At 32.9% G+C, this 121896-nt stretch overlaps 2 protein-coding genes across 2 annotated transcripts; one reads left to right on the top strand and one right to left on the bottom strand.

The window, feature by feature from the left end:
- Nucleotides 1–12241: 12241 nt before the first annotated feature.
- Nucleotides 12242–84996, bottom strand: LOC130444687 (T-cell leukemia homeobox protein 3). Its single transcript, XM_056779965.1, has 3 exons — nucleotides 84543–84996; nucleotides 44974–45202; nucleotides 12242–12458 (listed from the first exon to the last, which is right to left on the bottom strand). Exons 1-3 carry the CDS (start codon nucleotides 84994–84996, stop codon nucleotides 12242–12244), a joined length of 900 nt encoding a protein of 299 aa, XP_056635943.1.
- Nucleotides 84997–111017: 26021 nt separating this feature from the next.
- On the top strand, nucleotides 111018–116126 carry LOC130443146 (uncharacterized). The gene is made up of 2 exons (XM_056777682.1): nucleotides 111018–111474; nucleotides 112729–116126. The coding sequence occupies exons 1-2, from the start codon at nucleotides 111018–111020 to the stop codon at nucleotides 116124–116126; spliced, it is 3855 nt and encodes a 1284-aa protein (XP_056633660.1).
- The last annotated feature ends 5770 nt before the right edge of the window (nucleotides 116127–121896 follow it).

Raw genomic sequence — 121896 nt, 5'->3', positions numbered from 1 at the left:
TCTCTGACACTCGTTCTTCTATATGATCGTAGTCGGATCGGAACAATACATGATAGATATGTCCCTGCCTTAATATAACTTCAATATTGAGGTTTTTAACTGACACTGGCACAAATGATGCTATATTCTTGCTCCTACATAATGTCTATCTAGACAAGCAGATTTTTCTAAGGCTTTCAATTGTGTTGATCATAATATTTTAATTAACAAATTGCAGTACTACGGTTCCAGAGGAACATCTCTCGCATGATTTAAGTCATATCTTACAAACTGAAATCAGCTTGTATGGGTTATACAACCATGTCTTTTTGCAAGCCAATAGAATGTGGAGTGCTCCAAGGCTCAGTACTGGGGCCCTATTTTGTTTCTTCTGTTTATAAACGACATCGCCTATCTAGACATCAGTGGTAAAATATGACTATTTGCAAACGACATTAGCTTCTCTTTGAGCAACCCTGATCTCACGGCACTTCATAGGACCATATCTAATGACCTAATCAACTAATCATGATGCGATTCTAATATTCTCTGTTTCAACGTTTCCAAAACTGAAGTTGAACTGAACTTATTCACCTCCTTATAAAGTTAATTATGCCCTTATTGAGTCGTATCTCCGATATGCCCTTCCCTACCGGGGTAAGTGTGATGCAACTTAATTTGAGCAGATCTTCAGACTAAAAAAGAGAGCTGCTAGATATTTACTCGGACTCACTGCAGGGACTTCTTTGAGAGATTAAAACTTAAGACTCTTCCTTCCTTATTCATCTTTCAATCCGCTTGCCTAATTTGTAATCACGCTTCTCAAATTTCAGAAAGTTCGTCGCACTTAGGATCGCGAAGCACGACTTTTACCTACCTATTCCACGTTCAGAATTAGTTAAGGGCACAATATTTTACAAAGCAAAAAAATGCACAATCACTTGCCAATTGAAATCAAATCAACTTCATCTTTTCTTGCATTTCGCAATAATTTGTCGGTATAATCAATGGAAAAAGTCTTCTACTTTGTAAACGACTTCTATTGTAATAATAATATTTAATTCCGGGCATGCTGGTTTAATTTTTGCTATGGATTTATACGACTCATATACTAATTTTTACCTATAATTTTGTTACTCATTGTGGTTTCCTTTTATTTGTATCATCATTTAGTTATTTTTATGTTTGTTTTTTAGTTTTTACAAGTTTTTGTCTACAAATGATACAATTTTTTCTCTTTAACTTCCTTATAGAAGAATATAACTTCCTCAACCATTGATTCCTGGATGCATTTCTGAGGATAACATTTTTTTCAAAGAAACAGAAATTAGTTGTAATATTTTTATTTATGCCAATAAGTTTAGTGCTTACAATATTATTGAATAATATCTACAGTCGTTTATACATACATCACACTACTCTTTTATAATTACAAGAAAAAGATTATTATTATTTCGGTTCAGATCTATTTCCGAAAAAAACATAAATGTCCATAGTAATTTACAAAATTTTTGCAGTTCCATCTGGCTTATACATTTGGAAATTTTGCAATTAGTTAAGAAGAAGAGGATCGAATAAAAAACTGACATAAGGAGTAAGAATCAGACTCACCTACTTTTCGGAGCGACTCAAAATCAAAACGATTAAACTAAAGTGGTTCCAATGGGTTTGGTTGATATTGGTGATTTATAAATAAGTAATTATTATATCTAATTTTTTTATTCTGAGGAGGAAATTAATGTCTGAATTTTCATGGAATAATTTCGAAGTATTGTGCATGGGATAAAATATAATATTTAATATTTAATTAAATAATATATTATTATCCACAAGTTTATATATTATAGTGAATAATTTATGTTATTACAATTAATATAAATCATGTAAGCAAGTTTAATTACCGTAATGGGAATTATGAGTCTCATTCATTCATACAATTGTATTTAATTACGATTACAAATCGAAACATTTTTCAAAAAACCAAAAAATGAAATTGGAATAAATGTCAAGTATTTTCTTCAAAAATGGATATGCATATGACACGGGTCAACAAAAAAATTTATTTGCGCATGGTTTTTTCTTAATATATTCTGATTATATAAGCATATATACATTAAAAGAAGCGTGTTCAGAATTCAAAAATATTTGCTTTTCAAGAACTGACAGAGAAATAACGTCTTTAATATTATTTTTCACTGTATCAATCTATGCAAAATGGCTACAAGAAGTTGTGAACGAGATGCGGACTTTTATTTTATTTGCGGCCAATTTATTGAAGAGAGAGAGAGGAAAAGTATGATTTAAGTAGAAATTCAAAGATTTGCTAGGCATATCAAGCCTTTTTTTAATCTACTAGTCAAAAATCAAGACAAAATATGGGATCCATATGTATTATGTACCTCTTGCAGATACAATCTTGACGGTAAGTTCGTTTTCTTTTTTTTTATTCTATTAACTATCTTATAATAACATGAACTAGGCTCACGTTACTTTACGTTTTATTGTAGGTTGGTACCGAGGAGAGAAAAGAGCTATGAAGTTTGCAGTGCCAAGAATTTGGAATGAACCCAGTGATCATTACACTGATTGTTATTTTTGTATTTTGAATCCACTCAGAGGCAAAAATTCGAGGAATACAACTTATCCTGACCTACTATCTATCTCTGCTTCAATACCACATACAGAAGAAAATCCTGTACCTGCTCCGCTATTGTTTAAAAAGCAAACTACTCTCTCAAGGCAGCCCGCAATCATGAAGTTCATCTGTATCCGTAGAATGGAATTTAATTAAATCTGACGTTTTATTATCCCGTCAAAGAAAACGTCATTAAGAATTTTCTTGTTTCTTCAGTAAGGATTTTTCCATGACGTATTCCATATGGCGTCTTTTTATTGACAGTTCAACTAAAAATCTGAAAGCTGTTATACTACATAATGAGAACAAATTTCCATCGATTCCATTAGCACATTCGGTATATCACAAAGAAAATTACAAAAATGCTATTAACTGCAATTAAATATATGGAATACATGTTATTGGTGATTTTAACTGTGTTTTTTGACAGGAATGCAAGGTGGTTATACTAAACACTACTGTTATCTATGCCTGTGGGATAGTAGAAATGATGCCACTCACTACCGACAAAAACATTGGCCTGCTCGTACTGAGCACGAAGTAGGAAAATACAATGTTAAACAGGAAGCAATTGTCGATTTCAAAACTATATTAATGTCATCATTGCATATCAAATTGGGTCTTTTTACACAATTTGTAAAGGCTCTTAATCACAAGTCTAAAGCTTTCAAATATTTGAAAAGTTCTTTTCCAAAGCTGTCAGAGTCGAAAATTATGAACTGTGATATTTTTGTTGAGGAATAAAAAGAAAAATGCCTGGATCAGCTTTAGTTCATGGTTTTCTTGGAAACCATAGAGCTGAAAAGTACTAAGAGCTGATCGCCGACATGTTCACGAATTTTTCTATCATGGGATGTAGAATATCTCTAAAAATGCATATGCTAGATTCTCATTTAGATAAATTTAAAGATAATATGGCAGCTTATTCGGAAGAAAAAGGGAACGCTTCCATCAAGACCTAGTGGAATTTTAGAGACGTTACCAATCAGTATAGTGAAAGTACGAGTATAATGGGAGACCAAATTTCGGGGTTAATAACAGAAACTTCTACCGAACATGACAGAAAAACTGTTGATTTTTTATTTGTTTCAATAAATTATCTCTTTGTGGATTTTCTATGTACTTCCATTGATTTTATACTAATAAAAACAAATTCAGAAGTATTTTTTATTCTAATTCTTATTTCTAGACATAAAAGCAATAAAAATAAATAACTTATAACCCATGCGCAAAAATTTTGGAGACTCTGTTTTACTTTATATAAGAACCGTGAAAATCACGTACGAATGAATATGTGTCAGGTGAAATGAATATTGATGGAAGCTTCCTTTAGCGATGTTTTTGGGCATCTCCACAATATATTTCGAAACTTATCTATTGAAAAAAATTGATTGTCTATAATATGAGAAATTGTGAAAGCTATAAGTGACATTGAGATCAGAGCATAATTTTGTGGGTATATCAACCCTGGTTTCCTACATTCACAGCGTGACCCTAAATTATTCTAGCGATTTCAAAATTTTCTATTGTTGAATCCAATCTGTTGCGTTGCTCCCCAACCATAACGCTTAACCACTGCCGCACTATATTTTTTTTCTTTTTCATATATATCCAGTGGGGCAATGAAGGTGAAAAAATAAGAAATTTAACTCTTAGATTCAACAGCATAACGAATACAAAATTTCTTATAGTATTTCTCTCAGTACTTCTATCCACATTTTCTTGTAGTATGAAAGACTGCAGAAATCCAGAGCAGTATATCTGGTAGCATATGAAATAGAAGATGAAAATTTTTTGGCAACAGAGTAATCCCATTTCCTGTTGCAATTTTCTGAAAAGGGGGGGATGAATAGGTAAGCTGTAAACACTCCAGCAAAGATTATTGGACTTTAATGGATACGACACATTAATTCACTTTCTACGAGTCTCATATAGCATTTTTACCACTACTGGTATTTTTCTTCAAATGAATTAGAAAAATGAAAATTTAATAAAATATATATTTTCAAATTTCCTTAAAGATTAAATCATTCAAGCTTCTGACAAATGTAAAACACCAGCGACAGTGCATAATTTATAGTTTGGGGTCGAGATTACTAAAAATGAACGTTGCTTGAATGTGTATTTCTCCTGAAATTAAAGTACAGGCTAAAGAAGTGAGACTGTATCCCAAAAAGTGACAGGTATTTTATGAAAACGCCTTAATTGCATATAAAAAACGAGGCGATGAGAAAAACACATTGAAGACTTTAGAAAATCTATTACTACTTTACTTTCAAGAGCTAGGTGAAACGAATAAGGCCTCAACTTAGTGATCCAAATAGTCAACGATTGTTTATCATTAAAGAAAATTGAAATTTCGAATCATTTTTTGAAAAGAGAGAATCCTTCTCAGAAAGCTAAGAAAGTATTTATTTTTTGAAGAGATGACATAACGAAATTTATTTGGGAAGTGTCAAATTATTTTTGTTAAAGGGATTGAGACCTAGTTTCAGTTTCAATCAAAGCTCTATATTTTTCTACTTTGGTTAATGATGAACAACTTTTCCTTTTAAGTCGGTAAAAAATAGAGTACAAAGATTCCTTTACATACTCTTTGGTAATCCTGATAGGGTTAATCGTACAAATTAAGAGAATTATAGTATTGTCATTGGAAAATCGAGTTTAAAGATTCCGATATGTATATACATACACTGAACTGGCACTGGGACGAAACTAATATAAAGCTTGGTCGCAAACAATATTGGCATCGATCAGATTCATCTTGTTTCTGATACTTATATTTATATTTATTATAATTAAATTCAATAAGAATATTTAATATTAATTAATATAATCATTTTTGATCTGTTTAAACAATTTTTTAAGAACTTTATTTGCAATGTGTAAAATTGACAATGAGCAAATGGTTGAAAGTAATATATGTGGAAACTTCCTTTCAATTATAAAAAATAGTTTTATTGAGGGATAACTAAGCAACACATCACTATGAAATTAAAATCTGTCAGGCAGATCATACGGAAGAAGTCTTCGCTGGTTGGGAGGTCTTTTTAGAAGTTGAGCTAATTCGTTGGGATGGGTTTTAATGCGGTGAGAATAATTCTGGGTGAAGTGAGATATTTCTTCTTCAACTCACTTAATTTGAAGGTCACAAGCAATAACGCTGTTGGGTATATACCATGGAGCATTTAAAATAATTCAACAATGAAAAGAGAAATGCGTGAGATCTTTTTCTCTTCTTTCAAAGTAGATCTGAACTATTCTAATCGCGTCAATTTTTTCGAAGTCTTTAGAAACAGATAAGATTTGGATGATTTTTTTTATAATTCTGTTTTTTCAATTTGTTGAAAATCGGAGCGATACGAAATGTGGTATATTGTTTAAACTTCTATCTTTATCAACACATTCATTGAAAATGAGATATTTATGATGTATTACTATTAAAAAATTGAATGCCACAAGTAAGCGTACTTGGCCCAGTTCTGTTTATTCTATATACATATGATACAAAAGGCAAAAATACATAACATGAAAACAGCTTTTCTTTCAGCAGGCAAAATGTGAAAGAAGTTACACTACACAAAAACTACAAAGAGCCATCAATGAATTTAATAAATGGGAGAGTAAAACTCTAAGAGGTACCATATGGAAGCACAGCTTAATATCTAGGAACGACTCTAGATGCTAAGCTGAGATGGATATTAAACATATGACGACACAAACTGTTATGAGATATCCATCTTTCTGTTGGAATAATCGGAGCAGAATAGAGATCAGAAAGTAATTACAAGAAATTCACCAATTTTCAAAAAACACGTCCAAAAGTTGTACAAAATATGAAAATTCTATTTGAAATTCATTGGTGATCCAATTTCAACAATTCTAGAAAGCAAGCTAGATACTTTGTGAGTCTTCCCAAGACGTTTATTTCAAGAAACATCTAGAAGTCGTATAGACTGAAAATGTTATCAGAGGGTCAAGAGAAAGTGGTAAATCAAGCAAAAACACAATAAACTACACAGGTACGCAGGCAGTCTCAAAAACCAAAACATTGCGAGGTACTCTCCAGAATTCGTGACAATGGAGTAAATCTCTGCTAAGTACCTGGACTAGACTAAATATGCTATTGATATACGAATCAGAGCCAAACATCAGGATATATGGTCAAACAAAAGTGATTTTAAGTAATTCAGAGCGATTTAACCAAAGTTTAATGAAGAGAAAATCAAAAGATAATAAGATACACGTAAAACTAGAAAACCATCGGAGTGATAATTGGCTATTGTATCGTTGGGATAATTTTAGAAATGGGGAGTAATAATGGATAAATAGTATAAAGGGGTAGAAGAGAGCATCTGCCACAACGACACTGTAGATTGTCTAGCGCCAATAGCATAGAAAAAGTAAAAAACTTTGAGATGGAAAAGCTTAAAAAGTGCTATAAAAGAAAAAACGATAGGAAAGTAGTGAGGTAATTAACTAATTTTCCAAATTGGGGAGGTCCTCCGACTGAACCACGACCAATCTAAATGAAGTTTGCCCTACATAATGTAATCTAATATTGAATTATTTCTAGAAAAAGTTTCCATTACACTATATAAAGCTTCCGAAATATAATTATCAAGAAGAAATAATTAAAATCCGTTCTGTTTCTAAGGATTTTTATATCTATTGACGTGATTGGATAGTACTTCGATACTTCTTACGCTGACTATGAACATTCTGTACAATGTAGATAAGTTTCGGGTCTTTGGAAATTTATTTAATATAGTTTTTAACGTATTTACAAGAGTTGGTTTCGGACAAAATTATTTTTTTGGAATTTTATGACGCAGAAAATTACGTGAACAAGATTTTTTAAGTGGTTTTCTACTACTTACGTCGTTTTACCACGTTAATTTCGAGATAATAAATTTTATGTAAATAATAACTTTTACTGTAAAAAAAAACTGAAGCTCAGTTACGCATAACAATATTAAAATTGTGAAAAACAGAATAACAGTTATAAAGATCGCTTAAAAAGATTTAATATCAATAATAATTGTTATTGATCTTTCTCTTATAGGAAGTGGCGTTTTTTACAAACTCATTAGTTAAAATATTATTTGCTCCAATGAACAGAAAACTGCTTAAATCAAGATACGACAAAATATTAGAATTGAAATCAATTTTCTCTAATTCTCCGCTTCCTTATACATATTTATGTGTACTCAATATTCAAATGTATTCTTCAGTATTAATCGTATGAAATTGAGATATAGGGAAATATCCAATAATTTCAATTCAAGTTTATCTTAAGAGGACGGTTCGACTTTTTTGAGATTAAAAACAATTTCTCTACTTTGTTAGTTCTGTCATTTTTATGATATCATCTGCCAATATTTTATATAAATCTGACCATTTAATTTTCATACTTAGGCGAAGAAATTTTTTCTTATTATATTTATCTGAAAACACCTTGTTTACATTTGTTTTAACAAAGATGTGAGAGTGGCATTTTCAGAACAACGCACCGAAAATCTCCGATTTATATTTCGTGCGACAAATAAAAAATACAATTGAAATTAGTTATAAGAAAAAACAATTATGGTGTTTTAGTTCTAACACCATGGTTCTGTAAGGAAGTGAGAGATAAATGTCAAGAAAAGAAAGAAGCCTATCTGAAATACAGAACATCAAAAACCCTGAATTCGTACGAAGATTACAAAAGAGTACGTAATGAAACAACAACATTAGTAAAAGAAATCAAGAACAAATATTGGGAATAATTTTCCAAACAAATGGCGAATGATTTTTGCGGCCTCTAGAAACAGATATGACGAATGATAAAGGGACAAAGAAAAGAAGTCAACGAACTCTTCGAGACAAACCAAACACAAAAGGAAACATGGATCTAGTACCTCCAAGAACTGTATCGGATCGAAGACGAAAACAGAAACGAACCAAACACGCCTGAAATAACTACAAACTAAGATCTACATTTTGAATTGACAGAGATGCAAGCGGCTAACCAACAGCTCAAAAATAGAAAAGCTCAGGCAAGATAACATAACTAACGAACTACTCAAGTAGTAGTAGAGAAAAAGCCTTACCAAGCAACTAACAACTTTCATTAATAAGATCGTGTCACATCCAAAAATCCCAGGATTGGAGAACGAGTACTACGATTCTCATGGTCAAAAAAGGAGATAAGAAAATACCATCTGATTATAGAGGAATCAGTTTGCTGGGTAGCACTCTGAAACTTACAACAAAAGTCGTCATAAATAAAATAAACAGTTTCATCACGTTAACAGATGAGCAACAGGGATTTAGATGGGGAAGGTCGTGCACATTTGCGATCTTCGTCATCAGAGTACAACAGACCAGCGTTTATGTGCTTTATAGATCAATAAAAAGCCTTCGATCGAGTACAACTAAAAGACGTAGTGCATCTACTATACGATAAACAAATCCCCCACGACTTGATAAAAGCTATTGAAAATATATACATGGACAACAAAATCCAAGCCAAAGTGAACGGAGTGCTAGCGGAGCAAATAGCAGCACACAAAGGGACTCGCCAGGGAGACTCCTTAAGCTCCTGCTTTTCAGTATCATTATGGACGAAATAATCAAGAAAGTACCAGATGGGGGATCGAAATATTACAATATTATGTTACGCTGATGATCCTGTTCTAGACGCAAGAAATGAGGATGATCTTCAAAGACTTTTACATATGATATAATAATATCTGCGTCCAAAACAAAGTATATGACCACATCCAAAACTCCGGTAAGATGTAAGCTAGTCGTAGACGACCAGTTAATTCACCAAGTAATGAAATTCAAATACTTAGGAATCGAGATTTCAGGATTTGTAGACGTAGAAAACGAAGTAAGAGAGCAAACAACTAAAGCCTTAAGAATAGCAGTATGTTTGAACGAAACCATATGGCGAAATAAACATATCGAAATAGAGGCCAAATTGATAATATACAAGGCCACGGTTAGACCCGTAATGACCTACACGGCAGAGACACGTCCAGAAACGGCGATAACCAAAAGAATGATGAAAATAGCAGAGATGAAAGTGCTACGCAGGTTAGCCGGAAAAACCCTACTGGACAGGAAAAGAAGTGAGAACATCAGAAAATTGTACAAATAGATGACGTTAAAGAATGGGTTCTATCAAGAAAAAAAGAATGGAACGAGCACGTAAGTCGTATGGACAACAATAGACTGGTCAAGATTGCGCGCGATAAATTCCCATTGGGTCGAAGGAGTACCGGCCGACCCAGAAAAAGGTGGAGCGACAACCTTGAAGCAGGATAGGAGGCAAGGTTGTCGAAGATAAATCAGGCGACTACGCCTAATACACGGAAGAAAAAGAAGAAGAACAAGAAGACTGAAAACTGGAGAACTGGCATCTAAGATGTTGGGCGAACACTCACGATTTCAGTATGCAACAAATAATCTTCTGCTGTTTATAATTTTAGGCCGTAGACCTGCATATTCACGTTAAAGTACACAGGACTTAAATGTAAAAGCTTTATTGGTAATGGTAGAATTTCCTGACATATGTTTTTTTCTATCTTGTAAAAACACAATAACAAATCGTCCATTATCTTCCACATCGTCTAAACTTAAACGTATCAAATCATTCCCGAGATTCCAAATACTACTTCACTTTTGCCAGTAGATATTATTCATCTAGAGCTTAGCATAAAAATGTGGTTACTTGTTCTGCCGTTAGTACCCTGGACTTTTTTGGTGCTTGCGTTTCAAAAAAGCAATAGTTTTGGATATTTTGTGTTACCAGCAATTCATTTTATAGGTAAACAGTTCTTTAGCATTGAAAACCGACTCTATAACGTGAAATATTCCATATTGTTGTCTTTTTCGACAAAATAATCTAGAAGAATATCATCACTTACAGCTTACAACTTTTCGGAGATCTCGCCATTCTCTACAAAGTTGATACTCATATCTCGACTTAGATTTTTCTGGTTACAAATCAGCACTGGTTTGTGCCGCTGGCTCTAATATGTTTTTTAAGGAATATCTGGATTTTCTTCCAGGGACATTTTTTAAATTTAACATGACTTAAACTAACAGAAAATAAAACAATGCTAATAATAAATGTATCGCTGCTATGTAAATGTTAATCATGTTTGGTACTATTACAATGTATTATGATTAATTGAAAATTAAATATTCTAAATTTAATTCTTATCATTTTCTGCGTTGTTTTCAGATAAGTATAATGAAAAGTATCGTTCAGAAATGGATTTTTCCGTGCTTGCCTAATTTCCCGAATTTGTCACGCGTGCACGGAAAAATCCTTATTTCCAGACTCCTAACGAAGTATACTATTTCTTTGTTGAGTAAATAAATAAAAATAGTTTCGAATATTAATTAAACTATATTTACGTGTTAAAATAATTGTGAAAAACGTGCAGGCGTTTAATATTTTGCTTGAATATCAAGTATGAAAATCTATCTGCAAGGTGAATGTCGCGATTGCTTGATGCTGATCAAAATTTCGCACGCATTAAAAATTCAAACGTATGTTTGGATATCTTTAAACGTGAGCCAAATTAAATTTTTCCATCGATATATCATAGCAGATGAAAGTTGACTTCATGAGAAAGGTACTCTCTCGCGTTAAACTACTCTGGTTGCATATTTGAAGGATTTGTTGTGAAAAAATGTAAAATAACTATAATTTTCAATAAAATATCTCAGAAATATTTGAAAAATGTCTTGAATCAAAATGTGAACATTTAATATGTATAATTGTTTCAAATCATTTTGGTAGTATTTGGGATACGAATCGTGATATATCCAATAAAAAAATCAAATTTATTTGTTGGCATCCTAGAAAACTGAAAATTTTATAAAAGCAAAATTATTTCATTTGTTGCTTAGTATATCTACAGATTCTAATAACTACACTCAGAGAAATATATTTTTATTATTTTACGACTTAAAAAAATCTTTAAATTTAAAATGATTGTATATAAAAACTACCCTTGATGTGAATAACAAAATGGTTATAAGTAAGAGCTATCTATTGTACGGATAATTAGTGAAGCTCTGCAGATAATTCAGAACGATTGAAATGTCTCAGAAAATTGATTTCCTATGATTGGCGAGGGAGTTAAAAGTGAAAAAGCGAACCGAAGATAACATTTAACACATTATTGTCGATCTTTGGTTATCTGGTTATTCAAAATTATCGATAAGTAACTCTGCATGAAATAACAGCACACACATTTCTTCCATATTTCCACTTCATCTCCTACAAAAGAAATATTAAGAAAAAACAATTTGCAGTAAAGTTCTTGATTTTAAACTATGTTATTTAATTTGTAACCCGACTTTTTTACACACTGTGTTTCATGTTGGTGTTTCAACGTTTAAGCAGTTAACAATATTTCTAACATCAGCAGCAATTCAATAATATTTTGACTGTAGAACCCAAATTGATGAATTTATTCATAGTGAATAGAATATATAGCATTTAAGAATATTTACATATTTATTACTAGCAATAATTGTGTCCGAAACTTCAAAAAATATATACACAGCTAAAACTCGTACTATTGCACAGTCTAGGAAAACCTCACAGGTCTTTGTTGTTCTTTAACACATTGATTCCGCCAATGCGGGTTGAGGAGCACTGTATGGTCCTGCCCAAGGTTGTAAATTTTGTAATGCGCTAAGCGCCGTATCACCAGGACCTGGTTGAGGAGGAGGTCCTTCACTGATGTAGCCTTTAGACAGAGCTTCTGCTTGAAGGGATAACATCAGTCTGTTTGCTGCTTGTCGTTCGGCTTCTCGTTCTTCTGCTGTCTGCCGTCTGAAACAATAATAGTCACTAAAGAAAAAGGAATGGAATGTACATTATTCAAAATAGGTATTATTGCTTGAAACTGGTTGCCAGTAGTAGCAAATAATTGTTTTCAAAATACAATAGAAACTCGATTATCCGGTCCTCAGATATTCGGATTCGTGATTATCCGGACTAACAACTAGGTCACTTGTGACGGTAATGATCAAGGCTTTCAGATTTTGTCGGATGACGAAATGATATTGCAGATAAATAAACATCAGGAAATGCAAGAAGATGAGACAGAAGAAAATCTAGACGTGGAAATTGATGTAGAACCATCTCATGATAAAGTTTCTTTGTACAATGAAATATCCATGCTCTATTTGCATATAGAATACTAGAGTCTATCAGCAATACTTATGGTAAGATTAGAGTGATGCCAGGAATGCATAAAGAATTGATACTCACGAAATAGAGAAGTTGTAACAGGTGAATACAATTCGCATAGCTCGGCCTTGAAGCAGTCATATTTTTATTTTATTGTTATTCAAAGTACACATGCTAAATGATAAATATAAATAAATAAATAAAAGAAAATTTATATTGAGCATGTTCAGTGAAGCTATGAAGTTCCAGCACGAAAAAAAATGTTTCCGTTCTAATTTGCACTTCCACTCAATGGAACTCTTCATTTTCATAATACCTATTAATATAGATTCTAATAAAATTTTCTTCTCCCTTCTTTATTTTTTTTTATCTGATCCTCAGCCTTTTCTGTCTCTGTCAAGTAAGTACTTTTATTTTCCTCATTCCTTATTCCTTGACATACTCATTCTCATTATTTACAGCGGACCGATTCTCCTCATTTGTTCATAACAGTACAAGTATTTCTTTTTTAGTGTATTGATGTTTTTCTATTATCCTGTTTATTATTATCTAGATAATCATATGTAGATACGCCAATTTCTGAAATGTGTTTTTTTGTATTTGGTTTCTTCACATTTTTATAATCAGGACCTACATATTTGTAACAAATTGTCCTCTATTGGTATGAACTATTCTCACTAGTTGATCCAAGACCAGAATAGTAAGAAAGGGATAAACTATTATCTTCAATCCTTACTTGTTTATTCGTAGCAAAAATGTTATGGTACGTTGTCTGTCCTGGTGGAAACCTACTCTTCAGCTTTATTCCATGAATCCTTGTTCAAAACTTTGAAGTAGACATTAAATAAAATTTGAACTAAACACATTGGTTTGTAATTTGCGAAAATTGTGTATTGTGTACGAGTGATATGACATTTTTTCCAATATTTTAGAATCTTTTACTGACTTTTTTACATATTGTGAACATCCATTTCTTTCTTTATCTACTCATACATTTAATCATTTCTGTGTTATATCATACTCTACTCAAACTTTTACCAATTTAATTTCATTGATTTTCTTTCTAACATTCTCAGTGATTATTTTCTCTGCTTCTTCTCCTTCTATGGTTCTTTCATGAAAAACTTCCATACTTATTTGTGTAATATTATACCATGTTTCAAGAACATGTCATATTTTTGTCTTCATCTGGTTGTATTTCATTGTATTTCCATTATAGTCCATTATCTATTTGTTAGATTGCATTACATTCGATTTCAAATTGTTTCTATGTTCTTAGATCTTTCACCTCCGTTTTCGCTACCAGATTCACCAATCTGTTCTTTAATGTAATCATTATATTTTGTTTTGCTACACAATTCTCCTATCGTCTTATTAATCTGTATTTCCCTTGCTCTTCTGACAGCTTTTCTTTGCTATCGTCTTCTACTTTTGAGTACTTCAAAAAATCTCGCTTCTTTTTTATATCGTTACCTGAATATATTGATTTCGTATTTTTTTATCATTGTGAATTTATAATTTGTAACTACCAATTTGTAATATCATCCTATATTCGCTCCTCTTCTTGTTTCTACTCTCTAGATCATTTCTTGTTAGATTTTGTAGTATATATACTATATTATCTTTTATGCTCTTTCCATTCGTCTCCCCCAATCAAGCATTATTTAAATCCGTGATTAATATTATATTGTTTACACGAATCTATTTGTCAAAATTAAAGCAAATTATTGATCTCTTACAATATTGTTACGAACAAGATCGCTAAATGGGTCCTTAGGCCGGCTCTGTCCAACTACAATGAAATCAAAATTCGGCGATTTCACACGGCGCTTTGAATGTTTTTTATAAATGGCGGACGCGCCTTTGATAAATTTTTTATTATAGTAGGGGGTTTATTACAGTATTTCTTTTAAATGATTTCTAGGAAACTCTATTTATTTATTTCTTGTATTTCTAGAACATTGTCGAATTCTATTTGTGCTATATAAATAAGTTTATGTAACGCAGTTGGTTTAGTCTTAAAGAAATAGGCGTATGAAAAGAATGGATTAGTAAAAGTAATCGCAAAAATTGTTTAATATGATTATTATAAATTAGCTGTATTGTATACTGTTTAAATAAATTGAGAACGTAATAGATAGTGTTCATTAAATCACCCCACGAATAGGTTTTTAAAGAACACTATAAGTGAGATTTAAAAATATAAGAATAATACAAAGAATTGTCTCCTATAAAGTACTAAAACACGATTTCCTTTACTTTCTTTATCATAAAGGCCTACTTTACCCATTAATGACACTTAGTTAACACCATATTCCTTCATTATCGGCACTATAATTTTGTGAACTCACAACAACAATTAAAATATTGTCCCCTTAAGTGATTTCCCTTTTCCGCAATTCAATTCGCACTCATTTTACTTAAGTAACACTACATGTTACTTTTAATTGATCCTTTCCTCAATTTGATTGTTTCTATTTTATTTCAATGGAAAAGTGTTACTTTATAAGTTCAAACACAACTATTTAACCTGAATAACTTCCTGTATAACGTTATATTTAATATAGTCCATGAATCAACATTATTTTTGTAACAACAAAAATTCTGTCCGCGAATTCATTTTTTTTCACATATGATAAATTAAAATTTCGTATTTATCTCTAACACGATTAATATTCATCCTAGAAAAGATTATTTAATATTATAATCTGTAAATGGATGATGTGTGTCTTTGGCTATCCACTTTAGGAAGTAATTTGTCATCTGCAATATTCAAAAGCAATTTAGCTCCTACCTGGTTACACAAACATGCTTTAGTTGTCAATTAACCTTAACTATAGTTAACTGTAAACCAAACTCTACATTCAACGGTTAAATCGTTGTACTCTTGAGTGCCATTAGGAACAAGTGTGTCCGAGAGTTCGAAAACGAGCATCGAACAACGACAAGGGTGGCGATAGTGCCAATTTGACGCCCTAAAAGCCCCTGCATAAACCATGAGTCGACAGGGAAATATGTTGAATAATGTACACTGACATTGGTCTAGTGTTTAGAAGTTTAAATATTCAGGCATATATTCTCTCGCCACTGTTGGAGTTTATTTTTCCTGACTGTTATACACCGTGTTCACTAATTTGAAAAAAAACCAATAGAAGAAATGACGCATTCGTTTAACGTATATATGTTTTCCAGAAAAACATTGTGTCTAGTTTAAAATGTACAACGAACAATTTGAAAGAATGAAATTGGGAAAAAATTACGAGAAATTGTACACTGCGATATCTAATGAATAATTATAGTTGACAGATTGAATTCTGTGTATTGACACAGAATGTAACAAAAAATTAGGTCGCGAATAAAACAATAATGTTTTAATAGGTAAATCTAAAGCTTAATATTCTCTTCTTTATCAAACTCTAATATTCTCCTCGCCTCCCTCCCATTTACTTTTTTTTCCAATTATTATTTTTAATTGAATGTTTTTGAGTCCTACTACTTTCTTATTTTCTTAAATTCTCTCCTTTCTCTGATCTCTGCTTTCTTCACGTTTTTTCTCAATAACGTTTCTGAGTAGCACCATATTTAGCAAGTCTTCCAAAGCTTTGTTATTCTATCTCTGACTTTGCGTTTTTCGGTTGTACCATTTTCAGCAATTTTTCTTTTCTAACCATTCCACACATCCAATTCCTTTTTCGAATTAATTTGTTTTCCCTGTCTTCGTTTATCTTCATACTTTTCCCCAATCGCGTTTCTTAGTACCACTATTTTTAGCAATCTGTATTTTCTAATCGTTCCATATATTAATTACCTCTTTTGAATTAGTGACATTCATGTGTTCATGTTTTTCAAACTTTTGTTTTTCTATCTTTGTGTTTGCCTATCTTCACGCTTTTATCCAATAGCTTTTCTGAGTAAAACCATCTAACAAACTTTTTTTTCTTTTCATCTGTGTCAAATATCAATTGCATCTTCTGAATTAGTGACATTTATGTTTCATGTTTTTCAAACCTTTTTCTTTCTTTCTTTGTCTTCGTGTTTTCAAACTGTTCCACATATCCAATTCCTTTTCGAATTAGAGTTATTTATGGTTTTTAAGCCTGCCAAACGTTTGTTTTCCCATCCCTGTCTTCTGTATTTTCTGATCGTTCCATTATTACCTCTTTCGAATTAGTGACATTCATGTGTTCATGTTTTTCAAACCTTTTTTTTCTATCTTTGTCTTCGTGTTTTCAAACTGTTCCACAAATTCAATTCCTTTTTCGAATTAGTATTACTATTATGGTTTTTAAGTCTGTAAAATGTTTGTTTTCCCATCTCTGTCTTTGTTCATCTTAACGTTAATTCCCAATAGCGTTTTTGAGTAACACCATTTTTTCTTTTCCAACCATTCCAATTATTAAATTAATCTTTTGAATAAGTGACATTTATGGTTTTCATGTTTTTCAAACCCATGTTTTTCTATATTTTTCTTTATCTTCACGCTTTTTCCCAATCGCGTTTCTGATTAGCAGGATTTTCAGCAGTGTTTATTTTCTAATAGTTCCATATATCAATTTCTCCTTTTTTTAATTAGTGACACTCATGTTTTCCGAACTTATGTTTTTCTATGTTTTTGTTTCTATGTTTGCTTATCTTCACGCTTTTTCCCAATAACGTTTCTAAGTAACACCATATATTGCAAACCTTTTTTTCTTCTGTTTTAAATATCACTATCCTCTTCTGAAATAGTGACATTCATGTTTTCATGTTTTTCAAACCTTTTTTTTTCTATCTCTGTCTTCGCGATGTTTGGGTAATACCATTATCATCAATTTTTCTTTTCTAACTGTCCCACATATCCAATTCCTTTTTCGAATTAGTATTATTTATGGTTTTTAAGTCTGTCAAACGTTTGTTTTCCCATCCCTGTCTTATTTATCTTAACTTTTCTTCCCAGTAGCGCATTTAAGTAGCACCATTTTTAACAATCTTCCTTTTCTAACCATTCCAAATATCAAATTAGTGACATTTATGATTTTTATGTTTTTCAAACCATAGTTTTTCTCTCTCTGTCGTTTCTCTTCACGGTTTTTCCCAATCGCGTTTCTGAGCAGGACCATTTTTAGCAATGTTCATTTTCCAACCGTTCCACATACTCATTTCCTTTTTCGAATAAGTGTCATTTATGGTTTTGAAGCCTGTCAATCCTTTGCATTTCTATCTCTGCCTTTGCTCATCTTCATGCTTTTTCCCAATCGTGTTTCTAAGTAACACAATATTTAGCGAACATTTTTTTCCAATTGTTCCAAATATTAATTCTATATTCTGAATTAGTGACATTCAAGTTTTTCCAAACTTTTTGTTCTATCTCTCCCATAGTTTATCTTCCCGCTTTTTTCCAATCAAATTCTTGAGTAGTAGCATTTTGGGCAATATTTTCTAACCGTTTCACATATCCATTTCCTTTTTCGAATTTATTTCATTTATGATTTTCTAGACTCTAAAACTTTCGTTTTTCCATGTCTGCCCACGTTTACCTTCAAGCTTTTTTTGCTCAGTAGAATAATCTTAATAATCTTAATAATTCTCTGTTTTTATTAAACGTATCACATATCTCAACCATATCAGTCTGTGAGCTTTTACAATTAATTTTGGTTGTTATTGTCTTCGTACTACAATTTCTTCATTTGATTGAGTATTGACGTTACACAAGCATCCATTGTCGTGGATCTGAATATTGAAACAGATAATTTTGCTATTATTCTCCTAGTAAATTTTTTGACCTCTCAGGATATTATATTTTCTTCTCTTCATTATTTTAGTTCAGATTTTATGTTACTTTCCTCTTATTGGAATATTTTGATAGTATACCGATCACCAACGATCATTGACTGTTTTTATGCGTTTAAGAATACTTCATATTTCTTATAATTACTCTATTAATTTTTTTTTCGATTTATTTCAATTATTCAGTATCAAAATAAGAATCAGTTTTTCACGTATTTTATTTGTCATTGAAAACTTAAATTCTTAATCTCTATATCCAAGTAGTTAGAACTTTTTCTAACATTGCACGTTTTTGTTCGTGCACATAATTACAATAAATATTATAGAGTATTATAATTGTGTTCTCGACGTATTCGTTATTGCTAATACAGCTTTAACAAACGATTCTGAATGTCACGTTAAGTGCCAAAGGAAAACAAAGTATTTATTTTTAATTAATGGACGAAGTTCTGCTCCGTTGAGCAAGAAAAACACGTTGCTGACGAATCCATTTAGAATTAAATGTATCTGTTCGATTGCAGCAGAAAAAAGGGGCAATATATTCATTACCTGTTGGGACAGTAGCGCAAATAGAATCTACTGCATTTTTTTTCTACTTTATATTAATTGAAAATCGAAACTATGAGTATCTTCTTCGTTTCAAATTTGAGTCTACAAAATTTGATGAAAATTCAAATGTAAGTGTGATAATAAATTTGGTGAAATCATGTTAAAATCTAATATGAGCGATTAAACAATTATAATGAGTCATTTAAGGACAATGAACAGCCGAGTGCGCCCTTCAATCACCAAAACATATGAAAATGTACAAGAAATGGACAAAATAATCCGTTTATATAGGCGATTAACTATTGAAATTTCTCTTAATTATTTTCTCTCTATTTATTCTTTTCCTCCCTGCATCTCCTTTCTATAATTTTTTGTTATTTCCATATATTCTCTAAACTTTGTTTTCAATCTATGAAATGGGCTTCCAGCAAAATTTGAGTAAAGCATATTGGTTCGTAAATTCAACAGAATTTTGTTTTCTTTATTTTTATTTATAGATGTTATAATATTTTTTCCATTGTTTTAGATTCTTTTTCGTTTTCCATGTTTCTTTTCATAATTCGAAAGCTACTCCTTCTTTATTTACTTCCATTTCATGATTTCCGCATTCCGCTGATTTGTTTCTACCCCAAAACATTTACTTATTCAATTTTATTTCTGTTTTTAACTTTCTTATTGCGTAATATTGTTATCATGTTTTCAGAACATTCTTGTTTTCTGCTTGTCACCTAGTACTATTTATCTTTAATACGTCCTTTCTAGCTCATCATCTATTTTTTCTATCGTACTCATTTTGTCGCTAGATTCTACATCTTGAATCTTTTATCTTTTATCTATATCTTTTGCTTAATTTCTTTTCTAGTGCTATTCTTCTTTATATTCTTGAGTTTCAGTTTATATGTATTTCTTATAAGTATGCTTCACTTGGAATTGGTGATTTAATAATGAGGAAGAATCAGTTAAGAACAATAAACAGTTAAGGACATCTTTAAACTCCCAAAACACATGAAAAAGTGCAGAAAATGAACAAAATTGCTCGTTCATACAGGATTATAAATATTCGAGAGCTTAGTGAAAGGCTTAAAATCATATTTCTGAGCTAAGGGGCCAACGTCTTTTTTCCTTATCATGAAAACACGCCGTGGTACAAGTTTCTTTTGATGCGCCTTATTTGGCATCTGAAAATCTTCCTATCAGTCCACTTCCACCTTGCTGTCGACATATTTAATAATAAAATATTCAAAAAGAAAAACGTTTGATACCATTGTTGATATTGAACAGGCTAATACAGACCAGAACAAATCATTTAAAAAAATTAGAAAATTGCCACCAAGGAGATTCGATTTCTATGTAATATTATCATTTTGTTTTTAATATATTAAATTTACTATATTATCTGAGCATTCTTCTTAAACTAGAAAGAAAAAAGAATTAGATAATCGGTTACTCATTTATACGAGGGCTGCTACTTAAGTTTTGAGACGTGGCAACACTGATGTGAACATATCAAATCTGACATCGCGATCATAAAGTTTGATATTTTTATTACTAAACGTACTCAGAATGTGTTGTGATATGAGTGCTTTTCGAGTTGTTTACAGATACTTGAAACTTGATCCAAATAATGGATTTAAATCGCGAACATTAACGTGCGATGATTTTCTATGACTATGACGTGGATCAACTCACTTTGATTTTTGGTTATGAAGCATCAGCCACCGTGATCCGCTGATTTTCCAAATTTAATTGCAGTCGCACTTTGCTACAGGATGAATTTTGTGAAGGTGGTCCAAATTGGCTATTGCCCAGAAAAGTTCGATTTTATGCGTAAACTGATATTGTAAGATCGTTATGTGACAGTCGCTCAAAAAAAGCTCGATTGATACCCAGGAATACTGACAAAAATCAATCGCTGTACTTCAGAGGACGTCTATAAGATCGTAACAGGCAACCAATCATGGATCTATGCATATGAAGCAAAAAATAAATAACAATCCACTGTATGTAAGACAAGCCATAAGTTGTTCGTCCACGAAGCGCTTAGAAGCAAATGGTCGTCTGGTTTTTCGGTATAACGGGACCGTATTCGAAAAAATAAGAGAAACCAATCTTAGAAAACGAATCATTCTTCACCATGACAACGCGAGCTCTCATACATCAGCTTAAACAAAAACGTTTTTGAACAGTCAAAATTTCGAATTAATGAGTTATCCGCCATATATTCCTTATTTGACACCTAATGATTTCTTCTTATTTCCGTAGCTTGAAAATAAATTACGAGATCAACGTTTTCCTACAATAGAAGAAGCGGTGGATGCGTACACTAAATTCAATAAATAATCCATGTTTTCAACTTAATTCCAGGAACATACAGTATTCTCTTTGATGCCTTTTTTTCGAACGAGAGCGAGCATGTTGAAGTGATGTAATCTTTGCAAATAGCGGAGAGTCATAGAAGAGCACTTTTAATAGTCGGATATTCAAGTTGAACTTAAAACTGAATCCTTTTAAGGTGAAGTTTTGGGAACAATAATAACAATTTTTGTCGGACGATGCTCACTTTCAATTAAATTTATAAATTTTTTATTCTGGAGAATATGTGACAAATTGTACGAGTTACACCATTTTGAGGGTTACAATAATTGAACTAGGCTGCAGTTTAATGACGAAATTTGTAATACATCCATTGCATGGTCAAAGAAATTTTCCCAAGCAAATGTATCTAACGCAGAGGAGTTATTCCATGGCCTACCGGCAGTCCAGACCTACCTTCTGATAGGTCGATATCATTTTCAAGCAATAATTCTCTATTTTGATTTTTATTTTTAATAAACATTTATTTGAATACAAAGTGTTTTTCTTTTTTTTTCAATGGAAAAACTGCAAAAACTTCGGCCTAGTCTATATTATTGTATCGTTCAGTCTTCTCCGTGATTATATTTTCAAAATTCCAATGCTCTGTTAAATATTTAATTAGAATTATTTATCATTTCTCCCATTTTGAACCATTTTGCTTATCAGACAAGTCAAATAAAACCCAAAACCTATTTTATCAATTCTTATATTCTGAATTTGATTATTTCATTAATTAAAATTTTCATTAATTAAAATTGTTTGATTTTAATTAAAGAAAAAGCAAAGAACCACTCAAGAACGCAAAATCTTTCGACTTAAAACTTGGTTGTTCCATTTAAAATTAGTTTAGCGAAAAGCGCTTGTGCAAGGAATAGCAGCTAATTATTAATAGCGGGGCGTTAATTAAAATTGTTGGGTCTCTTGAGCTCTCTTAGTAATCAGAACCGGATTTAAAACGTCTGTATTTATATACGTTTGAGATCTGTTTCGAAATCCAAAGCAGAACCAAGAATTATGGAAATTATTAGTGTGGGTGCAATTCCTAATTGGATTGTGCAGCAAATTTGTATTTACAAAATCACATTTGTCTTCTATATTGTTCTTTTCAATTTATATATTATAAAGATAATATATATCTTTATACTCTAGTTTAGAAAAAAAGAAGCGTCAATGCACCCTTAGTAATGTATTAGTCAATATTCCGACGTAATAGATCCATTATAAAGAACTACTCGAAGTTCTTCGAGAACAGTTACTATCTTTTTTAAGTCTTGTGGTGTGCGCATATATTTCCATTTCATTCTTATTATTAAACGAGATCATATTTATATTATCACAAGAAGCATGAGAAAACAAGGCAGACATTCTTTGTTTGTCTAAAATGGAAGAAGTTTAGGCAAAAACTTTCAAAAGGGATCGGAAAATATAAATCTTAAAATGCCAAGATATTCCAATCAATGCTGAACTGGAGTGACTAACTAAAAGTAGTAACAAAAGAGAAGAAGGATGCTTAACTTGGTACGAGTCCTATACAAATGGCGAGCATTCTCTGTCAGTTTAAGAAGGAGTTCATCCACCATTACAAAAAAATTATTACTATTTTCGCTTGAGGTATTTTGCATTTAGATATAACAAAAGTGTCATAAAAGTTTTTCCGGAGTCATTGTTCACTCTATAATCTCCGCCTTGTTCCTACCCTGTTGTTTATATTCCATGTTCATCAGCATATTCTGCTTATCTCTAATAAGGGTACTAATTATCGTAGCACCCGCGTAGTTTAATTATGGAGATAATTAATAATGAAAGCTTCATTGTATCAACACCTAACGCTATTTAGATAATATTCTCCACCATTTCCCTGGTTGCTCATGAGCGGAACAAAGAAAGGGTGAATAGAGTGGGGATTAGAAGGCGTGCATTAGCAAGGTGCTCCACATTTATTCTCAATAGTGAAACATTGTTTATGTGTATATCATTCTCACCAAATATGTAAACCATTTGAAATATTACCTTCAGATAGATTTAATTAGTGATTATTTCCAATCAATTCCTTATTACTTAGTTAATTACTTTTTCTTTCCCTAGACAGTACTTACATATTTCATTCATAACGTTGTCCTCGCAATTTATTTTTGATCTGCGTGAATTAGAAGAAATCATTGGGTGCCAAACAAGGAATTTACAGTGGATGATCCATAAATTGGATGTTTCCACTGTTCAAAACCGTTTTTGTTTGAACTGAGGTGTGAGAGCTCGTATTGTCGTGATGGAGAATGATTCATTCGTCTTTGGATGATCTTCCATTCAGAGTTAACAGTTCAACGTTGCTCTAATAAAACAAGGGTGACATGTCGAGTTATTAGGAGAAGAGCTTCGTGCGCGAACTGCTTTTGTTGTATTTGGCCTATCTTGGGGGACCCATACAGTCGATTGCTGTTTAGTTTCAACTGGAGATTTTTTCAGCAATTGCCAAATTATGCGGTATCAAACTCGAACAATCCTTTTTAACAAACCAATGTTCATGTTTTTTGCTCTCTCTCTCTCCCACGTGCTGTTGATTAATAACTTTGTTACTTATTTTATTGGCAAACTCATCATAGGATACGTGAATAAATCACATGCCATGATGTAACAAAGAGCGGGAGATTGGAAAATTTGGTCTTGTAGTAAACAGAACCAAAATAAAATTAATGATAGTGGATAATCCGAACCATCTGCTTGACAATCTTGAAAGGGTAAACAGCTTTACATATCCCCATAAGAAGCACCCATGTGGATGCGTTGACGAAATTAAAAGTATAGCGTTAACTAAGAGTGCAATGCTGAAACTTAGTAAAGTATGCAAAAGCTCATATATAATTAAAAACATTAAAATGAGTCTGGTCCGAACATTTATCTTCCCAATCTTCTCATACGGCTCAGAATCCTGGGCACTTAGAGCTTAGAAGTACAAATATATTAATATATTGTTTCATGTGAAAAGTGGTGTTATAGGAGATTGTTTAGAATTCCCTGGACCGCGATACTGGAAGATACTGGAAGAGTTAAGTGTGACTACTAGACTATATCATTATGCATTAAGAAAGTGACGAGATGACAATATAGACAGGCTTATATGGATGAAAGAAGTACTTGGAAAAAGAAATGGAGGCCGATCGCTTATGAGATGGTCTGGAAAAAACAAACAACCCCTTCATGTATTCTTATACCAAGCCGAATTCGAAAACTATGGGAGGGGACAATAAAAAGGGAAGAGAGACATTCCAAAGCAGACAAGACACTAATTACTGGAAAACAAGCAGAGATAGATGTGTGGACTAACTAATGATTAATGAACAAATAAGAGATAAAGATTGAGCGTGAAATAGATACTACAAGAATTTAAAAGATGGCTTATGAAAGGCATAATGATGATTGAACCATTGTAAATTATTTTCATTTCATTTGTGTACTTAGCTGTGTCATGTTAAGATTTCTTTCTATATATATATATATATATATATATATATTCCCTTTCATCTTTTCATTCTTGGTCTTCCAGCTATTTGTTATTTTCCATATTCCCGATTGAAATTTTTTACTAGACGTGATTGTTAAACTCATTTTCTCACTTTTCAAATGCTATTACTAAAGACTCGTTTGGAAATTGTTAGTTTTATTTATCATTTATATGCAATCACTTTTTATTGCCTACAGCAGCTGCAATTCAACAGACCAATAATAATTAGAGTGAATAAAACGACATCTATTAAACATTAAATAACCCGAACCAAATTAAACAGGAAAAGCTTATTAGGAAAATTCTCATTAAATTTCCCACACACCGTTGTAATAAATAATTCACTTTCAATGGATTTTCCGGTCAAAATATTCCTATTATTTCATAGTCAGCTCGTGTTGAATAAATCATTACTTTTATGGAATAAATCAACATCAGTATTAATTTTAAAGTCGTTTATATTTGCAATCTGTCTGACTAGTTAATTTCAAGGGAGGCTGTGGAACTTTCTGGCTTCATATAAATTTACCACCACCGACTAATTCTCCACAAAAACAAATTTAACGGGCTCCAGTTAAGAATGGGAGGGAAATATCCATAAGCGGAGCGTAAGGAGATAAATGCACGATATAAATAAATACTTATAATCAAAATAGATTCTGGAATAAATAAGATAATATGAGCTTCATCTCTATGATAATACCTATTCAGTTTAAGCCAGTTCTTTCCTCTTTTTTCCGGTTATCTGCGATTTATTTCTTACTTTAGTTCTCTCCTCAAACGTTCATTTTATGTTGGATCTAATTTAGCGATTAAAACGAAGTCGAAGGACCGAAAAATTGGGTTACTTTAATCAAAAATCTCGTTGGTATTCCATAGAGTAGTAGTGTAGTAGATCGAAAATTTCTCTTTCAAATATGTGATGTCTGTTAAGTATTTAGAAATCACCGCAAATATCATATTCCCGTGTATACGAACAATGATCAGTCTTCCAACTTACTGAAGGAAAGAAAATGTATCCAATATTGAAGCAGAGAACGATTTAGATAAGCTTTTTATAGGAAAACCAAAACCCTCCAGCTCAGAAGTAAATTATAGTTTGGTCGTTTGTTGATTTCCAGCCTTACTATGTTTGTAATGTAACGCCTCAATACGAGGTCTGGTTATTAAATAACGAGACTGCTCGCCTAAAGGGCGCCCTACACAGGTGGGTGGAAAACTAGTAGTGCGTTTAGTATCTAGATAACTTGTCTATGCACGTCCCAAAACACGTGTCCGTCACTATTACAGTATTTGTGCAGTAGCGGTTTGAAACGAACGTTTTTTTTTCGTGCCGAAATCCATGTGTGACGGAAAACAGGAGCAACGTATCAATCTCAAATTTTTCGTTAAATTGAAAAAAACTTCTACTGAGTGCTATAAATTATTGAAAGAGTCCTATGGAGTATCATGGCCATGGAAATTCGTTGCTCAATCTTCTGAAATGTATTGATAATGTGCCAGTTTAAGTTTCGGTGAATATCTATATTGATGGATTCGCTTTATTCAAAGGTCAAAACAAGAGTTTTGGCCCATCTTATGAAATATTTTGTCACTGCCATTATTCAAACCGATTGGAATATTTTGTGAATATGGAAAACCTTCTGATCTGCATTCATTGTTTTAGAGACACAGAATATAATGGAAAATTGTTTAACACATAAATTAGTTGTTTTAATTACTCACATAATAAGATTTCTTTCAACTTTCGTATTTGTTGTGTTGATTTTCTTATTCGCGTCTTGTGCTAAACTTTTTAAGTTGAATTCACAATAGATTGTAAATGACAAACACAAAATTGAAGGTGACATTGCCAATTTGAATGAAAAATCCGTACAATGAGCAGAATTTGATGTTTTAAAATTGGCACTCATATTGATTATAGAACGACTGTATCATTTGGGTCTTTTCACCGTTTCCTGAGAAAATAACTAAAATCAGAAAATGAAAATTTTGTGTGGTTGGAGTTTTCATGTATATGATTCACAAATAATTCATGGTTATTGTAAAATTTTATTGGTGGTATACGACAATACTGTTAAGCTAAATTGTGAGTTGTCTTATTACAGCGAAGAAAATGTCATATACTCGTAACACAATGATAAGCTCGCAGTAGGCCGTTGCCGTGGACTTGATTTTTCATTTATTTCGCTCATTCAGCTTCCTGGTCTTCTTCTCTTCTGTGGTTTCCAATCGTTGATTTGAAAGTCACACATTCTCTGCCAGTCAAAAGTAGTTAATTTCTCCCTTCTGATATTCTCCATTGTATGTTTACCTTCCATGATTACTTTGAACGGTGATACCTTTGATTCTATAATTATTAATTAATTAATTAATTAATTATCTTATTAATATTGCTTTCGCCCTTTGAGGATAACGGCCTTCAATTGCTCAGCACAGTATTTTATCGTCTGTTATTATCCAACAAAAAGTCTTTTCGTTTTTTTTCGTTCATGTTCAAGATTAGAAACCAAACCGAGGGAGATCACTGGGCGGATCACCAAAAAGATGGCATGAGAGCTAGAGCTCAGTGTTTCAGGAAGATCTTAGGAGAGGGATAAATGGCACTAAAAAGTTGGTCTTAGTTGGTAGTCACCAATAGTTTATGGTGTAACCTTGTTTTATTCTTATTATTTACTGACCAACATATATCATTATAGGTATCAATGACAACCATTCTTAAAACAAGAATGTTTATACTAAACTTTTAATTATTTTTAAAATTGTTTATTTTTAGAAAACATCGACTACACTGCGTTCGAATGATTTATTGTATTGTATTTTGATTAACATTGTCAATAATGCATAATGTATAGTTGAAAGATAGTAAAAACATTCATATTTAATTTTAGTTTGACTAGAAACTATAATTACTTTAATTGTGCATAATAAAATGATATTTTCGTATTGTATTCTGATTTTAAATTTATTATCTATAACATTTTTTCAAAATATATCCTATCGATAGGGATGACCGAACGAAAAAGCCAGAAAATCGAATAGCAATGGGTCCTTAAATAATATTCTTAATATAAAAGCATTATTCAAAGCAACAAAGATTAGATCGTACAAAAAAGGATCAGATGGACTGTACTGTATGGATGTGAGTCCTGGGTGCTAACCTAGAAGAGTTATGGAGAAGAAGAGGGAGGAGGAATTAGAAGAAGAAGAGACAGGCCGAAAAAGAAATAGATAGGGGAAGTAACGTCGGATTTGAGAAGAGTGGGAATAACTGAGTGAGGACAAATACCTTAGGACATAAACGGATGGAAACTTATAGTGAAAAGAGTAGAGGAAGAAGAACGAAACATAGCTTAAAGATTTTGAAATATATATTTTGTAAATATTTTTAATTGTAAAAAATAATGTACCCATTGGCCTGAAGTGCAGTAAATAACAAAAATTGTCAATGAGAGGGATTTGGATGTTCATTCATCAGCTGGAAAAATGTGTATATAGAATCAAATCTTACACAACACCCCTTGTAGGTTCTGCCGAATTACCCTCGTAATAAAAGTTTCTTAATTGACGATTACGGTTAAATGATTTTCTGTTGTTTTCTGATACTGCACATATGTCAGACTTTCGTCGATTGGCAACTGGGTACCGCCCACAAATTATATGGTCTGCTAGTTGTTAAAATACGATCAATTTTTATCATGGTTTCTTTTGATGTGTTTATCAGCTGTGGTTATTCTTTCAATAGCATTGTTTTCGTCGAATTGATTTTTATTTAAGTTTCAGACCTTGAAGAGGGTACTATTAATTCCACATAGCCCACTATTACAGCAAATATATTGTTTCTGATGTTGATTCCAACGGATACTTTTCACAAATAATGATAATAATTTGGTAGAATGATGATAGAGCGTCATTAAAAACATTTAATGGATTACTTTGGAGGATTTTTTTCATTTTGGCAAGTCACTAACAAAACTCATATAATTACTAATTATCATAGAGGGCGACCTCAAAGTAGAGTAGAAAACTCTAAAAAGACAACAACGAAATAAATTAGACTCATCAGAAAATAGGAAAAATTTTTAAACAAGGATGAAGTAAATTTAAATTAAGGAAATTAAAGTTTATATAGAAGTAAATGCGACAGAAAAGAGTATAGTTATGGTATAGGGAAGAAAGGGCGGAGAAAGGATTGCGTTTATTTGCAAAGGTATGATTGGATTGATGAAATGTGGAAGAATTACCTAGGGTATTAGGGGTATTACCTAGCAATTTTATCGGATAACATTGATTTGTGTGAAAATTAATTTCTTTGTCAAAGTCTGCAGCTCTTTTTCTATTTCTGATTCCATCATCTCAATGTCATTATTTTTAGCTTTATAATGAGCGGCCTGTGTTGTTATTGAGATATTTTTTGGTAAAGAAACAATATCAAACAATGAGAAAATACCCTATCAATATTTGGTGTTCCCAATCACTTTTTCATCGATCGAATAAGTTTCTTTACTCGATCTTGTTCGATGCTATCCCATTCCTCAGTCAGCGCAGTCCAATTTCGTACCTGGTGTAGGATTTCTAGCCCGAACTTTTCTCTTAAGTTCATCCTATAAATCGACAGGAGTTAAGTCCGGGCTACATGCTGCCCAATCCATAGCGGTAATATCGACATCCTGAAAATACAGCCATCCGGAATCTGCAACATGTGGACGGCATTGTCCTGCTTTAGGATGAAGTGATCCCCCAAAATTTCGGTTCTCCTGCAAAATCCACATGCACTAACTTGTTCTTCGTAAACCAGCTACTTAGAGGGCTGAGGTTGATTTGGGGCCAATTGCTAGCCAATTTTGTTCAAGGTCAGTTGCATCAAATCTTTTGTCTGTCCAACTACTCACAGCTATTCCTTGCGTCACTTTAAGCTCTCAAATCTTTTTCTTCCACAACCGCATCTCCTTTTAAAGTTACCGGTATCTTGTTAACGACGGTAAAATCTGGAAACAGCAGATTGACTCATGTACACCGTACACACATGAAACAAGCCAACCAATATGTTGATGTACAGTACAAAGAGAGTTAATAAAAACATTTATTTGAACGAATAAGCACAATTAGCCAAAATACCAGCACAGTTAATTTAGGTACCTTTTATGGAGAAGGATGAATTGTAATACCACCATCATCATTATCATCATCACACAAACAGCAAAAAGTTAAAAGTTTAATACTCGAACAAATCAAACATTTAAACTGTATGATTATCTGATAACCAGGTTAGTGCTCTTAGTTTTATTGAATAATAACTTTCCTTTAGGTGTTCCATTAACTAAAAAATAAATCAATGATATCATTAATTTCAACATAAACGTTGAGAGTTTGGATAAACATTGGTAATCTGTAGCAAAAAGGCATTACAATTATTTGGAATACTTTTTCAATAATTTTTCTATGTTCTTTTTAATTACTCCGTACATCGAAATTAGTGCAATAATGGTAAATAAGCACCTAGTAGTTAAAAAACTCGGTGACATATTTTTTCAATGTCCTTTAAAACCGGAGCTATGTCGTATAGTAGTTCTTCGGTAACTAAGTGCCTGGATCTTTAATTGCCTGTCCGGTAATGGACATACCATGTTAAACAAGAGAGTGGCGCCGATTACTGACAATTGACAGTCGCCCCACATCGTGATTACACGGATTTAAATCGGGGTGTTTCAATTTTTTCAAATTCTCTTTTTTATATAATGCTGCTTTTGATTAGAGCCGAGAAGAGCGAGTTAGTTAGTCAACAGTGGCGGTACGCAGACCCACTATAATATTATTATTGTTCCATTTAAAAACTAAAATAGGTGTGAGGCATACTGGAGTTGAGTTATACCGTTCTATCTTTTCCACAGCAGTTTTCATTCTTTAGTTTTATTTCCTACCATCTTATTCCTCGCTTTCCCCTGCCATTTTATTTTCTACTGGTCAGTTCATGCTTCATATATCTTCCGTATTAATCATTTTTTTCACTTTCTGATAATATGCCCATACCATTGTCCTTAGATTTTGTTTTAAATTGATTTTAAATTATATTTTTTTGTCATAGTGTTATTGCTTATTTTGTCGTATTTATTTCCTATTTTTCTTAGAAATCTCATTACTGTATTTTTTATTTTGCTTTTTGTTTATGTGAATGTATCAATGTCAATATGACTGTGACTACTTTCTTCATATATTCCAGTTTTCTCGTTTATCTCTTGTTCCATCTTGTGTTGGGGCCATGTCAAAGTATTTGAAGCTTTTGACCTACTCAAGATTTGATTGTTCTAGTTCTAGATTATGTTTTTCCTTCTTCGGCTTATTTTCATCGACTTTTCATATTCATTATCTGTAGATTGTGATTGTATTTTTATAATTTTGAGTTCAAGGTTTTCTCATCTTTATCTTTTTAAATGATAGTTTCCCCTGTAACTTCCAACATATTCTGTTCAATGGTCTTCCATTTCACCCATAATTTCTCCTTTTCGAGTCCCACCTTTATATAATTTTGTTTATTAACAACTACTACAGCTTCGTTTTTACTGGTTTTTATTGGATGATTCCGAAATAGATACTGTATTAATGTAGAAGATAATAGTATGCTTTTCTATTTGAAAAATTGTCGAAATACTTTTTTTGGACTTTATATTCTAATATTTGATTCGTTTATGTATCATACCAATGGGTATTGTTACCAAACTGATATTTGTTGAATAAATTGGAGTTACTGAATCTCAAAAAGTCATCAACTTCCACTTCATTGTTGGCAAATCTTTGGCCCACCGATTTTTTTAAGTCTGAGAACAGAAAATAATCCGAGGAGGTTGAATATGGCGAATGGGGTGCATAAGGTAGCAATTCAATTTTTAATTCAATAACTTTGGCCATTGCAATAACGGATGTATGAGCTGGTACATTATCTTGATCAAACAATACTTTCTTCTTAGCTAAATGCAGACATTTTTGCTTGATTTCTTTGCTCAAACGTTGATAGTTTTTCCTTTTGCAAGGTAGTCAATGAAAATCCCACACGCATCCCAAAAAACCGACGTCTGCAGATGGAACGGTCTTTGCCTTCTTTAGAGACGGTTCTCCCTTTTCAGTCCATGTTTCTTTTGCTTCGGATGTAAAGTGATGGACTCAAGTTTCATTTCATTTCGGCAACCACTGCGATGCTGGTCTTCGCAGGTCGTACCGCCTCGTTTAAACTCTACTACCCAATATTTCACTGTTGAAAACGAAGGAGCAGTCTCACTTAGAATAGAATCTAGTTTTGCTTTTATATTGGTTGGGCTAAGGCCTTTCAAATAAATATATTGTCATCACATAACGATGACCAATTATTGCCATGTTTGCAAATTCACTGAAAACCTTCACTGTTGATGGCTGCCAAGTAAATACTAAACAACGTGGAATCTTCAAACTAGAAACATATGCTCTATAGATTTTGTAATTTTTAATATAGTAGTATTTTCAAGTAACTCCCGCCATTTATAGGTCATGGTGGGTACTTCTGGTACCATCCTCGTATATCGTGTTTTTTCGTATAACCTTCTCGACCAGTTGCTCAATCTTCTTATTTCATTTATTTGATTTATCACTTATCAATTTCTTACACCGGTTATTTCAGCTTCTAATAGTTAAATTTTATTGCTAGTTCTACGATCTTTTCCTCTACTCGTACTTCGAACTTACACCTAAATGTTTCAGCTTTATATTACTTAATATGAGTATAATCTACATATTTGTGATGCCACTGGTTGGGGATTTCATTAATCGTTAAGGAATTTTGATGAGCTTATTAATATAGAATTTATCAATAATATTTTGATCACAAGTTTTTTAGTTATTATCTTAAACTACTGTATATACGTTTTTGGATTAATACCTTTCAGAGATAGTAATGTACCTGTTGAAAAGAATTTTTTGTGTCATTGTGTCACTGATAGAAACGAATTATGTTTGAAATTTACGAACAGTATAAAATTATATTTATTATAACGTTATCGAATGCAACTAACAAAAATTTCTTGGTTTCTTGAACATCAATCATTAATAGCTTTAACATGCATTCACACAAAGTGCGATTTGCTTCTGTGAAAAGTTTGAAATGTATATCAGTTAATAAGGACATTTTATCATAAAAACTAATTATTATGCAATTATTTTGTTGTTCATGGTAATCTGAATATATAATATACAGTCGAGTGAATATTCATAAGTTGATTAAATCTAGACCGATTTTAATGATCGTTGATAACACTAGTTTTCATATTCTAGATGAATTTAAAAGTGAAATCAAACTGAATGTATGTGCATCGCAGCAACAGCATGAGTTTCCAATACTTCCAATAGGAATGAAAATAGCACGACACGGCACACCAATCAAAGAGAGGAATACACAGGACGAAAAAGCTATTTCTATGATAAATGTAATATTATGAGACCAAACAATATCAAATGCCAACAAGCAATCAACGAAAAAAATGATAATAACGACCGAAATGGACTTCTGGGTAAGAGAAGCGAGCAAACTCAGAAGAGACGGGTTGAAAAATGACAGAATAAAGGAGATAATGAAGGTCAAACACACATTAATCGATTAACAATCAACTTTCTAATATGGTCATGTACAAAGAATGACAGAGAACAGAATACCTAAACAGGCTCCCAAAGTGGACACCACAAAGAAAAGGGAGAATAGAAAGACCACGAAGAAGCTAGAGAGACGGCATAAATAGAGAAATGCAGGAGATACAATTAACAAAAGACATTTGGCAGGAAAGAGCAGTTAGATATCGGAAGACGTCGGACATCATAACAGACCAACAGTAGTCCTCTTAACATATTCTCAACCCAAAATCCCTGATGACGTTAAGTTGAAATTTCTGGAACTGTTACTGAATACACCACCACTTCATCAATACTCATAATTACACTGTATGGCGCGCGTTTCGATAACAAAGTTATCATCTTCAGAGACTGGAAGTAAACTGAGCTTACCTTCAGTCTCTGAACGGAGTTTACAGTTTACCTTCAGTCTCTGAAGACGATAACTTATCGAAACGCGCGACAGACAGTGTAATTGTGAATGTTGGTGTAGTGGTGGTGAAAACAATGTAATCAACCTTATGACGTTATTAAAAAATTTTTAAATCTTCATGAAAGCGCTTTTCCTGTTTATCACTCATAAGTCAGGGCAAAAATTCAAATGTGATTACAGGAAATGAATCATCAATGACCCATTCAATCCTAACTATTTGCTAAAAGTTTCCTGATAAGTAACCCACAACATCTTCATAATTTTCACTTTTTTATTTTCCAAGAATTCTTCGACACAATTTTTGAATTATTCCTAAGCAGCTTTACCATTGACACATAGCCTCTGTAACTGAGAATCTTTTTAGAAATTCACGGTTCTTTGGGCCATCAAATATTCCCTCGTTTAGTTTTCTTTTCCATTATTCTTATTAAGCACCTTCACATTGTTTTTATATGTATATATTTGATATTCATTTTGCTTGGAATATATTCGTTTCGAATAGGCCCACTAATATGAACCGTGAAGCCGGTTCTGTTCCAACATGTTATCCAAGCTAAAGTTTGGTGATTGCGTCACCTATTTTTCTCCCCTTTTTCCTCTACCATCCACGGACTCCCACTTTGTTCAGATCACTTGTTAATTAACTTTTCCATTGGCTTTTTGGTCTTTCTTTGGGCCGGTTTCCTAAAGATTCCCATTCTGTTATTTTTTAACTTCCTCCGTTTTATGTGTCCTAGCCATCGTATTCGCAGCGATTTTATATATCTGGTGATAGTCTTCTCATTTGAGAATTCATCAGGATTCTATATTGTCCGTCACTTAAGTTTTTTGACCCATATATTCTTCTTATCATTTTTCTTTCGCAGGTGTTAAGTTCTTCTTCATCAGCTTTTGCTAGATTCATCGTTTCTCCTCCATAAGTTACTATTGGCCTTAATACTGTTTTGTAGATTTTTATTTTAGTACATCTTATGATTTTTTTTGCATAGCATTAGAAACCGGAATTTATGATATGCTCGGTAACCTGATTGGATACTTTGAGTAATTTGTTCTCTTCGTTCATTATGGTTGTTAACTATTACTCCCAAGTATTTAAAATTGTTAACTCCTTCGAATATCTCTATATTCTTATGTTTGGTGCTATGTTCTTTCCCTTTACAAGAATATATTTTCATATTATGTGTATAGGCATTTTTTACATTACCTTTTGTGAAAATCTTTATTTTCTTCTTCATTGTGCCATACTTTGCAAGCTTAATGGGTATATATTTACCAAAACGACATTTGCACGTGATTGCAACTACTGTCAAATACTGAGAGTTTATAATTTTTCTTGATAAACATTTCGAGAATATCTGTTATGAAGTCTAAGCTGTCAAATTATTTACTCTTATATCTAGCTGCAATTTTATCAAATTTAATATAATTCATTAAAAAGTGAATGACCTTTTATTGTTGTCCCTACATCTGTAAAATATTTTTCCGTCTAGATATTGAAACTCGGGAAGATATAGAATGTCTATCAGTATTTTAAAGAATCTACGATGCATGTTAGTCCGGGAACCAGTGACAGATTTTCATGTCCACTCTCCTCCCAATCGAAAATTCGTAAAATACAATAGGAAGTTGTATTATGAAGCTTCGCGACCGTCAGCTGCGGCTCCGGTAGTGGGGCAGAAAAAGTTTTTTAGTCATTTCCTCCCATTCTAAAATTTTTTAAATAATAGTTTATCTAATATCTTGGCGGATTATATGTCAGCTTGCCTCTCGAATATCTTCTTCTTCTTCTTCTTGTAGTAGGACGAGGTCCTGTCAGATCTGTCATCTGCCCTCTTGTGACGCCGATGTCCAGCTATCGTACCAGCGTTTTGGGGGCCTACCGATTGGGCGTCTTGTGTCTGGTTTCTGTGTTTTGGCCCATTTGGCAACCGTTCTGGAGCCATTCGTTCTACATGGTCTCTCCATTGTCGGCGTCTTGCTCTTACCTATCTAACGACATCTTGTACTCCCAGTTCTCTTAAGGTATCTGTGTTGGGTATTCTATCGTGGAGTGTGGTACCCTTTATTGTTCGTAATATCTTCATCTCTGCTGTTCTCATTTTTCTCTTTGTTTGTGTTGTGTCTGCCCTTGTTTCTGCGGCATAGGTTAGTATGGGTCTGATACAGGTCTTGTAGATTCGCGTGTTACTTTCTATGCTCATATATTTATTTCTCCATATAATGTCCCGTAAATATCCCGATATTCTAGTTGCTTTCTTGATCTGCTCATCTACCTCGTCCGGTATGTTTCTGCTGCTCGTTGTTTCTACGCCCAAGTAGTTGAAATTCATTACTTGCTCTATAATGCGCTCATTTACTACCAACTTGCATCTTATTGGGTCTTTGGATATTACCATGCTTTGTGTTTTCTCGCATGAGATTTGCATGTTAAGTCTCTGTGCCGTCAGGTTAAATTTATGAAGGAGGCTTTGTAGATCGTCTTCATTTTCAGCTATAAGTATAGCGTCATCTGCGTAGCAAAGGATTCTCAGGCGACGGTTATTCATTTCGAATCCTGCTTTAACTTCGTTTACGCTCACAATTATTTGGTCCATTATTGAAAAGGCATGGGCTGAGGCTATCTCCCTGTCTTATGCCGGATGAGACTTTGAGTTCTCTTGTTAGCCCACAGTCTGTTTTTATTCTTGTTTTAGTGTTGATGTTAAGTTGCCTTACTAGATTTTTATAATGCTTCTTGACGCCTTTTTGGTTTAGTCGGTGGATTACATCGTTGAGTTTTACTCTATCGAATGCTTGCTTTAGATCTACGAAACATGTGTACATGGGTTTATTGTATTCTATGGATTTCTCTATAGAGAAATCCTCTCGAATATGTAAAAATAATTTATAATTTCAATGATTTCCTCACAACTTAAAATTAAACTGGTGATAGTTTATATGTTTCTGTGAATGAAAATTAATGTCAGCTTGCTGTATCTCAGTTGAAAGTTTGTCAGCTGGTAACTTGAAATGTGTAACGTAGCGGCATCTATCACCTACTGAATCTTATCAGCTGACGACTTTTCCCTTGATTTACAGATAGCTGATTTTATACATGTTTTCATTCTTTGAAAATATTATCTGTCCACATAAACATAACAAAAACGATCAGAGCTTTGTTTGAACTTACTACTTGACGAGAAGAGGAGTTATGTGACTAAAGGAGTTATGTGATTAAAGCAAATGGAGTATGGTACTGAACTACCAAATTATTCCTTCATAAGAAAGAAAGGGAACAAGTGATAATCAACCTGTTACGAATTGATCACATATTTGAACCGGGTTCACCTGATGATAAAAGAAGCAATGTTTTAAATGTCTTGTCCAGAATCATGGAGTGTCCACTATATCTTCATGAAGAGTTTGAGGTCGCTAAAATGATGTAACGATAGAAACAAAATCCGGAAGTATTCCATTCAGAATGACAGTTAGTCAACCCTCTTTACTTCTCATTAACTAAAACGACACAACACGAGAGCAAAAATAAAAGTTTCCCAATCTTTACAAGAGTTCGGGGAACACCGCTTGACATGTGTTAGACGAAAAACTCTAAACGCAAAGTGATTGCATGTTAATACTGTACAAGATAAAGCAGAAACTTGCCAGAAATAAAATAAGAAAAAGACGCGAAATTCGATTATGGCGTGTTTTAGTGGGAAACGCAATGGTTGACATCGTTCCAGACAACCAACCTTCAGACAATTACACTAATACGGTCTGGTATCGCCTACTCAATGTTGCCAAACGTCGCTCGTTAAACTAAGTAAATTTGGGGTGCTTGTTAAACGTTTGATGGTTCAATGGGATGTTACAATAAAATGTTTTTATATATTCTTTCGTTGATTAAAGAAATAATTGGTTTAACTTATACAATATAGCGGAAAAAGTAGATTAGGGTTTAACTAAATATTAGACTTATTTTAAACAAAGTAATAATCAGAATTAAGGGCGATTTCAAAGTGACAAAAATTATCTTGAATGAGTCATATAGTAATTATAGTTTGAAATTGTTTTTGCAAACAAAAAATGAACAGAACAAAGCAAAAAAATCTCCCATGATTTATCCCATAGCATTAGACCAATTATACTGGTTTGTATAGAAAAATGGGTGGTAACTAAATGTAAGCTCCAATTGAATAAAAATAAAAACAATATACTTTTCTCAAAGTATGTAATAAAAGAAACGTTGAAATGATCAACTTGTTAGCAAATTTATAGGAATTCTTTTTCATTATATGGAGGATTGTCTAAAAACGAGTAGTGCGTTGAGTAACGGTTTGAAATTAACGTATTTTTTTCTCGTGTTAAAAACCATGTGTGATGAAAAACGGGAGCAACGTATCAATCTCAAATTTCTCGCTAAATTGAGAAAAACTCCTACTGAGTGCTATAAATTGTTACAAGAGGCCTATGGGGACAATTATCTATCTAGTGCGTGTGTTTTTGAGTGTTGTAGGCACTTTAGTGAGTGATAACTGAATGGGTTGCAGAGGGTCAGACTGTCAACCAGACTTACTATTTGTCAGTCTTGGCAACACTGCGTGGATTTTGCACCAGAACAACGTACCTGCCCATAACGCGCTATCTGTGAAGCAGTATTTGGCCTGTAAGCGCACTCCAGAGCTCGAACATTCGCCGTACTCACCAGATTTGGCACCATGAGACTTTCTTTTGCTTCCGAAGATAAAATCTACTTTGAAAGGGACTCGATTTGAGTCAATGGAAGCGGTAAAGCAAAAAAACGGCAAAGCTCCTAAAGGCGCACTCCAAAGAATACTTCCAGCACTGCTTCAATCGCGTATGGAAAGGTGAGTGGCGTGAGGAGGGAAGTACGAGGGTGAATATAAACAAGACTTATTTTTTAAAATATTTATTTTGATTTTAAACGCACAAACAATCATAGTTTATTTTTCTACATAATCTCCTGATTTAGAAACATATTTTTCCCAGCGTATAGGTAATTTTTTAATTCCTTCCAGGTAAAAAGAGTCAGGTCGTGTTTGTAGCCAATTGCGCACATATGCTTCAACCTCATTATCGCTGTGGAATTTTTGCCCTCCCAAAGCTTCCTTGAGAGGACCAAAGACATGGAAGTCGCAGGGAGACAGGTCTGGACTGTATGGAGGGTGTTCCAGTGTCTCCCAACGCAGTTGCTCCAATTTTTGTACTGTCAGGGCTGCCGTATGGGAGCGAGCATTGTCATAGAGGAGAATCACTTTTCTCATTGGAAGGTGTCGTCTTTTGCGGCGATATGCAAGTCTGACCTCAGTCAAAATTTTGCAGTAGTACGCCGCATTAATTGTTCTGCGCTCATGCAAAAAATCAAGGTGCAGCAGGCCACACTGGTCAAAAAAAAAACGGTAGCCAAAACCTTGCCAGCCGATAATCGTGACTTCGCTTTCACTGGTCCGGTTTCTCCTCTCTTCCTCCACTCCATACTCGCTTGTTTCGACTCAGGGGTGTAGTGATGCACCCACGTTTCATCACAGGTGACAATGTGAGAAAGAAATGGGTCTTCTTCTTCCCGAAATCGAGCAAGAAGACGCTCACACACTTGAAAACGATTCAGTTTCTGGTCAACTGTCAGAAGACGAGGAACCCCCCTGGCACACACCTTGCGATACCCTAGCTCCTCTGAGAGTATAGAGTAAGTGCTCCCATAACTTATTCCAACCTTAATTGCAATATCCGAAGTTGTTAGACGCCTATCACCTTCAACAAGTTGACGAACACTGTCGATGTTGCCCGCTGTAATGCTGGTGCGGGGTCTGCGGTCATGGCTCTCATTTTCAACACGTTCACGGCCCTCCACGAACTGTTTATGCCAAGCAAACACTCTAGCTCGCGACAGCGTCTTTTCCCCGAACTGTGCAGTCAATCTTCTCAAGATTTCGGCCGGTTTTACACCTTCTGCAGCTAAAAACTTTATAACAATACGTTACGCAATAGAGGGAGGTACCTCCTGCTCGGACATCGTAACGATGGACACTGAGCGAGTCTATGATGATGAGTCACGTGCTTCCCCCATTCCTGACAAACCAACCTAACAGCCAATAACAGCGGAACGTTCTTCCATCACTATTGCGCGCGCAGGTCCAAAAGTCTCGTTTATATTTGATTCACCCTCGTATATTGAAGGGGACCATTTGAATGTAGAAAATTTTTTATAATAAAACCCGTTTTCATAACCAGTCTCGTTATTTAATTGCCAGACCTCGTAGTCTCCTTATTATCTATATATACATAGCCTCCAGCGATGCTATAACTTTTTTAACCCTTCCAAATAAAAATTATTTCCTCAATCTCTCTCCTACTTTTGGATTGGGAAACAGGAAAAAGTCTCTGAGGGCCAGAGAAAATGCACTAGTAGCCTGATCAAGTGAATACGGTAGGTGGTCAATACGAAGTGATATTCATGAATTTTAGCCATGGGGTCTAAAAAAGTGTGTTGTCCTTATGGGAAAGCATTTTCTTTTCCCCCAAATGCCGTCGCTTTTTTGCAATTTCTCTTTTTACCGTTGTAGTTTTACCTGTTACGACCCATAAAACCGTCATTGCCATTTTCGGTTTGCAATCCATTACTTTGACTGTTTCTTCGTTTCAGGAGTATAGTGGCGGATCCATGTTCAATCTACAGTTGCATGATTGACGCAAACAATAAAAAAATCGTCATAACGAGATTCACTTATATGATTGTTAAACAGAAATTTTAGTGAAAAACTCTACACGCATGTGCAAATCCTCGTATACATGAGCAGACTTCATTTTAATTTTATATACCTCGTTCCATATTCATATAAACATTATTTTTATTTATTAGAGATGAAAACTGTGAAGAAAAATAAAAAATTCCCGATAACAAGATTACGATTTATAAAATATATAAAAAATGTATAACTTACAATTTCGAAGCAGGATGGGAAAAAAATGTGGAAGACCTTTAGGGTCGTTAGAAATTTCATCACTTTAAAACGTTGACAGGCATCTAAAGTCCTGACAGCCGTGGTTCAAAACCTTTTAATAATTCCTCGCTTTTAGAAAACCTCTTTTCGAATATGATTTTTTATTCATGACGGATCTAGATGTATGGACGGATAACACCTTGTATATCAGATATCTGTCACTTATATTGTTTTGTGCAAAGAGTGGAGAAAAAGCCTCTAACTTTTTTTTATTCAGTATGAGAATCGGGGTTGGAGATGTATAGAATAGATCTAGTGGGTGTTTTTTTTTATACAAACGTCGAAAGGCAACTCTTGACGACCGCAAAATTCCGTAAGACATCATATTTTGATGGATAATGAATATCGTCTATACCAGCTCATACTCAAGTGCAAAATCGGGGGCGACGTGGAGTCGAATGAAAGCAACAGTCGTGGCTCAGAAATATTCCATACGGGTCCGGCATAAGAAGGGCTGATACCTGATAGATTTTATGATTTTATTGAACTGTCAATATATTCATTTTTTGACATCTAAAGTCCAGTATGCCGCCAGTACAACACTACCAAATTAACTAGATTTACTTTGAGAGTTAATCATCAAGTCGTGCAACTCCAAAGTACTCAGTGATTTTTATGGCATATAACGCCTTCCGTTTGTTAATGAATTTTATACCATGTACTCTCTAAATAATAAACAACACAAAAAAAGGAGGAATATGTGTAGTAAAAAGAATATCGCTACTGTGAAAAGAGACCAAAATTTATCGATTTTTCGTTGATTGCTCTGTTCATCCAATTTTTTTCAAATATTTTTGTCTAGATCCGCATAAGATTCAGTTGAAGCGTGAATTAGAGTAAAGTTACCGTCTCTCACTCTATGGCCGATTGAGCTCTACAGTAATTGGAAACTTATTCTATGTTTAAATGCATAAATGTAGTCAGCCATAAGTTTCATTTTTTGTATTAACGGGATTGTTAATAAATGAAATTATCGTATATGGAATGGAACCAATTCACTCAAGACTCGACAAACTCCATTACATAAAAAAAACGCAACTTTGGAATGGTTTGCTTTACTTCAACGAATTCTATTATGTTAAATATTGATGAAAATGATTCGGGTGAAGTGTGGTTTTCACACATATTTTTTATTTTAAAACATGAAGGAATGGCTCAGGGCAAACAGAGTTCACTACGAAAGAGATATAATTTCACATACAAATTTTAGTTCATGGAAAGCGTAAAATTGGAGGAACGTTAGACGAAGTAAGGAGATTGTGTGAAAAGCTTCCGACCTCAAGCTTAAGATGTCAACATAAACAGAGAAAAATATATCATCAAAAAAATCACCAAATGGTACTGAATAACTGTTGAATTAAAGTTAGAGAAGTAAAAGGGGCTATCGGCTTACCAAAAGAACGCATTTGCCATATACTAACATGAGAATTAGGAATGGTGAGCTATTCGCACTTTGGGTACCGCGTTTGCTTTCTTTGGACCGGAAGAGCATTCCAATGAACATTTTCTAGGCTTCATTGACTCGGCTTAAGCGAAAAATAAGTCGGATTTTTTGTATCTACATTTCTGAAACGAAAAAACAGTAAAGATAATAGCTTGCAAAGGGTGAACCTATTCTAAAAAAGGCAAAGACCGTTTTTCTGGACAGTCATAGGTTTATGTTTAACACAAAAAGTTAATAACAGGAGTGTTTCATGCATCAATAGTTGATAAGATAGAGGGAAAAATTGCAGAATAACGCCGCATTTGAAGTAACAGAAAGTGCTTTTTCATCAGCCATGGTTAAAATTCATGAATTATTCCACTTAGGACTGGCTGACCACTGTATTTACTAGATCTGGCCGCCAGCGACTCTTTCCTGTTTCCTAACCTCAAAGTTTCACTTGCAAGAGAGGAACTTCCATCAGACATTAGCGCATGCCTATTTTAGGAGAAAGACAGCAATTATTTTTTAAGTGGCTTAACCAAATATGTAATACTCTTATATGGATAGTTCTTATGGGATAAAAAGTGTCTGCGTGACGGTGCCGACAGTATTCATTTTCTCACTCGTTCGCACACTTTATCTATTCTGCGCATGCTCCATGCGCGCTCGGAGGAGAGAGAGAACGACACACTATTTGTTTCACTTAGTTGGAACACCTTCCACTTATTGAAACTGTCCATATAGGAGTACTATATATATGGGTTTAACTAAGTGGATAGACTGGATGTGTGAAAATGAAAGTGATTGAGGAAAAAGTGTCTTATTTCTTCGTCATAGGTTGAAGAAAACTAATCACGGATCTTGTTTTTCATAGAAAAATCAAAGACTCATTGAACCGTCCTTATAACAATAACGACAGTTTACATAGAGACCCAAGATAATTATAATCATCGATTTTTTACTTTCTCAATCAGAATAATTATTGTCAACAAATCTTGTAAATTATCTTGAATCACTATTAATATATCCTACAGTCGCTCGTAATCAATTAAACAAATTTATCAACCTAATTATCAAAATTAATTGCTAATGACATTCAGCACCTAATCACACGACGATAATTCATAATATGCGACAAATTTCGCAGTGTTCGAATTCAGTAAATCACAATTAAAATTTCCCCGTGATCCACGGTATCACAACGGATCGTAACAGGCGCACCAGTTAGTGTTACATTAATAATTGAATTTCAGATATGATTAACGAAGTGTCTTTCTCTTTCTAACACGAGCGCAGTTGAGAGGAAGCGGTAAATTCAAATTCTGTAGGACGGCTTAAAGCATGCCAGTTATTAATCTTGTGAATTTAATAGAATGCCGCTCCATTTTACTGCTATATAAATGTACAGTACAATGTTTGTACCTAACATTTGTATAACGTCAACTCATAAAGGGATTGTTTCATTATAAAAAAGAAGAGAAAGCAATGCTGAAGAAATTTACTGAATTAATGTTTATCTCGTATGTGTCCTGGACTCTTTGCTAAGACAATGCTACAGACTATTTTCCCTTGTCTGTGAAAGTGTTTTTCGGAAAAGACGAGATCAAGATATGGAAGATGTTAAAAGAGAAGTAATAAAGGGTCTCAAATAGCTGAGAGATGAAAACTTCCAGCACTGTTTTCAATAATATTTTCTTCTAAAACGTGGTTTTTATAGCATTTTAGATCATATGTAAAGATTTTCCTGAAATAAAATTGTTACAAAATAAAACAAAATAGAAAACAAGAATGAGATGAACTGCCAGCGAAAGTTCCACGGATCCGTTTCGGAGATCTCAGCTTAGGTTGAAGAAGTTAGTGGAGCTTTTCATTTTCATATTGAAATTATAATATAATAGGTGTGATTAAAAAGTAAAAAGGTAATAAACAATTAGAATTATTCACCTTGGAAATGATTCCATTAGCTAGCAATGCACTTATTTCAACTGGAAACAATTCCAGATAGTTTTATCTGTTCCATCGTAGTCTTTTCGTCGTCGCATGGTGCGTAAGGTGGATGCGGACAGAGAGCGATCAATACTTTTTGAACGACCGGATTTATCCACTTTTTACACATACTACGCGTAAATAGTCTTCTCGTATATTTCCGTTTAGCATATATTTCAATTTCAAACTTGTTAGTTTAGTGCGTTGTTCTTCACCTATGTTTCATGACAGATACGATTTGAGTAAAGTAGCTATACTATCAGAATGACAAGCAGGAATGGGTTTAAATTTGTCATTGCTTGTTTAAACACTGAGGGTTGATACATACTAGTTGGGAAAATGTAGCGTAACTGCTGCTTTAGAAATTCATACACCGTATTTTCCAACCATGTCTGTATAAAAATTCTGCAAAACTGGATAAGTAGGCTTAATTATCATTTATTCAAAACATTTGTAATCATTACTTCAGTTCTTTAGTTAGTGCAGCCATTTAAATTAATGTTTATTCTTACCGCCATTTCGTCCGTCTGTTTTGAAACCACGTTTTAACTTGTGCGTCGGTCATCTTCAGCGTTTTCGCTAAGGCAGCTCGTTCGGCTGATGCTAAATATTTCTGTTTGTGGAAACGTTTTTCTAATTCTGCTATTTGTAACCTTGTGAATGATGTACGTGGTTTCTTCCTTTTAGGTGGTGTTCTGTTTTGGTACGGGTGTCCTATCCTCCTCGTCATGGGAAACGTCGCTGGAAAATAAAAAATATTATAAAAATGTGTATGTTTTCAGTTCACCTAAGGGATAATTGATTAGCATATATTTGTTTTAAATGAAAGAATGTATCCCCGTATAACCTACTAAACATCACCAATCATTGGATATGAGAATGTCAATACTTTAACAACCTTTAATCGTTTAGTGGAATTTTCTTGTACAAAATTACAATTAACTATACCACTGCACTCTTTGGATACCATACGTATTACAATCGAAACCAATCGGTATCAAAACAAAATTGTTGGTATTTTGTTATTATTTAAGTGGATTCTAAAAATAAAGGGTTTTCCAATAGAGACTTGACAGTTTTGAGTTTAGTTTGTGAACGCACCTTTTCATTTAACATCGAACTGTCACTGTCAGTTTATTCAGTAGACATAACCTTTTCATCATGGTTAAGTACACGAATGAACAATATCTGCAAATCTTGAAAATTTACTTCAGAAATTTTCGGCCGTAATTCTTGACCTAGTAGACAGGCAGTAACAAGACAGTCAAAAAGTTTGAGTCTACATATTCGTTGTGTGATGTTGCCGTAACAGTGAGACTACGGGTACAAATCAGTCAATTCCACGGCGTTCTCAAGAGTTGGGCATCGCCAAGACTTTATGGCGAATTTTGCGTAAGAATCTTATTTTACACCCATACAAGATCAGGCTCACTTAAGAATTGAAGCCGATGGACCATTCAAAGCGACGTACGTTTTCCTATTGGGCTCTGGAAAAGATGCAACAAGATGGTCAATTTCATCGCAAAATCATCTTCAGTGACGAAGCTCATTTCTGGCTCAATGGGTTTGTCAATAAACAAAATATGCGGTATTGGGCGGGTGAAAGCCCACATGTGCTTAATGAAAAACCACTTTATCCACAAAAGATAACTGTTTGGTGCGGTTTGCATGCAGCCGGCGTCATAGGGCTATATTTTTTCGTCAATCGTTATGGTGATTATGGTGATCGTTATCGCGACATGATTATCGATTATTTTTTGCCCGAATTGGAATATATGGACTTGGACGGCATGTGGTGTCAACAGGATGACGCTACCAGCCACACAACACACGTTACAATCGATTTATTGAAGAGCAAGTTTGACGAGCGTGTTATCTAAAAAATGAACCAGTCGATTGGCCGCCTCGTTTGTGCGAATTAACGCCTCTAGATTTTTTAATTTGGAGCTACGTTAAGTCATTGGTCTAAGCTAATAAGCCAACGACGTTGGAAAAGCTCAAAGCCAACATTGAACTCGAATTAGCAGCCGTTTCGGCCGAAATGTGTGGCCGAGTCATGGAAAATTGGATCCAAGGAATCAACTGCTGCAAACGTGCCCGCGGTGGCCACATGAGCGAAGTCGAGTTCCATTCATAAATGTTTTGAATATACTTCAACCCGATAATAAAGTTTTTGAAATATCTCAAATGGTTTTCATTTTATTTTGAAAAAAGTTGTCAATTCCTTATTGGAAAACCCCTTATTTAGAAAAATATGAAACTTAACAATAATTTAAAAAACGAAAAAGTCGAGATATGCCTCAGAGTACAGGTTACAAGATATTGTTTTTTATTAGATTAATGAAGCAATCCATCAATTTTTTTTAATATTCGAAAAGATGACTTTAAGCTGTGGAAGCTTGGGTTAAGAAGAAGTGATGGAGCTCTCAAAAGGGTCTTAGGACGTAGTCTTCTGAAATTTCGCATCCAATGTTATTTTTGAGGGAATATCGAGAACATTCCATTTACTTTTCTGAGATCAATATCTTACATTGTACAGATTAGGTTTTAAATATTTAGAAAACGTAGATTAATTCGTAAAATATGTTTTATTTGGAAAAAATTGCTCTTCAAAGCTGATCACTTATTTATGTACATTTATTTTATGCTATTTTATTTATGCTAATAAAATGATAGGAAAGTAGGAGACTTATAGAAAGGAATGGTAATGCAGTGGAACAGTTGAATCTAATGTAGTTTATAGCGACATCTATCACAATTTACATTTAAAGATTTTGAGCGAAATTCTAATATTTTCAATTCAATTTAATCAATATATTCAATTCCAATATTTTTCAAAATTCTTTCTAATGGAATCGTAAAAAATTCTATATAGCATTGAAATGTTCACACTTTAGCATACCAATCGTCTTCAATAAATAAATATTAGAATAAAATGAAACTCTCAAACGATAGCACAAATTATTCAACCAAGAGCGAAATGCTTCTAAAGCAAACTCCAATGATACTCATATATCTCCTCGTACTTTACTCCTGAAGTCTGGAATATAAAAATGCCTATTTATATCGCTTTGCCCAAACCGAAAGCATAAGTTGAGAGAATTTTAATATAGCGTTCCAGAATATTCAAAGAAGTGAATTACTTTACAGGCTAGAAGTTTAAAACGGACGCCATTTTGTCTCTAGAGGCAGCTCAGTTTAAAAGTTCCGCTGCGAGCTAAATACGTGGCGTCGGATGGAGGAAAGCTTTCTTGGATTTGATGTGACTTCATATTACATGTAATATGTATTGATCTGGAGCTTTTTTCGGCTTTTTATGTATTTGAAGAATATAGTATCTTTTTTGTAGAAATTGTGAATTTTGATAGGAGCTCAGGGATAAACATCCATATTTTGGAAAAATATTTTTGTTGATTGATAATATTGATAATGTGAGCTAATAACTTTGTTCTCATTGAATCGAATCCGTCATTACCACTTTAGAATTTACTGAACAGGAAAAACGTGCTACTAGGTACATCGAAGATGATTAGGTTAAATTTCATGTTTAAATTTAGAAATTCATGAAAGAAAGATTAATATATATTTATCTGTGCGCAAGTATTTGTATGTGTGTGTTGACAGAAACTCAGTTGTACATTCGAACTTGTCGCTCTGAACGCTGAAGTTCTTGGTACTACTGTTGAAGTGGTTATGCTGGTGCATCATCTTCTGCAAGTGCTTGTGTGTTGGTTGGAAGTGTTGGTCGTAGAAGGAGAAAATGCCAGTGTGGTTCCTTGATAAATTCCGCTGGTTCGCTACTGAAGCTCGTCTGCTCGAAAAATTTCATATACACGCATGGGTAATAGCGAAATAGCACTTCTTATGGCTAAACGCTTATGTCTTTGCATTGAAATGCGCAAATGCCATTGCGACCGATGGCACGATCTTTGTCAATTGGTTATGGCATAGCACCGTACCGCTGCCTTAAATCTCCTGTGGAGACATTCAACAATCCCGTTTGCTTGTGAACGGTACGCCGTCGTGTGCAGGGGGTTATTGCTTGTTTACTGATTAAGTGATCGCAATAATTCTAGTTCTTAACAACTCTATAACTAAACTTAACCTCAACAGTGATCCATAATTGCTGATCTAGCAGAAAGGGCGAGCAACCGTTTCGGCCTGATTAATCTTTGGAATAGCTACGACCTACGCAAGACAAACTCCACCATCTTCTCTCTGACAGCGGTGATGATATCAATGTGCACGTGGTCTACTCCTGATCGCTGGCACTCGCTGCAAGTTAGTTTCTACCCGCGGCAATCTTTTTTATGGGTGGCCAGACGAATTGCTGAGAGATTAGCTTTGCATTGGCGAAAGCTGATAGATAGATGAATAGAAGAAGTTTTTCTAAAAGCTCGCGTGTCGTACGGGGTACTTCCCTAGAATGAAGCCTGATAATCTGCTATACCAAACTTAGATCACTTAGAAGAGCAGTGTTAATTTCCGCTACGATTTTTCGAATTTAAAATAAAGCGAAAAATTAGTAATATTAAACTTCTTTCAAAATAGATTCCAATCATTGCTGATGAGTGAAATATGTAGGACATTCCTTTTCTTAAATGCCTCTGGCCCTCAGAATCCTACTCTAAAGTTTGTTTGGCACTTGGGTAACTAAAGATTGAACCAACCTGATTTATTTATTATTCAAATCATTTGCACAAACCCAATTGGTCATAGCGTGGCTAGAAATATTTTATCTAATCTCGAAAAATTTCTGAAATTTTATTTGAAACACGTTTTATATATTCATAAGAAAGAGATCGTATAAAATTACAATTATAAATCATGACCCAAATATACCATTTACTTTGGATTGTAATTTCTTTTCCAATACATAACCGCGCCCCTGGTTAACTTTGTAGGGGGTTGCTTTCAACTTTTCACTTAACGAATTCTTCCAGATGATAAATATCCTTAGCTGGGATAAAATGCCACTTTGAATAAACATTTTCAGTGCAAGATCGAGTGAAAAAATGGTCGAAGCAATAAACTTTGAAGGCGAATATGAGGAGGGAACAATTTATTGGTATTTCATTTTGTGCATCTTTCAATTTAAAGTGTTCTGCCATGAAGAACGTTTTTGAAAATATGAATGTACAATTTTTGACAATCTGATATATTTTTTATTGCTGTGTCGATCAAGGATAGAAATTTCTTCATTCATGATAATTTTACGTAAAAAAGTGAAATATTTGATAATGTAATATAAATGGTTTTTTTGGAGACATATAGTCATGAAAAATTGTTAGTTAAAAGCAAAAGATACCTTTTACGTAGGTGAAATGGACAAAAAGGATCACATGCTGAGCTGTCTTCATTTAATTAATTTTTTATTTATTTCGTTTCAGTCCACTTTAACACACTTTTCTTATTTGTCCGTTTTTCTGTTGATATGGTATTTTCTAATAAAAATTTCTCAAACTATTGGCTTAACATTTCGTGTACTTTCTCACTATTATCTCAATTTTATGAAAACATTGTTGGAATATTTTATAAAATGATATGAATTGATAGCTTAATTTTTATATAGAAATCTCAAATCAAATTTTACAAAGACAAAGTTCTTGTGACTTATCTTGTGTCTTATGTTTGCAAAGCTGTTCCCGAATAAAAAAATTTGTTTGCAATTTTCAAGTCACATTTCCAGCATATGAGTATTAGAATATCAGCTCCAAAAGTAAATATATATATATATATATATATATATATATATATATATATATATATATATATATAATATATGTCACAATGGTTTTGGTACAAAATTTAGGGATTTAAAAATAGGTCGTGAAAATATAATATCAAAATGGCTTTGTGAACAAAACATTGTTCATTTTCAATTTGGTTAGACAGATCCTTAGGCCTGACATAGTTCGCATATTTCAAAACCAAAATATTTCACGCAGAAGCATTTACCGTGTTACAACCGAATATGAGGAAGAAGTTCCATGTCTGTACTTCAAAATGTGGGAAGCCAAGAATTTTTGCCCGAGTGACAGCAAAAAGACTAGTAAGAAGAGCAAAAGACAGAGCTAAGTTTTCGTAAGAAAATTAGCGCGATAATACCATAATAATTTGAAGAGTGCCATATCGCGGGATTCATGAGAGAAATGGCCAAAAAAAGACAAAAATGTCATAAATATACCCTCCAACGATTGAAAATAGTTGACATTTGACAATTTGGAATTGGAACATAGGTTACAAGTCGTTATGACAGGTGGCTAGAACCGCAATTTCATTTTGATAATTGTCATATATGAGTAAATTAGTTGATTTAATAACAAACTCTTAGATCTTTCAATCGATCTCTCAATATTATACAGATGGCTTCGGAGAACTATTGTAAAGAATGTTAGCATTAACTAAATAAAAATATTTTCTACAGATGTGGGCACTTACTTAGGCCCACCAGAACAGTCGCTCTAAAGATAGGCCTGAACTACATAATCACTCAAAAATGTCACTATATCTTTTATCTCAAAATTCAAGAATATGGTACAATAAAAGTAGATTATTAACTTCTCTACGGTTTGAAGTTGCTGTAGTTGATTCTCTTTTTGGTTCTTCGATATGAAAAGATTCAAATTCTTTTGTGAAGTCTTGTTAATACCTTCGTGTTGATAGAATTGCCATTGTTATCGGCATATGTATGTAACTCCTTCGGTCATTTCACATATTTCTTATTTTCTGCATTATTGAAATGAACTAGACCTTCTTTTCTACTACCGTTAATCGCACCATTGTCATTTATTGTAGTAACTACGTTTCCTCTTAAGTATCTTAATTCAGTACCTTACTTATTTGGTAGTACTTTTAGATAACGAAGAGCAACAGTAAATTGAAATGAATACGTTTAAACTATTGACGGTACGTTAAACAGCATTAAAATACATTAACATTGAAGTACCTTATCTTCATAAGTACGAAGTGATCCCGGTTATTACCAATATTTATACCACAATGAGCAAATATCACATGAAAACAACATATTTGTCCGTAAACTAGCTATTAAACTCCCAACGTTATCAAACTAAAATTAATCATGATCGTTTTAAATTGCCCATAAAGTAAGACGAAAACGTGATGCTGATAATCAGTTGTTTAATGCAAACAACATAAAGCTCTCAACTTTGATAAGAGCTTTCTGCTTCAAGTAAAAAAAATCGTCGAGAAATATAATCTAACGACTCTCCTCTATATATACACACACACAAAACTTCTGCCATAATCTTATTAATTATACCTTTTAAAATACCTTCTTAACTATTTCATTTAGGCAGTTCGCTGGCGTAGCTGAAGCAGCAGCAGAAGGAGCCAAATGAAGCTATATGTAAACATGGGATAGAACAATACTGGATAGTAATAAAGAATAAGGATAATACAAAATAAATAGTCAATATCCTGAGAAACATCGTTGCGAAAGAACAAGAAATGGTTTCTAATAGGTATAATACGAGAAATAGAATTGAAAATTAAGGCTAATAAATCTTTATTAGTTGCTTTGGAAACGAAAATACACACTGAAGAAGATATCTAGATGGAATACTATCATTAGGAATTAAGTTGTAATGATCCTGTTTGGAAGGATTCAATGTTTTTGTGAGCATGGAGGTAGATGATTAAATCAGTCTGTATTGGTTCTGAATTATTCAAAAATATACTAGATTATAGGAATGAATAAAGTCAGTTAAAGCTAAGTGGTATGAAAGATAGAAACTGAAAGTTCCAGTCTATTTTCATGGTTAAGACCTGACAAAAATGAAGCACGCTGTTTTCTCTTCTTGAAACTGATTTATTGATGTCTATTAACAATTGATTTCAGTAAAATACGTGCATTTGCTGAAGTGTATCAAAGTACACAGGAGATGTAGGAATAAATTAGAGTAACAGAAACGGTAATTTTATTCTTTCGCGGTCCCCTCGTTTTTTGTCTCTAGAAAATCGAAAAATCATCCGATTTCAATAATTTTTTTTTAAATCTTTCGTTTCGACGGCAGATTTACGAAAAAAATTGTGGGAATAAAAAAATATGAGAACTTATATTGGTGTCAGAGCTTTAAATGTTCATAAAAATGCACTCATTCACGTATAATTGTTGATAACTTTTTTTCTAAATAATCAAATGCAGTTATTATATTTTTTCATAATTTACATAAAATACGAACAAATTAAAAAAATATACAATAATGTTGATTTATGATGTTTTTACCATTAAAAATAATAAAAAGTGCTCTTAAAATTGACCTTTTCTCATCGTTTGTAACTTTATTATTAAGTAATTATTGAAGTTATATGAACAAAAACATTCTCAAAATCACTTATTGTAATCAAGTGTACAATATTAAAAGTTAACTTTCAACTAACTAAATTGTGAACGTTTGTTCTGAGTTTTTAGCACACCTAACCTAACCTAACCTAATCAGTATAAGTTTTAATTTTTTTTATTCCCATATTCTTTTTCATAAATCCGTCGCAAAAACCAAGATTTAAAAAAAATTCATCGAAATCGGATGATTTTTCGATTTTCTAGAGCCAAATAACGAGGGGACCGCGAACGTATAAAATTATCACAGAAACTGCAATAAAATATGAGTAAAACAGAGAGAACGAGAGAAACTATTAAAACCAAGAAGAAATGTTTACAATATAGAGTGACGTGGAAAATATCAATAAATAGAGGTTACTTTTAGAAAATCTCAGAATAGGTAAATATTAATGTACACAATTTTCACATCATAACCTCAAATTCATGTAACCAAAATGCTTCTCAAATTTGGATCTCTCCTCCGCCGCTGGCACTTAACTATTTTTATTTTATACCTTTCTTAAAATCATTTCGGTTTTCAATGTCAACATCTATCAGTATTAATAGACTTTATCTGAAATTATTTATTAATAATTTTAATGACCCTTAGTATAAATAAACAATTAATCCATCAGGTGAAAGTTAATAGGTTTTCGATTGAATTGGCTTTAAAATTAATGTTAATTGCATTTTTGTAATATGTTGGTTTTTCTACGAGTGTCGGTCCATTAGTTTTATTCCATTTTCTAATAATAATTTGAATCCGATATCATTGGAAAGTTCGTAAAACAACTATTAAATGACAGAATTTCTCTTATAACGGTTAAAATTGATGAAAATCGATTAGGAGTAAGAAAAGCCGTAATGTAGTTTACTGAAATTTTATCTAATTCGGAAAACTACTCCAGACCAACATCAATGTAGGTCTTTACAAAGTATGAATGAATATAAGGAAGGCGAGACTACATATCACTCATGTCTCAGTAGAATGGAAACCAATCTAATAATAAGAGATATAATCTTAACCTGAACCAGACTGTAATGACAATAATTTCAAAGCAAATAAATCTTTGAAACATAAATCAAATGATAAGCTCTTCTTTAATAACACAAAGGAACACTATTAGAAAGTTACTAAGAATGGATAACACATCGAAATTCTAAATTTCGATGCTGTGTGCAGTACAGCAAATAATTTGGAGGGTTCATAATCTGGAACTATCCTAGGACATCATTAAAATAACTCTGAGGAATACAAGGAATAGAATTTTACTAGGACACTGGGATTTTTTCCAAGAGTCTATTCAATATTAGACTGGAAATAGTAATACGAGAAAGTGAAATACAAACAACAGGCTCCATCTTCCAACATAAAGCACAGTACATTGCATATATTAACAAGATCGAAGAGAGAACTGAAAAAGTTCTAAGTAAATGTGTGGATGAAGAAAAAAAATGGTTTGTAAATGAATGAGGACAAAAAATCATCGAGATATGAATTGAAATACTGATGAACCAAATACCAAATATACTTCTAAGTTGGAATTTCTGGAACCGTTGGCGATATTCATACTGAATACACTGTTTACACCAGCACAAGGTGAAGTATTTACCTTCAGTCTCTGAAGTCGATAACTCGGTTATCGAAACGAGCGTCAGGCAATATAATTGTGAGTGTTGGTATACTGGTAGTGTAAACGGTGTATTCAGTAGAAATATACTATCTATACTATCACTTTGATTTTCTAGGAGTAACTATAACATCTACGAAACCTTTTAAGGACAGTCGAAAATTAAAGTGTATGAAACAAAAGCTCATCAGTTTTGTGCAGCAGAAACATGTACAACGACAAAGAAAGATAATAATAAACTGGAAATATGGAAAAGAGAACAAATGATGATATACAAAAAGTCGTAAATAATACTAATAGTAGAAGAAGTAGAAGATGAAGCCCAAAGAAAAAATGACAATAACAAGTCAAGCGGGATATAGACGAGGTAGGAACGATCAAGTGGAGAGAAGTAGCAAAGTACCGGAGGAATTGAAGAAGAATAATATAGAATATTCAAGCTAAATGTCTAGGAAACCTGTAGTGCTGAACTATATTGTTTTTGTGTGAATATTTAAGGTAGTTTCAGAAAAACAATCAATTTTGCTTTAAATTCTTTTCTGTAGACTATAATTATATGAAAATATAGTTTAACCCTGGTATTAATAAGATAGAAAAAATAAATGTGATTAATTATTTTAATGTGTTAACAATTCTACTTTTGTGAAGTAATAGATACAATAATTGGCACGCAGAGTTAATTGGCTGTTCCTTTTTTAATGGTTGGCAATTTTTATAATCAAGTTTGATCAATTACAAGAATAATAAGAGGTAGTTAATTTATTCAAGAAGTTTTTCAGAGCTTTTTTTATAAATTAGCTCCTTACCATATAAGCCATGTTTGAGTTTAGATAATTATAGAAAACTTATTCGAAAAGTTGACGGCTATATTATTTTTTTTCTTATTTTAGTAATTATTGTAATTGTTATATTGTTATAATTGTACAACGATAGCCTACTGATATATGAGAAAGAAATTGTTAAAAACAAGAACGTTATAAAAAACAATGAAAGAAGAGGCATGTAGAACCAGTAGAGCTCGACGCTATATCAATTTTCAGGTCTTTTTGAACTGCAATCTATCGAAATATACAGGACGACGAGATTTCAATCGAAACACAAGTTTACTTTTTATTTTTTACAATTAAACCTCATAGTACAACTCAATATCAACAAATGTGCTATCAACAAAATTCAAATTAATGAATTGATAAAATTATTCTATAAAAATTTCATAAATACTGTATATATTTGTTATATAAATTCTGTTTTTGAACACAAAGGATATAAATTCTTATATAATTACAATATCTTTATTATAAAATCAATTCTCGGTTAGTAGCATTAACAGCCGTACCAATAAACAAAAGCTCCCTGATGAGAGTTCTGTGGTCTTCCTTTTGACATCAACGAAATTATGATTTCATTCGACTACAGCTTTAAAACTAATATGAAGACCCTATCTTCCACTTGTTTTTTTCGAAGGACGAAACAAAAAATTCACACGAAATACTGTTGATAACATTTACAGAAAATCTTTGGATGTACTACAGTAAAATAAATGAAAGTACGGGGGAAACCGAAGAGTGGACAATAAATCCATAATTTTTTATTCATTATTATATCAAATTCTGCCTAAATCGCATGTTTTCATATCATTATACTCAAGACCACCAAGGCAAGAAAGCTTATAACGCACCTCCGATGCAATAGTGTCATAACTCAAAAAAATAGAAAATCTTTTATTGTACTATTGATGCCAAAAAACTTATCTTAAATTGTCACGTGAATAGTGTCCTTTGTCAGTTTCTGAGTTATCTTGCGAAAAGTGAAAAAAAAGTCAGAATTAATTTCAAATGCTTACTATTCCATAGTTTGTTTTTTTGACTTATGACTATTTGAGCGGAGGTATCATATGACATCATAGGCCAAGTTATTGGCTTGGGTGCCATAATACATTTCTTCCTCAGTCTTCACATACCATAGATTCAATCGAAAAATATTTCTTATAATTTTCTCAGAAACACTTTTGAAGTTTTTAATAACAGTGGTCATTTCATAAGTTATAATTTCAATTGTTGCTTCAATATCCTCTGATAATCATGCAATATTTCCTAATATTTTTCTATTACACTCATTTTATCCTTTAATTCTTTCAAAAAATTAGATTGTACATGGAAATGAAGTTAAAAATCATCGGACATTGCTCAACATTAACTCCGTAAGTCAGTTTGCAAGGTGGGTGCCGCGATGTGACCAAAAGCTCGCCACCATTAAAAATTCAAATGTTATTTAAGTCAATTTTCTTATCAATTTGTGAAAATAGATGAGAATTGGGTACAACATTATACCCATTATACATAGATAACGTCGAAACAATTGATTTAAGATAAGGAATGTGCCTCAAAAAAGCAAAAATCAGTTATTTCTGATGTTAAGATCATAGCCGCATAGCTTTGGTTTACTGATTTGATAATTACTTTTCAAGCAATCCTAGCCATTTGAAATCAATTTACTTAAACGTGAAGTTTAGATTTGGTACATAAAAAGAATAATTTTATCAAAGTTTTTATACTTTTGGTACAGTTTTCTTTAGATTTATAAAGCTACATTTCTGTTTTGTTGCATATTGAAAAAATTGAAAAAAGGAGAGCTGGGCAATATTATATTGATGTGATGGTTTTCGAATCTAAGAACTGATGCAAATAAATTTTGTTACATCGCGACACTCCCCCTGCCATATTTTTCCTCTACTCTTTGAGAAAAACAGTCGAATTGCGCTAATATTTATTTCATTTACTCTGGTTCCCTCCGATTACTCTCTGTTCAAAAACTTGAAAATTGGTTTAGTTAATAGTATTTTTCATCAAAGAAGAGCTGAAACAAGTATGTATTTGGTGCGAAAAATTAATTTTAGGATGGTATGGAATACTTGGAGAAGTACGTAGAGATAATGCTACATAAAAATTTTTTCATTGAAAATTGACTCTTCCATCAAACTCCCGTCGTATTTTCTTCTTTTAAATTGTTCTAAATTCGAATAAGAACCTTGGAATATTTGTGCGTTTCGACGCCACTGCAAATATACTTCAGTGGTTAACAAGGGGCCGGATAATGTTCCGAAACACTTTACGATATCGCTGTTATAACGACGTCATAACTTTGCACCCAAAAATGGAAGTAGAATTACAACCCTAGTGCCTTCAACGTAATGATGGGCTGTTTATATTGTTACGAGGTAGATCATCTAGTCTATTGATAATATATTCGCATATTTAAACATTTTATGAAATCTACTACAATGTTCTATAAACAAGTTTTTGGAGTACTTAAACGGTATATTACTAATCACAGTTTTTTCAATTCCAGCCATGCGCCTCAAGAACACATATAACAAGAAATTTGATTGAAAAATTGAAATATATTTCTGTATCTTGTATATTTGAGTAGTAATAGGATCTAAAATAAAAGTAAAATTTTTCGTTTCAAATTAATGCACTACCATAAATTTGGTTTTATGACTTTATGCTCCCTATCTATAATTAATTCATCAAGTTAATATGACATCAAAAGAGATAGACAATCTTGCACTTCAAAATGTTTGTTTTTATAACAAGTCGCGTGTGCCGAATCTTTAGCTAGCTACGTAGCTCTGCTGAGATATCTAATGGATTCGCTATACCAAAGCAGAATGAATCTTTCTTCGACTCAAAACGTCTCGCCTTGGTTCGTGTAAATAAGGAACAATAAGAAGGTAGAGAAGTGTAGTGTGGTGATTTTTCCTAAAACATTTACCAGGTTTATTGGAGAGGATTAAGTTAATTGCATGTCATTAGGACTTTAAGAAGTTTATAAAAGAAGGGAGACCTGGAATCCCCACAAGAAGGTAACCTCGGAACTCGGGTCAGTTATCGGTAAGTTACGGATGGAAAGATTACATAGCGTGATCGCCACGAGTAAATAAAAATTTTCGATCAGCTCCAAGAACTTGAAAATCCTATTAAGCTTCACAAATGGAGAGAAATTTCCAAATAACGACAAATTTGCTCCAATATCGCGTTATTTCTCAAGCCCTTTCAACAGCTTACATTCTTCGACATAAGCTTGTTAACTTTTGCTAGATCAATGGGAGAAGAACAAAATGACGAGTATCTCAAAAGTGCTCTACCGGATCTAAGTCGACTGTTACTCTAAGATCAGCTGATTTCATTGAGTAATCTGTAACAGAGAAGCCTTCCATTATCTATTTTAAAAGGGGAGGTATCTTCTATAATTGGTGCAAACGAATTACGTGATACACTTCTGTAGTTCTAGACTGCGGACGTATGGGAACCAGATTAGTACGTGCCTTAAAACATATCACCCTCAAGAACATTTCTCAACTACCACTAAATGGCATTTTTCGAGAGATAGAGAGAGGAAGTATAATCAAGAAATTTCTCTTCAGTTTTACACTATAGAACGACTATTTGGTAGATTTTAGGGTCATTTGAATTTGGTCTGTGTCTCTTTCTCTCAACTTTACATAATATCCGGTAATCAAAGAGCTACAGCAACTCGTGGTGCAATAATGGATCGTCTTCTAATCAATCTTGCTTATCAAATTCTCTCTACATTGGGAGAGATAGGAAATCTGACAACACTTGTTTTTGGAAAAAGCGCTATCAAAGCGCTATCAAATTGTAGCCCTTTTCATGCAAAAACCACATGTTCTATTATTAGTTCTGATTCCTTGAATTTCCCAATCATGATTTAAATCTTCTTCTTCATCGTACGATAGCAATTAGTCCTGTGTTTGCATCAATGGTTGCTTAGCTGCAGCTGGGATGATGAAGATCAGGTTTCATAACATCTTGTAGGGGTGTTCTCGGTTTTTCTTCCTTTGCAATCCTTGCCAACCTGTCATCTGATATTCTTTCCACGTGGGTTTTTCAATCCCTTCGCCAATTTCTCTCCCATCTCACTACATCCTGAATGTCACATATCTCCCTTATTTCATCATTTCTCTTGTGTGTCTCGCTATTGATCTCAAAGTTCCCATTTCAGTAGTTCCTAAAAGTCGCTTAGTTATGGTGTTCTGTGATCTGATCTCTATCGCATATGTCATTACTGGACTCACACAGTCTTGTATATTCTGACTTTGCTCCTGGTAGTCATATATTTCCATTCAAGTATATAGAAAAAAGTTAAGACTTACTAAAACCTCACTAAAACAGAGTGGATAGTCATCCGTTGATAAAGCGTGAGAAGTTGAAGGGAAAAATTAAGATCTTAAAATTCCCATTTTCAGCGCTAGAAATATTAGGGCCTTAAAATTCTCTTTTTTTTATGGTTTTTAAAAGAAAGATAAATTTTGACGCTTCGACTTTTCTTGAAGTCTTTATCAAAATTTATCTTTCTTTTAAAAACTAAAAAAAACTAATTTTAAAAGAGGCGAGACCTAAAATCAAGAACATTAATTATCAGAATCTATAGCTTGAAAGTGAGATATAAGTCATTTAGATGGATTAGTGTATTTTTTTGCAACCAAGTACCCAAAAAAATTCTCTGTTAATTTGGGTGCTCGACCGAGGAGTGTGAATATTTCTCCTTAAAAAAACACAGAAGCTCTGATTTTTCATTTCTAAATTTCTATAGCTCAGTGGCATTTCATAGGATCGCTTCGACCAAGATTTGGTTTTTTTTTAAATTGAATACAAATACAAATAACAAAAACTTTATCATTGAATATCTCCGTAAATATATATTTTAGCAATTGGATGCTACGGACATTTTTTGTAGAATATTGAATTTTATACTAAAATTTTTTTCTAGCTCTTGTCATTCACAAGATAAATGCGAAAAAACGCGAATTTCATGGAAAAATCAAGTTTAGAGGCCTGTATTACCTTGCCGGTTCGAGTTACGGTTTGGCGGCAATGGACACTTTTGTAAAGCAAACAATGTCAAATATACCGTCTATGGTCGACGCGACGCTATGCTATAGCTATGCTATGTTTTTCAAAGCGAAATATTTACACCCCTCGATCGAGGACTTAAGATTAATATTAAGGGCCTAAAATTTCAGGGAATTTTTTTTGGATACTTGCAACAAAATTTCACGATGGGAAAGGACAGAAATAGTTGAAAAAAGCACCCAACTTTTTAGCTATTTTGTGAAAAGTCATACAATTTTCAATTTCATCTATTTCAATTAATTGACATTAGTATAGCATTTAAAATACAATACATTAAATTAGTTGAAAAATCAGCTTGAGTTTATTATGATATTTATTCACCTTTCATATTCATATCTCACGCTAATTTTTTAACCTCCCATTAGGTTTTTTTTTATTCTCATTCTATTTATTCTCCAGCTTCTATAATCTTCTATTTCAATACTTTTCGTATTGTCCCGATATTCTCGTTTCACAAACTTTCTGTGTTAAATATTTTCGTTCATTTTTTGCACATCGCCCAATTATTGTCAAATATGTGTTGAATTTCCCGTTTTCCCTCACTGTATTGTATCATTATTTTAGTGTTTTAGATGTTTCTATATTCAATTTTCTTAGTAATTTGTTACATATATTTCCAAAATAATCTGAGAAATTGTTGTCAGTATGGGTCAAAAGTAAGAGCTAAATAAATTTCATGTGCAGTCTGAGGTCGTTTATTAGAATTAATCCAACGCTCTGTAACCCATTAATGACATAATTTGTTAAACAGAAGTTTTTGAAAACTTTTTACGTTAAATATACATTTGATTCGTCCTCATGAATCTTTTCCTATGTTTCTAGATTATGTTGTAGTCTTCCCTACAAGTCTATCATTGAATCAGAAATATATTCTACTCATATAAACACAGATAGATATTTACATCGAATGAAACAATCGAAAATATTGTATAAAAAGGGAAACTATCATGAACAAATTACACAAACATTTCTTTACTTTACCGTTACAGCTATTTTATATAAATTTATTTCAAATATAAGCCATTTGACATTAGTTCCAAGTCTATTCGTAGCGATACGAGGTCTGGTTATTAAATAACGAGGCTACGTGCCTAGAGGGCGCCCTAGACGGGTGGGGTAAGAAACGAGTAGTGTGTTGGGTATCTAGATATCTTGTCTATGTTTGTCCCAAAATACGTTTCCGTCACTATTATACTATTTGTGCAGTAGCGGTTTGAAAAAAAAAACACGCGCACGATTGAGATTGATACGTTGCTCCTGTTTTTGAGTGGTGTAAGCGCTTTAATGAGGGTCGAAAGAGAAAATCAAAATTCAAGGCAATGTTGATCGCTATTTTCGACATTAACTGTATCGTGATGACTGAATTGGTTCCAGAGGGTCGGACTATCAATTAGACTTACTATTTGTCAGTTTTGGCAACACTGCGAGAACGACTTCATAAGCGACGGCCCGAGTTGTGGAAGAACAATTCGTGGATTTTGCACCAGGACAACGCCACTGCTTATAACGCGCTATCTGTGCAGCAGTATTTGGTCAGAAAGCGCACTCCAGTGCTCGAACACCCGCAGTACTCACAAGATTTGGCACCATGCGACTTTCTTTTGTTTCCGAAGATAAAATCTGCTTTGAAAGGGACCCGATTTGAGTCGATGGAAGTAGTAAGCAAAAAAATGACAGAGCTCCTAAAGGCACTCACTAAAGAAGACTTGCAGCACTGCTTCGATCAATTGAAAAAACGTATGGGAAGGTAAGCTGTCTCGTTATGTAATAGCCAGACCTCGTATGTCGCTAAAACGACTATTCAATAAAATGATTTTTTATGTTTCTGTCAACGTTTCTTTTCCACTATCATCGCAATAAAAATCTCAATAACCGCAATTGGCAAATAAGTAGGTATGCAACAATTGTAAAAAATAATGACGTCATAAAATGATGTTGGTTAATGTATTTTTATGGTTATCTTTTATTTTTATACCCGCAATTGTGGTATTACATGTAACAATGATATAACGCTTTGGAAAACTTGTTTACAATAGAATGTTGGAGAAATTGGAAAAAATTCACAAATTTCTTATTAAGATAACATGCATTAGGTTGTTAACCGATAATGAGCATACTCCATGCAGTAAGTAGCATTTGAACCGTGTTAATCAATGTTAAATTGGTACATTGAAGGAAATAAATTAAGCTTTAAAAAAGTCATATATTTAAAAATTGTTCAAACAAAATGACAGCCAAAATTTATCTGTTAGTGTAGTCGAATGATTTGACTTGAGCGTGATATTGAATTGATTAGGAATCTTAAATTTATATTTATGAAAATCATTTTAACTGATGATGATGATGATGATGATGTTTGAGTTCAACGAGATTTAGCATGCGAATCAGTCAAAAGAAAAAAACCTAGTCGAACTTTATGATCCGAAAGGTGAACGATTAACACGTTAATGTGTATTTGTACATCTTGAAAATATAGAATGGCAAAAAACACTAGTATGCAAAGGAATGTGTGAATCACTAACACAGTGAAAAAGGAATATGTAGACGAAAAACAACAATAGCTCCAAAGTATTAGTAGACTCTAAGAAGATCCTTCTCTAGGTTAGCTAGACAAAAAATTTCTTATACTCTATTAACCGGATCTGCTCAATCCTTTTCTCTAAGTAACTTACGATGAAGTTCAAAGAATCCATTGAATATAATAGCTCTGCAGTGTTTCAATAAAAACTGAAATCTTATAAGACTTGAGCCTCAAGGTTTCGCTGAAACAATTTCGTTCAGATTTTGAGAAAACAAGTTTTTTATCAACGTATAAATATATAATTTGGAATAATTGATGGTATTCGTACTACATATTCTCTTCACTACCAGAAAAAGTACTTAACTTTCTATCTTATGCTTGTTTTGATTAGCTTTTCTAGTATAGTTTAGAGTTTATCTAATTTCCTCTGCTAATTAGACATTGCAGCTGTCCCACTTTTTAATGCACCAAATAGACTACTCAAATCGCCCATATCCCAATAAAAAAATATTAAACTACACATTTTTGAGAAGGATCAATTCAGATATAAGAGGATATCACGAAATTAATGAAAGTTTGAATCTCGGAAACCTTTAGCTGTACTATATTGACGTCAACAAATTTCAAAATATAGATAAAATAAATGAACCTACTTTATCTAGGTACTAATATCGAACTTTACTGTTGATGGGAATAATTTGGTATTCTATATGTATATAAAAAGTATTTGATAGATTGATAGATTATATCTACTACATCCTTTCTAGATCTATTTCAGCCTTATTTTTTCTATGAAGCCTACCTGTAGATTGAGATATAGTTTTTCGCCAGTTTCAAAACCTAGTGCCGAGAGTCAAACTGACATTAGGGTTATCTTCTTTCAATCGACAGAATATTTATAAGGACCATTCCATTTTACGAACCTGAATTTTATCCATATTTCTGATATGTCTTTGACAAGGTAAGCTCTTCCACAATAACCCAGAGATGTACAGGGTAACAAACATAAGGCCTGACGTTTCACAGCAAAGATATTTTCTTCCTTCCAATTCCTCCCTTTTCTTTAGTTTTACTTTCGATTAGTAGGTACAAAAATTGATATTTGTTGTTTCGAATAATGCCCCTAGGTACGCTGTTTTTCTCTTCTTAATCAATTCAAATAATTCACGTTGTTTGCCGATGCGTCTCAAAATTTCTTCGTTTTTCAATCTTGCTGTCCAAGGCACTTAGGATTCTGCGGTGCAGCCACATCTCGAAAGCCTCCAACTTGTTAATTGCAGTCGTTTTCAATGTCCAGCCTTCCATGCCGTAGAAAAGCACCGACCAAACGTAGCACTTCACGAACCTCAGTCATAGGTTAAGATAAAAATAGTAAGCACTCTTCAACACAAGAATGTCTGTCGGGCTTTATATGTGGCAAAATAAGAATGAGACTAGCTGGCATCATTTTCGAAATGAATTTTTGGTTAGGTTAGGTTTGTTGAATTTTCGTGATTTTAGAGTCGAATCATAGCAAGTGACTTTTTTACTACATGAATTTCGTATTTTTTTCAATCATATGTATGTCCTATATCTATATATAATGGTTGTGGAATTATTTGACATTCTATATTGAAAATAATGTAACACACTGAGTATTTTTGAGAAAAAAATAAATAGACAATGTTTGTCAAAAACAAAAAGCTATAAAATATTTTATTAGGAACGATTCGAAGAATATCAACTTTTTCGAAAACCATGCTACAGAAAAAAAGTTTTCGAATATCACATAGTAGGCATAGGTATGTAATGGATTCCTATTGTTTTGTGTAATATATGGCTTGGAATCAAGAAAGCTTGAATTGCCTTGAAAAATATGACGTTTGCACAAAATAATGCCATTTTTAGATGACAATTTAGGTGGCCATTTGAATCATGTAATTAGTATGATTCTAGATTCGAAAATCACGAGAATTCAACAGACCTAAATTTTGTATTTAAAAATTCATTTTGGAAATGATGCTAGCTTAATTATTTCCAAGTATAATTATTTTTCAATGAAAATTCACACCCTAAATATGGAAATCAAATAGGTCAGTCTCATGAAAGTTACATTTGTTCTTACTACTAAATCAAAAAACCCGATAAAATATAGGGTTTTCCATTTAAGATTCCAAAGCTGATGTCGATACTGAAGATTTGGAACACCCTATATACTCCAAAAGTAAATTATCTAAAAATTCCTTTAAATAGAAAAAACTTCTGTAATTAAAGTTTTTTGATAACTCTTAAAGGTTTGGAGACATTTATATGGGTGTTTGACATTGCAGAAGGGTCCAATAAAAGTATCTTAGATAAAAAAGCTTTGATAGACGATCGGTGTTACTTTATAGACATTTCCTAACATTTAATTTGTGGTAACAAATACGGTCTAGTACGTATTATGTTAATATGTTATTTGAAAATGGTGAACTTCCCTCTTGGACTGCAAGTAGGTGACGAAAATATTTTTTTTGGTACCAATGGGCAGTACAGCCAAAAATGAGTACTAGAGTAATAGAAATTGACCTCATGATTAAAGGAAATCTAGCCTTTATACACAAAACTTTAGTCACTAGAAGGAAATAAGTACTGATGGAACAAATTGAGAAAGCTTTAATTGGTTTGAATACTTGTAGGGTACATTTCCTGAAAGTCAAAATTACATCTAAATAAAAACACTTAATTGAATAGAAAAATGAACTGGTGCTCAGTAGAGTAGAGTAGTAGGTAAGAAATAACTGTAGGTTTACCTGAACTTAATTTGGAGACGTTTATATTCACTTTCATTTTATATAACTGAATAGTATTACGAAGTTATTGCGGTTATTACTTTTAAAATTGCTCGATTGTCTCGGTTATAGTTATTTCTTTTTTAATGGTATATAACAATATCGCAATTGTGGGTGTGAATTTAGTTTTATATGAATCCATTATCATATTTCAGCCACAAAATTGATATTTATACTTATGTTGTTTAACTACGATCGTTACTTACTTTTATTATACTCAACAACAAATACGGACCACGAATTATCACAATTTAACATAATATAAATAAATTGCAGATTTTAATGATAGAATATGGTTTTCGAATTTTGTAATTGTAGAAATTTTGTCTCAAAAACGCGTAATTTCGTGCGATAAAGGCGATTTTGAATTCATGTAAGACATAAAATACAATCCAAATCTCCAATTTCAAAATCTCCTGTTCAAAATATGTTTACGATCATCTACCATTCTTTTGACTCACAGAGTTCTTTTGACTTCTTATTTACCAAGTCAAAGGATTTCGAATTATGTATTAGTAAAATATAAGTAAACTTAGAAGAAGATAGCTTGGTCATCGACTTCAAAATTCCAATCTACATGTAGGTGATTGAATCAACAGTTTTATATTCAAATTCATCATAACTAGATACTTTTATTTCTGCTATCCAAGCATTTTTTCCATTCCGATTAAGGTACCTCCAAAACATGTGACTTGAACGCATCAACTGCTTCTTTAGGTGTAGAAAAACTTTTTCTACGCTATTTATTTTTGATCCGCGGGGATGAAATTATTGCGTGCCAAACAACTGACTGTACAGCGGATAATTTTGTTCGAAGTAAGTGAATTGTTGAGGTGGAGGATGATTCGTCTCCTGCGATTGGTTTTCCTGATTTCTTCGAACACTTATGTCAGATACATGCTAGTGAACCTTGTAGAATTGGAACGGTGGCGACATGTCCAGTTATTCCGAAAAATCAGGAGACCATATGCTTTGTGCACGAACAACTTTCGTTGAATTTGGCTCGCCTTCAAAGACCCATACGGTTGATTATTGTTCAGATTCGTATACATATGAATAGATTCTTGATTCGTCGCCTGTCACGATCATAAAGAATTTTTTCAGCATTTACTTGCACCAATCGATACGAGCTTTTTTTGAGCGATAGTAATAGTAATATTATGCGGTATCTAACGCGAACAAACTTTTTTGACAGACAAATGTTCATGCAATATTGAATGTTCGCGAGTGGAACGAATGCCCAAATCTCAGAGTATGTCTTGCAATATCAGCATCCAAGTTTTCTGGCACAACAGCCGATTTTGGAGGACACTTCAAGAAATTAATCCTGAAGCGAAGTGCGACCACGATTGCCATATCTCAAAACTTATGTAGCAACCCTCGCATTTATCAACTATTTCCACAACTATACTCCGTATTTAACATAAACGAAATGGATATAATTGAATTATCTTCTATTGTATCAAATTATTAAATATTGCAGGCAAATGCATATTAAAATTTTGTTATATATTGATCGAATCCCTGGGGTGAGTGAATTGTTCAATAAATTCGAAATTCAGTTTTATTACATATTTATATTAACCATTTTATTGAAAATTATTATTAGATTTGCACTCATTTGATAATAAAATAATTTATATACTGAACCTTCATTCATTATGCAAAATTTCATATTAAAATTATGAATATCATAACAAAAAGCCGTCACTAGATATAAAATGATTAAAATATATGAAACCCTCCATAATACGAGTACATTAACAAAAATATGGTTTCCAAAAAATATTCTTATCTTTTTTAAAATAGCTTCACTTACGCACTACAGTACTATAGTTACCTGGAAACTTTTCAAACTAATTTTTTTCCATTTTCATTTTGAACTTGGTCTACTTTTAAGTGTCAAGAGTTACTTTAGCCATGCTCAGACATTTTTAACGCTACCAAATAATAATTGCCGTCTTTCTCCTCAAAATGTACCTTATCGTATGCGATAAGTTCCTCCCCTAATAAAAAAATCTCTCTTGCAAGCAAATATTTAACAACAGGAAACAGAAAAACGTCGCCGGGGCTAAATTTGGTAAATACGTTGAGTGGTCGTGCAAATCAATATACAATTCGTGAATTTTAACCAACGAAGTGAGAGAAGGTATGTCTCCATGATGATGAAAAATCTTTTTCTTCAAATGCGGTCGCATTTTGGAATTTTCCACTTTATCTTATCAATCCCGTTATTGTTCTACTTGTTCACAATGAGTCGATAAATAGAATCCCCTCATGACTATCTCAAAAACGGTCGCCATCACTTTTCCGATAGTTGAAACCGTCTTGGCCTTTTTCGGCAAATTCGCAAATTTGCAATCCACTGTCTTCACTGTTTTTTCGTATCAGGACTGGAGTGGTGGATACGGGCTTTATATATATAAAGTGACGCAAAAAATTCGACTCATTCTGCTTTAACTGTGTCAATTCACAACACGTTTGAATTCAACTGCCCAAAATTTTACGTTAAATTGAAACTGAATTGGTTTATTTGGTAATATTTTTGGTAATATTGGTGAATTAAATCGAAACATTGAATTGCGAACATTTTCGTGCGATGATTTTTTATGAAATTCGACGTGGATTAAATCAACAGCAGTATGCCGATCAACTCGCTTCGATTTTAGTGATGAAGCACCATCTTGAGCCACCGCGACCGAGTTTTGTGGTTTTCCAAATTACTACAGGATTAATTTCGTGAAAATCGTCCAAAATCATCTGTATTGCCAGAAAACATCGATGCTGTACGTAAACTGATATTGCAAGATTGTCATGTGACAATAATAACTAATTAACTAATTAACAATAGATCGTATGGTTCTTCTCAAGTCGAGCCATATCCGAGGTCCTCGTTTTTCTACACTTAAGAAGCGGTTGATGCCTTAAAATAACATGTTTTGGTACCTCAATCGAAATGAAAAATAATACTTGGACAATTGGTCCAAACGCACGCAAAAGTGTGTTGATCTTGTGGAAAAATATTTTGAAAACAATGAAGCCCTATCCAATTGGAAATATTTGTTTTAGTTTGTCTGTCTCAAAATTTAAGTAGCAGTCCTAGTGTAGAGTAGATATTACTAACATTTTTTTCAAATAATATTCTATTTATCGTCCGTGTAAAACCTTATCAATATTACCATTATTTAATTTTTTAATGATGTATGAGATGAGTGAATTATGTGAAAAAACCTCGTATAAATTCTAGCACTATAAAAATAAAAGTTTATACAAATATTGATTTATACTATAGATACTTGAAAATTTCTAAATTATACATTAATGATTCTATAATTCCAATTCAAAAGGTTTTTTGTTAAAAATATTATCGATACCATCGTAAATGATATCCATAGTATTACCACAAACATGTGAATAAATGTTATTTTAAAAGTGCCTGTAGTATATCACTTTTGTGTATTTAAAATTTCCATTCCTTAATGTTAAATCGATTGTTTTATCGAGTGTATTAATAAAAAACCGAACATAATTGAGGGATATTATCAAGTAGACCAGCCATTTTGAAGACGCCATTTCGTTAGTAGTATATTATTACACCTTGACATGCAATAAGGCATTTATTAGAATATCATTCGAAAACTGATCGTTGAAGTACTTATTTGCATGAAATATTCACTTCTAGATAATATTATTGTTCAAATAAAATCGATACTAATCGCCATTTATATCTAGACATAGGGTAGTATTGTAGCATTAATAAAAAATAAATATTCTAATGTTGTATATTTTATTTGGATTCGTATGAAAATGGCAGGAGCGAGAAAAAAATCGAAAAGGTTTTATGATATTCAGTATATTAATTACCTTAAAGCTCTCGAAAGTAGATACAAGGGCGATTTGATTGAAGAGGGACTTGTCAACATTTTAGCTACAGTGATGATATTGTTAGTTTTTACATGTTTTGGAGTTAACAAGACAAGAAAAATGTTTATTTGGGTATCCTATGAAATGGATATTATTTAATGACATGCAATGAAAAGCTCTCTTCATATTAAATAAAGTTTGCTTTCATAAATTTTATAAAGAAAAATGGAGATTTGAAGATTTTGGCACAGTTTGAGGAGCAACGATTTTAACACGCTCGAGACGGGTTCAGTGGGGAGTGACAGGTAGCCTCGATAGTATGCGTCCAAGAAATGACGCCATTTGTTTTGCGCGAAGTTAAAAACTCTTTTCACTATATTTGAGTGGAATTAATTAAAGTAAATCTGCCGTTAAATTGAAAGTACATCTTTTAAAACTTATTATAATTATCCCGAAATCAAGATTAAATATGGGCATGTAAATAATCACGAAGTAACTGTCAAAACTTATTAATAGGTAAGAGCATTCATCATACCTCATACCTTTTCAAAGATACTGATTGCAATAATATGTTATACATTTATACATATTTCTTATATTGTATTTGACCATAATTGCAGTCCCAGACGATGAATAGATAAGTATTCGAAATCTCGGAAAATATCAAAGTTAGTCCACTTTGGTGTTTCATTGCCACGTTCCCAATAAGAAACTGCTCAAAATATAGCTGGCAAAGACTTCTTTACAACTCATATATATGTATATATATATATATGTATATATATATATATATATATATATATATATATATATATATATATATATATATATAGTAGTTTCTTATTGGGAACGTGGCAAGGAAACACCAAATTGGACTAACTTCAATATATTTTCCGAGATTTCGAATACTTGTGTATTCATCCGGAAAGGGTATCGGGTATTTGTAAGTTCAAGTAAACAAAAAATATTTATAAGCATTAAAAATTTTTATTGATTTTTGATACCATATGAATGGGAAAATTATTTGGAAAAGATGATGTTATCAAAATGATAAACGTTACGTTGCTGGCACTCTTCTAAACGGGAACGAAGATTGGCAATAATACGTCGACACAAAGCTCTTGATATCGCTGCCATTTCTGATTTGATGTTTTCCTTCATTTGGGCGAGGTTCGTTGGATTATTTTGATAAACCTTACTTTTAAGGTATCCCCATACAAAATAGTCAAGCGGGCTAAGGTCGGGGCTTCTGGGAAGCCAGTTGATGTTACCTCTTCGCGAAATGACTTTATTAGGGAATAATTCATTCACAACTTCCATCGAGCCATTTGAGGTATGGCAAGTGGCCCCATCTTGCTGGAACCACGGTCTTGAGTTGAAACCTGCAAACTCCTTCAACTCTGGGACCAAAAAATTTCGCAACATATTCTGTAACGGTCACTATTTACATTGATTGCTCGGCCTCCTTGATCTTCATGAAACTAAGGACCAATAATTCCTTTAGCAGACATAGCGGCCCAAACAACGACCTTTGGGCTGTGCAGGGGTCGTTCATGCTTTCGTCTCGGATTCTCGACTGCCCAGTACCGACAATTATGCTTATTAACATGACCATTCAGGTGAAATTTTTTTTCGTCGCTGAACAGTATGTTTTCAAAGTTGTTAAATCGCTGCATCATTTCGTTCGCAAAATTCAGTCGATTAGCATGGTCCGTATCCTTCAATTCTTGAACCAATTGAATTTTATAGGCTTTTAAATGCAAATCTTCCTTTAAAATCAAATCTAAGGACGATGTTTAACGCTTGTCTTCGCTTTCGGATGGATAAAGATGTATTCCGACAAACCGACACCTCAACTTCTTCAATTGTTTCTTCATCGCGAACTGAACGAGGGCGAACAGAGTTTTGAATTTTAACTGTCGCACCTGTATTCTCGAACATCCTGATCCATTTCCTAATGCTATCGTCACTTGGCGCGTGGCGTGTGCGATATTCCGCACGATACAGATGTTGAGCAGTCACTATTGAATCACCGTGACGATAATACGGTCGTACGGAAAACGCGCGATGCGTCCCCGAGTACTGTTCTATCGTGACTAAAACTCCACAAAAAGGCGGATGCCATGAACCCCTCCCCGCTCCCTTTCGTCGCTCCGTTTCGAAAAACAAATACCCGATACTCTTTTTGGACACCTGGTATTAGCAAGAAAATGAAGAGAACAGACTAAACTCATCGATGATTGCTACCTCTGTGTAGTTCATCCAGCTGACAGAGGTGCCCATAAGATTCAGTGCCTAGATCCACCATCAACATCCTCTACAGTACCCAACAGTGGACATGTTCCTGTGTTTTTACGTCAAAATCAAGAGGAATAGCCACCGCTATCACAAATATCTATGAGTAACGGATGCATTGAATTTCTATTCGAATCTGTATCTGACGAAATCACATCTTGATAATTCAAAAGAGTTTAAATCAAAGGAAGATGGACTGTTGATGATGATGATAATTATGTTTTAGTTTTATTTGCAGCTATGAGTAGCTTCATAAACAGTATTGCTCAAACAAAATTACAAATATATTAGAATGTTGCTTCAAATTTGAAAGTTTATAGGGTAAGTAGGCCCTATTGACTCTTATAGATAGGAGTTTTCTGGGGGCAGTACACTGGATGCTATCTTTGTTTATAGGATGGTTGAGCTGACACTTAGATGGGCAAATTCAATGTCAAAATTATGAATTATAAGGGCCAATCACATTTTGATGTCTCCATTAGCGATGAAACCAGTGTCTTGCAGCAGTTTGGGAAGGCTTCAAACTTTTCAATACTTAATCAGTATACATCCTAAATTTTTAAAGGTTGAAATGAGAGCCTCTATTCCCATCAATTCCACAAATAAAAAGATTAATAACCAGTGAATAATTCCTTGAGTTACCGAACACCTGCGAGAAACATGATCCTACTTACACAGAAGGAAAACAAAAATTCCTTCATCGTTCTTTGTAAATAAAATTCTGCTGAAATCTATTAATAAAACGTATGCCCATAAACTTAGCCACCGCCGATTAAAAGTACTTACGTGAGTTAGCTAATGAGGCAATCAAAAGTGTATGCATCGTTTTGAATGCTCAACTTAAAACCAACAACCCGATTCGTTGAAGAAAAGTTCAATCGCGTCACCAATTTAACTGATCACATTACAAACATTCACAGTAAAAAATGAAAATTTTTACAATTCATCAAATAGCATAAGTAATAGGGTATTTAAGACTGATTGCAGAGTGGAGTGGTGATACAAATGATTTGAGAAGACCTACAAGAACATACAGACACATTTCAATAGAGTATTACATAGTAGAGGAAAAAGCCAAATGCTTAAATATGAAGTTGTAAAAAGTATTTGAATGTACTTGTCAATAATCCGTATATGAAACAAAACCAACACTGACAAGTTTCCGTACATTTATAAAGTAATGTTGATTTCTTTTTATTAACAAATATCTTCCGTCATCTGATATATTTCATTAAAAAATCATGATTAAGTACGAAAAATCAATCACTGACCTTGTACATTTCAATTTTTGGAAAAAACTTTGTCGTACTCATTTCCAAACACAAATAGGCAACTAAGCTAATGTCAGAATTAAAGTCTTCAAAGCTATTAGTATTGAATCAGAAAAAAGTACAACCTTATTGGTCATCCCACATCCAGCAGGTACTATACCATTTGAGTTTTACAATAATATTGTTACCAACTCGTGCATCCTATTTTTTTATCTACTTTTAATGTGGCGGCTAATTTTTTGGATTTTTTGTGAGCTGTTTACATTACGTTGTGACTGCTTTTATAGAGACAAGTATTTGGAAGGCCTTTTTATTTGTTTGCGACAAATTAGAGATTTCCAGAAAATAGAAATTTCTGGATAGTAAGATAGTGTATTCAAACGATTTTCTAGTAGCTCAAGAGTCAGTAAATAACTTAATGTCATTGTGAACACACTGGGAAATTGAACAGTAAACCAAACAGTGTAATTAAGTAAATTAGTGAGTTAAGTGTTACTGAATAAGTGTTTAGTAATAAGTTTTATGAGTAGTTTAGTGTATTTAGTGTTAGTGCAAAAATAAAATACGTATGTAAGATGTGTGTTGCAAAAACATGTATCTCTTACATAGAGTTTTATTTATGATAGGAAATATTATTAGTGAAATTAATTTGACTTTCCTCATTATTCTTAATACATAAATAGTTATTTTCGAATTTTTCTGTGATAACTATTTTCTTTTCTTTCTCGATCGTCTTTTAACATATTCTATGAAACAAAGTTTTATTACCTATACATACACTGTCAGCGTTATCATTAATGATATTAATATATGTATTTCAATTTAAAACGTGTAATAATCTAATTCCGTATTATTTAAAGAGATAATATCTTGTCGGTATTATCTTAATTGTTCAATGCATGAAAAATTGTGATTATAATGATGAAATGCGTTTTTCATATTCTACCGGAATTCGCTATGGCTAATAAACAAGCTAGAAATAAGTGCTTTCATGGCGAATTTGATATAATAATTAAGAGATGTGTTATAAAAGTATCTCTTTTCATTGACCTCATAAACGCATTCTTGCATGAAGCTTACATGAATATTGTCCTAGTAGCCAATCAAATCGATATATTAACGCTCAAAGTACGTTAAGCAGAATTGGGATAATTTTATTTCAAATATGACTTCTTTATCATTGGTTTTATTTAATATGAATTATTTCAATAAATTTCATTCGATTTTCATCTTTGTTTTCTCAATTGACGCTGCCTTCTCTTTACTTATTTGATATTATCCAGAAGGTACTAATAATAAGCGATGAATATAGCAATGGAAAAATGTTGTTCTTGATCTTGCTTACATACTTTTAATTTTGGTCTTGGTTTTGGGTTGGCATCTTCTATCTTGTTTACTCATTTCACCTATTAATTGGCTCTCTTATTAATAATATATTTTTGTTTAGCTTGTTACATTTGGTATAGATCTTGCATATTTAGTCTTATTTTTTGTATTGTTTATTCGATAAGCGTCTTGCAATTCTTAAAAATATTGTTAGTATTTTTATCTGTTTCTCCTAATCTTCGAGCTTCTCTTTAGACCTACTTGACTTCTTCTTGTTTTGTTTGTTCTATTTTTTCTCCTTAATCGGCATGATGCTCCCTTTTATATACTCCCAATAGAGATTTGCCGTTGTGTATTATGTTAATCGCATATATCCGACTATAAATTTTTTCTGATTTCCTTGAAACATCATAACGACTTTATCAGGTTGAAACAAGGTTCATCTTATTAGTGTAATCCAGTTGTGGTTCGCGATAGGATCGCATCAGGGTAACATTATTTAAAATAAACTAATTTTTGGTCAGATTTTTTTGATCATGTGCGTACAAGGAACCTCTCCTTACCGAAAAGAGTGTTCCTTAGATTGCAAATTTAATGTTGTTTGTTGCTATTTATATCCTAATTCTAAAGCTTTTCTTAAGATTAGTGCCGTTCTATATAGTTTTTTTTTGTATTAGGGACTCATTTAGTGATGTAGGAAACTTATATTCTTGTTTGTTGAAGACGTATTATTTCTGGCTAATTCAGTGCATCTCAATGTTATGTGTTGAATGATTTTGTCATGTATCTTACATGCATATACTATCATTATTTAACTGTATAATTATTGTTTTATAATATTGATCCTGTGATTATAAGTACTTTCAACATTTTTATGATCTGGACATTCGCTAGCTATTTATATATAAGTACTTTCTTTGTCGACTGTAGCTCTTTGTGTTTACTGTAGAAATTGGCCAAGCATTTCCTCATTGTTATCCATGTTTGGTTTATTTCGGTTGTGTTAGTTGGTGATCAGTCTTCAGTTATTGCTTTGTTGATTTTTTTGTTTAGTCTTCTATAGTTATTGCTTGGTAGTATCTTTCAAGTTCATGTGGTTCATGTGGGTCTCAATTTGATTGTTACTGTTATTATTCAGGAATTACACAGTTGGATATTTTTTCTATTTCCATTTGTCTTATTTCTCTACCACACCTCTCCTCTTCATTTGCTTTTGGGTGAACTATCTTGCACACTGGTACTCGATAAACATATTTTTTATTACTATTATTAGGTACCACTAGTAAAATAAATATCGACGGATGAGTGAGAAGATGATCTTATTTTAGGCCAATAACCCCAAAAATAATACTAGAAATGTTCAATAACACTAATTGTTGAATCAGTATGTATAAGACTCATTCAATATAATTGTTTTAACCTCTCCATTAAGTTTGTGGGTACTTCTTCGTTAGTGTGGGTTTCCCCGTGTGCACCGTTTGTATCTTGCGCTGCGAGATGATCATCCGTCCTTTGAAGATCTACATGCTGCAAGAAAGATCTACTTGCTGCAATCGAATTTTTCTTTACAATACTTTTTTCTGGTCAGCTATCGTTGTGCTGCAGTTCTGGGTACCTCTCAACAAAATCACCTTGAATGGCAAATTGGTAGGTACTCAGATCCGTCTTTATGTTAGTTGCTCTGAAGTAGGTTAGTTGCTCAATGGTCAGATTCTGGCGTGGGGTGAGTTATCCTTATCCCTCTTAGATATGATTTCCTATAAAAGAATTTACGTAACCTCTACACCTGTTAAGAAAGTAGCCTCTTCCAGTCTCTTTTCGTGATAAAAGAGGATGATGGTTGATGTTATACATCATTATTTTTGGTGTTAACCTCTAAATACATTGTAGCTCTGTTTTCGTTCATTTCGGGGTTCCAAAAGAGTTCGTTAAAACAGACGGGGCATAAGTGTCGATTGCCTGCATTTAATTCGAACTTAATAAGTAATTTTACTCTTTTTGTGTATTGATTGTGGATTTTAGCTTTCACCTGCTTATGGTCCAATAACCTAGTCTGCTAATTCCCATGTATTTGTAGGTTTCGCCGTATTAATGATATTGTTATTTTTTAACAATACCGTAATCTCTAGATGCTTTATATCATTGTAATGTTTAGAAACAGATCAATTTCTAAAAGTTATGTTGGAATGTCGGGAAGTTTTTGAAAAATCCATTCAGTACTCCAATTCCTTTCAGTTGTGAGGCTTCCTCTAGAATTCCACTCTATCAACAAATACAATTTCAGATAAAGGTGTACAGTTAGAGTGTTTGGTACAAAACAAGTTACTCAGCTCATGTTCATAAGAACTTTTCTTCCTCAAGAGAATTATAACAACTTTGAAAACAATTTGTATCTGTTGAGACTATGGATTGAAAATAATTAAAATCAATTTGTACCTCTCTTGGACGTTTATGTACTCTACAATTAGATAAACAACAATAATCGATTACAAAGCACTATACAATCTTGCAGTCTTTGAATCGTAGTTTCAGCTGATTCCTTGGAAATGGTACAAAATGGATACCTTCGCAATATCCAAAGTGCGCATTACCAATTACACCCGACAATTTTCATGGAGATTTATTTCAAAAAGGTTCGAACCACGTCTATACCAACTGTATAATTATCCGCCATATTGCATTTTATAATAAAAAAGCCCATTTCGAGCCCAACTCTATCAACCACACGTAAAAACATCATTAAGACTCCAACCAATGAGAGCGCTTCAGGTAATAGGAATTTTAGATAACCATCTGACGGGCATGTAACTAACCCATAATATAACAATTGAATGTAGTCGGATTGGTTATAAAAACACGAACTTTCGAAGTAATTATGCCCGATCTGTACTGTTAGAAGTAATTTATTATTTTTTATTAATATAACCTAAAGCGAAACACGATTTACTTATGTTACGACAAAGTTATTTGTAATTGGTTGATGTTTTGTTATTTTTCAACATCAGCATTACAATCACGCAACTAGTATTTTAACAAATATCTTATGCACGTGTATATCTTGATGATTTGTTAATTCACTTTTTATTTTTATAAAAAGAACATCAACTAAGAAAAATTTTTGAAGTACTCATACTTTTTATAGGAAATGGCCAACGATATTTTGTTATTATTACATTGTAATTCAAAAACTCTGTTAATCATACTATATACGAGGTTTGATCGGAAAATATGGGAAATTATAACAAAAACAAAACAAAAGTGAAAGGGTAACGTAAAATTAGACTTTATCTCCTTTAATTTGTACTGCAGTAGCCTTCAAAATATCAAGAATTTTGTCATCACTTTAAGTACATTTTATATCAGCAAGTCGCAAGGTCTCATTTCTTTCCACTTTCTTCAATCGATCGTGGATAATTTTTTTCTATAGTCTATTTTTATGTACAAGAAACTTACTTGCTAATCCAAAATAATACCGTCATTTTGAATATTATTACATAGTAATCTAAATATTTCCCAAAATTTAAATAAATGTACCTGAGTTGTACACTGTACAAGGTTTCGGGATTTTAATGGTCTCTTATAACCATAAGCCGTACAGAATAATGTAAAAAGGTTTGGATTGGTCAAAAGCCCTGTGTATTAAATATTACATAGCCACTTCATAAGATGCATAAGCACTTGTCTATTTGCCAATAAAAGTTAGAAATTTTGTTTTATTTTATTTCCAAGAATCTCTTTTCGACAAATTTCACCGAAAATACAATTTTGGGTTTAGGGTTCTAGGAAAAATTGGAAGGGCCTCATGAACGCTGAAAATCGGTCTTTTAACAATTAACGTAATACGATTTACAGAGTTATTAAATAAGAGAAATGTGGCGAGTTTGAATCAGCACGTAAAGCTCCCGGAAAGGAAAGTACTTGCGAATACAAGTCGAAGACAGGCTTTTTCTAATAATATGTCTCCTAATACTACACATCGGCAGTTGAAACGGTTTTGTTAAAGTTTTGTTGAATGATAGACCTCTCTTAGAATTGTATAATAGTTATGGATAAGGCAGATTATTGAGATTTATCTCGGTTCTGTGTAAAAAGTACTGTATTCTTTGTAATCTCTTCGTTAAAATAAATTAAAAAAATATGAAATTGATGAAATTGCAGAAAATTGTGGAGTGGCGGTGATTTTATACCAACCACATAATTGCGAACTAAACTCGATTGAACCGGTGTAGCCACATATGAAGGAAGACGTTTCGAGAAAAAATAATTCTCTTAAAATGAGTAATGTCAAGCAGTTGTTTTTTAAGGTTATTAATAATGTGTCGCCTGAAAACTGGGAATACGCAGTTAATCATATGATTAAAGACGGAGGGAAAGTGTGGAAGTTGGACAATATTACTAATGAAATGATCGAGCTACTCATTCATCTTCTGATTCCGTTTCTGATTTGGATATACAAGAAGTACTTTTACTGTTGTGTTTTCATACTGAAATTATTTTTTAGCAACGTAAAGTTGTTCAATTATCAAAATTTAAATCCTTATACTTAAGATGCCTTATTGTAAAATGAAACATTTCAGAAAAAATTGCACTTTTTCACCTTCAGCTTCAGATAATATAGATAAGTTCTATAATTATATTTATTTTATACGAAAATAGTCGAGGTATAAATTGAAAAATATTTTAAAGGTTTACCAAAAGAAGTGATGCACCTATAGATTACAAATGCTTCATCATTTTATTACTCTCTGAATTATGAGAATAGGCTATAAAACAAATCGATATGTTCTGGACTAAGTGATTGATCAGGGAATAATTTATATTGCTAAGTAGCCGTTGAGCGATTTGATGATAAAACTACGTTAGATGAAGTGGGGATTTGAAATGCTCATTATTTTGTTTTAAAAATATGTACTTTTGTTAGTTTCACCTGTATGTTTGAATGCTTGTACGTTTGTAACTGACTTTTCAAATGCTACCAATCTGGCCACAAAAGGGTTTATCGCGTTGGATGTTTCTGTACTAATAAAAATATCATCACATAGCTTTAGGTAATGGTTAGATAACATCGATATAGTTCTATAGCCATTTCACACTGGTCGGATGAAACACATCTCTGGCATGTACTTGACGAAATTTTTGTTATGCAATTCTTTGATGAGAGCCAAGTCCAGCTCTAATCCATTGTTGGTTATATTGTAAATGTATCTAAACTTATCAGGTCCTCAATGGCTGAACGGGTGTAATGATGCCAACTACTGTTCCAAAACACGTTTTTAGCAATAATCAAATTAACCTTTTCACTGCTACTATTATTTTATCAATAATTTCGGAAATCCATTAAAATGCGTTTATGGGTCTATTATAATTAGTTGCAGCAGTCTAAAATGGGGAAATCCAGGAAAGCTTCACTGGCCCGACTATAGGAGTGCGTCGCAGCGAAGAGGTTTTAAAAAATGAAAAAACTCCTAACATAAGAATAAAATTACTGATGAAAAAATTTGTGTTACTATTATAAAAATACATTCTACGACATTCTTTAATCAACTACAAATAATAATAAGTGTCAGCGAGTCCTAAATTTCTATTTGACCATTTTAAGTCAGCTACGTAAATGTAGAAATGGGGAATAAAGGAAGGAAGACCAACTTCCTATTCTAGAGGACATGTACTGCATTTATATTTCAGTCACCTACATTACAAAACGAAAAAAAAAGAAAAGTGTTAATAAAACATCCACAATTTTCACAACTTTTTTTCCGTTTAGTTGGTAGTAGAAATAAGAATTGAACTAGTACAACCTACAAATATACATGTATATACACGAAATTCGGATGCACTACAACTCGTGACAATTATTAATCTGTTGAGATAAAGATGCCACAACTCGGGGCGGGAATATTTCAGGTAAATGGAAAGGTAGTCTGAATACTTAATACAACTTGTGACGGCTTCGATTTTTTGTGATTTCGCTAAGTCCCTCGATTATGTTGATCGTGAAATTCTGATTAACAAAATCGTATCTTGAAAGTCGAAAACAATTGGTAAGAACTAATGATAAAGTTTCAAGAAAATTGCCAGCTAGCAGTGGTGTACCTCAGGGCTCAGTTTTGGGTCCACTACTATTTTAGTATTCACTTTATTCGCTGATGAAACCAGTGTAACCTGGAGTAGTTCAGATAAACAAACTTCACATTCTACCATCGGCAAAGATCTCATCACCTACTATAAAGTCCTGGTCTGACATGAACGGTCTTTGTTTAAACACTGAGAAAACTTTAATTTATCTTATAAAAGAACCAGCTCTCAAGCATATTGACAGTGCCCTTCAATGGTTTGTACATGTAGAAAACTGAGCAATAAAAATCATCCTCTGCTTGTTTTGCGATTAAATCTGTGTCTGAACAGCTTGCTTTAACAACTTACTACTTAACCAAAGCGAACAAGGCGCTTTGGTTTCCCTTTCTGAGAGTCTTGTAGTTTGCACCCCTTCGAATATAACTTCAAATTACCAAAAAGAGGTATTCGTTATATTTATAGTCTGAGTACTAGAATTTTAGAATCTGTTTGTTTGGTTCGCAAACACGTTCACAATTCAGCTGAGAGACCCATTCATGGTTATCCTACTAGAAGAAAGAAAATGGATATTTACTTAACAATACCCACTTCTGATCTTGTGAAAAATTCGTCGTCCTCATCGCCAACAAAATATTCAATCAGCTACCTTCGGAAGATCCGATGATTTACAAAGATATTTCTGCTTGAAATAACTTATTATTTTGTGACAAAATACTACAATTTACCATAGATTCAATAAAACGGCATAATTCAATTTAGTGTGAAGTAAGCTATTATATATATATTAAGTCAAATTACTATTTTATATTTTGCATTAGTTAGGTATTAAACAATATAAAATAGAGAGACGAATGTTCAATATTTAGGGAAGCCGTAACATAATAATACCCACTTCCAATTGGTTAAAACTCTACACCCAATATTGTCACCACCCTTTGTCAAATTAAAACCGTTGCTATTCTTAAAAAACATAACGCGGTGAGGGTTTTTGTGACAAGTCAAAAATGGTATTAGTAGTAGATTTTATGCTAAGTCAGTGGGAGGTAACATTAGGTTTGACTTAGGTTAGGTTAGGTGTTATGTGTTTAGAATATGAAATATTTTTCATAGAAATACACTGTAAATATATATTTTATTTTCGTTTTTCATTTCATAATTCGAGTCCCGAGCTGCATAATCTTCCATTGTGACTTGTCTAATATTCATGACAACCACGATCACGAGTTGGCACATTGTAACAAAAGTTAAAATTTTATGGCGGATATTAAAACCACGAGCTGGAGGCACTACAACCGCGGTATATTATTGACCAGTTATACTTTTCCATGCAAGATTTTTTTACAAGTTTGAATTGGTCACAATAAAGATCTTAATTACCAGGTTTTAGCACTTCACTCGAGAGAGATCGACTACCCTTTGTATTTTGGCTTATCGAATAGATAGATAGACTATTTTTCTTCTCTAGTATAAGGATGGATGGGGGCTCCAACCATCTATTCTGTTAATTTTTCTAATATACTGCGAATGTTCATGGACCATGTTGGTTGAGGATGTTACTTCTATTTCGGCCTTCAGCATATCGTTATCATCTGCTGATGATCGTCCCGATTGATTGCATTCAGGAATATCTGAACTCCTATAACCATCGTTGGCAATAACGAGCGTTAAATGACTTGGATAAACATCTTAAATGTCTTTGGTCGCAACTGTTGCGTTTCTATCAATACTAAACTCAAAAAGTACAATGCTGTATATGCTCTTCTGGTATTTGGCATGCCATTTCACTCCAAATTGCAAGAGGAGTCACACTTTCAATTATTTAAAAGTGAACAGAATGCCTTAAAATGTTTTTGACCCGGTTTTGGAGTATGTACACAAAGAGCTGACAAATTGAAATCAAATATTGGCATGCGCAGCAACGACTTTACTTTTTGGATCCCCTTAATGTAGCTAAATGCTTAAAAATGGAGAAAATGACGCTATAAGTTATAATCTTATTAAGAAACTATTATTTCTTCTAGACTATCACCCAGCTCATAGTACAAATATTTTTTTTCAAAAATCAAAAATTATTTTATCGAAATTAAAAGAATTGAAATTCTAATGTTTTTTGAAATATTTCAAGATGACAAATTTCTTATTGTTTCAATATCTCTCTCGGTTAAATGTGAATTCGACCAACTTTTTTTGATGTGCAGAGAGTGTACACGGTGATTTTCTCGAAATTCTATTTCTAAATAGATTCGACGTTTATATGATTATTATCGAGAGATCGTACAAAATCTTTAAAAACAAAATATTTTGATTTTTATATATATTTTCAGTCCCCCTCATCATGTGTGGCGCTAATAATAGATGAAACAAAGATAAAGAAAATTAACATTTGGTGTGAAATTGAGAGACGCCTTACTGTCAAAAAAATTTTTGTAGACAAAAACTAAGAAACAAACACACAAATAATAATTAAATAAATTGTACTCAAGATAACAGTGAATAATGAATTAACTTTTAAAATGTTCATGTGAAAATTAAATATATGTAGATCTGATTTCAATTGGCAAATGATTGTGCATCTTTTTGCATTGTAAAGAATTGAGCCCCTAACTAATTCTGAACGTGGAGTAGGTAGATAAAGGTCTTGCTTCGCGTTCCTAAGTGGTAATGATTTTTCTGAAATTTGAGAAGCGTGCTTACGAATTAAGCAAAGATGAATAAGAAAGGAAGAGTCAATATTTTGAATGTTTCAAAGGAATCCCCAAAGAGAACCTTGCTGTTTAGTCCGACTAAATATCTAACAGCTCGCTTTTGTAGTTTGAAGATTCGCCCAAATTGAATCGCACCACACGATGGGAAGGGCATATCGGAGATGCCACTCAATAAGGGTATAATGAACTGTTATAGATGCGAATAAGTTTAGTTCTTTGGAAAATGATCTTCACGCAGAACAGGCAGAATTTAATTATCAAATTATTATTAATAATGTTGATGGAACGATTTTGGATATAACTGAAAATATTCACAATAAGTCGATTCGTTTTATTTTCGGAAAACTATTTCTTACCCGCTATATTTATAAACAATATACAAAAAAAATCAACACTATCGAAGAAGAGACTATTAAAATGTTTCGAACGCAATACATTGAGAAGAATATAAGAGCCTATTGTACCCAGAAGCTAAATAGGCTAGACATGTTGAGAGAGCCTATAACAAACTAGAAAGAACCAGATCGGAACGAGACCGGTTTACAGGATCATAATCAGATGAAGAAAAGATGCACTAGGAAGTCATAATTAGAAAGGTGGTATAATGAACTAAAACAGTTGAGTACAACCTAAGAAAAGTTGCAAAGCAACAGAACGAGATAAATCTACAAAATAAGTGATAGATTTAAAATTTAAATTGAGAAGTGAAAAGTATCATATTAGTTTGGAAAATCATTGGTTGGTGTTATTGGCTATATTTTAGCAACTACAAGAGTTGCCAGGAGTTGTAGGATTGAAAACTAATCTCGTTGAAACCAAAATTATTTGATATTCAGATCAGTATTAATATGAATAAATTCACAAATTATCTATCAATAACATAGTTAAACTTATTCCAAGAGAATTCAAATATTTCAATTATGATATCCAAAAGTTGTCTTTATTGTTGTTATCTACTTGTCTGCAACAACATATTCTTTTAAAACTTTGGAATTAATGAGTTGAATTATAAAAAACATCTAAATAATAAAGAGAAGCAAGAAAAGTTTAGGGTATTAGAATGAAACGATAGTGACGAAATTTGTAGAATGTAGAAGATAGAATGCTAAGAGATAGAAGTGATAGTCGATGGACAAATTTATGGGAGGGAAATTGGACAAATTCAAATTTTTTTCAAACAGGTATTAAGTTTATGAAAGTTGATGGGGATGAAATACTACACTATCACTGTTGATTGGTTGTTTAGTTATCTATTGATATTAATGGAAGACACATTTGAAATTTGATTTTGTTTACTCACCAGCAAGTCTGTCTTTAACAACTTGGCTCGCAAAAGCGGCAGCTGCGGCGGATCTCTGCAACACCGGATCCAATCCCAATGACCAAGGACTAAACATAGGTCCAGGTGGACTGGAGGGACCTCCTAAAGGTCTATGTGCCGGCACCCTTAATACACCTTGTCCGTAAAACCCCGATGGAACCAACCCCAACGCACTTCTTTGTTGAAATAAACCCGCGGGGTTTTGATACAAGGTATCTGATTCATTGTCCGGTTTATGTCCGAAATTTTTTCCTAATAAATTAGATATACTGAATGGCAGAGTGTTGGAGGAACCATGAGGAGTAGTGACATTATCGGGAGAGCTGCAATGGCTCCTCGAACTCCTTGCCTCACTATCACTATGAGATAACCTCGAATCGGTATCTAAAACATTTATCTCGTGATCGTCTTCGGTAAGTTCGTGATCTGACATTTTAAAACCTTTAGAGAAACTCACCGAGCTCACAATACGTTCATGTCCCGAAAGAATGAATCACGTGTAACAAATGAAATGAAGTGTCAGTGGAGAGTTGAAGCCAATTCTGCCCGCTTCGTTTCACAACTGGCGGTCGACTGAACGGTTGCCATGACATCGCCAGCGTCGAACTAACGGATCCAATCATTGGCCAGATTGCAAGAATCGACTCCTCCTTGAAGAGCTCCCATTGGGTTAAACTGATTCCGGTTAAATTGAATATCTTTGTGTTAATTTTTTTTCGGGGGATCAAGTAAGTGGTTAAAGTCGGATCGTTTACCGATTCGATTTCCTTCGATGAAATAAAAAGAATGTTGAAATAATGACTCATTAATGGTAACGGATAGGTATTATTAACAAGAACGTGCACAGAGGAATAACACTGCAATATACCTGGCGTTAAAAAAGTTTGTAATAATTAATTCGATCGGTTTTCTTTCGTGACTGGCTATATCGATCTTTTTAAATACGTAGTCTTTTTGTTTGATTTTTATCTGTACTATACATATTATTCTACATTATATAAAAAAAATTTGAATTATTATTCGAAATTTTGTCTAGTATATACAGTGAGATTATAAAGAAATTAATTGTCTATTTAGGGTATTTCACATTTAATCGTGTCCTATCAGTACTAGATAATCTCTAATTCTATGAAGAGTACAATTGTTTTACTTTTTTTTCATATTATTCTCTCTTTTTTATTGACGATGCAGAACGTTTCCATAATAAATAATATAAAGTGTGATAACTACGAAACTCGTGTATTGTAGAGATATTATTGGAGACAAAAGTTTAAAGCAGCTGCGGCAATGAGAAGAAGAAGTGAAATTGGAGGGGAAGCCACAGTTAATGAGCCAATTACACAGCATTAATTAAATCGTTTTTACCCCTTCTTGGGATATTGAGATTACAATGGAAGCAGTAGAACCAAGTCAGTACTTGCCGATATTCGGACTTACTTGGACCTTATAAAGATAGTTTACATCGCAATTTGGGTGAAATCTGAAATGGAAGTTGTCGAATAGAGCCACACAAATTAACCGATATCTAATTGAAATATCGAATAAAGATTTGTAAACAGCTCCTTGTCCTGCCGAAAGATAACCGTTTCGTTAGACGCATTGTTATTTGTATTGAAAAATGGTTTTACCTAAGCAACCCCAACATCGAAAATCAGTGGTCAATTACTAAAGCCTGTTGCGTCGCAAAGAGAAGTGGATTCGAACGGAAAGTCTTGTTGTGTCTCTGGTGGAATTATGAAGGTTTGGTATACTTCGAAATCATTCTAAATGGTCGAACTATTAATGCCATAGTAAACAGTGGACAACTGATGCGAACGAATAAGGTTTTATCGCAGACATATTCGGGTTTAGTGAACCGAAAATAGTTGAAAGTCTAAATGAAGCCACAAGTTTGGCGACATCACAGCGCCTACAATTGTTATGATATCTTTAGAAAATTTTTTCCTCTGTATGGAGGTGATTAAAGAAAGGTGAACATTTCCAATTTATATGATTACAAGCCAAGAAGAGATAAAATAGTATATAACTAATGATACATGTTTGACTCATATGACGTTCACATTTCTGTGGCTTATTTTTCGTTTATTTCTGCCACAACTACAAAAATATCGAAATCTTCACGTTTTAAATTGACATCGCCAGAGTTGAAGGGTTCATTTAATCCCTATAGGTATGTGGCGACCACGCCATACGCCTTACGAAATTCCTAGTAAACTTCTTAATGTCTTAATTAGCATACAATTGAACAAATGATACTTTTTGGGGAAAACCAATACCCTCTACTTGCTTATTTTTCCATACTTACACAAACCCATGCGAGGCGTTTGAAATCGAGGAGAAAATCATTCTGTCTCGAGACCGTGAAGCGATCTGTTCTCAAACTCCGAAATCTCAGCGAAACTGTGCCGTTTCTAGAGACTTAGCTCGCGTTACGTAGTAAAATCTTTCGTTGTATATATTTTTGTGCATATAGTTTTGTTAATGTATTATATTAAGTTTAAATTATCAAACTTTTTTCATTGTGCTACCTCTCCACTATCGGAATCAAAAAGAAAAATTAATTTATCATTGAAAATAAAAATATGTAAAATAGTACCTAAATAGTTAGATTGGATTAGGTTATTAGCGAGAAAATACAGATGATATTAAGGGTAATTCACTCAATTCTGTTGTATGAAGCGCCCGTATGGGGAGGAGTGATTATATTCGAGACAGAGAAACAGGGAATGACAAGCGTGCGAAAGAAAATGTTGGGGCTAGTACGTTTCTTATATATGCTGATCGAGGAAAGAAAAGAATACGTGCATCGAGCGCATGTGAGTAGAGCGCACGGTGGTTCGAGCGCACATTTGCGGGTATAAAGACGGTATCTTCAATCCCTGTTTTTAGCTTGAAATGTTTATTACCGTAACTAAAAGAAGAAAAATTATAAAAGAATTAAACACCAGAGTTAATACTTTCTTATCAATGTGATTATAGTCATAATCCTAACCTAACCTAACCTAACCTAATTTAACCTAACCTAACCATTCTTAAATTAAAAGGAATTCTTGTGGAAGATTCTTAGAAAAAATAATTTTCTGCTCATTTTAGAAAATCCTAGATGCTGCTGATGGTTTTTCGTTTTGTCTTAATGATAATAATTATTCAAAAGTACGTTTGTTTGCCCATACCTGAGACTCACTTCGGCAGAGCAAATTTTCGGATTCGACATAGATAGTGTGCGCTCGATGCACGTGCACTCCTCGCACACCATCGAAAGAAAGTTACTGATAGATGGTAAAGACACCTTCCCGTAGTAAAAAGAGCAATAAGAATGAATAATGAATAATTGGTAGATAATGGGGCCTAGTAATACATAAAATACCCGATAGACGAAAATACGGATTCTATATTACTCAGCTGCTTATAAGCCACTTTATGTATTGTGGGTATGAAAGAGACGACGCAAAATACACCGTGTACCGCTATTTTCCAGAATGCAAGGGCAAGACTAAGTGTACTTTGGAATGGATTGATGATTGAGCCGGACAACACAAATCCAAACTATGTTGTCCTACAAGGATGCATATGCATATATAAGCGATACGATAGTAGAAATTATGAGAAGCAAGGAGATAGCTGAGAAGAGAGAAAGAACGAGAACACAGTGATTGTAGAAAAATAAATAGAAAAAATATTTTTAAAAAAATAATAATAAAAATAAACAAATAAAATAAAAAAATAATATATTATATTAGAGGTGAAAGGGTTTTAGCTGGTAGGCGCTCAGACGGTGGCCTCAAACTCATCCAGAAGGGGACGCATCACCCCTGGGGGAATTCGCAACTTCTGTAGGTTTTCATGAAGATTTCCCACCATCCAAAGAAAAGGTTAGGTTATTGGTACTAACAGTACTAACTACTAAAACTTTGTAATTTCACATACGCTCCAATATGACTTTGTTTAAACTTTCAAGGAAGACATATATTGTTCCGTACTTAGAAATACAGGTAGATAGTCAAGAAAACGCGTACAAAGAATTTAGATGTAATTAGTAGTGATCCTCTTCGAAATACAGGTAAAAAGATAACCTAAACGACTAATTTACATCTTTTTTCCATAACATAGGTATACAAATATTCATACTTCTGAGTTTGCCCTATCAACACACCTAGTTATCATTATGATATAAGAGGGGTTGTAGTAAAATTTTATTGTTTCACTCGAAATGTGACTTACGTTACACGCAGAACGATGTACTTCTCTTATCAACTATTGTTTCAAATATTTAGTTTCTCGTGTTATTCTGTTTGTTCAATTAAAGAGATGTTTAACTTCCATAGTTGATTAAATTATACTTCATCCACTTGATTATCATGTACAAAGGAGTAATCTAACATTAATTTATGAAACATTTCATCTCGAAAGAGGTGGTAGAATCCGTTCGTAAATATAGAACATTATTCAACCCGAAAAGTTTCATAATTAAATTAGACTACCGTAATTCATTTATTAAACGCTTTGCAAGTACAAAATTGGACAAACGGTTGCAAGGAAAATACCAAACAAGAGATAAAAGTTAAGTAATTTGATGTCAAACAGTTAAATTTCTCATTTTAATATATTAAATAAACCGAATAATTATATTCAATCAACAATCAAATGAAATAATGAATAATTTGCCTTTTCAAAAACTATAACCCTGTACTCAAAGCTGTGTTAATAATTATTTATTGGATATTGGACTGTGAAATATTTTTTTGGGGCTAGGGTTTGATCCTATACCTCCCTTGAGTCACATCGTTTCATATTTGTTGCCGGGAATGAAGCATACTAGCGTTTATTTTCCAATAAAATTCACTTTTTAATAAAATTTCCCCTTTTTAAACGGTCGCAATTGAAAAATAAAATAAATTGACAGTTTCATTTGTTTGTTATTTATGAAATTTTTCATAAATATTCAATAAGCTGATCTGTTATCGATAAATGTAATTAAAACATACTTTTTCAATTGAAATTAGCAAAGGAGACATGCCTGTTTATGCCACATAATTTAAAATAAGCATTCTTTTCTTTCAAAACATCAGATAAATGGAAGTAAAGTATTCCACCTCAAAGTGAAATTAATCATAAATAAATAATATATATCATGAGTGAAATGTACACCAAGTATCAATCCTTAAAAGTATGGATTTGGGCAGAAACTTCAAAATTCATATGAAAAAAAAGGATTTAAAAAGATAAATATATTCAAATGATTTAAAAATATGTTATTGACTATCTAGCCATCTCTCGCCCACGACCATCAAACAAAAATCAAGTATAGCTTTCGTATTATCAGAAATTACATTCCCATAAATTGGCCGTATTGGCAGTTCCCGTCGTAAGAAAACAACATGTGCGAGCGCAGACGAGGGTATAAGGGAAAACCGAAAGTGAAGCTCGAGTAGGCGCGCAGGGTCCGTCTGACCGAAGTCCGACTGTCGACGAACGCACTACCCATTTGAAGCAACTATTTTTGAACAAATTGGAATTTTATTAGTTCTTATCTAGGACATAATACCCAAATAGTTGCCCACACCCAGAAAATAATGTTTGGCACAAGATATTTGTGCGAACAAACCTTTTCAATAATGAAGAAATTGTCTTCGTAATAGGTTTTTAGATGACCTCCTGTTAAAAATTTCAGCATCACAAATGGAGCCGGCTTATGATGAAGGCATGCAGAAACAAAAACAGTTCCACATGTCACATGTTCCCACACAGACCAGCGCTCCCACTTCACAGCTAACTTAAGTTAACAATTAATTGCAATTAAAAATGTTATTTTTTAATATTGCACAATAAATTAGTGTTCCGAAAAAATTATAATGTAATGCTACAACTTTGCCTGCCATATATTTCGTTAGCAAAAATTGGCACGCGAAGAAAAAAGTTTCCCCATCCCTGGTGTATAAAGTGCTGGTTCCATTATGATTTTAAAGTTGCTTGGCTTAAACTGGTTTCCCTACATTATTTTTAGCAAATTATACGTTAATATTTTTCGATTGACCACTCTAGCTTCACAGCTACAGACTGTTTTTATTTAATTCGAAGAAAAGTTTCCAGAAAATCATCTGCTTGGACAGTTGTTGATTGAAATGTTCAGTAGAATTTATAAAATATGTTATGATGAAATATACTACGGTAGCATAGTAAAACAGAAGAATTATTTACATATTTGAAACACGATTTCAGCAAAATTAATAAAGTGAGGAACCTTATAATAATGTTAAATAAAGATTGTGTATGTACATATTATATAGAAGAAAAAATCAACAATGATTTTTAAAATAATATAATAATATATAACCTATGAATTAATGTTCAGTCTTACTTTGTCAATTGAAAAAGAAAAAAAAAGAAATTACGAGAGTGTACTCTCAGTATATTACGAAAAACGAACAACGTGAAAATTCAATTGAAAAAATGACAATATCGTTATAAAAAATATGTAAAAAAGGTTGGAGTTAGTTATAGAAGGTAAATAGAAAATATTACTTAAAAAGTGACCAAAATTCAAACAGAGAGTTACGGAAGATGAATAAAGAAAACCTGAAAGTGTATATAGTGACTAAAGGATTCTTAACGGTTGATAAAATATGATAGAATAAAAAAATATTAACGAGAAAATTTCTGAAGTGTGCGCAAGACTCAAATTACGAATCAAAGTCAAACAAATTCCAGAGTGTATAGTGAAAGACATATTGTCAGCCGTAAATAAAAACTTTATTAATGTAGATCGTCAAAATAGTTAAAATAGTGCAAATAGACATAAATAGTACATAGTTTTTTTTTTAATTTACTTTTACAAATTGTCGCTATTAAGTGTAAACCAATTTGTATAACCAATTGAATAATATTCTCCTATATGTCAAAATTTATTGCTATGTTCCAACATCTGTCGTTAATGAAAGATCACGAAAAACAACAATTTAGATTAATTTATTTGATATTTGATCTTGATCATCATTTCGAATCAAAGCAACTATTTAGGATAATCAAAATTTTATTATAAGAACCCACGGAGAAAAAAATTTATCTAATGTTGCAAGTTGCAAGTATCGCTACTTTGATCGAAATAAATGACATGTTATCAAACTACCAATAGTACCATTGAACAAGTGCATAGGGTAATGGACTATAAATCGTGCTTTTGAAGACAAAAGTTATTGTGTAGCAGCTTTCCTAGATGTGAACCAGGTCTTCTTAAGGTTTTGCACCAAGGCTTACCTTTTAAACTTAAGAAACAGCTCCCACACACAATATACCTCATATTAGAATCATAATTGTGAAATATGGACAAAAATTTTTCCAGTAAAATGGGCAGTGCCCCTGGATAACGTGCTTGGAACTATCTCCCGATAAGTAGAAATAGAACTACGACATCATTTGCCGCTGACAAAGCAATAACGTAAACCACACAATCCTACCGTAGCCACAGCATATATATAATATCTTCACAAAATAAACGCCTGGACGGGGAATCAAAATTAATAAAGCAAAATCACTCCAAACCACCTTCGCAAAATGTAGAGGAGTTACACCAACACGGACAAATCCACAAACAGACAGCGTAAAGCACCTAGGTATCCGTCAGTTAAGAATTAACTTTAACAAACACTACTGTTTACTAGGACGTAAATCCAAATAATCGTTTCAAAATAAAATCCTAGTTTACAAAGTCGTCTTCTAACCAATATGGGATAAAATTATAGCCAAATCTCACATTAAGTTTATAGAGAGGTTTAAGTTCAACATATCACGCAAAATCGTCGACATACCGTGATTTATACCCAACAATGACATCATAAAAGATCTCCAAGTGTGTTCTATCAAAGAAGAAATAAGTACCTTCAGAGAACGCTACTTAAACAGACTTAACAACAATCCAAACGAGCTAGCAGTGTCTCTACTTGACGACAGTGAACAAACGCAAAAAAAACAGGAGAAATGGGCTCAGTTCACGTATGGTACCCTGTTTAAACCAAACCCCGTTACAGGCAGGTACATTTCACTCGTTTTTTTACCTTTTATAATTTAATATTCAGTTGTAACAAGTTATAATAATGATTTTTTTCTAAGTTCCAAGTAAGTCCAATTTATAATGATTTTAACGAATAGTTTCTTGCATAATATATATATATATATATATATATATATATATATATATATATATATATATTTTCAAAAGTATTTAGGAAAATAATAAATTTATAAAATGAGGTATCTACGCCAATGGTAGATGAACCAAAATTGTCGGAGGAAAGGGTTTTTATAATCTGTAATTGATATTGGAAGAGTTATACTTCTATGAAATTTATTTAGGGACGCCCTTAACGTATGGAGAAGTGAAAATGAACACAATATATTTATCCATCTCCTTTGAAATACGTTAATTCCGAACATAATCATCAACTTAAAAATATATATTAATTCCAGAGACGTTAAACTTTAAATCGTATAAACAGAGTTCGACTTGCCCCTAGAGGCGTTCTGAAATATTAATCCACCCCTTTTTTAGGACGATCGTCATTTCCATTTTAATAATTAGTAGTCTATTTGGTCGCAGGAGACTGCTATGATGTTTCAGAAACGAACCTATGAAGTCAACTGTTTAAAGGTATCATTAAATATTGAGTCGACCCTTTTTAACTTCAATTAGACGAGTCTACAGAAACGGTATTGGTGATTTAGACCATCAATTATTCAAGAAGGGTTCAGACGACGTACAGAAAACAGTTACTGTTTTTAAATTTTCCAAGACAATAAAACTATTAATTGTATAAGAAGGAAAGTTGAGAAAGGTTTGAATTTTTAATAGTTGTTGAGGAAATTATTTTTGTGCCTTTCTCTTACTAATTGATAAAAAATAACTGAAATAGAAGAAGCATATCAACAATATGGTAAGATATGCACAGGGTGATCATAATAGCACACATGTGGGACTAGATACAACAAAATGAGTTAGACATGCAAAGATCCGAGGTATGAAAAATATTAATTGTGAAATTTTTAAGCTCTAACCACGAACATAGAAATTAAACAAATATTTTAGTCTCATGGTATCCGATATATTTGATTTAATATCAATCCAAAATATGTTTTCATTTCTATTCTACCTATATGGTAGATTATGTCAATATTTGTAGGTATAGAATTGATGTCCTTTTACCTCTTTTTACCATCTTATTTTTATACAATTTCAAATGCAGTTGTTATCTATAACTTCTAAATTATTTTCTATATAATACAATTTTTGCATGGTATGCTCTTCTGTCATATACAAGGATAGGGTGAAAAGTTTCCAAGCTCGACTTAATTGTGTCGGCACATACCGATATAAGGGAAATATATTTCAACATATTTTAGGAGAATAGTTTCTGTTTGGCAATCGTACAGTGAATAAGTCGTTGTGAAGAAAAAAAATAGAGTACCGACCTGTCATTGAATATTTGTTTTTGAAAGGCAACACGCCTACGCAAATAAAAGAGGAGTTGAGCACTGTATATGAAGACTCTTCACTATCATCTATCATCATTAACTTTTGGGCAGCTGAATTCAAATAATCACAATTATTCCGAACAACGAAAAATTGCAACAACCAACATTATCATCAAAAAAGTTTACCAAGATTACAGAAATAGAAGAGGGTAAACAACGCAAGCTATCTGGTTATCTATCTGGTAAAGGTTATTCACATGAACAATTTTCAGGCCTTGTTGAAACGGTTTAAGCAAAATAAGTTAGATTTCTTGCCTAGATTTATATACTGTAGATGGAACTACGATAAGCGAACCTATTCGTAAAACACTTCAGAGATTGCTATGGATAGAATTTTGACACTTCACTTCAAATTCTTCTAAGTCATTAGGGACTTATTCCTGTTTCCTAGGACTAGGACTATTCTGGAAAATTAAAATGAGTATGGAGAAAAAATATCTTGTTTCTTTGTTTGGTTGAAAACTTCCTTGCTCATATAAGTATTAACATATTTCTTCGACCTAATTTTATGTTTCATTTATGTAATTGGGTAAACGTTCGAATTAGCGTCGTTTCCACTATTTTTGAAATTATGTGTGGATGTGAGTATGAGGTAATATGTTTCCTTTGTCCTTAGTGACCGACCTTATTTTTTTAAACGTTTACATTCAAGATTTTTGTTTGTGGGCTTCATATTCTTCTCAAACTCAAGCCAGCTCACATTAGCTTGGTACAATTTATGCATTGATTCATAGATTACTGCCAGCAAATTGCTTCACAAAAGTTCACAAGCGATATCGCTTAGAATTCTGTCAAAAACTAGAGGAAGATCCCAATTTATCCAATTTCATAATGTATATGACTGAATCATAGTTTAATACAGCAGGAACATCCAACAGAAAAAGTAGTCATACAAGGGAAAACCGAAATCTAAAGCATTGGAGAGTAATGAAGTTGATGAAGATAAAAAGTAAAAAAATTGAGAAATTATAAGTAAAACGATTAGCATATAGTGTAATAATATAAAAATCAATACATTTATGTAAATGAATAGAAAACATTGCATCTAAGACAAATATATTCCGAAGAGATAATTGTCCTGTGAAGATAATCTATCAGTGAATTAATAGTTCCAAACTCTTCAAATATTAACGAAAACATGAGCTGTAGAAACTGTTGGAATTATTCTAATTATTACCATCAATTACTACTCCGGTCAGTGTGTGTTGACTTATAAACATTCAAAAGATGATTATATTGACCACATCTGTACGGTTATTAACGGTCTCATTCAGTTTTATGTATATCATTTCGCTGATGGTTCTTTTTGCATATTCATGTTCTTTATCCAGAATTTTCACATCATTAAAATTAAAGTTGTGCCATCAGTGAAATGGTGTGTGTGTGGCGAGAGCTATTTTATCTTTTTTGTACTTATTATGTTCTCGACAATCATATTCATGTTGGTATATTCTGGATTTAAAGTACTGTTAAGTCATACCAATGTAACTCTTATTGCGGTCTAAGCAATTCATTCAGTCTTTGATTTGTGTGAATAAGTTATTTGACGAGTGCGTTTTGAAACAGTTTTTCCGACATTTATGATATAATTGTGTTGTCTATATTTCCTTCGTTACAATAAGAACAGTATTTGCTAATAAGAATGATCATCCTGCACATATTTCGAGTGCATTCAACTAACCAATTTTATCTTTCGATTTTTTATGGTGTATTTCATGAAAATAAAAAAGTCCAGATCTAAAATCATTGGATCCGTTTTTGTGCACTTTCGTAAAGAAAGGAATCTATCATAACAATAAGAATAATGAATGAGATTATCAATAAAAAATGAGGCATAAGCTCATGAATTCGATATGAACCATAAAATTACTCTGCAAAAAGTTTAACCAACATTAGGATAATATATGTTCTACCTATATAATAAATAATAGTGATTACTTCAAGATTCAATTTCAAATTTCATTAAAAATGAAAAATTTTGTCGTTTTGGAAATATTAAACTTTTGTGGAGAATATTTTTGATTTCAATTTAGTAAAAAACGTTTCAAAAATTTCTGCATTATTAAAATAGTTCCAAGATTTTTCTCAATTCAGTTCAAATAAATAACAAGCTATTTCACTTATTCTGTCAATCTACAAAATATCATTGTCGGAAGTTTTACGACTTATTCGTAGTTTATCCAATAAAGAAATCTGTATTGTTTAGTATCCAGGGTTCATCCTTCTCCCCCTCCAAAGATTTTCTGGCAAAAGAAGGAAGTACAAGGACGAATAAAAGTTTAAGTGGGCATGGTCCGCACTAAACTTTGATATTGTTTTATTTGCTGCCCTCTCGCGGGTCAACCGTTAACTAAATTAGTTCTCTGGCCCTATTTGTATTCCAGAATTGCCTCTGTTTTGTTATTGCCACGGGAATTGGCCATTTTCAGTAAGAAATTGCTCGTCAAACGTATTCGGGGGTGTTTCTTGAATACCCTAATATTCGAAAAATGCTATTTTTTCACAGATTTACTGCAATTTCGCAATTAAATGTATCAAAATAGAAATGATCATCATTTTACAGAGTCCTATTATATTGATTTTGATGTTAGTCTTTTTATTTAATTATTATAATTTCAAGTAGACTAGGTACAAAACAATATAAGTTAATCAATGGAGATTCCAATTAATTCTTCTTAATTTCATTTTATGTTAATCAAACATTTATACATAATGATTGTAACAACTGAAAAATAGATTTATAAGAAAAACGTAATGATTGGCTCAAGTATAAGGATAAAAAGTAACTTGAAAGTAAAGGAAATGATTGAAATAAAATTATACAAGTCAAAAAAAAAAGAAATTTTGAGACAGACTTGCGTGCGCATTCATTCCATAACATTTCCTAAGATGATTTTATTTTTCATATCTTAATCTTCTGGTCAAATACAATTTTCCCATTATTTTGAAAAGACTTAGTCCTTATCTTTATAAAATCCTAAGGAAACGATGTAAACTAATTTTGTTTCAATCAACGGTGTTGATTCGAAATTTTGTACTGTACAGACTATGAAGTCGGAGTAAAAAATGTTACCCAAACATTAAGATAGAATGTCTGTATAGACTTTTCATTACTTTTAGTTCGAAAATACAATTTTAATTTCTTAGGTACCATAAATACGCAGACTTACTCGCGGACTTACATGCATAATACTCCGACTTTTGGATCGCACCGACATTTGTCTGTCTGTCTAGTTTGCACAGACAAAATTCTACAGAGTTTTATTAAAGTTTGTATCGTTTGGAGACTCCAGAACATGTCTGGATATATACGAGTATAATATTCAACATTTATCAACCGCCATTTATAGGATTTACCGAAATTTTTCGGTAGGAAGTCTCTATTTATTTTAAAATAAAATTGAGACTTCTAATTTAATGAATGTTGCAAAAAATATTAGGCGCATAGTCTTGTTCCAACCAGAGGCAGATATTGTATAAGCGCTACAGTGCTGCAAAGCACTAAAAAACTAAGAAAAAATATTTTTTAAAACTTTGCAGTCGCTTTGCATAATACTCTCTTTAGAACAATTCATTAAAATATCACGGGATTCTGTGAATATTTAAACGAAATATAGAAATAAAAACAAAAACGATAAGCCATTTGTAAATATTATATAAAAAAACTAGTGTAAGTAAGGAAGACAGCTACAGAAAATTTACTACTATATTTATACCACAAAATGATTGGATATGTGGTTCTAACTAAAGATGTATTATATTGTTTTCCCTGTTGAATTTTTGGTGACGAGAATGCTTGGATGGAAACAATGGTCTATGATTCTATAGCAATTGAGTTTGAAGAAAACTTCAAAAGCTATCTTTAGAGTTACCTAGAATATGCATTAATAGGATCAAGTTATGATTTAAGTTGTCCATGATTTTATTAAATATTAAAACGTTGCGAATTTTCTTTAAAGACAATAGAAATACTTAAAGTAGTTAAGTATAGTACCTCGTTATATGATTCTTGTTGATACACATTAAATTTTGCGACAACCCATCATTTCAGCACAGAAGCCGATGAAATCAATAGAAATTTGACAAAGAGGAAAAAAACCTTCCATAATGTAAGCTTTCTTGGAAACATTGCATAACATCTAACAAAGTTTACCACGAACCGTCTCCGGTTCTGATATCGTCACTATTCCAACCAATCTTCTAAAACCGAAAAATTACAAACATTTGCTAATCTATAACAGATATATTAAATTGATGTACTTTTACAACAATCAATTTAAAATGAATCAATATCCCAAATCATTCACCCACCCAACTTTCTGTAATTAGATTTCTAATGGCTTTTGTTCTAACGATAAACACCCGCCTACATATCGATGAAATGTCAAGTCTCTAGATAATTGCGAAATCTTTTAAAATGACTGAGTGGATTGCGTTATTCTGCTCTTTTGAATAATAAATCGGCTCGAAATTAAATTGTAGTAAGTTTGTGAAGCAAATTAAAATATAAAAATGACTCTGGGGTCGATCTGAAGCGAAGCGTTGTATCTATTTTCTAGACAGAACCGCACTTCGATTGCATTTATTTCCTCCAATTCGAATAAAGGAGCATTCAAAGGCAAGACTGTTATTTTCAATATAAATTGATTAGCAAAAATTTAAAGAATATGTAAGTAAAGTAAGATCTAATTATGTATTTAAAATTTGTGATTCACATAATACACACATAATATACATTCACATGTTCAAAAACCACAAATGTTTCTTACTTTCTTAGAAAATATGTTACACTTTGTAGATGTGTTTAAAAATTCACATTTTTCGATTTTTTGTAGATGATATGCCATGAGACACTTTATTGTTCGCATCTTTTCATATTTTTGTAATATTTTTTTGAATAAAATGAAATTCCCAACTAGAGAGAGAGAAACGCTTTATTGTCAAAAAATTGTTACAATTTGAAGACAAAAGCTTGTAAAAACTAAAAAACAAACATAAAAATAACTATATGAAGATACAAATAAAATAAAAAATTTTAATATACAGAAGAAAACCACAATGAGTAACAAAATTATAGGTAATAGTAATAAGTAATAATTAGTACATAAGTCCACAGCAAAATTAAACCATTATGCAGAATGCCCGGAATTAAATACATATTATTATTAGAATAAAAGTCGTTTACAGAGTTGAAGGCACTTTCCAGTAAATATCTCCTCAAATTATCGCGGAATAGGGGAAAAAATGATATCGATTCAATTTCGATTGGCAAATGATTGTGCATTTGTTTCCATTGTAAAATATTGAGCCGTTAAATAATTCTGAACGTGCTGTAGGTAGGTAAAGGTCGTGTTCCGCGTTCCTAAGTGGATAGCCCTGCAACGATCTTTCTGAAATTGGAGAAGCGTGCTTACGGATTAGGCAAACAGCTTCAAAGATAAATAAGGAAGGAAGAGTCATAATTTTTAATGTTTTAAAGAAGTCCCTGCAGTGAGCCCTGCTGTTTAGTCCGAGTAAATATCTATACCGTCCAAAAAATGCAAGGCTGTACGGTTGTTTATTCTGTCATTTATTAAAGTTTCGGTTTCTATATCGGTACAGCTTAAGCTGTACGGCCTCCAGATGTTATATGAAAAGAAGAATTTCACTGGTCTAAATTAACGAACGTGCATTTTCAAATAAAAGATGGCATAGAAAAATAACTATTATATTTGAAATTATTAAACCTTACTTCAGTTTTTTTTTAATATCCAGTAGTCATCTTGGAAAAGTATACCCAAATACCATAAATGCGTTCAATCAATGAACTCTTATAGTAAACTTCACCGAACAAATCATCACTAAAAGCGTCTAAACAATTGATGTTTTATATAGTTAAGTACAAAAAGAATCTAGGGAACTCTAGGGAAAATTAAAAAAGTTATAAATCATTCTAAAACTTCATGGGCAGCTTATAGAATATTAAGAGATAATGACAAAGCAAGATAAGTATATTGAACATTCCTTTAAACATTGTGATTGTACTCTTAAAATTGCTAGGTGTTTGAGATCTGATTAAAGGCACGTGTCCTGAGAAATGCTCTTTTCGAGTTTAAAGTAAAGTCCTCGATTTCAAAACCCGAAAAAATCGACATTTATAATGTTCCTTTTTATTCTTCTCCTTCATCGTACGTTAGGACTTAGTCCTGTGTTTGCATCAATGGTTGCCTAGCTGCAGCTGGTATGGTGAAGACCAGACCAACTTTCATAACATCTTGTAGGTGGTCGTTCTGGTGGTTGGGATGTATTCGATTCTATCCACGTGGTCTCTCCATTCCCTTCGCCGATTTCTCGCCCATCTTACTACATCGTGGATGTCACTTATCTCCCTTATTTAATCATTTCTCTTGTGGTCAAATAATGTGTGTTCCGCTATTGATCTCTAAAAGCCGCTTAGTTATGGTGTTCTCTGCTCTGGTCTCTATCGCGTATGTCATTACTGATCTCACACAGGACTTGTAAATGCTAACTTTGCTCCTGGTTTTCATATAAGACGCCGTTGTTGTTTGAGCTTCCACTCCATTCTTTAGATTTCTATTACTTGTTATGTTCGCTCCTAGATATATGAATGACATAACTCTGATCGTATATTACGAGTTATTGGTTATCTGAATGCTGTTAAAGATTTAGTTCTCTTTAGGGATATTTGCATGCTAAAAGCACTCGCTATTTGTTCAAACCTATACAGTAGCCTTTGTAAGTTATCTTCGCGTTCTGCATAACATACTATTTTTATTTCTTTGTTTCCCATCCGACATCCTCTTCCAGCTTGCTTTGTGCTACGATGTTCCTTCTTTATTTCTACTAATTCCTTTCCTCTAAACTCAAGAGAGAAACTTCCTTATCCCCCATTTTGGCTAGTAGTGGTGGTAAAATCTCCCAGAAAATTACCTCGTCTTTCTCTACAATTCCCCTATCGTCATTAGGTGAAACCTGCTTCTGAATTTCACCTCGTTAATCGTCGGTTTTTTGCAGTTTTCCTGTAACCTGGTGAACTTATTCACTAGTCAAATAGCCGACCTATTCAAAGAGCTATTTCATTTATGGAGTCATCTATTTTGCTTCAAATATTTCAATCGATACCTCACCATCCTCGTATAATCTATCACATTCCCTGCTCTGTAGAAGAAATATTTCCCATATCAGGGCCATCCAATGAAACTGCTCGCTTAATAATGTCCCCAAAGAGAGGATGCGTGCACCTGGATTTTTTAAACAAATTCTAAATCAATAGTTGGAAAATACAGTTTTAATTAGAGCTAACATATATGTATTTTATTAATGTGTCTCTCAAATGATTATATTATCAGATTAGAAAGCGTTTGTTCGTATATTTATAATAATTTAATTTTTCAAAGTGAATTTTGTATAGTTCTAAGATTTGTATATAAATTTCAACATTCCTAAATCATTCATAAATGAAATAACATAATTAAATAAATTTCTCATCAAATCCGGTTCTGTTTATCTAATTCCCCATGGCATGGCAGTCCAATTCCGATTTTGTATTCCAAAAGAGTATTGTGTAGTCGTTCTCTTGTTTTATTCCTGTCTGTTTGTACATGTGGTTGGTCTACGAGTCATAGCTCACTGGATCCTTGTTCGTTCCCATCCGTCTCTCTCTCACTCACCATTCGCCCTTATCTTTACCTCGATCTGATTGTTAGTCTTTCGTCTTTGTCGACGTCACATCAATTTTTCAAAGATGGCGCGGAAACAAATGAGCAGCGCGGTAAATTGGAGTAAGAAATAGCGGTTAGCTTTTGTTTTATGCGATGCCAACTGCCGCGCTATTGTTATGTTTAAGGGTTTTTATAAATCTTTGAAAGGCACTGAATTGTTCCGAGATGTTCACTTTTCTGTCTGCTTTTTATTACTCTGTGTGGAATTACTTTCAAGCTACTATCAGTCAATGACGTACTTAAGGAAATATAAAACTTGTTTACTCCTCATTTACTACTACAATCTTGGGGGAAACATAAATTTGGTTATCACATATTTTCAATTGCCCCCTCCTGGTATAGGAGAGTCAAAAATGATAATCAAAAACTTTAATATTTATTCATTTCAGCTCCTACTATGTTAAAACGAATAATATATAAATGGGATTACTTGCGTCGTTGCTTACGTAGGACAAACATCTCGATATTCACGAACTAGATGAAAAAACAATCAATAAGATAAAAGTTTTGTTTGGACTATTTCTAAAAAGTCTCTTTTCTATCGTATTCAATTGTGTTTCCAAAATTTTCCTGTTTTATTACTGTTCATATATTTATCTTATATCTATTGATTTATACAATTTTAATTATCTATCTTGATCAAACAATATAATAGTATACAATACAGTTAGAACTACCTCAACACTTTTATAAAACGATGTCGACCACTGTTTCTGGAGAAGTAAGACAAAATCAATTTCGGCTAGTCACGGTTGATTAGTTGGAAACACACAGTTAAGACAATGAAGAAACTGAATAGGATCCTTCCAAAAAGTTATTATGTCCTCATGTTTCTAAAAGTTTAGTGTGTAAAGGCGTTGATCTTTAAATGATCCAAACGCGATCAGTCTTCAGTTTTGTTCTTTATCTATCTAAACAGAAACAAAAGCAATAGTAACTGAATGTGTTTTTTTCTTGCCTATTATAAGCATGATTTTTTGCTCTATTGAATCAACTCTTCAAGAGCAGTAGTTATACTAGTACTTTGATAAGTAGACATATAGTAAAAAATATTCACATGGTTCCTGCTTAATGCTGACACGAAGTTCTTAATTTTTAGAAGCCTCTAGATTATATTGGAAAAAGTCTATGGAAACATATATTGACCACAGAATTTTGGAAAAGTTTATAAAAAGGTATAAATCGACGAAATGGGATCTGTACTCAAGACGTCCTACAAAGTCAATCACATTAAAAAGATTGGTGAATTATTGCGCGTAAATAGTTGTTTCAACATCCACGAGTCTACGAGTATATGACTGAAGAAAAATATTCGATTTTTATAATCGAGTCCTGAATCTTTTACCAATACTGTGTACCAAATTCTTCTGGTTCATCTGTTGAAAACTTTGTTGTAAAATATACCATCACTGTGTTATAATATCGACCATACTCGTCCCACTTTGCCCTTTATTTTTTTATTTCCTAAGATCAAACCAGCTCACAAAAAAGATATCTTTTATTGTTAGGAACAATTAAAGGGAAGGTGTAAAGATCATCAAGGGAAGTGTGATTATAAAGCTTCTGATGCATTTTCTGACTAATTAAAAGTGTTATGACTTTAGTCCGCTCACACCTCGTAACTTTTTAACTACCTATCGTTCATTATACTCTTGAAATAATAATGTTTATTTTCTTAAAAATATATGTCGTACGCCTTTGCTTCCAATAATTCTTCTCCTTGGCACACAGAAGTCGCTTTATGATCTCCAGTTGTTACGACTTGCCTCTTACAAATTACGAATGACAGATAGGTACGTAAACATGCAGTTTCAATCTTATATTGTACCTCTAATCGTAATTTATGACTAACAGTAGCTACATTTTATCCGAAGGAATGTATCTAGGACTAGGAAGGACTGTTTTTGATTTACGGATATGTATTACTTTTCAAAAAGACAATATTCAAAGTATATATCGGGATTTCCAAAATAGTTAGATGTCATTGTTGAATATATAGCTACATTAAATTTGAATTCTGTAATTAATTGCTAAATATCTGCTAACAAATTAAATGTTTGAGATTTCACGTTTTTTCCTAATATACTTTACAAATTGGTGATGTGGTACGTCACTTTTCGAAAGGTATTGGTTTATGCATGTTTATATAAATTTTTCAAGAGCAGCTATGAGTAAATAATTAAATTATATATTATTCTTCATTTATAGACTAAAATAGAGTGAATTATGTGAATTATGTTGGGTGTTGAGTTTGGAAGCAATATCTCTTGGCAATGTCATGTGGCCGATTTAGCCAAGGCAGTTTCACAAAAACTTAGAGCCTTCTTTAAAACCATAAAGCTATACACTTCGCAACAACTTGCTCTTTCAAGCTGCCCAACAAACTCCCGCTTAGAGCAGTTTTTGGCAAGACCTACTTTGTCTAGTTGACCTAGTTTGTCTGCAGACGCCCAGAACTTCAATTTATTGGGATTCATTTCTTTGAAGAAGTCAAAGCCTGTGGAACCAGCTACTAAGGCACATATTTCCCGAACACTACAGCCTACAGAAGTTCAAAATCAATATCCAGAGGCACCAATCGAATTACTCCAGTGTAAAAACGTTTAACCTCTTGTGTTTGCTTTTTACATAAATTATTATTAATTATATAGTGAACAAACCGTCATAGAAAATATCCACGAGCTTGAATTAATTATAAAAATATTAATATTTTCTTTAATGCTAAATACGAATTTTATCATCCAGTATTTGGACCGCAAAATTAAGGCCTTATTCTTTTGAGCGAGCTCTTAAATGTAAACCAGCAATACGTCGTCAAGAGTTTGTAATATATTTTTTCTCTTGCGGGGATGACAAGTTCGCTTTACGTCCCTGGTATCTGGGAAAAAGTGACCTATTCTCTCCCGGGAAGAACTTTATTTGCTCCCGGTATCGTAGCAATGACATGTTTTCTCTCAATGACAGTTTACTTCACACGACATTTAGTATTTATTATCTCGTGAAGATACAGAAGATACAGAATTGAAATTAAAAAAAAAAGGAATTTAGACGATGCTAGTGATTACATTGGAATTCGTCCAGGACGAACTTTTCATCCCGGCGAGAAAAAAATAGTACAGGTACTAGGGAGAAAAGTAGGACAGTCTCTCCCACGATTTTTGTCACCCGATCTGTATGCCTTTCAATAGAAATATTTTTCTTAGGTAATAGTTCAGAATGTGGGATGGCTCTAGGTACCAAATATCTCATATTTCAAACACACCCAGGTGTAAGTATCTCACACGGTGAATAGAGTTATTAAAAAAGACAATAAGGTATTTTGAGTTCGTGAAGGTTCATTAGTTTGATGAATACAATCTGCGAATTAATTCAATTTTTTTTCTTCTTTGCACTACTAGAAATATATGAAAAAAGCAGTTGCTGGGGAGTAGCGCAACATATGGGTTTCGACGACGCAATGAAATATTTTGTATTAGGTAAAATGATTGTGTTCACACTAATGCTTTACTATATCGGAGGTATTTAGACCGAGATTGTACTTTTTTACCCAAAATCCATAAAGATATGAAGACTAAGATACTTGACTACAAAAATAATAGACCTCGACAATCAATTCACTTTTCTAGCTTGACTCATAAATACTATTCCATCGAAAATGTAGGAAAGTTCAAAAGTCCTCAGTAGCTATTCAATTATGATCCTCATAATAATTAATTACTTGCAGAATAGAATATTCATTCCTTATTTACAACCGAAATCTTGAGAGAAATATAAAAATTTATATATTATTATGGTTTCTCCTGAAAGAGAGATGAACAGCAGTTTTAATCCATAAGTAAACATATGTACGATCGTATGACATGTATGTAGGTGCAAATTTTTTTTACTATAATAGTGTCTAATTTGTAGAAGCATTAATATCTAAGCGTTTTATTAGCAATTTGGTTAGTTTAGATCTAGGTACAGGTGGTACAATATCCAAATCTCAAAAATTGATTATCTTTTGGTTTATACAAACTACACGATCGATCATCTGCTAAAACTTTTTGCTAGAGATGCCCCAGTCATAGTAGGTAAAAATGACCAATAAATTATGTTTTCTTAGAATATGCCCTCAAAGGAGTAACTGGACAGAGGAAAATTTATTGGCAGCCTTCCTGGCAGTCGAGAAAAGCAAGCTGAAACAAGTTTAGCAGCTCGTACTTATGGAAAACCATTAAGAACAATTCGCAAAAGATTTGAGTTCAAAAGGAGGTAGTAGACTGTATAGAGAAATGTTAAAGCTGTGGATTTGCACTTCGTCATTTGGATCTATGACAGATGGCCTACAGATTTGGAAATGTTCTACAAATTTCGCATAAATTTAAAAATACTGCAGAAGAGTGATTACGATTTTTCCTTAGAAGAAATTCGCCATAGAGAGATGACTTACATTTTAAATTTGAAATAAAATAAATTCACTATAATCAATTTAAAAAAGTTGAGTGCCTCATATACGTAATTTTTTTTACTCTAATCTATCTTCTAAGTGTTAAATATGTTTGATAAACCGAGTCCCATTTTTAATATGGACGAGACCGAGTTACAGCTCAAGTCATGTTTGCATTGCGAACAATGGTTATAAGACAGATGTAGCAAGTTTTTCAAATTTCCGTTTCTTGTGGTAGGGTTTTAAAAAAAGAAAGAAGTGAATAATAATTTTGTATTAAAACATATAGGCCATAACTACCACCACGTAAGGGGTATCATACCCAATCCTAGAGGTAGATATGGCCAAATTGAAGATTTTGTATTTTCGATTCGTTTTTATTTCTGCAAGTTTGTATTAATATCACATGGTTTGATGATATACCCATACCCATGTCTTTGTTTTGTTCAATTTAGAAAGAGATTGTTAGGTCAGGCAAAAGAAATGTGGGGCATCTCTACGAACTTTCCCCTAAACAGAATTTTTATGTGACTCTATAGAATATAGTCTAGAGAATTTATGTTGTGTGATCGCCATGGTCATTATATAACAAACACGCCTACCAACTTTTTTTCAAATATCGAATCTCAGAGATATTTGTCTATTGCACAATTGTGGATCTTCTAATATAACAAGAAATATCTTTTTTTCTATCCATTGGTTATTCAGGAAGATCTTTCCTGAGTTTTCTTGAAATTTCCTATAATATAATAAAAACCAACAAAAAAGCGAATTATCAATCCGTTACTTTCAGATATGATAATTATATGTTATGATTCCCGTTATACATGTTCGCAAAGCTGAAACATGTCATAGAAATAATTTTCTACTTGTTTTAATGGAGTTATTAAATAGATAAACATTGTGATCGATGATAAGCTGGAAAATAAATTAATTTTGAAGTCACGCGATCCACAAGGAAATAAAAACATGTTTATTTATTTTTAGTTGAGTTATTTAAAAATGAGATGACAATAAAATTAGTAACACCTTAAGTTTCATTTATGTGTGAAGGGTAATTCATCAATAAGTGTTAATATTTTTTGAAAGACAAACGTGAAACTATCTCTCTTTGCTCTGAGATACAGGGCGTTTCATGTAAAAATATAAAAATTTATTTTATTCGTTTCTGCAACTATCACATATTTTTCTATCATAGTTGGTAATTGATTTGGGCTCATTTAATTACATCAAATTTTTCAGTTATCTAATAATTTCTATGCAGATATTAGAGATAAACATTGGACTGTAAGATGTGTATTCAAATCAAAGGTATATTTTATCGTAGAATGTATTTTTTGTCGCGAAATTGCATTTAATAAATAAATAAAACATAATTTGCCTTTTAAGATTTAAAATAATGATTAAACTTTGACATATCACGTATATGAAAGCATACAAATTAAGTTCGAATCTTCATATTTTTCTGTCTACAATGTTTATAATTTTTTGTAAATCATCCTATGTATGTGTAGGAAACCACATTCATCATCTAATCTAATCTAATCTATCAAATTTGTTTCTCCTATCATCGTTAGATAATACTTCCACTTCTCCTTCTCATAGCTTTGATATGGTTCTCCATATAAGGTCAGTAAGTTTTTCAATAGTTGTTTTTCAATTCGAGGACTTGTAATATCCAAATCCCATTTTATCCATATTAAATTATATAAATCAAATAGCATTGAGAGGAGAATATGAAAAACAAGAAAATGTTGACGTAGAGACAAATAAATTACAACGAAAAATATTAGAATTGAAGTGAAAAAAGAATCTCAGAATTTGATTATTGATAAACAAGGAATCATTATCAACAGAGAAAAGAAATGAGAGGAATATTAAAACAGGAGGAAACCGTTATTACCGTAACAAGTAATTGAAGAGAAGATGGCGGAATTATAGAAAATAGAAAAAGGTTGGGACTCAAATTGACCATAGAAAATATAAAATATTGAAAATAGAAGACATACATGGTTGAATGATAAGTTTAGGAATAAGAGAATTCGATAAGCTCATATACAGCGTGTCTCCTTAAGTTGGGACCATATGGAAAACTTTTTTATTAGTGGTTTTATGAAACAAAGTTATTCTTGATAAAAAGCTCTGCATGATCCCAAAGTTGAAATGCAGCAATCAGATATCAATTTTTTAAAGCAGTATACGATATTTGTCAAAAAATTTCGTGCAAGAGTATCTTTATTTTTTACAATTCAGAAAAATGTTATGAAGTGAAGTTGTTTTGAATTAAAAGTTATAAAGTATGCAATCACAGCCATTTAATATGGAAATTCAGGTTTTGTGACTATTTACTAATCATTTAATGCAGTCTAAGATACCCTGACATGATGTATGTGACAGTGAATGTCAGAATAAATAAGAATAAACGCTGAAAACGGGTTGCGAATGAAGACACTGAATTTGAAGTGATGCTTTCTGTCGTAGAAGACCAAAAATGTCATTAAGAAAAAGGGCCTCTGCAATCCAAACTACTTCAGTAAGTAAAGATACAGTAGAAAATATTTTGAAAGGTAATAATTATCTAGCATATAAACCGCAAATTGTACACATGTTACTACCAAAGTACTACCAAGATATTCGTTTTGAATTCTGCGCTTCGATCCAAGGATCCCTGATCTCTGATCCCGTTTTTTACAAGAACTATACTATTTCCCGATATCGCAACATTTTCTTCAAACGGAACCGTCTCATCACAAAATTGTCGCTGGTGGTCTAACAATAATCAAAACTTTGTAATAAAAACTCGGAACCAATATTCTCTTAAAAGGAACGTATGGTGTGGTGTGTACAAAAATAAAATAGTTGGACCTTTTTTTTCGACATTCCTCAAATACCGCACTATACTTACAATTATTAGAAAATCAAGCATGTGATTTTTGCCCGACCTCATGTTAAAAGAATGTATGACAATTTGGCTCTAACAAGACAGTGTTTCAATCCATAGTACATTAAATGTTAATCCTTGAAAATATGTTTAATGAGAAGGTAATTCAGAGGTATTCAGATATTTTTTAGCCTCTTAGGTCTGCTGATTTGACTCCCCTTGACTTTTTTATGGGGTTACTCAAAACAGCGGGTTTATCACTCACAAAGAAATACAAGAGTTTTACAAAAAAACAATTAAATGTTTACAAAGAGAAGGTGGATATGTCGAAGATGTAGGACATTGAATTGGAATTTAATTATGTTTGTTACTGTTTAATAAATATTCTTTGTATGGATTTTTCTACAATAAATAATTATTATGATTCATTACGTAAGTAAATTGCAAGATTGTCCAAAAATAGTAATAAATAGAAAGGTTATATTATTTTTAACAGGTTGTATCCAGCCATAATAATTAATATGACATATTTTCTCAACGAATGTTTATTGCCATTATTTTTTTTCCTGGAAAGCTGGGTGGTTGTGTGTTCGAATTATTCTCTTAGTCCAGTTGCGCGCTTCCATCAACTTTTTCTTGATGATTAAGTTCAACATATATTTACTTCTCTACAGAAAATACTGAACTCGATGTCAACATATAAACTGCTCCATACGTACCAAAATAGCTATAGTTTATTTAGATATTGATTGAATATCTATTGAATTACATTATGTCGTTTGAATCAACTCATTTAAAGTTCCATGGGTTTTATTGCTTACGACTCTAAGCTTGGTTTTTGGGTATAAAATTACCGATCATATAAGCTCAAGAGGTTATCTGAACTCTAAAAATCTAGACAACAAGTTGTTCATAGCTCATCAATTAATGAACAAAATTTCTAATGAAAATATTTTATATCTCTCTTGCTGTTAGGAATGACGTAACATATAGAAATCCATTCTGTAGCACCCACTTCATCGAAAACTACTAATAAAATTATTTAAAAACATGTTTTGCGGTACACAATTGTTTTTATTCCTACCACATACCAAATAAATACCAAGTACATTGTAAATGATAATAACTATTGCGTAATCCAAATTTGTGGATTTTAATTTGAGCACCAGTATTTATTACCAGATAATTACCAATATTTGGGTATTCATATGTTGAAGTATTTCCGTATTAGAGATGGGAACAATTTTCGTGTAAAATTAATAGCGAAATTCACTCAAAAAGTCACTTAGAAATGAATAACAGGCCAATCTAACCCTATTTGGTAAAAACTATCTATTCTTGCGTTTTTACGGGTGTTGAGTACGAAGACAGTTATTGTTTTCTAATATTTGGGGGTGTTCACGCCAGAATTAATTCAAAACTCATGAAAACTGGCAACGCTGTCCGACCAACCGACTACTGAGCGAATGGAAGAAATGAGATAATATAATAAGTTCTGTTGTTAAAGCTATGTAAAAATTTTCTTACAAATAAATGTTAATGTGAACGTGTTAATAATAACTATAATACAAAAAATGGTCCTTACGAGCGGATTATAAACAAAACCAGTGAAAATTCGCAATAAACAATATATTATTAACAACTATAACCCAAAAACAATTTACCACGTGCTGCAAGCAACTATCAACGAGTGCAAAGTGATCGACCAAACAAGTAGTCGATACAATATCACGGCGACCAGACATCAACTCAACTGGCCGACTAGTTCAATTGCAAGAATCAGGCAGTTCGACCGAAATCAGAGTGAGTTTGTTCCAAATTATTTATTTCCGAATTTTTCTTTCCATTTGCGATTTCAAAGCTTCTCTGTTTGTGCTTGAACAATTTGACAATATAAAATGGCAGAACTTGGCAAACTAATAAAGAAAAGAGGTGTAATTAAAGCTCAGTTAACTATTTTCACAAAAGCGGTAAATGAATTTGCAACTATATCTAATTTAAGCCAAACAGAAGTTACAAAATTAAAAGATAGGTTACGTGATGCCGAAAATTATCTTGACGAATTCAAATCATATCAATTAGAAATAGAGTTACAGGATGATATAAATTTAGATGAGCAATTAATCGAACGAGAGAGATTTGAAAATTCATATTATGATGCAATCGCTGTTGCTAAAAACATTTTACAAAGCTACAATAATCACGATAATGATACAAATCTTAGCGTGATTTCAGACAAAGCTTGTTGTAAAAACGAGGGTATAAAGCTTCCGGATATATCACTTCCTAAATTCAGTGGAAACTTTGAAGATTGGTTAGAATTCAGGGACACATATAAAAGCCTTATTCATGATAGTAAAAAATTAGATAATATTCAAAAATTTTATTACTTGCGAAGTGCACTAGGAGGAACAGCAGCGGCGTCCATTTCCAAAATCAAATATACGGCCGACAATTATGAAGTGGCATGGGCCACAATTTCAAAAAGATTTGACAATACTAAAAAATTAATATATGAACATATTAGAGCTATTTTTTCATTAGAAAATATACAAAAACCGACAGCTGAAAAACTACAAAATTTAGCTGACGATATTCACAAACATTTGGGATCTATTGAACAATTGGGGCAAAATATAACTAATTGGGATCCTCTACTAATTTTTTGGATTACTAATAAATTAGATACTAGCTCAAACCTTGAATGGGAAAGGGAAAATAGAGATCAGGAAGAATTGCCAAAGTTAGATAAATTCCTACAATTTTTACAAAAACGTTCCAATTTTCTTAATATGTTAGAATCAAAGAACAGTCTCAGTTTAAATAAATCAGATTCAAAATTTAGTAATGAGGAAAATAAATTCAATAAACAAAGTAGAGTAAGGTCATTGACCTCAAGTACATATACATGCTCCTATTGCAAGAAAGAGCATTCAATATATCGTTGTGCAGAGTTTCTCGGATTAACAATAACACAAAAAAAAGATTTTGTCAAAAAATCAAATCTTTGCCATAACTGTTTGCGTTCGGGTCACTCTGTCAAACAGTGTAAATTAGGGCCTTGCAAAGTGTGTAAAGCTTGGCACAATACAATTTTGCATGAAAAACTCGAGATAGCGGACAACGCGAGCTCAAGTTCCGCAGCACTAAGCAGTGGCGTAGTGGTACCAGCGGCGGGGCAGGTGCTATTATCTACCGCCTGTTTACTCATTTCAGACAATTTCAATAATTTTCACAAAGCAAGAGCGTTATTAGATTGTGGTTCTCAAACTTCCTTTATAACGGAGGATTTGCAAAAGCGTTTGAATATTGCGACACATAAAACAGATCTTTCAATTTTCGGAATTTCAAACAATATTTCAAAGGTCAGTAAAAGGTGTAAGGTTTCATTTAAATCTATACATACCAATTTTAAAGCGCATGGCAATTGTTATATTCTAAAAGAGATTACAAGTGTGATGCCGTGTTGTCGAATCAACACGCAATCTTGGGCGATTCCAGGTGATCTAAAGCTAGCTGATCCACAATTCAATATTCCCGGACCAGTAGACATGCTCATTGGCGCGGACCTATTTTGGACAATTTTAAGCAATAACAAAATTTCGTTAGGAAAAAATATGCCGCTATTAATTGATACAGTGCTAGGTTGGGTTGTATCTGGGCAAATAAGTACTAACAACGTTGAAAAGGCTTCTTGTAATTTAAGTATAAACCAGGAATTATTAAATTCAATAGCCAAATTTTGGGAAATCGAGGAAATATCTAGCACGCGACAACTTTCTCCAGATGAACAATTTCGCGAGGACAATTTCATCAAAACTACTACCAGAGACGCGAACGGACGTTTTACAGTCACTATACCTTTGAAGCAACAACCTTCTAGTTTAGGTGAGTCGAAAGCTCAAGCCGAAAAACGTTTCTATGCATTAGAACGAAAATTCAGGAGAGATCCAATGCTGCACAGCAGATATATACAATTTATGAACGAGTATAAAGAGCTAGGCCATATGACAATTTGTAACGGCAATGATTCAAGCTTCGAATATTTCATGCCGCATCACGGAGTTTTGAGAGAAGAGAGTTTGACCACAAAACTACGGGTAGTTTTCGATGCATCAGCGCCCTCTAGCAACGGTCTATCCTTCAACAATATTCAAGTCATTGGACCCGTTTTACAAGACGATTTACTATCAATAGTCTTAAGGTTTAGGAAATATAACTATGTAGTTTCGGCAGACATAGTTAAAATGTACCGGCAAATTTCAATAACGCCCGAGCAAAGGCATTTGCAAAAAATTGTATGGCGCGAAAATCCGAGTGATAACCTGGAAGTCTACCAGCTAAATACCGTTACATACGGGCAAGCCTCTGCCAGTTATCTTGCAATACGCTGTTTAGCTAAACTCGCTGAGGATATTCAAGAAATGAACCCGGAAATAGCCGAAATCATTAAGCACGACTTTTATGTAGATGACCTGTTAACAGGTGCACCTACACTTGAGCATGCGCAATACATATGTAAAGCGATAAGTGACACTCTTAAATCGGGATGTTTCGCACTCCGAAAATGGTGCTCTAACGACACCAACGCGCTCAAAAATATAAGTTCAAATGATTTAAAATCCGATATACTAGAATTTGCGCATGATGGCAAAACAAAAACATTAGGCTTGATATGGGTTTGCAATAACGACAAGCTTCAATATAAAATTCATACCAATCCTATAGGTACAAAGGTCACAAAACGCACAATTTTATCTACTATATCAAAAATATTCGACATCCTTGGTTTACTAAGCCCATGTACTATTATCGCAAAAATGATAATGCAAAAATTATGGGAAAATAAATTAGCTTGGGATGACGCTATTCCAAAGGCTATATCTGAAAATTGGGTAAGGTTGGAGAAGGAGCTTCTTATTTTGAACGATCTTGAGTTAAACAGACAAGCTATTTGCAAGAATGCTGTTGAATTACAACTGCATGGCTTCGCTGACGCTTCGGAAAAGGCTTACGGAGCCTGTGTTTATTTGAGAAGTATTGATTCCGATCAAAAGGTTCATGTATCCCTGTTATGCGCCAAAGCAAAGGTGGCACCTATAAAAACAATACCAATCCCGCGGTTGGAATTATGCGCAGCATTGCTTCTAGCCCGCCTAACAGATAAAGCTAAAACTGCTTTGAAAATTCAATTCAAATCTTTCACACTTTGGTCGGACTCAACTATAGCTCTAGCTTGGGTACGCACAAGCCCGAATCTGCTAAAAACATTCACGGCCCATAGAGTGGCAGAAATTCAGTCTCTCACTAAACACGCCGATTGGAGGCACATCCCCACCCACGATAATCCAGCAGATATTGCTTCAAGGGGAATATATCCTAGTCAAATTTTAAACTCTGATTTGTGGTGGCGCGGCCCTACTTGGCTAGCTAAGGACCCAAGTTTTTGGCCCAATGACAAGCTGGAGGTGCTTCATGATTTACCTGAACTTAAATCCAGTCTTCTGACCAATGTTGCGCCCCCTACTCTGAGTTTTCCCTTTGAACGTTTTTCAAATTTCTCAAGAATGCAACGAACAATGGCATACATTCTACGATTTAAGGATAATTGTCTTCAGAGAAATCGCAGAAGAGGCGGTTCTCTTACAGTACAGGAGTTAAGTGATTCTCTAAAATGTCTCATTCGAATTTGTCAATCTCAATCGTATTCTACCGAAATTGAAACATTGAAAAATAACAAGCCTTTGAGCTCCCATAGTAATCTATTAAGTCTTAGTCCCTTTCTAGAACCCGATGGTTTGCTACGCGTAGGAGGGCGACTAAAACATTCAAATTACTCCTTTGACAAAAGGCATCCAATTTTGATCAATTCAAAGCATCATTTTTCAAAGCTACTATTTTTACAAGAACATGAACGCCTATTGCATGGCGGCCCTCAGCTGCTCTTAAGCACTATAAGAGAAAATTACTGGGTTATATCCGGTAGAAATCTTGCACGAAAGACTGTTAAGAATTGTGTGAAATGCTTCAAATTCAATGCTAAAACCATACAGCCAATTATGGCCAACTTACCGCGCGATAGAACTAATCCTTCTAGTGCATTTTCAATAGTGGGAGTTGATTACGCGGGGCCATTTATGATTAACGATAAGAAAGGTAGAGGTTGTCGTTTAAGTAAATGTTATATTGGCGTATTTATTTGTTTATCAACTAAAGCAGTCCATTTGGAATTGATTTCTAGCCTTTCTTCAGAATCATTTATTCAGGCGCTATATCGTTTTGTCTCTAGACGAGGCAAACCATCAAAAATATTGTCCGACAATGGAACAAGCTTCGTCGGGGCACAGCGAGAGCTAAAGGATTTTCTAAAACATGGCAGCAACACTATAATCGAGAAATGTAGCTCTCAGAATATAGAGTGGAGTTTTATACCACCCTACTCTCCTCATTTCGGAGGTTTGTGGGAAGCAGCTGTCAAAAGCGTAAAGCATCATTTAAGGCGCGTTTTGACCCAAGTTCATTTATCATTTGAAGAATTTGCCACAGTTCTCGCACAAATCGAGGCGATTTTGAATTCGCGTCCTTTATGCCCACTGAGCTCTGATCCCAACGATTTTGGACCTCTTACCCCAGCTCACTTCTTGATTGGAAGACCAATAATTGCAGCACCTGATCAAGATGTCACCGACATAAAAATGAATCGACTTTCCAGATTTCAGCTCGTACAACAATTAGCACAGCACTTCTGGAACAGATGGAAATCTGAGTACATTGCGGAGCTCCAAAGACGCACCAAATGGAAGTCCAACCAAGGCCATCTAGTAGAAGATTCTCTCGTTTTAGTGAAAGGCGAGAACACTATGCCCACTCAGTGGTTATTAGGTAGAATCAGCAAGCTCCATAGAGGCCCTGACGGTATCGCTAGGGTCGCTTCTATAAGAACTCCCTCTGGAGAAATCATCAAAAGAAGCTTTCAAAAAATCTGCCCCCTTCCAGTTGACCTTTGAAAGCCATCCTTATGCTTTCAACGCGGGGAGTATGTTCACGCCAGAATTAATTCAAAACTCATGAAAACTGGCAACGCTGTCCGACCAACCGACTACTGAGCGAATGGAAGAAATGAGATAATATAATAAGTTCTGTTGTTAAAGCTATGTAAAAATTTTCTTACAAATAAATGTTAATGTGAACGTGTTAATAATAACTATAATACAGGGGGTCGTAATCAAATTCGCATTTATACGTAAAATAGAAAAATTTTCGCTTATGACATAGCTGGTACTTGACAATATTTCTGCACGAAATTTTTATGATGTCGTTTTGACTAATACTAAAAGTAACAAAAGCTGATCGAAATTTTTTCACGTTTGTGCGTAAAATTAGGAGTTTCACTATGACGTCCCCCGAAAAAAATAACTTACACAACATATTCTTATTCAATATCCCCGAAAAAAGAAAAGTGAGTTGATTTAAGTCACTGGGATGAGGTTTGTCGCTATGTGTACAATAATAAGAGTGATCCGCTTCTTTACTGAGGGATGAATAAGCTGACTTATAGTGATAAGTTTATAAGATTATAGGAACCACTAGTGAACACTGTTTTTGTCACAGGAACTTTGTGATAAATGTTGGTGTATCCTCATTAACAATAGCATCCATTTTGTTTTTCGAAAGCCTACATATTCATTCCTAACAACATGCAAGTGTCTATTTGTGAATAATTTTAACTATACGATTATATTACTATTATATTCATAGAACTTATAAACGTGCGTTATATCGTTACCAAGCCACGAAAGTGTTCTATAATCTCGACTGCTTTTGTTATGGAGAAATAACTCCTCCATCTCAGCATCGAATTCTAAGATCAATAATTGAACAGTGCTATTTAGAATATTTTGTGTGAGACTGCTAAGGTTCGGCTAAACAAGAACCTAGACATATGCCAATTGCTATAGCGATTATATGGACCGAATCGAAGGATCATGTTAGTTATTGTTATTTTTGTTTAATTCTACTAGTAGGCATTATAGTCAACTCCAAATACATTATGAAAACTTGTCATCGTCCTACAGACCCATCCTACATAGTGGTGCCTGTTCCAAAGCAAACAAATCAGGATTCTACTCTGCAACTTATTCTAAATTAACACGATAAGGTATCTGAATATAGAGACACGAGTTCTGAACCGCAAGTTTTGACACATAACGATTTAATACGTGATTTAAATTTATCTTAACAGGCTGAGCTTTTGGTGTTTAGATTTAACGACCAGAATCTACTACTGATATGAAAATTTCTCATTTTCTACACCGTAAGGATGAAATAACACTTAATTTATTCAATTCTGAATATGATACAAATCAATGACCATTGTTCATTGATTCCTCAAAAACTAGTGTTGCTGCATAACAGAAATAAATTTCCTTCAGTGCCGATTGCTCATGGTTCTGATATAGCGGAGAAAATATGATATTTCTTCTTGAAAAAAATGAATAGAGTAAACACGCTTGGAAAATTTTTGGTGATTTTTGATGAGAGTCCTTACACTTGCTTGGATTGCAGCTCGATTACACAAAATTTTGCTGTTTCATTTGCAAGTGGCACAGTAGGGCCAGATAAAGTTGCTATACGAAAAAAGTGTGACTCAAGCGTAAATTATTGACTCCAGCCCATAAAAATGTTAAAAATGATCCTTTAGTGAATAATGAACCCTGATGACATTCTATTATCACCGCAGCACATAGAGCTCAGCCAGATAAATATTTGGAAAATCTATGCTTAAAGATGGCAGTGTCATATAAAGCTTTGGAGTGTAATATTTCTTTCAAAATATAGTTGTTGAACTTCATTCATATATTTTTTACGAAAATATATGTTTTGATGTTATAAGGAAACCTGACGCGTCATTTTTTTTATTCACTATTATCGTTTGGTGGTCCTGGCATATTGAAAATTTCATAAAAGTGTTGATGTGACTGAGAAAAGCTAAAATTTTGTTAATCAGTTAATCATGAAGGGTAAACCATATCGAAGGAAAAGAGAGAATTCTTCTTCTAAGTGACGAGATTTATCTACATTAGAAAAAAACTTTTATTTAATAATAGCGTCCATCATGAAAAGTAATGATTTATAATGAGGAAGAATGTCATGTTTGAGAGAATTAACATATTAAATTTGTATCGAGGACCACAATAATAGAGGAACTATATCTCTAGAAGATAGTTATTTTAATACCATCTCTATGGAGTTGTGTCACATATTTGAACTGCTAATTACAAGCCACTATTTGTCCTGGAGCCTCCTTCTAAATAAAAATTACATGTATGAAATAACACGAATAATTTGTTATAATTAGCACAGCGAGAGCATATGTTGTAGCGGATAGTAATTTTGGTAAAGAAAGTCGTAAGTCGGTTTTTAAGACATATATTTATATTTTCAATTTTTTTCAATGAATTATACGACAGGACCATCATGTCACGTATTCCGGTAGTTTAGCGGGTATAAAATGAATATTTTTAATTACAAACCAACGGAAAACAAAATTTTATAACTATTCTACAGAGTATTCTGTAAAGTCAAATACTTTTTTTGCTAGTAGAGGTATAGGTGTAGAGGATTTTTAGTTATTCGCGAAAAAAATTAAATGAAATCGATTTTATGTAGCTCCTGACCAAAGTTTGAATATATGCACATTTAAAGGAGAAAGCACACAATTTAATTGGAACAATGACTAAAAAACAAACAAAAAAAAATTGTGATGTTGGAGGCCTCCAAAAGTAATGAAATTGAATTGTATAACAAAAGGGGGAAGTAGGAGGATAAAATAAGATAATGGAAAATAAAAATTGGGTTAGGTTAGATTGTCAAAAAATGGTTTGTTTAAAACAATTTATATATTCCATTTTATTCTGTATTTGAAAATAAATCTATTTGTAGGAAAAGTGCGATATTGCTTAATAAAATCGTGAAGTATGAAAAGGCACAATAACAATAACTGTAGCAATGTTGTTAATTCTAAACACTTTGAGCTTAATAATCACTTACAAGTAAAACACATTAGTTTCGACAGTTCTCTCTTTCTTGCCAGCGTAAATCGTATTTAGTGGATTTTTCAAGACATTTTAGTCCAAGCGCTAGTATACGATTTTCTTAGCACCTGATAAATTTTTTTTAACTACAATCAAGTGCATCAATATTAGGAAGCTTTCAAAACCTATTATTTGGTGTTCATGGGACACCATCTTATAGAAAACATCAGTAGATTTCTGTGAAGGAAAGTACTCAATTAGGTACTAGAGGTCACTAAGCGTTTCTAGAATAGAAATACAACCTTATTTTGATATTATTAAGAACGAAATGAAGAGTTTTATATAGATTTGAGCAAGCTCTTTCTATTTCGAACATATTACCAGAACAGAATATGAAGAAGAAGAAATTTAATTGGAACAATGATTAGAGAAAGACAACAAAACTTACGGAGCTTGCGGCAGTCAGAAGAACCAATAGATTTTGTTGAAAATTAAATAAAAATATTAAATGTTAATACTGTAGTTCTTTATACAGATAATCGCCAATCAATAGTCAAGGTTAACGTGTGTTCACTTAATATAAAAGAGCAGAAGCGAGTGTAGAAATAGAAATAGAACGATTGCTTAAGTTCTGGAATGATATTGGATCAATATTCAATTTCAATGAAACAACTTCAATAGAAAAAAAAACGTTTATCTGATCTACTGAATTCTCAGTTTGTCACTAGAAGTGGAGACCGTTCTGGGAAACGTCGGATGCTGGATGACAATATCGAAAAAAATTAATGAAGTATGTAAATAATGATAATAAAACAAGAGTTGGAATCTTTTATTGGATCAAATATTTATTTTAGCTTGAGCACACCATGGTGAATGAATTTAAAACAAACTTTTGATATTTGAGGTATTTTTCTAAAACGCCAATACTAAACTACGTGATGTTCAACAACACACAATCGGACAAAATCTTACTGGAACACTTAACGATCGCCTTTGGAGGCATTCATTATTGTGTATTAATAGGCAATTGCTTTCAAGTATAATCGCAAAGACATTCAAGAAAAATTCACGTAATCTTTAACATTAAACATGTAGTCTAACCAGTATTTTATGCAAATCAGAAATTATTTAGATCTTTTCACTGCTAATGACTAATCAGAATTCAAACCATAGGCGACACGAGGAAGGTGATAACTGGAGATCCTCCAGTTTTAGAATAAAAAAAGTTTTGATATTTTACCAAGATAAAACTTAGATAAAGGGAATGGACACATTTTGTTGAATGATAATGACACTATACCTACACGTTCGATAAATAAAGGTTAATAAATAAAGGTGTGTACATTGGCACACAGTATTTCATGGTGGTCGCGGGCTGGTAACTAAAGTGCCATGTCAAAAAATCAACAGGATTCAACGAAGCATGAAAATATTCGTTCTTCGTTCACGTCACGAAGTAGGCTCTAACCGTATTACAGAAATAAGGTGATTGTTTAATGACAATTTTTGAAGTAATAGGTTTATTATGTATCAAATTGTGATGCGTATAAAACAGTTGCAAGAATTAAGTAATAAAAAAAATTCAGATTAAAACCAGTAGACTCAACACAAGGAACTTAAATACTCCGAAGAATTAATAAAACGACGAATAGTTATTACAGAATGAATGTGTTTATTAAAAAATCAAAAACACATAAAGTCAAGTCAAAAATATTTAAAAACTTTAAGAAAAATCCTGTAATGTGAATCTTTAAAAGAAACGAGAGACAACAAAGTAAGATGCAAGCAACGGAGTCAAATGGCATATCTAAAAGGCTTATTTGGAATCACAAATATAGATAAACTCGGAGACCTCAACATGAAAGATAATTGAATCAGTAATACGATATATAAAACAGCAGTAATATGTACTAAAACAAAACTAAAAGGATTTGGTAACCAAAAATAAAAATGATCTAATGAAAGATAAGAACAAATCAAACATGAAAAAAGCGATAGCAGGAATAGTGATTGTTGGATGAAGTGCAATAGACAAAATAGAATGATAAAAAAAATATACATTTCCAACATTATTATTGAGTTAATTATCGTGATCGGCGAATACGACTACCATCAGACAGGTGATGGTTCGCAAATGGAAGTCATGGTACCAGAGGTGTCAATTGGTGCATGCTCTCAGTTCGGCTTATAGCTTTAGAACGAAAATGGCAATTCTGAAGAGATCCATCATAATCGAAACCGGTCAACCGATTATAACTGTCTTCTTACATTGTGAAACATTGGAGAAGTCAATATGGACAAGGTCTATCGGCTTCATTTGGCAGATTCTGATTTTATATTTTAATTTGAGAGTCGTATTTATATTTTGACAGAATAAAATGAACTTTCAACGACTGTTTCTATATGATTTCAATGAATATTTTCAGTTACCGTTTCTTTAACTTCAACATTAATAAGTTCAGATGATGACGTTCAGGATCGAAATGAGAATCTTGGACTATAGTTCAATAAAAATACAGAATATATTTTAAGAATAAGTACAAAATTTCATTCCTTCCAAATTGCTATTCTACATTCATACATATATACATACATTTGGAAGACTCTAAAGTGGCAGACAAAACTTGAATAGGAATGTAAAGGCTCAGAACCAAACACTCTGAAAGCCTGGGTAACACACCAAACATTTTTCAAGCAGAAATTTATGTAATTTTATTGGAAAATGTTCAGTTCAATCTAGATG

This window comes from Diorhabda sublineata, chromosome 1 (genome assembly GCF_026230105.1).
Source record: "Diorhabda sublineata isolate icDioSubl1.1 chromosome 1, icDioSubl1.1, whole genome shotgun sequence".
Taxonomy (NCBI): Eukaryota; Metazoa; Arthropoda; class Insecta; order Coleoptera; family Chrysomelidae; genus Diorhabda; species Diorhabda sublineata.
The sequence above is the reverse complement of the archived record's forward strand: the minus strand, read 5'-3'. Positions and strand labels throughout refer to the sequence as shown.

What these genes read in the sequence shown, in the direction of transcription:
- LOC130444687 (XM_056779965.1), bottom strand. Translation starts at nt 84,996, where the DNA reads ATGTCAGATCACGAACTTACCGAAGACGATCACGAGATAAATGTTTTA. An exon ending in TGTTAAAGACAGACTTGCTG is followed by an intron (nt 45,203 to 84,542) that starts GTGAGTAAACAA and finishes TTTATTTTCCAG; the next exon opens with CGACGTTTCCCATGACGAGG. An exon ending in AACAGACGGACGAAATGGCG is followed by an intron (nt 12,459 to 44,973) that starts GTAAGAATAAAC and finishes TTATTGTTTCAG; the next exon opens with ACGGCAGACAGCAGAAGAAC.
- LOC130443146 (XM_056777682.1), top strand. Translation starts at nt 111,018, where the DNA reads ATGGCAGAACTTGGCAAACTAATAAAGAAAAGAGGTGTAATTAAAGCT. An exon ending in TAAAAGCCTTATTCATGATA is followed by an intron (nt 111,475 to 112,728) that starts GTAAAAAATTAG and finishes AAATTTCGTTAG; the next exon opens with GAAAAAATATGCCGCTATTA.